The 144,179-nt window shown below is 33.7% G+C and overlaps 2 protein-coding genes across 5 annotated transcripts; one reads left to right on the plus strand and one right to left on the minus strand.

The window, feature by feature from the left end:
- Nucleotides 1-8,625: 8,625 nt before the first annotated feature.
- WDR37 (WD repeat domain 37) lies at nt 8,626-108,473 on the minus strand. Of its 2 annotated transcripts, XM_074267217.1 has the most exons (15): nt 108,380-108,473; nt 108,214-108,268; nt 79,440-79,617; nt 67,669-67,765; nt 64,766-64,861; nt 64,304-64,368; nt 61,839-61,974; nt 58,681-58,752; nt 57,615-57,659; nt 51,734-51,810; nt 46,676-46,916; nt 45,694-45,835; nt 15,146-15,280; nt 14,543-14,657; nt 8,626-8,911 (listed from the first exon to the last, which is right to left on the minus strand). In XM_074267217.1, exons 3-15 carry the CDS (start codon nt 79,575-79,577, stop codon nt 8,780-8,782), a joined length of 1,491 nt encoding a protein of 496 aa, XP_074123318.1. In that variant the 5' UTR covers nt 79,578-79,617; nt 108,214-108,268; nt 108,380-108,473; the 3' UTR covers nt 8,626-8,779. The 2 variants fall into 2 exon arrangements, with proteins under 2 accessions (XP_074123318.1, XP_074123317.1); XM_074267216.1 differs by lacking the exons at nt 108,214-108,268; nt 108,380-108,473 and adding an exon at nt 107,049-107,278.
- A 12,495-nt stretch (nt 108,474-120,968) lies between these two features.
- On the plus strand, nt 120,969-130,962 carry IDI1 (isopentenyl-diphosphate delta isomerase 1). Of its 3 annotated transcripts, none has more exons than XM_074267218.1 (5): nt 120,969-121,439; nt 125,048-125,220; nt 125,814-125,906; nt 128,407-128,537; nt 129,412-130,962. In XM_074267218.1, exons 1-5 carry the CDS (start codon nt 121,234-121,236, stop codon nt 129,727-129,729), a joined length of 921 nt encoding a protein of 306 aa, XP_074123319.1. In that variant the 5' UTR covers nt 120,969-121,233; the 3' UTR covers nt 129,730-130,962. The 3 variants fall into 3 exon arrangements, with proteins under 3 accessions (XP_074123319.1, XP_074123320.1, XP_074123321.1); XM_074267219.1 differs by having other exon boundaries at nt 121,356-121,851; XM_074267220.1 differs by lacking the exon at nt 120,969-121,439 and adding an exon at nt 121,921-122,039.
- The last annotated feature ends 13,217 nt before the right edge of the window (nt 130,963-144,179 follow it).

The following is a 144,179-nucleotide window of genomic DNA, read 5'->3' on the forward strand; positions in this document are numbered from 1 at the left end:
AATCTTTATTTCAGAGGTCCCATTAAATTGATGTATGAAGGTTATACCTATACTTTATGAGATCTTTTCTAGAATCCTAAAATCAAAGCTGAATGGAAATACATTTGCAACAGTTAACACTTAAATGATAGTAGTTTTAATATATACTTTTATAACTGTCAAATAGACAATAAAAGACGCACACAATATTAATGAAACATAGGACCCATCATCCTAAGATGTCTATAAAAAAAAAAAAAAAATCAACAATTTCTCACTAGAAAAGGAAGAAGAGGATTACATTCTGAAGTCCATGAAAAACAAGTCAAAAACCTACAAAAACTTTGGAACAAGATAACAGTAATGTCTGGTAAAAATACAAATCATTGGGTTTTTTTGTGAATATAAGTGAAAGTGGTTTGCCTCCTCATAAAAAAGATCATTTAAAAGGTTACAATCCAAAAGTGGAATCAAAAAGCCTTGAATTGGTGATGTCTTCAAGAACTCTGCCATCAGAATGTTTTAGTAAAAAAAATATTTTACAAACGGCATGAAAATGAGGATTTTTTGGTAAAAATATGAATATTTATTTGATGGTGAATATGCACTAACAATTGTCCTAAGCATGAAGGATAATAAGGTTAAAAAACAGCTCCTAACTTCAAAAAGCTCACAATGAGGGAGATAGCTTATAACAACTATATACAAACAAAATATAGAGTAAATCAGAGTCTCAGAGGCAAGGTACCAGGATTAAGAAATTCTGGGAAAGGTATTTTGAGAATAGGAAAATTTAGTTGACACTTGAAGGAATCTCAGGAACATAAGATACAGATGAGGGGGGAGCATTCAGATATGAAGGACCGTCAGTGAAAATGCATTAAGTCAAAAGTAAGATGTCCTGCAGTCCAGGGACAGGAAAAGCTTGGAATTTATGGAGACAAGTAAAGTGTAAGAATACTAGAAAGAGTGAAGGCACATTATGGTGGTCTTTGAATACTAGAGGATTTTATATTTGATTCTGGAGGTAGCAATTCAGGTTGATTCCATCAGAAATTATAGAATCTATATCGATCAATATAGACTATACAAATAATATAGTTACATCATTACAGACAACAAAAATTTAGGATCTACCAACTTCATAGCAAGACATGATCTGGTAGCCATGGAAATAAGACAAAATTTCTGAAAATATAAAAATTTAATTGGAACAAGACCATTACCATGGATCAAAATGCTATCTACAGCTGGCCAAACATAATGCTGATCCATAAAACCTTAAGAACAGCATTTCACATAAATATTCCCATTCCAAAAACAAGGCAGCATAGCTGGTTAGAGCTGCAAAATAAGTTAATAAACACAGGAATCCCAGACACCCTTTCTCTAGCCTGCTCAGGATCACTTAGTCAATGATTTTTATTTTTAAAAAATAAAATCTGAAAACAAAACAAAGACCCAAAAACAAATGGAAGTGAAATAAGAGTTAATTAGCAAGCACACTCCTAAAGTACATGTGAATAGCACTGTAGGACTTGCAAATTCATCTTTTTCACTTTATAAACTATGATCTCATTTCTAGGTGGATTCCAGGTTTTCAGGACAGGCTAATGAAATTCTTATCTAGAGAGTCTATTAATCAAATAATTATTAGCACAAAGAAGTAGATGGATAAATCTGAAGTTCACAATTGCAAGTCATCCACAATTACCTAGACATAACATCTATTCATACAAATATAATAATTTAAATGCATATCGCCACACCAAATAAGTATTTATGATCTCCAAGCTATGTGGAATGAAAAGTTTTAAAAAATATAGACACCTAAAAGGAATCAAAACCATGTGGAAATACAATGAGGTAACTATCCTCTCGTTGTCCAATTTGCCATAGGAGTTGAATGGAAGATGCTTTCAGTGAGGGAAAAAAAAAAATGAACTTAGATTCTAAAACATTTGCTCAATTACAAAAATCCATTATTTCATGCACCTGTGCATAGTCCACAGAACTAAGTAAAAAAAACCATAGCAATATATTATCTCTGGACTATTACCGTGTGAATTCTGCCCCCAAAGATGAGAAGAATGAGGTAATATAAAAATAAATTAATAATACATTCATGGCTTCTTTTCTATGGGTTTTTTGCTCTCTGGACAAATTTCTAAACCCAAGATTTCTCCCTACCATCCAGCACCCTTCTAAACTGTTTTCCTCTGTTGTCAATCTGTATGTGCTCAGGGAATGCTAATTTATTATTTATACATATTTTGGAATATGTAATAATCCAAGTAATACATAATTTGGAAAGTAAATCAGCTGCTAAAAACATAACATATAATATATTCCAAGTGTTCTTATAGTTACAAATAAAAATGACATTTGGATTATCAGTGGTTTTGAATTATTCATATCATTGTCTCCCTCCATTAGCAGATAAATTTAAATTGCCAATAATGCTAGAGAACTTTGGCCAAAAGATGAAGGGAGTGTTTGCTTTTGTTTTTCAACTCATTTGAATAAGAATTTCCAACTCTAGCTTTGAGAAGCCTAGAGGTAGGCTTCAGTTATCTCAAGGGAAATAATAAAGCATAGAAAATCTGAAAGCAAACTAATTCTCTTTAGTTAAGATGTATACATACGTACACTCCCACATATGCATATAGATGACACACAGTGGAGTCAGAAAATGAATAAAGCTAAATGCTTATAGCTACAAAATAAAATCATAGCATCCACTATGCCTATTCTGCTCATATGGTAGGCTCCTCAGAACATCTCTAAATCATATTCTAAATAAATATTTTCTTCTGGGAGAAAAACATGTAAAGGGGGTTATTGGTTTCATATTGTTTTTAAAGACTATCTTCTATCTTGACTAGATGCCCAAATCAGTCTGAAAGTCTGAACTGCCCCATTTTGGGCTGGGCTATATTCCCAGAGAACTTAGTGCAGACACCCAATTGGCTTAACCAACCACAGCTCAGGACACAAAAAACCCAGATACCTAGTAGTTTCAGCCTCTCCAATAGCTAAGATTATAAGCACGTACCACAGTGCCCAGCTGCTTGTTCAAATATTTAAGAAATAAAGACACTAATATTTGTGGCCATGATTTTTGTCTTCCAAGTTTATTTCTTTGTGCACCACCTGTTCCTCAAAGTGGCATTTGCAAAACTGTGAATGATCAAAATATTTAGTCAAGTATAACTAGAACTTTCTCTAGTCTCAAAATGACTATCATTTTTTTAATAGTTCATTTTCATTTTTAACAAAAGCTGGTTATTAAAAACTTTTTTTTTAATTACATGACATGTCTCAAAATGAAACTGAGGTTTGCCCAAAGAAGAAACAGAGGATTGTGATAAGTGACTTGAATTGAAAAACACTGATAGTGCCAAGTCTGGAGTTAAGAAGACTCAGCTTCAGAAATCCAAATCTGGCCTCTGACACTAGCTCTGTGACCCTGGGAAAGTCATGTAATTTTGTGTGCTTCAGTTTCCTCACCTGTAAAATACAGTGGAAAAGGAAATGGCAACCCCCTCTAGTATCTGTCAAGCAAACCCCAAATGGAGTAATGAAGAGTTGAACACAACTAAAGTGACTGAACAAGAAGGCGACTTCTCATATTACACACACACACACACACACACACACACACACACACACACACACACACACACGACAGGCCTCAGCCAATTCTAGAACCCCTTGTTCTATCTCTAGATTTAGTGAGGAGTGTTTCAAATAAAATAGTCATGTGCGCATAGCTCAAATCACCAGCCAGTACATTTTCTACCAACACAGTGGAAACCAGAAATCAAATAGCAAAAAGACTTTAATGAGAACAAAACAGCTAAGGAAGTAACAAGGGAAGGCTTCCCCATATACAAATGTGTCACATCCCTGATTCCCACATCACTGGTAAGAGGAGGAATACTCCTTAGGTGGCTAACTGCGCTAGAGCTGCAGGCCAGCCCGAACACTTCATGTGGCTCTCTCTCTGGGTGATGGCATCTTTCTGTTCCTTTCCCACAGCAGCAAGTGACTAATCTTGTCACAGCTTCGCCTTGATCCTTCTCTACAAAGCTATGTCATCTCTTGCTGGGATTCTTCTCTCTACTGAGCTGTGGCCATCTGGAGAAGCACTCTTCCACCTCAAAGGGAATATGATTGCTCTTTATGACATTACCCAGTCAAAACACACAGATCTAAACACCATAGATCTTTCATGAGGGAAAACCAGTCAGACCCAGGCAGCAAGGTAAGAGCCTCTCTGATCCAGATCACAGTCAGTATTTTCTCACCCTGCTCAGAGAGAAGTTCCCAAGGTAGAGTTGATATTTTGGCTAGAAGAGATTGTTATCTCCTTTCAGGTCTTTGTTTCCTTTTGCATGTTGTCTTCCTCTATTAGATGGTAAGTTCTTTGAGGGCAGAGACCATCTTTGGTCTTTCTTTGTATAGCCAGTGCTTAGTACACAATCTAGCACATGTTTGTTGTTCAGCCATTTTTCAGTCACATCCAACTCTTCATGACCTGGCACATAATTAGCACACAATAAAAATGAATATTGTATTAATGCAATATTAGAAATACAACCTGTCAGTGAGTTGGGAACTTTGATAAAATCACAAGGCTATGTGAGTTAGAATCATAGGGCAGTTGTCTACTTTAGCAATGGAAATAGCTATATGCTTTGATTATTAATGGCTTTGAAAAGGGGTCAGAGGGAAAAGTTGATGGCAGTAAACATGTAGTGGCAAGGCACTCACTCTCTGATCCAGATAGCTGTTCCCTGGTAAGTAGTAAAGTTGCTAGGCTGAATGGATTAATTTCCCTGAGGTGGGGATGGGAGGCAAAGGGTCTCTGAATATCATGGTTAAGTTGCTATTCCTTGTAGCAGCAGAAGGGCAGATGGCAAGTTATGTGTACTAACTGGACCGTAATCTTCTGGTAGATAAAATGAAACATTAATCAATTTCCACTTTGGTCCCTTTGTATCTAGCCAGCCACAAGGCCTTATCCCATAGACCATTTAGTCTATCCACTAGGACATTAGGACTTAGAAGAAGCATCTTACTGTTTTTCTTGGTCAGTCTACTATTTCTCAACAATAATAATTACCACTGGGACCAGGACTTAAGGAGACCAAACTGGATATACTGAGAAGTACAGTTATAAGTGGTTAGTAACGAATGATGAAAGATGGCAGAAAAATGCCTGGGATCTTTAAAGTACAATGCATAGCTCGTGCAGTGTTCCTCTATCTTAAGCATAAACTATACAATTATGAAAAAGAAGCTATTAATGACTGAGACAATATCAGGTCATATTTGAAAGCCCTTGGAGGTTTCTATAACCACTATAATGTTTTACTCATATGAGAATATAATAATGTACAAAGAGCTACTTGTCAATCTTGATTTACATTTTCCCACAGTAAATAGTACCCATTTTTTCCAACTATAAAAAATATTTTACTTTCAAATTGGAATAAGAATGGAATGTTTTCTGATATTTTAGTGACCTCTAGAGGAAAAAAATTGCTAATTGCTTTGCCCAAGTGCTCTAACAGGACTATTTTTAGTGGGAGAAAAAAAAAAAAATTAGAATTTTGTATTTATTTATTTTGTGCACAAAATAGGGAACTTGATTTTTTCCTATTATAAAATCTTAAATTTTTCAACTGGCAGTATCTAACTGGTTCTCATTTCAGAGCTGTGAAAAAATTCTAAACCGGATAAAAAACACTTTCTGAAACTGTTATTTGACCAATGCAAAACTATTTAAAACACACATGGAATGTTGTAAAAAATATGAGATTCATATATAACTTCAAAAACAGTAATCACAGAACATGGATGTTTTAATGAATTTCAAATTTCAATGAAGACACTAAACACTTAAAAAAAAAAAAACAATCAGCACAGTAAATGTAAATAAAAAAACAAGTAGATCCATACAACACTTACAAATACATATTTCTTCCAAAAGAAATTTGTATTCACAGATTTTAGGCAGCAAATGTTTTACATCAGATTCCAAAATATGTACAGATTTCGAATCTGTAAAAAAAGGATGTGCACTGGTAGAGAAAAAGAAAGCCACATAAGACCACTGTCTTGCACAACAATGGATCTCCTGTGAAATTCTGCACCAATACCTATTTTTCCTTAACACATTTTCCTCCATTATTAAATGAAATTCTGGACATGTCTGCATTCAGCATGAAATGGTTCCCTCTTCAAATACTAGTTAAATGGTACTATGAGTGGCTAGAAGCATGACTTCATTTCAAACCACCAAAAATTCACTATCACCAATTGCCTACCTGACTTGCTGGAAATAATATTTATGGTCACAAATAGATAATATGTAAAATCAAGTTAAAAGATAATATATGGAGTAAATATTAGCCTGCTGCTGAGAACTCAGCTCTAGCACCTTGGGAATTACTTTACTCCCACTGAAAATGAATGTGTACACTCATTTCTGGTGTCAAGAGGTTGGTCCCTCTAGTTTGTGATAAAAGTAAGCAGCCACTGGCAGTGATGTATACTAGTCTGCATAGATCTGAATAACCTTCAAATCATATTCTAAAGGCTTCAAAAACATCAAGCATAAACAGGCTAGAACTTGGTTTTAAAAGACTGAATCAGTTATTTGTGTGTGTGTGTGAATGTATGTAAATGTATAATATATATGCATGTGTAAAATGCATATATTTATATTTCCAGCAATGATTTTAAATTATCTAAATTTCTAAATTAAAAGAAATCAAGTTAATAACTGTCTCTGTAATCTAGCATTTAAGAACAAGTTAATATTCAGGCCTTTGAATATATAATAAAGGGGACAGGAAATTATATTCTGAATATCAATTTTCCAAAAGTTAAAACATGACAGGGTAAAAATAACTCATAACAAATACCTCAAACAGAATCAAGGCATTATGGCAAAATATTCAGAAAGCAGTAACTAAAACCTGAAACGCTTTTATTTACTATAGTGGCAACTAACTCTAGATTTCCCATACTGTATTTGAGCTAATAAAAAATACCAAATTTGAAAATACATCAAGCCTTCTGAGTTTCAAAGAAAAATTTACCGTAATATGATATCACTTCATCAAAAATTTCCAGCACTATACAATATTATTCTTTTGTTACTTTAACTCATTCTTTTTAGGAATTCCCTCTTTTTATTTTCTTCCTCTTCTTTTACACCCAAATAAGTTAATTAGACTCTGCAAAATTATTCTAAATGCACAAGGATCTAATTCTGTAAATTCAGCTACTGTTCTATTCTTTTCACTCATAATAAACTCTTCCAAATAACTTCCTATTTCCAATTAGCTGTATACCATCCTCCCACATCATCTAAAAGAAAGGGAGAAAACCATGAATAAAAAGAAAAATGGCCATCCAAATGTGAGGGGCAGTGCACTAAGATGTCTTTTAAGCAAGACTGAAAGTCAATAAAAAATAATACAAATTTTAGTACAACATTCTGATCTCAGAGAAGTCAAGAGAATAGGATCATTCATTCTACAATATGGTAAGGTATTGCAATAGCGCTAGTCCCAGCTACGCATCTGAGAAAATAAAAGAATCTTCCAAACATACAAATATTTCTTGTGTTATAACCTTATCAAACCAACAGCAAATTCTTTGTATTCAATTTTTTGGTGTGATTGTCTTCTTCCCTTATGATTTTAATTCAATATTCCAGCTATAAACCAAAAGTGCTTTAACTAGGCCACAGTGAGATTCAAAGTTCATAACATTCATTTGTGAGGTAGTACTCATGTAGTCGCAATGCTGGCTCTCAAATGCCACCAGGGAAGTGGACCTATTTATAAAGATGCAAACTGAAGATGTAGAACTTAAAAAAAAAAGATTTTGTTTTCAGGTAGGTCACCTAAAAGTAGGAAATCCTTCTCACAAAGGTCAAGTCACAGTTATTGGATGAGTCATCTGAAACTTCTATAAACTGTTTATAACCATAGCTATAAACTAAAGTGCTTTAAAATTTTGCTTCAACATATTTCAGTGATTAGAATTCTATTTTGGAATTTGCTAGTGTAAGACCTTATGAAATTGAAATGATTTAATATTAAAGGGCAAAAAACACTTCTTTTTAAAAAGAAACTTCCTCTGAATGTTGTGGTTCAACATTCTATATATACTAGAAGCTGTAAAACTTTTACTTCTCAAATCCATGCTATTCTTAGAGAATTATATTCAAAATTAGCATTGAAGTTATATTACACTGAAGCACTACATGTCAAAACTTCATGAAAGAAGTAAACATGAAATGTGTGACTACCAGTGAAATTCACACCAACTCAAATTCAGGCCTTCAATCTTTTCAAAACATGGTAGGTATTTATGATTTTTTCTGTAAAATGCAAGAGACTGCTATCTATATCACAATGAGTATATAGATTTCACATTGACACTGAATTCACAGAAATGTAATGCCCTACTGTTTATGCATCAAATGTGGAATAATTCATGAGCATTTTATGTGCTCAATGGCAAGTGAACTTCATTTCTAATAATCAAAGGATGCCAGTATGTAAAAAGTCATATACAAGGTCGTAATCAGGGAAAGAAAAAATGATCACACATTTTCGGTTCATTTCATGCAAACTGGGCACAATGTGGAAACAACATTTACAAAGCCCCTCTTTTAGGGTTAAATTCTCACAATAATGGCAGACCAATATGCAGAAATATCTGCATGAGTTAAAAGTCTATGGCAAAAAAAAAAATCGTGGAGAATCAACAGATATTATTTTTCTTGCAGCAAAGCAGGGATGTTGATGTTCCAGCCAATGGCCTGGCGATCAAACCCACAAGTAAACAGGTTGCATATTGGATGATCTTCACTCCAAGCTGAGCAGCACACCATTCTTCTGTGACCCTGGAATAGTCAAAACAAACAAACAAACAAACAAAAAAAAAAAAAAAAAAAAAAAAAAAAAAAAACCTGAAATTAGTGTCCAAAATCAAGATCTATAAAGTGACAACCAAATTAGCAGTAAGGAGAGAAAGAAAAGCAAAAGCATGATGCTCACTTCCAAAGAATTTACCTTCTAATGAAGAAGAAAATATGTAAACAATGACGTATATTCCCCCCAAATTCCACTAAAAAAAAAAAAATTTACAATGGAAATGGAAGAGTACCTCAGAGAGAAAACATTAAGTGGAAAGGCTGGGGAAGGGGAAGGTGCTTAGAAGAGAGGTAAGGGCTAGACATAAAGATGTTAAGAATTATCTGTAGCAATGATAATTTAAGAAGTGACTTCCAGTTTCACATCAGGAGATAGAGGAAAGCAAAATGAAAGCCAAAGAAGAAAAGAAAGCCACTGAAATTTTGAAGTAGCACACACTGAGTATTCCAAAAGTCTGTGCAGTTTTAAGCTTTAAGCTTTTCGGTTTGACTCCTAAAAAAAAAAAAAAAAAAAAAAAAAAAAGGAAATATTAATGAGATTATCTGAGGAGAAAGCAATAGTTTGTTTCCAAGGAAGGATGATAAATAAGAGAACAGGTCCTATAAGATGAGAGGATATCACAAACCTTAAGAAGATCAAAGACAGAGTGAAAGGAATCATATTTGCCCTAAAATTTATAAAGACACTTTTGGGGGATAGTAAAGAACTAGAAGGAAAGTAGATGTCCATCAATTAGGGAAACAGTGGTATCCCTCTCAGATTGGCTAGGATGTCAGGAAAAGATAATGCCGAATGTTGGAGGGGATGTGGGAAAACTGGGACACTGATACATTGTTGGTGGAACTGTGAATACATCCAGCCATTCTGGAGAGCAATTTGGAACTATGCCCAAAGTTATCAAACTGTGCATACCCTTTGATTCAGCAGTGATATTACTGGGCTTATATCCTAAAGAGATCTTAAAGAAGGGAAAGGGACCTGTATGTGCAAGAATGTTTGTGGCAGCCCTCTTTGTAGTAGCTAGAAACTGAAATTGAATGGATACCTATCAATTGGAGAATGGCAGAATAAACTGTGGTATATGAATGTTATGGAATATTATTGTTCTGTAAGAAATGACCAGCAGAAGGATTTCAGAAAGGCCTGAAGAGACCTACATGAATTGATGCTGAGTGAAATGAGCAGGACCAGGAGATACACTTCAACAACAATACTATATGATGATCAATTCTGATGGACATGGCTCTCTTCAACAATGAGATGAACCAAATCAGTTCCATTTGTTCAATAATGAATAGAACCAGCTACACCCAGTGAAAGAACTATGGGAAATGAGTATGAACCACAACACAGCATTTCTAATCCCTCTGTTTTTGCCTGCTTGCATTTTTGATTTCCTTCTCAGGTTAATTTTATATTATTTCAAAGTCTGATTCTTTTTTGTACAGCAAAATAACTGTATGGATATGTATACATATATTATATTTAACATACATTGGTCTACCTGCCATCTGGGGGAGGAGGAGGGGAAAGAAGAAAAAAAGTTGGAACAGAAGGTTTTGCAAGGATCAATGCTTAAAAATTACCCATGCATATATCTTGTAAATAAAAAGCTATAATTAAAAAAAAACAAAAACAAAAACAAAAAAACAGTGGTATCTGAATAAAATAAAATATATCTGTATCATAAGAAATGATGAAAAAGAGTATTTCACAGAATCCAGGGAAAATAGGAACCAACATAGGGTAAAATAAGCAGAACCAAGAAAACAACCTGTGTGATAACAACAGTATAGAGAAAATCTTTACAATATTTAAGATATCTGATCAAGGCCAACAACCACCAGAAGGCCAAAGATAAGAGAGGGGAAAGAATAAAAATATAGGAGACCTTCTTTGTAGACACAGACCCTGCATGGGGCCTTATTTGTCAAAAAAAAAAAAAAAAAAAAAAAAAAAATGAGAAAATGATAACATGGAGAACCATTGAAACTTTTTTTTTCAATGCATAAAAAGAAAAGGAAGTTCAGAAGAAAATACAAATAAGTGGGACAGTTTTGAAAGTACAAAGAGTTGATTTTTATTATAATAAACAGCACAGAATAAAACGTTACAATTTCATATACAATTCTCTTTTGTGCTCTATTTGTATATAAAAATTCTCCTTTTTTGATATTTAAGTTCAAAACAAAAACAGGCTTTTAAAAAAAGCAAGTTGAGATCAGAGATTTTATAAGAGATCCACAGTTTCATGTATTTTTTTCTATTCGACCTCTTACATGAAAATGATCTCTTTTCTGATGTAAAATCAGAAAGAAACAAATTAAAACAAAAAAATAAGAAAGTTCTAGAAAGTTGGGAGACTATCAGAGCAAAATGTTCCATAAACTGTCAGATGCTATCATTGTATCAAATATTTTTGCTTAATTGTTTTCGTTACAAAAGATTTCAATATTGGAAGAGCAGAGTGGGAGGGTTTTGTTCATTTTGCAAAAAGGAATATGATGCAAAAACAAAAGACATCAATATAATGCTTTTTATAACAAAGGAAAAAAGAAAGGGAAAGACTGAGAGATGAGAGCTAAGCAATACTACAAACTTAGGTAAACTTAGAACTAGTGGAATGACTAACTGCAAAGAGTAGGCATTAATGGTTCAATGTGAACTTGGACTCCCACAAGGCCCTACTTTGATGCCTTACTATATATTATCTTGGTAACCATGAGTTCTCAAAAGCAATGCCAGTAGAGGACAATTGACAGACTGTATTAATTGTGTTAAAGAAAGGTTTCAGCCACCTCCTTGACAATATAATGAATCAGAAATCAAAGAATATGAGACCTGGAAAGAACCCACAAATTAGAAGACTTCAAATATACATTACTAATTCTATGCAGTGGACTAAGAGCTAGACCTGAAATGAAGAAGAGTACATGGCTCATGATAAGTGCTTATTTCTTTCCTTTTTTATTATAATATCCAGAGGGTCAGTGGTGGCACAGTGGATAGTGGAGGGGAGAAGGGAGAAGGAGAGCCTGGAATATGAAAGATTTTAGCTCAAATCCTGCTGGAATAATTTGTTAACTATGTGACTGGGCAAGTTTGTTTCAGTTTCCTCAAATGTAAAGTTAAATAGTTGGCTCAATGGATACAGCACCACCTCTGGGGTCAGAAAGACCTGAGTTCAAATGTGGCTGTATGACCCGGCGCAAGTCATTTAACCCTGTTTGCTTCAGTTTTCCTTATTTATATAATGAGCTGGAGCATGAGATGGCAGACCACTCTGGTAAGAAAACCCCAAATAGAGTCATAAAGAGTATGACACAAATGAAGCAACTAAACAACAATACCATGCAAAATTACAGCAAGGATCAAAATGAGGTCTGTGTAAACAGTGCTTAGCATGCTGCTTTGCCACACAGTAGATGCTAAATATATGTGCCATATCCCTGAACTTGCAATCACTCAAGTGTTCTAACTTCACTCTTCATGTTCTAATAATCTCTTATCTTCCCATAATTTCTCATTTCATTCCCCCTGCTTTTACAACCCTTAACTTCTTTATCCTCCCCAAGATCCTGCCAATTTTCCTCTGTATTATTACTTCTAAACTCTTCTCCCTGCCTCAATCCTTTAATGAACCAAATGAATTCTTTCCCAAAGTGCCAAACTCACACAAGAGGAAGATGTAATTGGCCCTAGAGTCAGGAAGATCTGAGATATAGTCTCACTTCAGACACTTGACATTTATTAGAAGTGTGACTGAGCAAGTCACCTAACCCTGATTGCCTTGGGAGAAAAAAAAACTAATAAAAGTAATCAAGAAATGTTTAACAAAATAAACATATACAGCATTTCTTTTTGTTTTTCAAGTAGTTTGTGTCTGACTCTTCCTGAGCCTGTGTTGGGGGTTTTGGCAAAGATAATGGAGTGTTTTACTATTTCCTTCTGTGCTTCATTTTATAAATTAGGAACTGAGACAGATAGAGTTGAGTGACTTGCCCAGTTAGTTAAGAGCTACACAACTAATTAAGACTCTTAAGTCACACCTGAACTCAGGAAAATGAGTCTCTTTTTTACTTCAGGCCACTATCCAAGTATAAAACATAGATAATGTTAATTGGTGGCTTTAAAAATTCATATCTATCCCCACCACATCAATTTTTAAGTTCATTCTACATTATTCTTTATTCTTGAATCCCTTACACCTCCTTGTATTATTGCCAAAACCAGCTTGTCAATCTTCAAGCCTAGATTAACTCAACTCCACTGTTGTCCTTGACTCCCCCCCTCCTGCTGATGAATAGGACTGGAGGAAATCATGAACCATGCCAACCTAACTAGATATAAGTGGATTTTCACTACAAATTTATGCTATCTAATCTCAATAAACCCTCACTACAGCAAAGAAATCATCTTTTTCCTCCCCATTGAATTCACTATTTACTCATCTTGGCACCTGATCTAAATCTCACTTCAAGTTTCCCTGGTATGCCCATCAGCCACTCTCTCAGTTAAAGACCTTAACCCTCACATCTCACTTTAAAATAAATTAAAAAAAAAAAAAAAAAAAAAAAAGGTAAAGGCCATCTGCTAAGACTGAATCCTTCAGTGGGATGTGGGACCTAGAATTAAATATGCTGGGACTTTAAAAGTTTGATGAAGTAAGAGTACATAGCTAAAGAAACATTTTATGTGAATTAAAAATATTCTTCACCCTAACCACCCTCTTTAATCTCCATCCCCACCCAAATCTTATGTCTATTATTAACTGGTCTATTATGCTTGGGCTTTAAGTTTATAACAACTCTGTGTGGTAGGTAGGTAAGGATCTTTAAGGTTGCTTAAAAGTTGTTTAAAGTTCTAAATCTATAAATCTACAAAGTACTATTTTCCTTGTTTCACAGAAGGTAATTGAAGCTTAGAAAAGTAAATGGTCAGATAGAGAGCAAATGCCAGAGCTAGGCAATTATCAGATTCAGAATGGATTAATTATTAATAATTAAATGACTATCATTTGATTAATTAAAATTAATAAGGATTTCTATTTTCAAAAACTCATTAAGTTTCTAAGGAAAAATTTGGAAATTTCTACTAGCTCTTTATTCAAGAATTCCTCTTATATGGATCCTTGATTTTTTTTATAGTTTCTCTTTTTTACTTTTCCCCATAACACAAGCCATTTATTGTGTATTACCACCACAACTTTAAAAATTCTCTAATCAACTCATTCATGCTAAAGTATTATCTAATACTGCTTAATGCAACATTCCTCTCTAAAAGTAATATTGCTATTTTAACAGGTAATGCTAAAAATCCAATAGGCTGATAGATATTTGTATGTTTCTGAGTGTGTGTGCATATATGCATGCAGATGTTTTACAAGACTGATCCTGAAATCAAACTACATAGATATAACAGCATACTTCAACTATATGTAAAGCTAATCCTAATTTAGGGCCAATTATTCAGTAATTAGTTTATCATTTAGTTGCCTGATTTTTCAATACATAAAGTTTAAAATAAACAGTTCTTAAAATTCTGAACTCATAAAACCAAAGAAATGCAGTGCTCACTTTGAAAAGTAATAACTCAGTTACCTGTCTGTTACTTCGAGGGAGCCTTGCTAATCGTACTCCTGACATATCAAATAATCTAACTTGTCGGTTGTCATGTGGAAGGGCAATGATTCTTTGACCAACACACACATTAATCCTGCAGAGAAGAGATAAAAGTAGTTTATGTACAGAACCTGCCAAATAGTACTTCACAGAATAAATTTCTGAGTTCACTAAAAATGAGTATTTAATTCTTTATGTACTTTACTGGAAAAAATGTGGTATTAGAGATATTATCTGAAGTAGGGGACAAAATTACTTATCTCCAGCTCTACTATGTGCAACTGGTACTCAAAACTAGAAACAAAGTCTACTTCATTGACTAAAAATATCTACGGTTTCTATTCATGTTAAATATATAACAGAAAGAATCTAGCTTTCTTTTTAAAAACCATATTATTCCATTTTGATTTTATTTTTCACACATGAATGTATATTGAGTCAATGATGACATATCTAAATTCTCCTCCAAAAATATTTATTTGCAAAGTTTCAAGCTAGATGTTTTGTAGTCACTTTCCCTAACTATATATCCCACTTTTTAGAGCATGTGACTTTTTATATAACTTTATAGGTTAATTTTACCTGTTTATAGCAGAGTCTGTTCGAATAGTTGCAATTGGGGATCTCATATTTTTCAAGTCCCATACTTTTACAGTGCGATCATCACTGCCTGAAACAACATTGTCCCCCACAGTGAAGACAGCAGAGGTCACAGTGCTGAAAATAAAAGATAAAATCAGTTTAAAAAACTTCAATTCAGGTCGATTTGTTTTAATATTTTCATAGGCAACATATTGTCCCATATGAAATACAACAATAACTTTTATAAATTTCTAAAAGGAGTGTTTTGTTCTGTTGATTCATATTATATAATTAAGTCACAGTGTCTTTTGTTCTACAAAGTATCTTCTCATACTTGAAAATTCTCTAACAAATAAAACACCAAATTTGATAAATTCTATTCCTTTCTCTTTCATCAAACAAACAAAAAAAGTTAATTCTACTAGCATTCTAACTTTCTGCTAAGAAGAAAACTGAAGAGGAAAAAATTTAGGCTGAAATCTGCATGAATTCCTATATATTTGAGTGCATGAGACTGAAGAAAATGTTATGTGTGTATATGGTTTATGACAATTCTATAAATTATTTCAAATGTAATTTGTAATCTGATTTACGCCTACATACATAAGCAATTGGTATACTGTATTACTCCAGGATCTTACTCAACATTTAGACAAAACAATATGACCAAAAAGTTACATTCAGAACCACTCACTGAACTTCTCTGCCACCAAGTATCTCAAAGAAGCATTTTTTTTTTTAAAAATTAAACTATCAGGTGAATACCAGAGAACCCCTTCCTACCCCACCAAAAAAACAAACAAAGAACCAAGAAAGCTGTGTGCAAGGAATTAAAAAGCCTGGATAATTTTAAAGAATGGCAGGAACAGGAAAAAGTAGGAGGAGAGCATTTAATTTCTTTTAGCCTTATGAGTCTTTTACAATTTGATACTATAATGGTATGAATATAGACTAACCAAAAATGCTACAAATAAGATTTATCTGAAAGGGATGAAAATGAACATGTGTAAAAATAATTACATACAATTACTGAAATGAAAAAAATCTTTCCCCCAAGTTTAAAAAAAAAAAAAAAAAAAAAAAAAAAAAAAAAAAATCTTAAGAATCACAGGCTCTACCAAAGCTTTTTACAAAGCATGTTTGGGGAAGAATATGGTATATAGACCAAATAACTCTCCATTCAATCTAAATATTGTCATATATAACAATCTAGCTTTCTATCTATAAAATCTAGTTTTTTAATCTATAAAATAAATAGTACTAATTCTTAATGACTAAAATTTTAAGGAATACAAATTTTAAATACTATTCAAAAATTAGTGAAAATCTAGGTGAAAAATGAAGAAAACATTCAATAGCTTCAGTATTTTCCAAATCTTTAATTCTTTATAAGATTACTAATTATTCAAGCAAAATAGGTGTGTTTCCACAGGAAAATATTACCTAATGCCTTTTTGGTGTGAAAAATTAGCAGTCAGTTGAAAATAAGACAAAAGGATTTCATGAAGGACTGTGCTTGAAACTCTATGACAGAAATCTTACTACTTCAAATAAGTTTTGACTGTGCTTATTCCCTCTCCCTTTTCTTTCTCCCTTTCTTTTACCTAAAAGAATTGTATTTTAAAAATAAAATAAAACTCAGATTCAGATCTCTAAGAGCTTAAGCCAACAATAAGATTTCAATTTTTATGAGATATAAGGTAATAGCCAAGCTTTATGATCCCTGGAAGCTGTAATGCATTTAGTTTTTTAAAGTGCCTACTGAAATTATTATTTTTTTACTGAAAGTCTGAGATATAATATAGATCTAAAGTCAGATTCAGATGAACCTATGGCATACACCTATAATTACTACTACCTTATCAGTCCCAAAATCAAGGGGGCTATTAACCTTGTATCCTACTTCAAAAGAATAGTGACCATTGTTTGGATAATACATGAATCACTTCTCATGATTGTATATATAAGCTAATAAATCAAAAACTTGTCTAATTTCTACCTATTAAATTTACTGGCATATTCTCTAGTTAAGGTCATGCACATCAATTTCTTAGAATTTAGTAATTCTAATTTAAAATGTCAGTTGTTCCTGTCACTTCTGCTGTACTATAAGAATTTGATTTCATGTTCTATTCAGACTACTGATTAAGATTAGCATTATCCTTGTCACAATGGCCTGGTTTACAAAAGCCTTCTTAATTAAAATTGACATCAAATTAAGCTTTAATTAGGACTAAACTCTATTGAATTGTGGGTATAAAGTTTCTTAATACCAAAGTGCAGCAAAGCTATTAACAGAAAATTTGACATGATACCCAAATCAAAGAGCTTAACCAAAACTTCCTGATCATCTTTTTCCATACACAATCACCGCACACAGCATGAAAGCTTTAGTATGTAATTGGCATATTTTCTATTTTTCAAGTAAGCACTCTTTTAAACATCTAAATGAACACAAATAAAATTTCTAAAACATGTCATTTCTTACTAGTTAAAAGTTTCTTGTGGACCAGGCCTAGGTAATACATACAACTTTCTGATATCTCTTAAATACCTAGCAGAGCACTTGATACAACTGTTCAGAAATTCATGATTAACTGATGTACAAAACCAAACTATGCTAAAAGATGTCTTTAGGTTAAGCCAATAGGAAGATTAGTTGGCCATAATCTCACTAATACATAATACACTAAATACATTTTAGTAAAATATCACAAAGCATTCCTTAACTTTAAATTTAGCAAACATCTCTGAATAGAAGTAAGTGCAAGGGATAATGTTGTAAAAAATTACCCATGCATATGTACTGTCAAAAAAATGTTATAATTATAAAATAAAGTAAAATTAAAGATGAAAAAAAAATTTAGCAAACATCTTAAGAATTTTCTAACAGAAGGAGAGGGAGTAAAAGGGAGAAATCTTACCTAAACAAATCAGATTCATTCTGTCTCTAACTCTAAGATCCAGATGCCTTTAGATTTACTGAAAATAATCTGTGCCTTATTCACTATCAGAAAGTCTGTTTTAACCTGAAATCCATCATAACTATAACAATAACTGAAAATTGCTATTGGCCTGTGGAGTAAATGGCAACAGGCAACATTCATCCAAGGAGAACAGCGTCCAAAAATGTCTTAAATCATCTGCAGGGATAAGTTTAGTAGATGTTATTTGAAGATTTTTGGGATACCACAAGAACCAAATTAAATTTGCCAACAATATCCAGTAATTAAATGTCACCAGAGAACTGAGATCTTTATAAGTATACACACACACACACACACACACACACACACACACACACACACACACACACAAAAAGATATCTGCTGTATTTCTGCTGCAAAAAAAAATTTTTTAAAGAAAAGTAACTAACAATTTCAAATCTGACAGAACCAAAAATGATGGTATTCCTGTCCTTGAAAGCACAGGAGAAACATCCAAAGGAAGTTTGATTAGCCAGGGAAGAGGAAGCAGAAACTAAGATTCATTAAGAGATGAAACTCTAGCAGTCTATGCCACATCATAAAATAAAAAGGGTGATCCTCACACCTAGATTCTTTTTTTTCCTCAATAATATTTTATTTTTCCAAATACATATATAGTTTTCAACATTTATTTTTGTAAGATTTAGTCACTCCTACATTCTTGATATTCTCACTGTTAGTAGTATTTATTCCTGGATTTTTGAGGGATCTGCTAAGAAAATCTAAACTACTGGCTTTAGAAATAGAAAAAGAAAGCCAGACTCCTTTTCCTTTAGCATTATGTCCAAGTCCCAGTTTAACGAAAGTTGACTAGAAAAAGGAGGTGAGGTAGTATTAATGGAAAGCGTACGAGACTTCATCAAGGCTGAGTGGGATTTCAAGCTCTAATGTTTTACTAGTGCTCTTATCTCAAACATGTCACTGAACTCTTCTGGGTCTCAGTCTCATCTGTAAAATGAGGAAAAAGATATACAGCAAAAATGACCTCAGAGAACACCAAGTCAAACCTTCCCCTCTGACTCAGGAGGACAATATGGCCCTAGAGAGTGATGTGCCCAAGATCCATCCAGATAAGAAAACCCAGAAACAAATGCAAGTCCTCTAACTCCATCCACATATCTTTCCAGTATGCTACACTAGCATCCATGTATTATTAAGAATGTTGTCATTCATGTTATATAAAAATGAATTAAAATATATGAGCTATAATGATGTGTAATTGTTCCTCAACAACAAAAAAAATCTAAGCTACAACTATGTATATAAGTAGAAGAGAATTGACACAATGATCTTTCTCTCCCTTCCTCCTCTTCTTTTCCCCTCCCTTCCCTCCCTCTTTCTCCCTCCCTCCTTCCTCATCAAGATAATAAACTGAATTTAGGCTCTGGCTGCCATCTCTGATCTGCAATAAGATGAACATTAGTGACATCTCTCCAAAAATAAAAATGTACAAGACAGGAGAATCAAATGAGCAATATAGGATTTGGAACAAAAAAAGTCAGTCACTCTTGACCTTGAGGAGAAGAGAAGATTCAACAAAATGAGAAGATAGAGCTTTCCTCACACTAGAGGCCTTGGACTAATAAATGATTAACAAGCAAATCCTAAAAAGTCCTAAGAATCTCCACAATCTGAACTAACTATGTAAAAGCCTGACAGCTTGATTCCAACACGTGCCCCTTAAAATGCTGGAGACCAACTGACTCAGAGAGAACCAAAGGAAGTGTGATCATCTAGGGAAGAGGAAGCAGCAAGTAAGACAAATTAAGGCTCAAAAGTTTGAGATTTTGACTTTTTTCTTGGTGTTTCTTATGCCTATGAATGTGAACATGACCCAAATCTCTATTATGTTCATCTCCTGAAATATATCTTCTTATACTCCACTGACACCATGAGGTTGTGAAGACAAAAATGCTCTAAAAACCTTTAAGTGTTACATAAATGTGAGTTATTAATATTTGTTAAGGACTATGCCTAAGTGAAGGGGCAGTCCGAGAGCTTCCACAGCTGTGAATTATAACACTTGAAGGAGTTGCAAAACAGCCTTCACAGATGTTCCTTGTGGATTGGGAATGAAATAAACTGGAGGCAGAGGGAAGAGTCTCTCAGTCTTCTTGTATCATCATCCTCTCACATGAAGAGATCCATTCTGCAGCTCTGAGTTAGACCTCCAGCAGCCACTGGCAGGTGGCTCTCATATCACAACATATGACACGCAAACATGGGACACAAGAAACAAAGAAGCAACAATACTTGAGAGCTGTTTGTGAGTAGAATCCTCCCAGAGTTCCTTCAGTAACCCGTGGAGAAGGAAAGGGAGAAGAGACCCAGTAAGACTTTTTTAGTCGGTGTAATAAAATGGGTCAACACATCAAAGGGCCGAGTCAGGAGACTGATGAGAGATTTATGAAAAATGCCTGTTCTGGCTACAGTCCTCTTCTCCGTTTGAAAGTTTGCTTCGAGGCAGCTAGGGGGCGCAGTGGATAGAGCACCAGCCCTGAATTCTGGAGAACCCGAGTTCAAATCTGGTCTCAGACACTTAATACTTCCTAGCTGTGTGAGCCTGGGCAAGTCACTTAACCCCAGACTCAGAAAAAAGAAAAGAAAAGAAAAGAAAAGAAAAGAAAAGAAAAGAAAAGAAAAGAAAAGAAAAGAAAAGAAAAGAAAAGAAAAGAAAAGAAAAGAAAAGAAAAGAAAAGAAAAGAAAAGAAAAGAAAAGAAAAGAAAAGAAAAGAAAAGAAAAGAAAAGAAAAGAAAAGAAAAGAAAAGAAAAGAAAAGAAAAGAAAAGAAAAGAAAAGAAAAGAAAAGAAAAGAAAAGAAAAGAAAAGAAAAGAAAAGAAAAGAAAAGAAAAGAAAAGAAAAGAAAAGAAAAGAAAAGAAAAGAAAAGAAAAGAAAAGAAAAGAAAAGAAAAGAAAAGAAAAGAAAAGAAAAGAAAAGAAAAGAAAAGAAAAGAAAAGAAAAGAAAAGAAAAGAAAAGAAAAGAAAAGAAAAGAAAAGAAAAGAAAAGAAAAGAAAAGAAAAGAAAAGAAAAGAAAAGAAAAGAAAAGAAAAGAAAAGAAAAGAAAAGAAAAGAAAAGAAAAGAAAAGAAAAGAAAAGAAAAGAAAAGAAAAGAAAAGAAAAGAAAAGAAAAGAAAAGAAAAGAAAAGAAAAGAAAAGAAAAGAAAAGAAAAGAAAAGAAAAGAAAAGAAAAGAAAAGAAAAGAAAAGAAAAGAAAAGAAAAGAAAAGAAAAGAAAAGAAAAGAAAAGAAAAGAAAAGAAAAGAAAAGAAAAGAAAAGAAAAGAAAAGAAAAGAAAAGAAAAGAAAAGAAAAGAAAAGAAAAGAAAAGAAAAGAAAAGAAAAGAAAAGAAAAGAAAAGAAAAGAAAAGAAAAGAAAAGAAAAGAAAAGAAAAGAAAAGAAAAGAAAAGAAAAGAAAAGAAAAGAAAAGAAAAGAAAAGAAAAGAAAAGAAAAGAAAAGAAAAGAAAAGAAAAGAAAAGAAAAGAAAAGAAAAGAAAAGAAAAGAAAAGAAAAGAAAAGAAAAGAAAAGAAAAGAAAAGAAAAGAAAAGAAAAGAAAAGAAAAGAAAAGAAAAGAAAAGAAAAGAAAAGAAAAGAAAAGAAAAGAAAAGAAAAGAAAGAAAGAAAGAAAGAAAGAAAGAAAGAAAGAAAGAAAGAAAGAAAGAAAGAAAGAAAGAAAGAAAGAAAGAAAGAAAGAAAGAAAGAAAGAAAGAAAGAAAGGAAAGAAAAGAAAGAAAGAAAGAAAGGAAAGAAAAGAAAGAAAGAAAGTTTGCCTCCATTACATCTCACAAGCTTGAACGCCTGCTGTTTGCACTCCCTAGCATGAGGACTCAGATACCTTAGCATGTGGACTTAGATAACAGCTAATGCCTAAACTTACTAACCATGCTGTGGGAAAAAATAATCACGTTTCCATAAAACAAAAATGGGGAATTGTTAAGTCCCCGTCTCCTTGTATTATCATCATCATCATCATCATCATCATCATCCTCTCACATGAAGAGATCCATTCTATAGGTCTGAGTTAGACCTCCAGCAGCCACTGGTAGGTGGCTCCCGTAACACAACAAATATTAATTATAAGACCCCTAAAAATCTAAATGAGGTTGTATGTTTATTTTATATACATCAAGGAAGCAAATTGGAAACCTAAATCACTTTTTGAAGATAGTGTAAGAAGAGAGGAACTCAGAACAGAAGAAAAGATATTGGGAATGATTCCCACTGGGAAGAATCCAAGTGTGCCCTAAAGGTGCAAGTGAAGAAAAGGATACTTCAGAATCAAATCCAGGTCTAGAAAGAGGAGACGTCATAAAAACACAAACATTTAAAAAAAAATTTTAAAAACTTTAAAACATAAAATTAAAATGTTATAATTTCCTTCAGCATGCTTGCTAGGCATCAGATGATCCTCAAATTATCAACAAATTATTATTTCTATTACAAATGGAAAATCTAAATCGATAAAGTTATTCAGGTCCAGGGAATCTATAATAAAATGGGAAGTTCAAAACTATCAATTAATTCAAAGGCAAATATTTATTGAGTACATATTTTACTTCATTAAACAACTAATTTTATTATAGCATGGGGGCAAGTCAGGGTTCTTGAAAGCAATATCATTGAAACATAAATTTTGTTATATCTTGGGATATAACAATGGGAAGGCTTTGACTAGTGCCCTGTGATGGACTAAAGATTCTAGCAAGTTCAGAGACGTTCTTCATCAACAGATTGTTCAGAACAAATATTCAAGATTGAATGATAGTTATAACAAGAGTAATAAATAATGCATATACAGAAATTTAAGGATTGCAAAAGGCTTTACATATATTATATCATTTGAGTTTACAATCATTCTTTGAAGGAGATGTTACAAGTATTTCAACCACCATTTTTGCAGATGAGGAAATCAAAGCAATTAGGAGATAAAGATGCCAGCTAGCAAATGTCAGAGGCTTAGTTTTCCCAGCATCCAGTGCATCACTACACCAGCTGTACCACACATAAGACATGTCCTAACTACTTACAAAGAACTTACCATTTGTTTAGGAAGATTACAATATGCACTACAGAAGGAGACTGTAACTACTAAATTGTCATAGACAATTGTTACATCCTCCTTTCAGATGCTCAAATGACACCTTTTCCCTAAGTTTTGTCTTATACTTCAGGTGCCAATGATCTGTTCATCTTTGTATCTTTCACAAAAACACTTTATTTGTGCGTGCCTCACTCATGCTCTCAGAAGATTTCATTTTGAATTATTTTCATTGGTATATGTGGTATGTCCTCCTAATAGACTGTCAGCTCCAGGATAGAATGGGGTTTTGCTTTATTTATTAATATTTGTAGCTTCCTCAGCAAATTATATATGGAGTTCTCTATGAAAGCTCTTAATAAACGTTTTTTTATTCTTCTCTTGAAATCAACAGTTCAGAGTGTGTCTGACTCAGAAGAGAATGACTAATACACAAATATAATTCTCACCTCTTTTCTATGTATTATTTGCAAAAGAGTTAAGAGAAAACAGGACTAAGAGTAAAATCAGAAAATTTGTTTTTACTCTTTTCATATCTAAATACCAAAAAGAATAAGTTAAACTTAAAAAGCATCACACACTTAAAACTTAAATAAAGTTTAAAATGTCTATTGATTTGTCTCTGGACTTTGGTCTTCAGATGACTTTGGTTATGTTAAACTAGCAGTTAATATTCTGCCAGATTAATAAAAGGAAATGTCAACCAAACATCTTATAACTCTTTGTTAATGGAATGCTAAAAAGCATTAGGTTTTTAATAACTCAAAAACCTGACAGTTACCATAGGACATCAAAAGGGAGAAAGGAAAAAAAAAAAAAAAAAAAAAAAAAGAAAGAAAGAAAGAAAAAAGACAGTAATGCTCAAGACACCCTTAAAGTACCAGTCCCGTAGGGAGTTTGGGGCACTTCTGCTGCTATGCCCTGGAAAAGCTTCAGACTCTGCCAAACCCCAACAAAACTCATTTATCTTGTCGCAGCGAGCAGCCGAGCAGACACCTCCAGCTGACAGCCCGGCACTTTCTCACCACACACCACTGCCTGATCTGGAACATTCTGTTCCCTCCGTGGGTCTCAATCAACGAAAATACTGTAATGCTAGCACTCCTCATTAGGACTAACAGCTGTCTCCCCAGTCACACAGAGACACAAAACTGTTTTGCATAACAATCTGCTGAAATTTCACACACAAGGAAAAAAATATGATGTGGAAAATGCTGGACCATGAAATGCTGATGGAGAGTACTTTGGGGGCATCACATTAAAAAATTTAACACTGCAGTTTAAAACTACAAAAACAAAAGAGTTTTTGAGACCTATAAAAGCTATTCTGGAAAATAATTTACTATTTTTATATAAAAAGAAATATATGTCCGTTCAAAAAAAAGAGTCAGTGTCTGAGTTGGTATAAGATAAGTTAAATTTATTTCATGACAAAAATCTTTTCAACTCAGGATTTTTCCAAGTTTCATAAAATTTTTGTCAATATCTTTATTTGTGAATCATGTGAACTACTGAGTCAGTGACTATGAAAGTTAATTGTTAATATAAAAATACACAAATAAAGTATCTATGTGTTAAGTAATACTCTCTAAAATATATCCTTTTCTACAATTGAGGACCAAAATATAATCCTACTAAGCCATAACTCAAAATTCAAAATTTACTAAACATTGGAATAATTAAGGCTTTCTGGCAAACATTTTTATTTATGTACAAAATAATACATATAACCAGCCAAATTCCCTAAATTATTCTTTTATGTAAAATGTGAAATACTCAAATTAGAAAGGAAAAAACTTGAAATCAATTCATCTCAAAAAATTTAAATAGTTTAAAATAATCTGCAAACAGAAGCAAATTTTTTTTCTGGTACATCATAACAGAAAAATTCTACGACAACTTGGCAATAAGGAGACCTAATGTCTAGTCTCATCACTGCCCTTAACTGGGTGTGACCTTAGGAAAGAAAGCCTTCTTTTAACATCACTGAATTTCATTTATTTCATCTGTAAAATTAAGAAATTGGAAGGACTAGTGGCAGCGAAGGAAATAAAGTCTAAATTAGTGAAATGTCTGAGTTAAAACTTCTTTTATCACAGAAAATCATTTGAAATTATCTTTATCATATTTATTGCTACTTATAAGTCTCAAAGTTCTATTTTCATTCCTCAGTGCAGCAAAGGGTAAACTACATATTCAAAGACTATGGCAATGAAGCTATGAAAAAAAGGTTACTAGCCAAATTAACTCAATCAATTTACAACTTATCAACACTGGCTACAGGTTAATGAATTTTTTTGGTCAAAACTATGCTTAAAGTTCATCTAAATTACAGAGGTGTTGCAATCTGCATTAATTAAAGCAGTATTTAGATTGACAAACTTAAATATTTTTAAAGCATCAAAGTTTTGGTATTAAAGAAGTTAGCCAAGTACTTTTAGGAGTACTTTGAGGCAATATGCTTTCTTAAAGGATCACAGTCACTCAGTAAATATTTACTGAATGAATTAATTTCAATCCTGGTTTTGAGATACCTCAATGTCTTTCACAAATTATCACTAAGAATCTACTGAAATTCTCCAAAAAATAAAGTAAAACTAAACCAGGATATAAACCAAGCTATATTTTCACAGGAGGGAAATTATCTACTGAAAACAATTATTAATATGGTGTAGTAATTTTTTAAAATTCTGGAATATGTGTTAAAGCTATCATAAAATTTCTCTACTTGCTTAACAAACAAAAGACTTATATGAACAGATGCAGAGCTAAGTAAACAAAACCAAAAGAATAAATTATACAATAATAACAATGTAAAAGGCAAACAACCTTGCAAGATTAAGAATTCTGATCAATGATTTGCTGATGTGATAAAAAAAAAATTTTGAAAAAAAAAAGTGAGAGCTGACAGAAAGAAGAAAAGAAAAACTATAAAAAGCAGTCACAAGAATTCAAAAAGGTACAGAAATCAAGAATAATATCATGCAGCCAATATTTTTTATCATTTATTTTCCTTTCCTGCCCCCCCCCAAACAGTGGTCAGAGTTTATCTTTATCCCAAATTGATTTATGTAACAGTACTAATGGGCATATGAACATCGTTTTATTCTTCCAAAGACTTCTTGGTCCAAAGTATGTTATCTAGTATCCCAAGTATCTAAGTCATCATCTTTTTCCCTTGAAATGCAAATCTTACCTCATCACCTCTAAACTCTATTACTTAAGTCAATATATTGTAAGAAATAACACACTAATCCTACCTTGTGGCTCACAAGAGGGGGACAGACTTTTCCTTCTTACATACTCATGTTAATGTGAGACACTGACTCTGAGACCTACAGAACTGTGGACCTAAGAATGTCAGTCAGAGAATTCAATGAAGTTTCACATTTCAGTAGCATTTAACAAATCTTTTACTCTCAGAAATTCAAATGTAGCAACAATAATAACCTAAGATTCTACATATCTGATTCTGAGTACTGATTATAGCTTTCAATCTATTAGACATCATAAACTAGCTAAAACTTAATTTGACCATCAAGTTTTAAGTTTGTTGAAGTTTCAGTATGACAGAATCATAACCCCCTCCTCTTTTTTATCTGCTTTCAGAAATTGGCTTGGTTTTCTTTAGATCTTGAAGTAAACATACCATGCAATAAATGACTTCTATTAAGAGTACAACAGAATTATTGCTTTCTTAGATGTATGTAGTAATTATGTAATAATTTGTCAATTACTTGTTGTAGTATAATAAAAGTCAATATACATATACACATTTATATAATTTTTCTTCAAAATCTTATACCTAGTTTAACATTTCTAAAATGTACACATGTCAAACCATATATATAACATGCTAACTATTTAACTGTGATTTTGAAACTAAATAAAGATCTTTAATAAAAAAGTCTTTATTTAATAATAAAGAATAAGAAAATATAAATAAGAAAAATGTTAAAGATATAAACAGAATTTTTAAAAATTAGATATGGTATCTCCCTAAGGAAAAGATTTACATTTAAAGTAAGGCTAAATAATTTAATTAATGAGTTAAAGAATATAGATCAGAGAAATAAAAGCAAATGACAACAATGAGTGACAGGTAGACAAAGGAAGTGCCAGTATCAAAAGGTCTAAAAGGAAAACTCACAATAAATTATGAGAAAATAGAGAAAACTATTAGGTTTTTTGTTGTTGTTGTTGTTGTTTTTGCTAATAAAAAATAACAAGGTAAATGATGCAACAGTTACCAAAAAATAATGATAATAATAAATAAAATGAGGCTTTCAGAAAAAAATAACAAGGAATAAGTAAACCCAATCTCAAAAACAGAAATTGCACAATCGATCAATGATCATATTGCAGAGGGGAGGGTGGCAGGGGCAGGGGGGAGAAGAAGGGGAAAGGAAAAGTAAACGGAACTAAATGAATTAACAAAGGAATTCCATTAAACATTCAAAGAACTGAATCTCATTTTATATAAATTGTTTACCAAAAAGGGAAATACTATCAGCTTCTTCTAGGGGACAAATATGACATTGATATTTAAATCAGAGAGCTAAGTCAAAGAAAGAAAAGTACAAACTAACATCTTTAATGTCTAGAAGACAAAAATATTAGGAAAGAGGCTAAAGCAATATATCAAAATACTGAACACATTATAACAAGGTTACACATATCAGCAATGCAAAATGAGTTTGCTATTATAAACATAATAGTATGTATTAATAACAGCAACAAAATAAGGATCACATGAATATATCAATAAGTGCAGAAATTCTGATGAAATAACATTAGAAAGCTTAGGAATAAATTGACTTTTTCTTAATATGGTAAATAGCAGGGCAGCTAGGTGATACAGTGGATAGAGCACCAGCTCTGAATTCAGGAGGACCGGAGTTCAAATCTGGTCTCAGACACTTAACACTTCCTAAATGTGTGACCCTGGGCAAGCCACTTAACCCCAATCTCGGGGGAGGAGGGGGAAAATATGGTAAGTAGCATATATCTAGAATAAAGTTAAAATAATCTGTAAAGAAGAAACAAAAAGCTTTACAATTACTGATCTTATAATCACGGATAAAGTAAAGATATACACTGTTAGCACTATTATTGACTATAACCAGGAACACTAGTTATATAACAATAGGAAAGGTAATTGAGAGAATAAATAAAGGCAGTATCAATACTATTTTCTTGTGCGTGTCAATGTGGCAAGATAGGCAATGTGGCTGTCCCAGAATATGGACTGCCCATGGCTGCAAGTCAGCTAATTAATTAAGAAAACCTTGAATAAGTTACTTAACCTCCTTTAATTTTATCAGTAAAATGAGGAGGCTGAACTAGATGACATTAAAGCACCATTACTATGGATCATGGTACCTTATCTCTTCCCACGCTCCTATCCCCAGACTTCCCATCTTCCTAAGTTCCTAATTACAACCAACAGTACCATCATCCTAGTTCTGTTCTGGACAAGATGAATTTGAGATGTCTCTATGAACTCCAGTTTAAGATGTCCAAAAGATAGTTAGAGTCACAAGACTGAAGGTCATAAGGGAGGTTAGGGTTGGATAAGTAGATCTGAGAATCAACATAAGATAATTAAAAACCATCTTGCTGATAAGATGTGGGACGCATCCATGGTTAATGGATATGACCTGCATGAAGATTCAGAAAAGGAGCCTGGGAACTATAAGGAGAATCAGGAGAGATCTATATTACAAAAATCCCAAGAGAGGAAAGTACCAGGAAGAAGTGAGTAACATAGTTTTGGAGGCTGCAGTGATGTCAGGGCTAAAGATTAAGACCATTAAATGTGGCAAAGGAAGAAAGATATAGGATAATAACTACTGGGAATGGAGACATCAAGTGAGATTAAGTATAGGGGAAACACTGACATGTTTGTAGGCAGCAGGGAAAGATCCAGGAGCCTAAAAGAAACTGAAGATTACTGAGGAAGTATAGATGATGGTATGGATGGATAATTATGAACCTCAGAGAAGAAAGAGCTAAGCCTGGAATAAAGAAGACATCTTCCTGAGTTCAAAATCTGACCCTGAACAAGTCACTTGACTCTGCCTGTCTCAGCTTCCTCATCTGTAAAATGAAGCAGACAAAGAATTGTCAAACTACTCCAATATCTTTGCAAAGAAAAGCCCAATAGGATTACAAAAAAACAGACACAACTGAAAAACGCTTGAACAACAAAAAAGATGGATGATAGTAGAAACACTCTGCTAAAGAAATGAGGATGGAATGGGATCACATGTGCACATATTTATTCATATACAAGAGTTTGTTTTGGCAAGATGAAGGGCCACCTCTTCATATGAGACATGGATAAATAATTTCAATCTGGAAATCACAATATGAAGACTACTTATAAAATGTTCTCATCCTTAAAAGATAAAGGAATGATACAGGAATAAGATTAGAGGGTCTCCTTTGACGCCTGAAAGGAAGATCAAGCTACAGAATTCTGTTAAACGTCTACAAGTTCAATTCCTACTATATTCCACAGGTCCATACTTACTATTAGACCAAGCTAGAAATGGATACACAGAAAAATGCTACATCTATTATAAATTATACTTAAAAACAAACTGCACTTTCTCTATAATCATCATTTAGCTTAAAATGCAGTTAAAAAGTGTGAAGAGATGACTATTAGCACTTTAAGACTATAATACAAGATTAGTGAGATATTTTTACCTTACAGAAATATAGCAATATTTTAGCATCACTTTAAAGTATTTATATCAGAAAGGTCAGAAATCTAAATTTTTTTTGAGCAATGAAGACACAGAGTTTAATCAGAAGGGAAGATGGAAAATCCTTGCTTTCAAGCATTTTTAACATATCCTGCATTAATTTAAAATCCTGTCAAATGTTAAGAGTGTGTAACCATATGTAAATACTTGCCATCGTAGTATAAATGGAGTCATCAGACCACCTGCTGGTGAAATTTAATGGCCAGTAACCATCTCAACTGTCAATTTCTTTTTATAGCAATTTAAATCAAAAACTAAGAAAATAATCTTCCCAAACTACATAGGGAAGCAGGTTATGACAGAAGAAGACATACATATGAGGAGCTAAAATACTTCCAAAAAAGAAAAAGCTGAACAAGCATCTCTTATTTTCCATTAATCTAGAAAGAAATTCTGTAACAATAATAGCCCTTGACAAAAATTCAGATTTACCTAGGGTCTTGACAATGATGATTTAAATAATTATGCAACAGAATGTCATACAGCACAACAGTAGGAGAATATTCTGGACACAGTTAAGAAAAGACTGTCAAACCTATTTTGTTATACATCAGAAAAGCAGGCAGGAACACATACAAACATCTCTTAATATATGTATATATGAATATGTATATAGATATATGTTTATGCATACACATATAAAAATTATACTTATCTGTGTATATTTACACATATGAGTTTTATATATAATTTACATAAAAATTAAATGTATAGTTCATGGGAATTTTGATTATTTCATATGAAAGGCATTAGACATCATTTGTAGCTCATAGAAAGAATAAGAACACAAAGATTGTTCTTGAAAAAGAAATCGCTAATATTAAATTAAATTTTTAAAAAATGTATTAAGTGCTTATTGTACTTGAGGCACTATGGTAGATATTAGTGACAGAATGATTTTTTTTAAATCTTCCTTTAAGGAACTTTATGATAAAATTTATAAAAATAGCTATAAAATAAATTAAACTATGATAGCATAGACCAAAAAGAATGACATGAGAGATTTAAAAGAGTTTTTTCCACCTGAAGGAGTAGAGAAGAAAAGAATCAAAGGACCTGATAGTTAAAGAGAAAAACTTAGCATTTCAATAACTCAAAACAGAAAAGAGTTAGAAGGAGTTCAATGCAGGTATGATGGAGAGCATGTGCAAATGCAGAAAGGAAGGGCAGGATAACAGATCAGAATAAGAACCAGGATATGCTGGAGCCAATTCTGACTGTTATTAAATTTTCAGTTTGAGTCTTTATGCCTATAAAAAAAAACAGGGCTTGATGTATTGTTCCATTGATTGTTTAATCTAAAGAAAGTGACAGTGAAAAATATTAATTTAAAGATTTTATTTAACAAATACCTAACCTACTACAATTGTGCTGTCAAAATAACACTATAATAACTGTTATTCTCAGTCTACTAAACAAAAAATGGCAACTCAAAAGCAACCCTAAGTAATGCCTTTTATGCAGTCCTTTCTAACTGATAAGGAATATAATGAAATATATAATGAACATAACATGTGTGTGTATATCTATATATATGAAATACATATGAAATATATATCACCATAATCACTGGGATAGGGAACAGATCTGTAATTTTAATGCCACTGAGAATTCCTGCATGAGGATAATCCTTTTATTTATGATAGTTGGAGCTTTCTCTACAATATATAGCTTAAGAGTTTCACTGAGAGTTCAAATGATCTGCCCAAAATCACATAACCCATATGTAACAGTATTAAGTATTCCTTACTCTAAGATCTACTCTCTATCGACTATACTATGCTGACTCAAGAAATATATCGAGTATGAAAACATGCCTGGTAATTTTTTAAAGTATATTTTAATGGATGATTTTTATTTAATAGAGCAAATATAAATTTACAGTATGCTCTATGAGGACAAGCAAAATAACATTAAAGGGCATCTACAACTATGTTGCAACTGTATTAAAAGGAAGGTGTTCTTTTACTTTAATAAGATCATACTATGTTATTCTATTATATTCAATCTGATTTTTGTTGTTTCATTTTTTTAATGAATAGAAATCTGGTTTTTCTCCCTCCCATCCCCCACTTTCACTCTACTAATGATTGTGATAGTGGGAGTAGGTAAATTACTTCTTCAATTATAGTGGGGAAAGAGTAAGATTCTGAGAGGAAGTGTGAGGCTTGTTGAAGAATACAGGAGGAAAGCTATAGAAGTTTCCCAAAAGAATAAATGCAAACTATTAACAAGCATTTTAAAAGTTGTTCAAAATCACTTTAAAAAAAAAAAAGATAAATAGTAATTAAAATAAGAGATAAAAATACAAAATATTAGAGGGGCTTTTAGAAGACAGGAAAAATTATTCATTTTTAGAGAAGCTGTGAAATGACACTACTGCTCTGGGAAAACAATCTCTGAAATTATGCAAGCAATATTAATATTGGTTAATCCTTTGTTCCTGAGTTGCTACCGACCCAAGTAGGTAAATGACATTAAAACCTACTAAAAAATATTCATAAATAAATCTGTGATAGCTATTTGTGATAACTAAAAGCTTGAAACATACTACCTGCTTAGTGACTGAAAAATGGCTAAACTGTATAATATGAATGTAAAAGAAAATCAATGTATTCTAAGAAATGCTTATGACAGGAGAATTCAATTGGAAACTGGCTAGAAATCCTTCTCTGTTATGGCAGAATATCTTATAAACTTTTGACTTACCTTACTGCTTACATTTGTGCAACAAAAATTTAGGAAGAAACAAGAGGAAATAAAGTTGATTTTAATAAGAAATAGACAACTAGGAAGACAGTGTAATAGGTCTGGAAGAAGAATAAGACCTGTTAAAGTTATATTTCCAAAAGTTCTTAGCTGTGTATTTGTAAGTCACTTAATTGTCCCAAGCAGTAATTTCCTCATCTATGAAATAAGAGTTAGGACAAACCATTAAATAGAGATCACTAATGTTTTGAATTCCTCTTTTTTCACCTTCTCCTTCTTCTGCAAAAAGAGATGATAAGCAAAGAGAAGGGATGGGCACAGTTTAAAAAAAAAAAAAAGATATACTGAAGAAAACTATACATGAATATACATGATGTACTCACTCAAAAAAAAAAAAAGGAAAATAGAATTAGTTAGAAAGCAAAATTCAACAATACCTGTTGCTTTCTAAAAACATATTTAAACAATGATTCACAGAAAATTAAAATGAGAGAGATTTCAGCAAAATTTATTATTTTTCCGGAGAATTCAAAAAATTCAGATAAGGAAAAAGTAAAAAAACAGACAAGGTTAAAAGAGATAATCAGGAAAACATTACGCTTAAAGACACCATAGATAATGAAATAACATCAATACTTAATAGGCACTTACAGGAAAAGTTAATCTAGTTACAGGAATAGACAGCATAACTGTAATAGTTGGGGAACTCAATGTATCCCTTTTGGACCCTTTTGAACCTAGACAAATCAAATAAAAATATAAATAAGAAATAAGTTATGGTTATGAATATAATTTTAGAAAAATTAAGTATGATATATCTCTGGTGAATATTGAATAGGAATGTATTTGTCAGAAGTGCCATGGTAACTTAACAAAAACCTGACAGTGTGCTAGAACGTAATTACCTTAAGAACAAATGCAAAATCATTAAATATATCCTTTACTGACCATAATTTAATAAGAACTATAATCAACAAAGTTCTTTTTAAAAAAATCAAAGTTAAATTGTAGAAATGGTTAATTTTATTAAAAAACAAACCAGAACAATTTATATAATATCAATAAACTTTAAAGGAAAATAACTTTGAAAAGCTAAGAATTCTGATCAATGTAATGAATAATGATGACTCCAGAAAACTGATAATGAATCATCTTCCCACAGAATAAGGAATAAATTTTCAGCCACAACCAGATTTATTTTGTTTAACCAGACTTTGTACAAGGGAGGGCTTTTTTTTTTCCCCCTAAAGAAGCAGAGGGGAAGAGATGTTAAGAGACAGGTGCTTTGACAATAGAATGTGTATCCTATCTTCGTATATCTGATATAGCAGATCCTTAGTAAATATCTATTAAATCTAAAAATGCCACAATTTTCTGCCCTAGTCAGACCAAATGTAGAATTTTACTTTCAGTTCTAGATACAACATTTTAGGAAACATTTATAAGTTGGAACATGTTTATAACCATGACAAATAAGAAATAGCTAAAAGCACACAAGATATTAAACCTAGAAAAGAAAGAATAGGAAAGGCCATTAAAGACTATTGTTAAATATCTGAAAAGTTGCTATGTAAAAAAGGTCTTAAACAATCTGCTTGGTTTAAGTAGGAACAATAAGGACCTGTGTTACAGAAAAGCAGATTATGTCCCAAAATGAAAAAACAAAAACAGCAACAACAACAACAAAAAAAAAACAAAAAAAAAAAACCAAACATTCTTTAATCAATTAAAGCTCTCAGGGGAAAAAAAAAAAAAAATGAGCTGCCTAGAGTATTTCTCTGTCTTCTAAATGAATATATAAATCAAAAACATTTATCAAGCAGGATATAATTTTTATCTACCTTCAAAGAGCTTGCAATATACTAAATGTCTGTCTGATGACTGGGAACTTCCAAGAACCAAGATGGAGGAGTAAGCAATAAACTGTCATATGTCTCTCCTATTTATCACCAAACAACCACAAGGCAACACATAAAACAAATCCTGGAATAGCAGAACCAGCAAAAAAGTTGGATAAAACAATCTTTAAGACAAAGAAACTTGGAAGATTGTCAAGAAATATCTAATATAGGCAAAAAAGGAATGTAGTCCAGGACAGAAGTATCCCAATAAGTCAGCAGCAAGCCCTATCAAAGCAAATCAGCAAGAGTTCCTGAGCCCCAGAGTAGTGGAGCAGGCAAACCCCAATACCAGGACCCTTCCCATTTGCATCAACAAAGCCACTCAAACAAGAAAGACTCCAGCTCTAAGAATTGCCATGTGCTTCAACATATCCCTGGGCAAAAGAGGCAACTTTCAGCAGCCAATCAGCTATCTGCTTCAGTATAGCCCTAGGAAAATTAAGAAATAACACCCTGGCTTCAGCATACATCAAACATCAGCACCACGCTCCTAGCTCAGCACACAGGCAGGCTGCCAGACCCCTACAGCCCCCCGTAGTACCAGCCTTCCCCTGCCACACCCCATCAGCATAGCACCAGAGAAAAAGCTCTCCTGTGGACCTCAGGGCAATATCAGCAATAAACAGCCAGGGCCTACAATCCCTCACACAAGAAGCCTGAGACAGTACTCCTTCTACCAAGGGAGCAAGAGCTCAAATTGAAAAGGAAAAAGGTCAAAAAAAATGAGCAAAAAACAACAAAAAAGAATCTGACCACATAAAGTTATCATGGTTAACAGGGAGGGAAAAGACACAAACACAGAAAAAGACAACAATGTCAAAAACACTCATGGACAAAACCAAAAAATAAAAAGGGAAGTGGCCTCAAGACCAGGAAAAAACTCTTGGAAGAGCTCAAAAAAAAATTTTAAATCACATAAGAGAGATAGAAGAAAAATTTGGGGGAAAAAATGAGAATAATGCCATTTTGAAAAAAGACTTTTTGAAAAAGTAAAACTGCTTTAAAAAAGTAGAAATGGCCAAAAGAAAAACAAGATAAAAATTCACTGAAGAAAATAACTCCTTAAAAAGCAGAATTGGCCAAATGGAAAAGGCAAGTACAAAAGTTAATTGATTTACACAACTTCTTAAAGTTAGAACTGGTTAAGCTGAAAGAAGCTAATGACATCAAGAATCAATCAAATTCAAAAGAATGAGAGCAAATATAAAATATCTCATGAGAAAAATAAGTGAGTTGAAAAACAGATGGAAGAGAGATAATTTCAAAATCATTGAACTACCTACTAAGTGAAATTCATAATTAAAAGGAGGACCTACACAGCATCTTTCAAGAAATTAGGAAAATTGCCCTGATAGACTAAAACCAGAAGACAAAATAGGTATTGAAATAAAGCCAAACTCCAAGGAATGTTATAGACAAATTATAAAACCATCAGGTCAAGTAAAAAATACTCCTTTTTAGTAGAACAGAAAAAAATGATTCAACTGTAACATTAAATAAAGGTCATGGAACATGATATTGTAGAAAACAAAAGATCTAGGACAACAACCAGGAATCTGGTTACTTACCCAGAGAAATTAAGCATAATACTTCAAGCGGAAAGAAAAAAAAAAAAAAAAAAAAAAAAAAAAAAAAAAAAAAAGGTTATTCAATAAAATAGAAGGATTTCAAGTTTTCATAAGGAAAAAGACAAAATTGAAAAAAAAAAAATTTGATCTCCAATATCAAGACCTAAAGGAAACCTAAAAAAGGGAAAGGGAAAAGAAACAAAAGAGATTTAATGGAGTTGAACTGTTTATATTCCTAAAGGGAAGATAATTATTTGTAATTCTTAAAAACTGCACCACTAATAGTTCAGCTACAAAAAATATACACAGAGGACATAGATATAAGGTAAATTTAAAGAATGATTTTTTTAAAAAAAAGCTATGGAATGAAAAAAAAGCAGCACAATAAGTACAAGGGGAAGAGATTAAGTTAAATGGGAAGAATCAAAGTAAGGAGGGCAGACCAAGAGAGAGACAGCAAACAGAAGCAAAACACCATCAAGGATGGAATGGATAAAAGGCGAGTGATGACAAACAGAATAAGATGAAGGGAAATATACAATAATCATAACTGAATGTGAATGTGATGAACTCTCCCATAAAATGGAAGCTGATAGTAAGTAGAATGAATCAAAAACCAAAATCCTCTAATATGTTGTTTACAAGAAACAGAGAGGCACATTTAGAATAAAGATAAGAGGATGGAACAGAATCTATATTTGCTTCACCTGAGGTAAAAATTACAGAGGTAGTCATCCTGATTTCATACAAAGGTAGAACAAAAATAGGCCTAATTAAAAGAGATAAGAAAGGAAACAACATCTTGCTAAAAGGTACCACAAACAATATTAATACTAAACACATATGCACCAACTGGTATAGCATCCAAATATTTTTTAAATTTTCAATAGTATTTTATTTTTCCAAATACATGAAAAGACAGTTTTCAACATTCATTTTTGTTAAAGACTTTGTTCCAATTTTTTTCCCTCCCCAAGAAAGCAAGCAATTTGGTATAGGCTAAATATGTGAAATTCTTTTAAACATATTTTCATATGTCATGTTGTGCAAGAAAAAAATCAGACCAAAAGGGGAAAAAAACCAGAAGAAAAAACAAACACACACACACATAAATAAAAAGGTGAAAATACTATACTTCAATTCATATTCAGTCTCCATAGTTCTCTCTCTTTCTCTGTATGTGGATGGCATTTTTCATTCCATGTCTAATGTAATTGCCTTGAATCACCAAATTGTTGAGAACAGCCAGTCCATCATAAGTCACCATCACATAATCTTGTTACTTTGTACAATGTTTGCTTGGTTCTACTACTCTCAAATTGTTCGAGGAGAAGTTAGAGGAGTTAAAGGTTTATGACCAAACAGACAGAGTGCATTATGATATGTAAAATAGATAATTTTGATTATATTAAATGAAAATGCTTTACACAAACAAAACCAATACAACTAAGATTAGGAAGAAAGCAGAAAGCCGAGAAATAATCTTTACAATAAGTGACTCTGATAAAGGGCTCATTTCTCAAACATATAGAAAATGGAATTTATAAGAACATAAGTCATTCACCAGTTGATAAATGGTCAAAGGAACAGAAAAGTTTTCAAATAAAGTAATCAAAGCTATTTATAGCATATCAAGAAGTGATCTAAATCACTTTTAAATTAGAAAAATGCTAATAACAAATCTGAGGCACAATACCTCAACCTATCAGAATGGCTAACATGAAAAAAAAAAAAAAAAAAGATAAATGTGAAAGGATGTGGGAAAGTGGGACAATAATTCACTGTTAGTAGTGGAGAACTGGAGAACAATTTAGAACTATGACCAAAGGACAATCAAACTATGCATACCCTTTAATCTAGAAATATCAGCATAAGGTCTGTATCACAAAGAGATCAATAAAAGGGGGGGGGGGGAAGGATCTAAATGTGGAAAAAAAAATATTTAATAGCATTTTCACAATGTCAAAATATTGGAAACTGAGGGGATGAAAAGGCTGAACAAGCTGTACTATTTAACCGTAATGGAATATTATTGTAAAACATTAAATGATGAACAGGTATGTTTCAGAAAAATCTGGAAAGACTTGCCCAAACTGATGCAAAGTGAAATGACCAACAGCAGGAAAACATTGTACAGAGTGTCAACACCACTCTGTGATGTTCAACTATGAAATGATTCATCTCTCCTCTGCAAAACAATGATCTAGGACAAATACAAAAGCTATCCACATTCAGATAAAGAACTGATAGATTTTGAATGCAGATAGAAGCAAACTTTTTTTCACCTGCTTTACTCTATGTCTTTTTTTCTTTTGATTTATTTCTTCTTTCAAAACTCTAATATGGGAAAATGTTCTACATATAGCACATGTATAACCTATATTAAATTGCCTGCCTTTTTAGGAAAAGGGAAAGGAAAAGAAGAAGAGAGAAAAATTTGGAACTCAAAATCTGATGAATCCTAAAAATTATCTTGACATGTAATTGAGGGAAAATAGTTATTACAAAAAAAAAAATTCACATGCCTGAGGAACACACTAAAGTACACACTAAAAGTAGTTGGATTGGACAAGTTCTGAAGTCCTCTATGATTTGATTTGATTTCCAGACCTATAATTCCAACTCTGACAAACAAATTTAATAGAATTTTAAAGTTAGTAAGTAAGCTTCATGGATGCATTTAATTTGTTCCCTTTATTTTACAAAGGAATTAATTTAGATCTGGAGATACTATAAAACTTGCTTAAGTTAGTATTAAATTTATTTTTAATAATTGTATGCTGTTTTATTCTTTAATTAATATGGAAGAAAAATAATGACAAAGTATCCCTTTCTACTTTCATTCAGCATTTCTGGCTTTGGTAAAAGTAAATACACACTATATATGTTTCTATGTATACACACAACTTAAGGCCTTTAATTCCTGTAAGAATTATAACGCATATCTAAAAGCTAAGAAACTGTCATAGAGGCAAAAGACTATTACTCTTTGGGGAGAAATATTCTCAGCTGAATTCCTATGAAATAATTCATTTCCTTCTTTCTAAAAGAATGTTTTTGGAAAGCCTACTGCTTTTTGTTCATCAAGTATTATTATAAAGAAATATTTTCTGTAATAAAAAAAGAACTATAATGCCATCTTCTGACAAAAATAATCCTAAAAATTTTGGTTGCAAGTTATTTTAGAAGTTTTTTTTTAAGGAAAATTAACACAAAACCCTCTATTCACTTTAAGGTAAAGAAGGAGAATATTCATCAACTAATTTTAAAATAAGCTAAAATATGATTCTTTCAAATTGTGATTTATAAGTAATTACAATTGTTCAAAGTAAACCTGGTTCAAAACAAACACCTTTCTAATCTATTGCTAGTGTTTTTACTAAACAGAGGACCAGAAAAATCCAAATAGATTAACCATATCAGCATGCTACATATATTAATTTTATAAAATGTTTATCTCATCATTTAGGAAGTAAAGATAAGATGAGAATAAAAATTTAGGTGAGGAACAAAAACCATCTGAATAAGAATAATACTAGTGCTATTTTTCTATTTAGAAAAAAATAATACATAATTTCTGTTTTAATTAAATTTTGGAACTTCTAAATTAAACTAAAACTCTCCCTTGACTTGCTTATACCTGATATAATAATGTACATATCCAATTTTTTTTGACTAAATTTTGACTAAAATTAATTCACATGTCACTTGAAGCCTAGAAATGTCTTACACAAATTTGAATAAAATGGAATGTGATGAATTTTCCTTCCAAATTCATATTAAATATTAACCTTTTCTTTGTATGCACTTATAATCTACACAAGCACATAATTAAACAGAACCATAAATTTCATATATCTACCAATAAAAAGAAGACAAAAAACGATTAATTTATTCACTCCTTATATTTCACAGAGAAAGACAAATGAGAAACAATCAGCAACCAAAATAAAATCCCCCTTTCACTGACTCCACATAATAAGTGTCTTCCTCAGAATTTTAATTCATTTTAATCTTTAATACAGAATGAAACTTAGCAATTATCTGGCTAACTATAAAAGCTCTATCAACCAATAAACTAAAAAAGCAATGCAAAAACATGTATCTGTTACAATGAAATGAATGAAAACAGTAAGATTCCCCCTGCTCCTTAATGGAAGATATGTCTTAAATAAATTCTTTTTGTCTTTTTTTAAATTTTAATTTTTAATCAACATTTTATTTTTTATCACCTTCTTTCTGACAACTCTTACTCTTCCCCTAAAAGTAAGTCATCCCTTATTAAAAAAAAAAAAAAAAGTCTAAAACTAAAAGAAAGCATTTCAATAGAACTGCCTTAATACATAGAACTGAATCTCTAATAGTATATACAATGCCATATGCACATAATCACTCACATCTACAAAGGGGGAAAAAAAAAAAGAGCTCCATTTTTTCATCTCTTCAAAAAAAAAAAAAAAAAAAAAAGGTGTATGTCTGTCTTTTCATCTCTTCTTCAAAAAAAAGTGTTAGGTTTGACTTTTTTCCTTTCCATTTATGTGTTATGATTGCATGACTGCTGGTTCCATTTATTTAAATCTATATAATAATATTAATGACTAGCATTTATATAGTGCTTAGGGTTTACAAAGTGTTTTATGTATTAAGATATTTTGTGATATCAATTCTTTTAATCCTTTTAACAAACCTGTGAGATATTGTCTTCTCAAATGAATAGATGAAGAAACTAAGATTAAAAGAGGTGAAGTAATTTGCTAAGGATCACAAAACTAAATGTTTGAAGCAAAATTTGAACTCAGGACTTCCTGACTCCAAGTCCAGTGTTCTATCTACAATACTATCTAACTGAATCTGTTCATATAAGTCTTTTCAAGCTTCTCTTTTTTCTTCATATTTATCACTTCTGCCAACTTCCAATGAACTTGAAAAGTTCCAAGAAGGAGAATATTCATCAACTAATTTTAAAATAAAACTGTGATTTACAAATAATTACAGTTGTTCATCAACCTCAGCAAAAAAAGTCGGCCTGGTTTCAAAACAAACACTTTTCTAATCTAATAAATATAATCTAATAATCTAATAAACAAACAAAAACAATGTATATGAAGAGTTTTGGAAACACAAGATCTAAATGAATCAACAGCTATGTAAGTAGAATCAGGAAAACAATATACATGATGACAACTATGTAATGAGAAAACATTTTAAAAATTAAAGTAAAAGCAGGGTCATTATAATGAACAAGCTTAACTCTGGAAAAGTTTTGAGAAGATATATCTCTCCTTTGCTGACAGAATTAGGGGACTATAGGTTCCCAATAGAGATTGTCAAACATGACTGAAGTACTGGTTGGTTTCACTAAACTTCTTTCTTTTTCTTTAATCTTTATTGCATGAAATACCTTGCTGGGTAGGAAAAAAGGGAGAAATACAGGTAAAAAGGAAAAGTGATCTTTAAAAAAAGAGAGAGAACAATTAAAAAAATATTTTGTGTAGACTATTCTCATAAAGTTGTTTTTTGAAATATAGGGGAAACAGGTATTTTCCTACCTGACCCTTGCTGGAAATATTAGGGCCCAATCTCAATCTGATTAGGATTTATGGAGTTCTGACCTGGCTAATTGGCTCTCTCTCAAAGGCCGTGATCTCAGTATCATATTAATACTGAATTTGGTGCTTGCAAGTGATTGGCTTGATCCACTGTAGCTAAGAACTCTCAAGCTTAGGAGACCAAAAGCTTCAGTTTTCATGGTAGCAGGGACTATGTATATCATGCCATCACTAACTGAGTCTCCTTGCATAAAGGTAACTTTCTGTGTGTGTGAAAAATGGGTATGAATTATATAAGTAACTGAAAAATATGAATAAAAAGAATAAGAAAGAATACCTAAAAGAAACATATATTTATATGTATATATAGAAAAACTATCAAATATTCAATTTCAATCTAATGTTTGCTATTCTTCCCAATTTAGTCAGTCCATAATGAGCAATTACAAAGTAATTGATCTATGTCAGACATTGCATTAAGCACTGGGGAATGCAATGAAAAGGTAAAAAGCATTTTCACCATCAAAAAACTTACATGCTACGTAAGCCAACTTGTAAATAAAAAGGAATATGCAAGAAACATAAAAGGGAGAAGATAATCTCAGAAAGAGGGTACCAGATATTAAGAGAAATGGGAGTGAGGGATAGGGTGGGGGATCAAAACCTGCAAAGTTCCTCCACACAAGACAGCATTTAACCTGACTCTTGAAGGAATGCAAGGATTCTTAAAAGAGGCATAAGTGAGGGGAAAGGGCTTTCTAGGTGAGGTGGAGATAAAGTACAAAGGTAAGGCAATCAATGATGAAGTGTCACATGTGAACAACAAAAAGACCCAGTATAGCTTCTTTACAATGCAAGAAGGGTAATAGAAATAATATGAAGAGATAATCAGGTTGTAAAGAGCTTTAAATGACAAAAATTTAATAAAAATAATTATAGGACTTAAGATCACTAGAAAGTATTGGAATTTATTAAGTAGGGAAGTAACATGGAAGACCTATATTTTAGGAAACTCACTATGGCAGCAGTATACAAGATGGACTGCAATGGTTAGACCTACAAAACAGAAACTAAACAGAAAGCTATAATAGTCAAGAACAAAGGTAAGGAAGACCAGAAGCAGGTACAGTTATGTGAGAAGAACACTGAAGATATACAGGAGAGATATGGCAATTTGTTTGGAGTAAGTAACCAAATTGCAAACTCTTAAGTGACAAAGAAGACGGTAGAACCTCAACAATAATATAATTTCAAAAGAAGACTAAATCTGGAGGAAAAGGAAAAGACAAGTTTTGTTTTGGACATGTTCAGTTTGAGATGCCTACTAGACATTAAATGTGAAATGTCCAAGAGAGAACTGGTGATATGGAACTGGAGCTCAGGGAGGGAAAAAAAGGCATGAGCACAAAGATCTTGAAATCAACTGCAAAAAGGAATCCACGGAAGTTACAATAAATGAGATATTACAGTGAGAAAAGTGAAAAAGGGGAAAGAGCTTTAAGGTATACGCACAATTAGCATACTGTCAGCTAATATTTATAAAGTACTTTAAGATTTTCAAAATACTTTGTGACATGAAAATCCTTTAAAACAGACCAAGGAGTGATCGGAAAAACTGAGAAGAATGAGAAAGCGGTATAATGAGAACAATGAACAAAGTGATGAATAATTTCAAAGAAGCCAAGAAAGATGAGATTTAAGAAAAGACCATTAGAATGGCAGTTAAAAAAATGCTGGTAACTGGAAAAAAGCAGTTTTTTTGTGGAAAGATTAAGTCAGAAGCCTGATTATAAAAATTTTCAAAGAGAGTTCAAGGATGGGAAGTAGAAATACATTAGATAAAGATGGATTTTTTAAAGGAATTTAGTCAAGAAGGTGAGGAAGAGACCAAAAAAGCTAACAAGATTAGTTTATAATAAAATGCTACATTTTATTTGATTTTTAGGAGATTTTTGGGACAAAGCTAGCATATGCATATATGACTGGGTTTATAATTTAATCATCAAATAGACTTATCACATTCCCTCTATAGTGGGGGAAATTTCTAACATTATTAATCTGGAGATTTGAATCCTAGTAGCTTCTCTATCATTAACTATCCTGTAACATTAGGCAATTTACATTTGTGGATATTTGTCTTGTCTTCTGTAAAATCAATAAACTGGTGAACAAATCTTAGATTCTACCTCATACTCATCAAATTGACAAAGATGACAAGAGGTAAAAAGAGAAACTGTATGGAGAGACTAGGGAAAGAAAAATTTGTTAATGGACAAGGGATGAAGAAGTGGATCTGTTTAACAATTCTGGAAAGCAATTACCCAAAAATCACTAAATTGTAATACCCTTTGTTCCAAAGATGCATTTACTAAGCACACAGTGTATATTAACAAAGTCAAAGATAGAGGGCTAAAGCACCCCGTGTGTAGAAAAATATTTAAAGTAAAATTTTGATTGTAGCTAAGAAATAGAAACAAATGGTTGAATAAGCTGTGTAGTAAGTATTGTGCCATAAAAAAATTATGAATATGATAGATTCAGGGAAGTCAGAGAAGATTTGAATAAATTAATGCAAATTAAAATAGGAAGAAATGAGAAATAGCATTAATGACAATAATGTAGAAGAAAATCACATAGGAAAATAACAGACCAATCCATGACTTCAGAGGACTGGTAATATGACATCTACATCTTAGTAGAAAGATGATAGACCAGACTTGCAAAATTCAGGCATGGAAATATGTCGATATGTTTTAACTGCTCAAATTTGCTACTACAGTGACTAGGTAATTAGTAGTTAAAGAGAAATAAGAGAGGTAGGGAAGAAAGGAAGGGACGAAAGGAAAAGATGAAAGGGAAAGGGAAAGGGAAAAGGGAAGGGGGAGAAGAAAGGGAAGAGGAAAGGGAAGAAGGGGAAGATACCTAGAACAAAAATTCAGGATGGGATAGAAACAAGGCAATTTTGTTATCACATTAAATAAGGAAAAAACGATAACTGAGGTTCATGGTTTCCTTTTTTATTCTTTGTATAATTAAATATTCATAGTTACAGATGATTAATAAGTTCATAATAAAAATTTTAGTAAAAATATAAAGTCTTTGAAATGATAATTTTTCTAATAAAGATTCTATAATTCTTTACACAGTGACAACATTTTGACATTTCTGCAGCATTTTGGGGTACATCATCCACTGCACAGAGAGGAAAAGTAAATGTAAATAGTCATTAAGATGTACAAAGCCAAAGCACAAATGGCAACATAAAAATCTAGGGATGAATTTCAAAAGTGATCCTCTACTATGGTCTAATTTCTTTCTGTCAACATAGATTTGTAAAATAATTGTAAATGATCCAAAAGAGAGTGTGGTAATGAAGTCAGTTATAACAATTAACAGAAATAAGAAATGAGGAGTCAAGATTTCACATGAGCATGATCTGGAATAAGATAGGATCATCTGGAACTATTATCGGTTCTAAAATCTTCAAAGTACTTTAATTAACCAATAAAGAAATACACTATCTACTTTCTCACAGAGAAGTGGTGGGCTCAAGATGCAAGATAAAATACACATAGTATCTATAAATAGTGTGGAACTTTTTTTTGCCTGATTATACATCTCTTAAGGGATTTTTTTTTTCTTTTTTCAATGAGGAGGTAAGGAGGAAAAGGTAGGTGGTGTTTTCTGGTAGGGTAATTGTAAGGGAATAAAATAAAAGTCTATTAATTGAAAAATAAATTATAAAAGTCTTTAAAAAATATTACTTATATACTATTAAGCATTCCAGAAAAAGATATACTCAATTTAATAATATATAAACTATATCTATTAATAAAAACAAGTTGAGTTAGATGTTAATAAACTACCTAATATTTTTATTTCTTATCGATTTAAAATCTGAAGAAAAAAGTTAATGTTTACAAAGATGAAAAATAAATATTGAAAATTAAATTAAAATGCAACATGTGTACAAATACCAACCAATAAATATAATCAGAATTTAGAAAGCACCTGTCACTTACTCTGTATGACCTTGAAAGACATTCACAGAATGGATTGAAGGATCTCTGAAATCCCAAAGGCGAAATGTTGTATCACGAGATGATGTCACTACAAGACGCTGGGTAGGATGTGTACAACAATGTGTTAACTCTTGATCATGCCCTACAACCACAGATAAGAACATTTAGAAACAAAAAAGCAAGATTTCTTATTTTCATGAATATATCTATAATAAAGCACTCATTAAAAAAAACAAACAAACAAAAAAAAAAAAAACACTGTACTTCTAGAAAGAAAGAAAAAAATCAATATGGAGATTTTATAAAGTGTTCTCCAATGAGAGGAATCAATTTAGGTGAAAATTAAAAATGAACAAGTCACTTTAATGAGTACTTTTCTAATAGAATCAAGGAGGCATTTGTCCTAGGACTAATGTTTCAATGAAATCTCAAATTTCATTGACATGCATTCAAGTAGAAACTAGAAAGTGGCAATGTGTGCAGTATTTAATGTGACACAACTGCTTACTTTTAGGTTCAAGCTATTTAGACATGATAAGTCTGTACAATAGTCCATCTATATGAAACCTTCATTTTTTTAAGAGTCTCATCCCTAAGGTGACTGAACACATTCACATATTTAAAAAATGTATTCTGTGAAGGACTGAAAATAAAAATGCAAGTGAACACAAGTTGATTATGATTAGATTAGGATATACTTTCTCTTTACAATACTATGAAAATCCTCTTATACACATGTTCAGATTAAGCTCCCAATAATATAATTCTCTACACTTTATAGGATCAGCCATTAATTATTATTACAAGCTTCAAAAGCAACTTTAATTATATATATATATATATATATATATATATATATATTCTTGAATGACTAAAACATACAAGATACATTAATTGCATTGGAAAAAAACTCATTTGAAAGAGGTGTCCTATTTTTACCAAGGAAACAATAAAAAAAAAAAAAAAAATACTCAAAAGGTACCTGTTAAAGAATGAACAAGTTCAGATGTCTCAATGTCATACAGGTTGGCGGTTCTATCCCATGAAGCTGTTACTGCTTGCTTTCCTCCAACCAACCAATCAGCTGCTATCACCACTCCTTGATGGCTTTTAAGTGACGTTAGGGGAACTCTAATGGTAGGGCAATCACTGGAACCCTCTCCATCTCCATCTGCATCATCTTTATCTGAAAATTCCACTTCATCTTCTCCAGACATTTGTTGCTAAAAAACAAAAGGCATAAAAGTGAAAATCTGTCCTCATATAAAATACAGTTTATAGCTACATTTTAAACTTCTTTACTGCAAGACTATAATTAGACTGTTTTTCTTCCTCAAAAACCATTTATGACTTTATTTATCCACCTGTATTTCAGAAGTATCAACTAATCCAGAAAACCAAATAAAGTCAATGACAAACATGTTACTATATCTTATTTGTGTGAACCAATGTTATGATAAATAGGAAGCAAAACAATTCTTCATTTTTCTAAAGTTATAAACATTGATTTAAACACAAAATTCTCTTGTAAACAAAAAATTAACAGAAAATGAACAATCTACTATATAATATCAATATTAAATTTCCCATTTGTAAATAGTTTGTTTCAAACACAAACTTTAAGCTATTCTTAGTTTAATCTTTTTCTTCTGTCTTAAAAAAAAAAAACTAAGGTAAAAATGAAAAGAACTTTATGAATTTCATGACTAAAATTTTGACTAGGATAATTAACTTTATTTTAAACACTAAAATTTCCATTTTAAATGTCTCATTAACAACAATCTCATAATTTTCTTTTGGAATGTCAGCAAATTCACAACAAGGGATAGATATTTTTTCAAATTAAGCACTAAGTCTTTAAAAAAAAAAAGATTTCTACCGATTTAAACTTATGATACAAAGGAAATGTCTTCAAAAATTTTAAAGTTTTCTACTTAATCGAAAATAAAATCATAAAAATTATACTGTTTTAAAGCTGGAAAAAACAGAGTTAATGTAATTCAAAGCCCTTTCTTTATAGATAAGACAAGGGAGCCATAAGGAAAAAAATTAACTTATTAAAGGTAGGTAGTTGTTTTTTGTTTCAAAGACTAAACTGACATCACTATGTTAAAGTCAAGTTGCAGTGTGTCCAACTGTGACTAATCAGACCACATGAGCTTGGAATCCTCTGCCACAGGTAAGGAACAAAAAGCCCATATGAACATTTGGGTGGATTCTCTCACTGCACATCCCATGAGTTTCTTCTGAACTACTTCAATCCTGCTTTGCTCAGAGAGTACAACTTCTCTGATGAGGATACAACATGCTGGGCAGTTCTATGCCAGTGTCTCCCATATCATGCAATCAATTTCTAAGTTTTTAAGACCTTAAGAGCATCCTTGTGTTTCTTTTTCTAATCACCAAGTGAGCTTTTACCCGATGTGAGTTCTCCATAAAAGTCTTTTGGGCAAACATACATTTAGCATTCAAACAATGGACCAGCCCAATGGAATTGTGCTTTGTGCAGTTGAGTTGGAATGCTTATTTCAAAAAAGGATCTTAGTGTTTGGTATATTATCTTGTTAGTTATCCAGTCAGAATATTCCTAAGACAATTCAAATGGAAGCAATTCAATTTTCTGGCATGACATTGAAATACAATGATATCAGCACAATGACTCTATAGATATTTGGTTTGGTAGTCAAACACCTCTCCTCATCCACTTTTCTTCAGAGTTGTGCAAACCTGAACTAACTCTGGCAATGTATATGTCAACTTCATTATCAATGTGGACATCCCTAGAAAGTACACTGCCACAGAAAATGAAATTATCCATAGCATTCAGCCAAAATTAGCACAAGCTACAGAGAAGTAATTCCCACTTTTTATTGCATCTCAGTTTCAGAGGCTACACTGAGTTCATGATCAACTGTGAACAGATTATACACCAATACTCCCTCCACTTTAATGACTTTGATGCTATGTTCATCCTCACTGAAAGATTTGACAACACAATTGAAAACATCATGCTTAAAAACACAGGAGCAAGCACACAGCCTTATTTCACTCCATTAGTGAGTGGGAAACTGCAAGAACATTGTCCACTGTCCGGAACCCAAACAAACATGCTGTCAATAAAATTGATGTACAATACTGATCAAACTTTCTGGGTAACCAAATTTTGACATAATTTTCCATAAGTTGATAGTACCAAAGGAATTTCTCCTGGAATGGTCAGGCAGCAAACACTATTAACCATTCCTTAGTACTTTCTGAAACCACACTGGTTCTCAGGTAGATGACCTTCATCTGGATACAGAATCAGCTGATTAAGGATTATTCTATGAAGAATCTAGCAACAACTGAGACATATCCCACTCTTCTAATTGTCCTAGGACAATCTATTTGTTACCTTTACAGAGATGGACAATGGAGGCATTGTTGAACTCCTGGGGCATAACCTCCTTTTGTCATATATTCTGGAAAATTTCAGTCCCATTATATATAAAGAATGGACCCACACCCTCCTTTTAAATCTCAGTTGGAATAGAATCAGCACCAGGCAATTTGCCACATTCCAAACCGAGATCTCCTTTAGTTAGAACTTCAGCTAGGGAGGGTCTCATTTCCACCTGACATAAACAGTCAATGGCTTCACCATAGTTTGATAATGGTCTGCTGAGAACACTATAACAGTGTTCAGCCCATCTCTCTGGGAACATGTCCTTATCACTAATCAATGTGACTCCATCAGCACTGAATTGCTGAAATGCACCACAGTCCTTGGACCACAAATAGTCTTCGATGCATTATAAAAAGCCTTTGGATTGTTACTATCAGCATAAAACTGACATTCATCCACCTTCCTCCTGAGTCAAGAATCCTGCTTCTAAGTTTCTCTTGTACTTTACTTTTGATGAATTTTGTTGCATATGAATATTTAGCTTGGAGAGGAAAAGTCTATGATCAGTTCAACAGTGTACCACATCTTGCCTTTATTACTCTCACATGTTGGTATGTCTCTTCTCTTTACAAATAGTGTTTATTGTGAGGGTATATCCATGAAGTTTTATTATATCTAAGTAAAAGGAAGACAATGTAGATAATAAAGTCATGAGACGCATTAGTTTTCAGTAGAAGTGACTACTGCTGTTGCTGTTTCCAATTCCATTCTTCCCAAGGATTCCCCCTTCCTTGTCTAGCAGTCATAGTCAACTCTAGCATTAATTATTCAGAATTATAAGCTTGTCTTCTTTTGGCACATTGATGATCAAGGTTCCCACAACAAATTTTTCTTTGATCTCACCAGGGATTGTCAGGATGGGAGCACAGGCACTAATGATGGTGGTATGGTATTTTCCTGCAAGTGGCAATCATACTGTCACGAGCTTGTCATTCACTCCTTTTGGTAGGCATACAAGCTTATTAGATTAGTTTTGTTAGCAAAACCTAAACCAGCTTCTCAGTACTCCCCTTCACTACAGCCACTCCAGAAAAATATGTGGCCAGTTCCAACTACAATCAGTTGGCCTTCATTTTCCATATTACTTCATTACTTGATTTTTCTGGTAATTGGTATTCAGTAAATATTTTATCAATAAAGTACTGGTAATCTGTGGCCACTTTAATGAAAATGTTGTAGGCTGTACATATCAATATTTATTTCATCCATAATATTAACAAAAATCTCATGACTTCTCAGTCTTTGATTTTTTTCAGATCTATTTCCTATGATACAAATAATACAAAATGTTTAAGACACTAAATACTATATGAATATAATTACAACATTGCACATAAAAAGTACTAAGTCAAATGAGATCTTGATCATTAAAGATGACTCAGCATAAATTCTATTTGCCAACATTTTAAGCAGGTCAAGCCGCTATATATATTTAAATGTTATTAAAGTGTAAGTCTTTTAAAAACAATTATTAAATTCTATAGTGACCTCTTCACTAAATTTCTACTCAGATGCATCATCATGACAGAAAGCTATGCCAGTAAAGCATAAGAATAAAGCATAAGATAGGGGCTATCAAGTTTAAAAGTCCTTGAGAACCAATCTATTTAAGTTTGGAGAGGCTCATCACAAAAGGTAGTCACCAAATGACAAATTATTTCATTCATAGCAATTATGAAGATAACTTACTAGAATGGGAAGAGGAAAATGGAGGTAGTATCCTTATCAATTAAATTTCTGAATCAGTTCCTAAAGTAATTAAATAATATTGCAATGATGATACAATGTAACAATTCAGACTTTTATTTCCCTTAAGTTAGACCAAAATTCTGAATTTAGATGTAAGCTGATCCCTTATATTCAGTGCAAGCATAATGAAGAGAAAAATGAAATTAACTCAATATTAAAATTTTAAGCAAATTATTAATTTTTGCCATGTAATACAGCTAAGTTTCCTGATTCAACCACAACTTTATATTTGCCTTATTGTTATTGTTCAAGTTGTACCTTGAAACATTAATAAATGCAAGCTCATTTAATTTCTACATAATTCACCTGCTGGCAATATGGCAATATTTACCAATAAAAAAATAAGATTACATTATTTAATTAATTTTACTTATGCTATTATTTTTCATTATTAAAAAAAGTCCTACTTCTGAATTTAAAATATTACTACATGTGTTCACAATTAAATTCCTCTGAGAATTTATTTGTTCTCTGAAAGAATAAAATCTTCCAGAATGTGCTAATTTTCTAATATATAACAAAATCAATTCAAAACCAAAAAAGGTAAATGCAATTTTCCTGAAAGAGACTTCAAAAATCTTAAAAATTTGACAATCATGGTCAAAATGTTTATCTTTAAATAATTAACTTGGATATTCATTTTCATAAATCATTTAGCTTTCTCTGCTTGAAAAATTTAGATGACAAATAAGCATATAACATTTATATATCAAGTAATACATGACAATATATGATTAAAGTATTTGTATAAAAAGTGCAATAGGTTAGCCATAAGAGACATAAGCAACACACATAACTATAACTTATGGCATAACTTGAATTTTTCATTTAAGTAAAGGCACTTACACTAGTATCTGTAGTAGGTTGAGGTGTTGGTAGCTGTACCATAAATCTCCAGATATGAGCTGTTTGGTCTCCAGATGCTATAAAGAATAAGTCAGAAAAACATATTTCTCAAAATACATACAACATTGAAAACGTTTCATGTTATTTTGGCTAAACAACATGAGTTTCTATTGCTTTATGATGTTGCTGGGAACAATAATCTACTATAAAAAGGGAAGAGTAAGAAAGACAAATAATTGTCATGAAAATATTTTCCCTTTCATTGAAGGGAAAATAAACATTAATTAATGTTCAAGGTCCACATATATTTGTTACTATTAATTACTTCAGTCTAGAGTAAAATCTCATTATAGCAAAGTCTGCTTAACATGTATAATAACAATAATAAGAATGATAATAAGTGGCATTTACATAGCAATCTAAGATTTTCAAGCCATTTGACAAACATCTCATTTGATCTTCATAACCTAGGGAGACATATTATTATTATTTTATCACCATTGACAGATCAAGAAACTGAAGCAGGCAAAGGTTATGAGATGTACCTGGGGTCACAAAGTCCCTGAAGCAGTTTCAAACTTGGGTCTTCCTAAGTGCAAGATGTCTATCTCTTTATAATATGTGTATGCACATTTATACATATGTACATAAAGATACACATACCAAAACTCATCTTCTCAAATAGAACATCTAAAAGAATAGTTTAGTGTAATAGTTTATTTGGGGACAAAAGCAATTCATTATCAAATTTTTCATATAAGAAATAAAAAATGTTGAATTTAAAATGAAAACCACTTTCACAAGTGCACCCAAAGGTAGCATTAACTACAATTTCTGAAATGGTTTAGCTAATCAGATCTTACCAAAGTAGGGAGGGAGGGGATAATTTGGAAAAATGAATACAAGGGATAATATTATAAAAAAAAAAATTACTCATGCATATATACTGTGAAAAAAAATTATAAATATAAAAAAATAAAATAAAATAATAAAAAAAATAATTTTTTTTTAAATTAAAAAAAAAAAAATATTACCAAAGTACAAAAACACATGCAGATCCAATGATATACGGGATATGTTCTTTGGAAAGCAACTTGGCAAATTATGGAGAGGGATGCTGCTACAAGATTACCAAGTTATGAAAACTGGTTATGTCAATCTAAGAAACAAAGATAAATACAAAATGGCCCCCAGATTGGAGAAAGTAATAGAACAGCAAATAAAAGGTAGCAAATAGTCCAGAGGGATAAGCTTAAGAGTCAGGTTCCAATCCATCTTCTAACATTTCCTAGCTCTGGGATTATGGAAAAGTTATTCAACACTCCATCTAAGCCTCAGTTTCCTCATCTAAAATGTGAATAACAATTCTAGTACCAACTACAAAGGATTTTTAAGAAGCTCAATCAGATAATGTATGCATACACTAAAATGCTATTTAAGTTAGTAATTATAATCATGTTACCTCATCTTAAACTAAAATCATATAAAAAAGGCTTCTTGGACAAGTTACTATGCTATTATTCCTTCATATGTGATATTCTATGAGCTATTACAATGGTTTTTGTAGCTGAATAAAATAACTGGGCTTTGTAGTTGAATAAAAGCATAAAGATAAAAGCTCATCCTCTGTAACCTCACTGGAAAGCATCCTAAGTGCAACTCTTGTAGGAGATAAGACAGCAGGATTAATATGCTCCTCATCCTTTTCTCTTATGATTTTCAAGTCTTTGTATTTTACAAGTTCTTCCCTCCAGTTTGGAGATTTTAAATATTGGAATGGTAATATATGTATACATGTATATATATTTTTAAAAACACTGTTTAAATTTTATATAACAATGTTATACTGGGCAATAGTAGGCAACAGTTTAATTTGTGATATAGTTCTAATATAATATCACTTATTGTCTGAGTTATGGAAAATATTTTGAGGTATTTTTCAATTACTGAAAATAAGGAATTTTTCATATGTGTACATTCACACATACATACACACGTGTTTCTAGCTACAACATCATATTTTGCTAGGGCTGTATCAAAATCACTTTTGACAAGTGATATTGCCTTCTACCGTTCAGGGAAATGTCTTATCTTCCTGTGGTTGTTACCATAGCAACAATCCCCAAATATACTATCTAAGAAAGTCCTCAAATATTTTTGCCCTTTCTGTCAAAAAAAATGGTTAAAATAACAAGCTTTAGCAGATACCAAATTACTCTATCATAATACAACTGGTCAGTTCGTTGAGTTCATGTAAGTCTTTTGGAATTATAGTCTAAGAATTACAATCTTTATCCAAATCATTTGGGACTTTGGTTATTTTTTTTCAAACCTGTTTCATAATTAGATATTATTTCTAGAATTCTAGAATTCTTACAAATTGTAAGATTTGAAGATTTTCAATGATCTTACTACAAGGACTCCATAGCTAGTGTAATAATCTCAAAGCACACAGAGATCCCATTGTATATAACCCTGGTAAGAGTTTCTCTATTTTACAAAAGTCTCCCTCTATCACATCCTAGCCTCAAGTCATGGATGATGAATTTGATTTTGTGGAAGTTGGAAATGAAGATGATGATGCTTAGAATCAAAGATTTCTCAGTCCCTTCCTAAAGATTTACATACTAGTTCTATTAATATATGATTTTTGACCAATAACTGAGTAATCATGCTACTGGAATAAATGAGCCATATTCGTATTGATACTGCATGTTAGGGCTCATTCTAGAATTCAATAATTGCCTGCTGTATTAGGTTCTTACTAAGTGCTAATGAGATAATGATATTTTAGGTTCTTACTAAGTGCTAAGTCAGTACTTAACAATTCTCTAGTTCCAACCTTTACTGGGAGTTTTACTTGTGAACTCCTGGGGAGGAGCTTACATGCTTAGGAAGAGCAAGTTCAATGGTTGAAGTAATTTTTCCTAGAAGCCCTTGCATTATCCCACACCCATTCTCTGGGAGGATAAAAGAGGGCGGCACTCAAGAGATAGAGAGTCTCTTGTCTGGGCCAGACTTGAGGCGGCTCTCTGGAAGAAGAAGTCACTACTCTGGACCAGAGTTGGCAGCAACTGTCTGGAGACAAGGGCTCTCTACAGGAAGAAGAATCTGTCCAAGAGATTTGAGTTGACACAGCAGATCTCCTCCCAGAGAGCAATCGGCAGTCTCTGGAGACGACAGCACATTACATTAAGTGACTTGCCCATCTGATTTCAGGGATGGTGCTTAAAATTGCTTTTATTAAGACATCCATTGTTATTGGAGAAATTGAGAACACCATGGATAAAAGGAGCAACAGATTGGGCCTGGGGAGAGTAGAAGAGCTGGCTGCCTGTGGGAGGAATGGGGGAATTATGCTACTCTACTGCCAAGGCACCATGTTGATGAAGGGAGCAAGAGATGGCATTTCCTGGAATATTTAAAAGGAGAAAGTTTTCATATTCATTGCCGCAGATATCACACATCAATTTAGGAGCCATTCTGTGAGCCTTTATGTACTTTAGATTATTGTCAGGACCAGAGCTCAGAATGGGCAAGTCACTTAATGTAATTAATTACGTAATATAAGAACCTAACATTACTGAACAAAAGGCCCAGAAGAAATATTAACCTACTTATTGAGAAAACATGATGGTCCGGTTGAAAAGAACATTGAATCTGCAATTACAGGTGACAAGAAACTTCATTTTATGTATGGTCAACTTACTTTATAGTGCTCACAATTGGCATAAGCAAACAGATGACCAGAGAAGCCAATTTCTACTGCAGAAAATAAATTAAATATTGATTTATATGTATGTATATAAAAATTACACACAAATGTATGTTTATATACATACATACATATATGTGCATATATGTGTGTGTGTGTGTATACCTACACACACACAAAAACCTAAAAATTACACATACAACTAGATCCTAATCCCCATGGATTTCAAGGTGAAGCTAGACACAAATCAAATTAGCCAGCATTTATTATATACATACTTTATGCCAGGCATTATGGTGACAACAAATAACTCTGATCTCAAGGAGATTAAAAATCGAGTGTAGTAGATAGCATTTTAATAACTATGTATAAAAGGAAGGATTAAGCTATTAAGAGAAATCAGGAAAGGAATTTTAGCTGAGGAATTTTAGCTTGAGGCATAAAAGAATCCAGGAAGTAGACAAGAAAAAGGAAAGAATTCCAGGTATGGAAGAAAATCCAGTAAAAAAAATAAAAATAAAAAATAAAAAAATTTAAAAATTTAAAAATAAAAAAAAGGCAAATGTCACTGAATCAATCGTACAGTAGGTGCAGGGGTAGAAAGTAAGAAGTCTGGAAAAGTAAGAATGGGCCAAATTGTGAAAGATTTTAAAAGCTAAACACAGGAATTTATGTTTGATCCTTGGGATGACTGGAACTGAATGAATAGAAAGAATGTAATATGGTCAAAACATATTTAGGAAGATTAGTTTTAAGTGGAAAGTGGGGAGATTTCTACAACAAGGAGATCAATCAGCAAATAATTACAATCATCACTGTCATATGCTATGGCAATGACAACTACATGTCATGTCACATTACAATAGTCCAGTCATGAAGTGATGAGGGCTTACTTTGGGACTTTTGCAATATCAAAGAGAAGGAAGGTAGATGAGATATAAAGAAAAAGTAGAATTGACAGGATTTGGCAATAGTCAACAACTGCAACATAGTTGCAGTTATTTCTAGGTAACTAGAAAGAGGGGGATACTCTTGAGAACAATAGGAAAAGTTAGAGAGAAGGAAGTTTAGGATGGGGGAAGATAATGAATTCAGTTGTTGATTGATTTTAAGGCATCTGTATAACAATCAAGTTTGAGAAGTACAATAAATTCCAATTTCTTAAACTATGATTCACAGGCCTATAAGGAGTAACATATATAAATGTGAGGTTGCAAAATTATGATTTATTACCAGTACATGTTTGATTTATATGCCATTTTTATATTCCTATATATCTGGGATAATGTAAAAATTTCTCATTATCAATTTTTTTGCCCTTTTTGCATGTGTAAAATACACAAAACTAAGTAACTTGACACCTTCATGGAATGTATCAGAAAATTAATTTTGGAAAAATGTCAAATCTATCTTCCCTTCCTGTTTTATTTATATGCGATATAAAAAGAGATAGTAATGATGGCAAAGAGCCAAAAGGACATTAAAAAAAACTACACCAATTTTGTGTAGCTCCCAACATCTTTACTGTATGTAAAATTAGATTTAGCTAATTTGTACCTCAAAAACAAGAAGCTGCTTTCTTAGCTATGATATGCTTATTTAAACAAAGAATATATGTTGATTTTACTCTTTCCCAAATGCAATTAAGTAAAAAAGACCTGCTATACAATGGAAGAATTTTCATGTGTAAAAGTTTCATGTAATCTCACTAGGAAGAGCAACAAAAGGTATTCTTCATCTGCAGAAATACTCTGTAGTTTATAAAACATTTTCATATACATTTACCTCATTTGATTTTCACAATAAAAGTTAGGCAAGACTTTGCAGATAAAGAAACTAAGGCCCAGAAAGATGACATGCACATAATCACAAAACTAATAACTAGCTATCATTATACTATTATGATAGAATAAAAAATTTCTTTCCAAATATGCATTTACTTCTCAACTTCATTACATAGAGTAGTTTAATGTTTATAAAATATCTACACAATGCTTTTAATGATATTGTTAAGACTCAGTGAATATTAATCGCATCAGTAATCAGTCAATCAACCAACAAGCATTTATTAAAATTATATTATGTGCCAAAGGCCGTGCTAGGTATTTAAGATACAAAAAGTATCATTATTAATATTTTTATGTAATAATTAAAAATCTCACATACCAGTAAGAGCTACTTGCTCAGAAGGATGAAATTTTATGGAATTTACTGCAAAAATAAAAGAAAACTAATTGTGATGGTAAGAAAATAACACAATATTTATCAGTTTGAAAAAAACATGTACAACATAAAGCATCCATTATCTGTCAAGAGTTTTTTAAAAAAGATATCAAGGAGTAAATAAACTTTGGATATTTTACTTAGTCAGAATGTTAAAAGCTTAAATTATAATTTATACAAATAATAATGTTAATTTGTGTTTTTCTAAATGGAAACAGATGCATGAGACATAAAAAAAGGTACCAAAAAAGCTTCTAGTAATGACACAGCAGTACAAATATTTATAATTTCTCCCTAAGTCACTTTAGCAGCTAGCAGAAGTGATTGAAAGTTTTTATGATGTAAGCCAGAGAGGAAAGAAAATTCAAACAAGTTTTTAAAATTATATTTTGAATAATTTATTTTTAATGGAAATTAAAATATTACAACTGTAAAGAGCTGGAAAAATCTTCAAGCTACTGGTAGGTAATGGCATAAGAACCATTGTTACTAATACTTTAAAATTGTACTGATAACTTTAAGAACTAGTGATGTCTAATAAAAATAATTTTTTATTAATAAAAAATTATTATTAAAAAATTTTATAGCCCAATAAAAAACTTTATAGCTCAAAAGAGTTTTGCTTATATAAAATATAACAAAGACTACTAAGTTAACAATGTTTTATACTGGAATGATAAGAAATCTATAAATTCTTGTCAATCCAGCTATAATAATAGAATGTGTTTCATCTTCCACAGACTAACTAATGTGAGTTCAAAGGAGGAATGTGAAAAGATATTCATGATCCTGAAAGTCTCTAACAAAAACATGTTAGACACTATTGCTGATTGAGGCAATATAGAGAGCATTCCCCTTCCTCGGTATTTAACTTTTCTGTAAAAATAAAGAGATAACAACAAACAAGAATATTTTAGTTCAATCACATAAATGGATGGTTTTATAAATCAAATTAAAATAAGAAAAATAAATTCTAACACTAAATAAGTCTCTATCTACAAAGACTTACCTGACCCAACATGACCCACATACTTGACAAGGCACTTCCCAGTTTCTATGCTCCATAACAAAGCTGTGTGATCTGAAAAGAAAAGGAAAGTTGCATCTGAACAATATTTATCATACAAAAAAAAAGACAAGTCTAAGATTAATATTCTAATATAATAAAACCAAAAATTTAATATCAATAAAATATTTTAAAATATAACAACTACCAAAATCCCATGTCCAAATATAGCATCCATTCTACTAGATAACTTGTTAAATCAGTCATACACTTAACACTTCCTAGCTATGTGACCCTGGGCAAGTCACTTAACCCCAGCCTGGGGGGGGGGGGAGGGGGAAATCAGTCATAAAGCTTGCTCCACTGAATTGTTCCTCAGTCAGGAAATTTCATATATTCATTATCTTAGTTCACAGTACCTTTAAAGAAAAATTTACTTGTGGAATTAATAAATCTAACACCAATTATAAAACAACCCTATGAAACTGATCTACGCTCAAACGGAAATCAAAATCAAGTTAAATAATATTATAGTAAAACATTCCCTACAATTTACCTTAAAAAGATACTGATGTTTTCATAAGCTATCTTAAAAAATGATCAACAAGGAAGTACAATTTTTATTTTCTATTTGAGATATGCCCTCCAAAAGTAATTCAAATATAATGTCAAAAAAGAATACAATTTAATATATATCTGAAAGGAAAAACTTCAAATCAAGTGCCTTATACACAATTATTTTTTCTTTCTGAATACCTTGTTAGATAATTAACTGAATATAGCTTTTATCATTGTATTGCCATAGCCCATTCTTGATTAGATATTCTAATTTAAGACAATAAATGTAAGGATAATCTAAAAACTTTTTCTTGGATTTAACAAGTTTTCTATTTACATTTGAACATGAATATCTTATGGCCTTATAGTAAGCAGCATTTCAAACAAAATAATTGAAACACTCTATGAAAGACTGACTCTAAAGAAAATGGAAACTAGCTTTTCCAACCTGACCTGTGACTCAATTACTTACCTGCCCATATTCCAAATGTGGAATACATTAAAAGGACATCTTAACTATAAAAAGAATACCACTGAATGCAACAAGCCTCTTGAATTTATACTTGATTTTTTTTAATTTACTTTTTGCTGAGGCAATTGGAGTTAAGTGACTTGCCCACGGTCACACAGCTAGGACATCGTCAAGTGTCTAAGGTCAAATTTGAACTCAGGTCCTTCTGACTTCAGGGCTGATGCTCTATCCACTTCACCACCTAGCTGCCCCTATACTTGATTTTTAGAAAAAAATTACTAACAATTTCTAAAAATGTTCTTATCCAAAGTGGAATGGACTGCCTTGGGAAATAGTAAACTATCCTCTTTAAAAGCCTTCAAGCAAAGTCTAATTAACAACTTATAAAATATGCTGTGGAGACAATTATTTTTCCAGCATAGTTTGGACTTGATGGCCTCTAACTTTTCCTTCAAATCAGAAATTTTTCAAAATATTTGAACTTAGATCTTCCTGAAGCAAAGAAAACTGTTTTGGTTTAAATTCTAGTTCCTGGACTCCAATGATCAAAAATCCCATTTATGTGAATATAATAAGAAACTAAGTAAAGCTGGTGATAATATCAATATGGATTTGAAAATATTATTGTCCCTAAGAGACCTGTCTGAAAATTATAAGGAGTTACAAAAAACTTACCATCATCTAAATTTTATAAGGCAATAAAAAATAAATAAAACAGGGTCTCTTTTAACACTTGTATATTATATGCTTCACAAGTAAAGTTGAATAGAAAATGAATATTAACACCTGAAAACACTAGAAACTCATTTATATACAAAGGCTTCAGGATTGGCTAACTTGTAAGGACTGTCTACAAATAAGAGAAAGGTTTAGGTTACTAAAACATCCAGTACAGATGACTTGATCTCCTATTTTCAGCAATTATGAGAAAAGGGCAGTGTGTCTCTCTTGTACTTCATTCCACTATTTGATTTCAGTCAAAGTCTGTCTCATTACACCATCTCTTATTTCAATCTGACCTTTTAGCACAACACGTAAACTTCTTGGGGCCTCATTTTCTTGATTTTTAAAATGAGATGGCTGGCAGGATAATCTCTAAAGTACTAAATCTAGTATTGTGGTGGTCCAAGGAAAATTTCAGAAATGACCTTATTTTCAGGAGGCAATTCCCTTATGAATAGAAAAAAATTTTTTTCAGCTAAAACTTATGTCTCCCCTTTGTTCTAAGAAAAAGTGGCTTTCTTTTGCTGTTTCCATGTTACCCTTGGAAACCAGAGTTGAAAGAACAATTACATTCAATAAGCTCAGTAAATGGTTTTTAATAATGGATTATCTCCCTCTTAAATTTAAATGTGTTAATTACAAACAGGGACTGAAAATCATACATTATTTTACAGATCTATATTCTTTGCTGAATGAAGAGAAAGGTGACTACTGCCTAAATCCCACTACTGTTGTTATTTACTAGGTACCCTTCAAATTTTAGCATTCCCCTGACCTTGCCATCTCAATGTATACTTACTAAAAAACAATAAAGCAAATTCCATAAACAGAATTCTACTGAGAAACTAAAGCTGAATATACTTCTATAACAAGAATGTTGGGAGAATAATAAGAGAAACATTCCCCAAAAGGATGGATTAAAAAAGGGCAGTAAATAAAGCTCAAAAAATCTTAGCTTCATTTCAAAGTTAAATATAGTGATAGGTAAATAGATTGAAATTATATAAAATACTTTCAATTTAGAAGAGATACAGTTTAAAACTACCCCTTTTACTTAAAGAATTCCAGCACTCAAGAAAAAATGAAATATTTTGCTTATCAATATATTTTAGATAATCAGAAGTTAGGACAAGAAGTCTTAAAAAAAATAAAAGCACCAAAAAATTAGACAATGTCATCCTGACATCAGTTTCTGTGGCTTAATTCACAGGGGTTCATAATGTGATATACTCAAACTTCAACCATAAATCACTTTTAGGATTTATGATTAATAAATATTTCAACTGGATCATTTTATTTCACTCATCATCATGTCAGCAATATGTGAGTTATCACAGTTAACATTTCCAAAAACTAAAGTTGAATGATTTGTTTTTTGTTTTTTGTTTTTAAATCTTTCAAAGTTTACCAGCAGAAGCGGTCCCCAACACCACCGGCTGTGTCCTTGTAACACTCACATCCCAGATTCCATCCCTGTGGCCAACATATTCCTTCACTAGTTGGCAAATTGCCCTTGATGTTGTAGTTTTAAAACTGGAAACAATCTAAAACAATAAAAAAAATAAAATAAAATAACAACTATATCATTTCATTTGACTGCAATCAATGATTTTTTTAAGTAAACTAGCAGAAGAAAAGTTTAAAAATCCCAATTTTTTTTTCAAACTGTGAAAAGAATATTTTATGCATTAATGGAATTTGACTAAAGCACATATTCAAGCTAAAAACTTGAAATTACTTAAAAGCAAAAGAACCTTCCTGCTCGGTGTCAGTATTAATAAGCAAGTCCCTACCATGAGTTTTGGTATTTTTAATTTTGTTTTTTTTCCTCCTCTAGTTGTTACTATAAGAGAAAATTGTAAAAAAAGAAAAAAATATAAGGGCATTTAAGTTATTTGCCCATAAATTTAAATCATGTGAAGCCATAAAATATGCATGAGTTTCTTCATTATTTTAAAATAAAGGGATAAGTATTGGGGGAAGAGAGGAAAGAGGAAAGGGGAGAAGGCTTTTTTTTTTCTCTTTTCCAAAAAAAGAATAGAGTAAGTTACAAATTATTGAAGGTTAAAAAGGTATATTTATATTTACTTAAAGCTGGTCCCACAATTTTATTGGTATAAGGAGCTCTGGGTGAACAATTTTTTATACCAATGTACATCAATAACTTCTCTGCAATCTGTCGTCTCAAGACAGCTGCCTAAAGAACTAAAAAAGTCAAGGAACTCCCCCAGAGAAACACAGAATGTATGTGTCAGAGGTTAAACAAACACAGACCTTCCAGACTCTAAGGTCATTTCACTATCCATTATATGACATTTCCTCTCCAAATTCTGGAACATCATACATTTTTAATCTAGACACTTATTATGATAACTAAAATAACTTGCCAGATTAGTTAACATAAGAAAACATAAAAATCAATATGATCTTCATATTTTGAGGTATAGCATACTTTAATATCAGTTTTAAACAATCAAACAGAATTGAAATGCCTTATTTTACCAATTAATGTAAACTTCGAAAAACAAAAACCACAAGCTGGACAGAAAGAGTTTAATTACTTTTTTGGGAAATTTAGAGAGAAATCTATAGAAAACTCTTAACACATGTTTGGGCTTTTTAAAATGACCTAAAACAAAAGGAATATTGATATATCCTTAACACTTTATTTATTTTACTTGGCTTTATTCATTTATTATTTTATTTTATTTTTACTTTGCAGTTTTTTTAAGCCAAGGGAAAAGAGGTTTAAAAAAAAAAACTATCCAATAATTCTACAATGTTAGAAGAAATTCATCACAATGTTGGGCTTTGCTTTCCCCCTCCCTGTTTTAGGTCAGCAAAAAGAATTTAAATATGTTAAATGTGGAGTCTTTATTTTCTCCAAGTTCTACATCGCACCTGACACAATAAAACATAAACATGAGACTCAAGATAATATTGTGCTAGGGATAAAATATGATTTATCAAACATACAAAGGTGCCATTTTTGACATAAGGGTAATACTTCTCTCTAAAAATCCAAACCTATACCAGTATCTCTGGTGATATAAGGTAGATTGTACCAGCACTATCCGTTCCATCCATTTTCACAGAGCCTTTAACCAAGCTAATTAACATTAAAAATTGAGGCTTAATTCATATTTTCTATTGTATAATATTGCTTTATTTAAGACTTATTTTGCAAATATCTACAATATATAATAAATGTTAAACTACCTTTAAAAGTTTCCCTAGAAAAATAACTAAATCATCACTTTCAATTTAATATTTTCTATTTAGAATATTCTCAAATACTAAAAAGTGATCTCATCAGTATGGACTGATTGTTTCTTCCAATGATGTAGATGACAACCCAGCCATACATTCCCACCTTGTGCAACTTTTGTCCATAACTTCCTATTAAGTTCACTACAATGGAGGATGGGATAGAAGGATGCTGGTGTCACTTCTAATCTGTGTGAGTCTTTCCTTTTTTTTCTCCTCACAATACAAGGATATCATGGCTGTCTATGCCTTTGGTATTTTCAAAAATATTTATTGACTGCCTTCTCTATACAAAGACAAAAAACTTCAGACTCTGTGTATTGATCCTTCAACACCGTCACAATTGTGTTGCCTATAACATGAAATTTCTTTTTATAAACTTCATTCGATCTGGCTAGTTCTCTCATCTTTGTTTTCCTTGGTGCTATTTGTATCTCCACTATCAGCAAAATCAAGACTGTGATGGTTAAGATTCCAAGTGTGATGACTTCACTATTCTTGATGGTTGGAAAAGCATACAAAATAAAAACAATACACATATTTTAAATATTACATCATTAGTTCAAGAACAAATACTAATATGGAATACAATGGAGTTTTGCATACCTTGCTAGTAGAAGCTTTGTAAGTGGTCTTTAATTTCTGAGAAAGCTGACTGGTACTATGACTGGCTGTTGAAATTTAAAAAAAAAAAAAAAAGATATTTTTAAAAACCCATAGACTTAGAGAATTTTAGTGACAAAAGGTACTTTAAATATCATCTAATCCAGCTGTTTCATTTTATATATCAGAAAACTGAACTCCAAAAAGATTAAGTGATGTGTCCTCAATCAGACAGCTACAGAATTAGAACTGGAATCCAGGTTTCATTACTCCCAGTGTAGTGTTCTTTCCAATAAATCTTTCCTTCCCATTAAACTGAAATGGATATTTGATGATTATTTGACTGCAAAAGTATAAATGAATCAACTTCTATTATTAAATTCTAAATCTAATACAATGTGCAAATTGTTTAAGAAAAAGAAAACAAGTTTTAAATAAGTGCTTTTTATGGACATTTAACCTTACCTTTTGTTTTCAGCTGACCCTTACTCAGTTCTGCCCCATCAATTGTTTGTCCTTCAGCAGCAAGACGCTCATTGAGGGTATCGATTTCTCTACGCACTAAGAATTTCAAAAAAGCAAATTAATACTATACAAATTTCATGAAATTTTAATTTAATAACTCAAGCACTTGAAATAAAGATCTGATATACTCCAAATATTTTAAGAAATGTATAACTGTATTCTAATGTATCAAGAACAATTAAAGCTCTAAATTGATCAACCACACAAAGTCAAATATTAAGATAAAGTTATAAGTTCCACTTTCAACCAATAAAAATAATTTTTAAAAACTTTTCATTCTGTATACTTGTTACTCAAAAAAAAAATGATAATATAAAGTTTCCTTAACAAAAAAAAATAAAAAAAAAATCCACAAATACAAATCAAAATATATATAAACTGCCTACCTCGTGCAAAGCAGTTAAAGAAGAAATGAGGAGCACAAAGAAATGGAAAACACAGTCCCTAACTTCAAGCAGTTTACAATCTAGTTGGGAAGATAAACTATAAAAAAGATAAAAAGATACTTAACTATACAGAATTGTCTTTGAACAAATCTTTGATTAAATGTATGGTATTGAAAAGCATCACAATAGAAGGAAGTAGAAAAGATTGTTATTGGCTTCCAAAAAGTCGATGAAGATTTAATATTAGGCACTAGTAACAAATAACTAATTAGGAGGGGTAAGGATCACTGGGGAGGAGGGGGAGCTATAGTTATTTCAAGTGATCTGAAAATTTATATTATAAGCTCCTTGAAAACATGAAGTATCTTTTGCCTTTATATCTTTGCCACTAAGCACAGTGCCTGGCACATAGTACACACTTAATAAATGCTAGATGACTGAAAATCCTTATGCACACCAAATGTTATAATTATTCTTTATCCAACTTCCACAAAATATAAAAAGTAAATAATGGATTTGTTGTCCATGGCACTGTATTATTGATTTATAAAACTTAATGGGAAAAGTAATGTATAAGCGTCTTTATACAACACAGCATAGAAGACTTCTGATTTTAGTTCTAAGTACCCCAAACTGTCCAACCAAAGCTATGAAATACCGATTACATATTTTTTGCTACAATTCATTTATGAAAAGGTATTATTTTATTATTCTTTGCACTGAAATCTAAAAACCAAAACAAGATGATGTGAAAACAGATCTAAGGCTAAAATGTTCACTTCTCCAAACACACCTTCAATCTGAAAACTGCAAAACAGCATCAGCCATTTGAACAAACGATTCCTTATTTTGTACTTTTTTTGTACAGCTTTGTACTTTGTATAAGTTAATATATACTTTATAAATAAATATTAATATTTTCAATTATAGAGATACTGTCAAGATTTATAAAATATTAATTTGCTAAAAAAAGTAATACTGAATTCATAGTAATATTGTCATCCTATACTTTCAAATTACAAAAACTAACATATTACTCTTTAAGCTTGGCAGAGTACTTTCTAAGCAAATCTTATACTAACCCCAAAAAGATTGGCACTACAGAAGTTATTACTCCCATTTTACAAATGAAAAATGTGAAGTAGTAGAGAAAAAGAAAGTGACTTGCCTAGAGCAACTTGGAGACAGCAGCAAGGTGCTCTTTACCCACCTAGCACTTTCTCTATCACTGTATATATATTAGATGATGCATAAGTTTCCCTACTGCTTATGCTTCCAAAAGTCTTTGTGTCTATACTATTATAAGTACTGCCATGTAAATTCCCATAACATCTGTTGATATTAAAATGTAAGTAACAGTGAGTGAGAAGCTCAAGTTCAAAAGATATAAAATGTTCCATCCCTTCAAACTACCTTCTATTATTATATTCCATTCATGCTTATAGCCAGATCCAAGCAACCTACATTTGAAAATTTCTAGAGCAACTAACATGTTTGTATAAATTCTAGACAAATATTTCTAATATGATTTTCATGTTCAATTTCAAAACCTAGGATTGAAGAATGCATTTTAACAGTCCTGAGAATATAAGCAATTTTATCAAGTGACTGAAAATCTACTCAGTCAATTTCATTTCAGAACTGTAAGACACCCGAGAAACTATGTTTTTCTCATATTTGGAGTGTTAATTTTATTTGTTTTGGCCATAGTGGAAAAAGGTGGTTGTTAGCCTCACTTGAGCTTGGCATCCAAATTACCCTTTCAGAATAAATATTCCAATCAAAAGGAGTTTAATGATGTGACAATGTTTGTACACTAGAAGAGAAATCTTCTTCAACAAGTTTAACATTCCTGAAAACTTTGTTATTTTAATAATAGTATTGTATTGATTAAGCTTCAATTTAATATACACAGTCTTTGTATTCCCAGAACCCAGCACAGTACCTAGTATATAACACATATTTAATAAATGTTCACTGGACTGGATTGAATTCTGGTGCTACAAGGAAGGATTACTATGAATTACTGTAAAAAAAGAAAAAACAAAAAACATGGGAATATTTATACAAAATAATACTGAGGGAAGAAAGCAGAGAGCCTATAACAATATTTACAATTACAACAATAAATAAAATCAACACGTATAGGAAACAAAAAACTGGTCAAACACAATGATGATATTTATAGAGTTAAAAAACAAAACCATCTTTCCAGTTTAAACATAAACTTTTTTCTGGAAATTTTCTTTTTAAGGGGCTTTTTGTTTATGTGCTTTAGAGAAGCATCTATTGTTTTAAAATAAAATATATGAATTTTTTTTAACTTTTAAAGAAAAAATCAAAAGCATTGTTTCATACCAGTCATTTCAACAGTATATTCAACTCCCAAGCAGACCATTTTCTCAATTATGAGGACAAATAAACTGAATATAAGTTACATAAAAATAAAATACTTACATTCCAAATTTTCAATATAAAGATTTTCAAACTCTCTTTCTATTTGACCAAAAAGCTCCAGAAGTGTGTTCCGAACTGAAGAGGGGAGTTTAGAATCCTATCAAAAAAAAAAAAAAAAAAAAAAAAAAAGTTCATACTCTGTAGATAAAATATAAAAATATTACTAGTAAAACGAACTTTCGTAATTTATCCTAAAAAGTCTCCTATTCTTTATAATATTTGCTCCCAACAGAGGTCTAGAAATTTCTCACTAAAAATTGATTCAGAGCTATAAATACATAGAAAGAGATAAAACTGAGAAATGATATAAGGTAATGATATATCTTAATAAAATACATATTTAAGTTAATCTATATAAAGACAACATTGTATCCAAAATATATCAAAATACAAATGAATAGGCATTTTTTTCCATCTGTAATTATGCTATACAATATTGTAAAAGACTTTAATTGCCATCAGCACGTAACACATAAGCAATGGAGAAAAGGTGTATACAGATTTCTAATTATGCTTCTCGAGTCACAGAATTATAGAACCTCAGAGGTGGGAGGGAAGTCATAGATTATCTAAACTAAACTCTATGTGAAGTCTACAACATATTGGTCAAAGGGCTCATCTAATGAAATCTCTGGTGAAAATAAGCACTCTCCCTTCCACAGCAGCCCACTTCACATTGGGATAGCATTATTTTTAAAGCTCAAAAGAGAGATAATCAAATATAAACTTCATCCTTTACGACAGTGATAGCAAGGGCAGAATATTGTGTATAATACCAGAGACTGCATATGATGTTTTTCTTTGATTAGATGGAGGATTCAAATTGGAAAAAAAGAGAGGCAGAAAAAGAAAGATGGATGACTATGATAAAAGGCAAGATATACCAATAAAACACTTTGGAAATTATTTATCTCTTTAAATTTGATTTTGGGGATATTGCAATTTATAAGACATTTTATTGAAATATCTATAGGACTTAAAACTGTAAAGCTACAGTATTAAATTATATTATTTGAAGTAAAATTTAGAAATAAGCTTCTTGTTCAAAACTGACATATAAAAGTATTTTTAACAGTGGTTCAATAAATATTTATTTAATGAAGATTTTTTTTTAAGTTTGTAAAAGCGGTAAATTGAAATATGTTCCTTACTATACTTTTAAAATTTTTAACAAAATTAGAAAGAATACAAATTAAATGTTTTTAAAGGTGATAAAATTATTACATTTATTCATTCATTCATTCAAGAAGCATTGTAAAGTTCCTCCTATGCTGTAGCACGCACTATTGCTAAGCAAAATTCAAGAACACAGTCTAAAAAATATTTTTGTATCAAGTCTATTTGGCAATATAGATAGAATTTTTGACTAAAATAACCTTGTTAGTTAGCATGCGTATGTATGCATAAAACAATTTTCTATATATTATCAAAAAACCCTGATTCAACTAATACTTAATGTGCAACAAGAAAATGGTATTTACACACATATATTATATCTAGGTTATATTGTAACATATGTAAAATGTATGGGATTGCCTGTCATCATAGAGGAAGGGAGGGGATAATTTGGAAAAATGAATACAAGGGATAATATTATTTTTAAAAATTACTCATGCATATATACTGTGAAAAAAATTATAAATAAAAAAAGAAAAGATGGGAAAAAAAACACACACAAAAAAAAAACACTGATTCAAACTGACTGCTATATTTTTATTGCTGCTTAATAACCAGCTCTGGGACTTACTATCTCTGTGGTCTTGGGCAAAATTAAGCACTGGAATAAAAGATATTTTTAAAATTCTGCTTAACTCTAAATTTATGATTTACCTGATTAGTTATGTCTACTTCTATATTAATAATGATATATTACTAACATTAAGAAAAAAGATCCGGCAGCTACTTGGTACAACAGATAGAACACCAGCCCTGAAGACAGGAGGACCTGAGCTCAAATCTGGTCTCAGAAAAACTTAACACTTCCTAGCTGTGTGACCCCTGGGCAAGTCACTTAATATGAGAGTCCGGAGAGGAACCTCATAGTACAACAAGGAAGTAAAAAAGCCTTAGTGCTTGAGACACCAAGATATGATCTTTGTAGCTAGCAGGAACTAGTGGCATTGAGAATGCATCATCAACGAGAGAGATGTCTCCTTCTCTTATTGACTGTGCTTGAGACCTCATAGACCCAATATAAGTAGTGGGGACCAGGAAGTAAGGAGAGTGTAGAGAGAGGAGTGCTGAGTGAGAGTAGGATATGAGGGAGTGGAATAAAGACTTGAGCTCGCAAGCAGCTGTGTCCAAGCAAGCAGCTGTGTCCAGGCCCTCTATTGAACAAGAACTACTGTGAAATGAGGCAGTGGCCTGAGACTCCATAGGCCTGGAGTTAGGTAAGACTGGCAATCTGTAACTTCTGAAGGGGAAGTTACAACTTAACCTCAATTGCCTCAGGAAAAAAAAAAATCATTTAAAGTTGTTATAATATCCTCTTTCAATAGAAGTTAACTCCATGGCTCCTTTTTATTTCTCAATAAATCATGTTTCTACAAGTTATACAAGTTATACAAAGCCCAAGGTTTGGAATCTGGAAATTAAACTTCAGGTACTTATTAGTTGCATGGTCTTGGGCAAGTCACTGAGCCACTTTTAGGCTCAGTTCCTTTATCGGTCTAATAAAGACAATAAAAGAACCTATTCTCAGAGTTGTTGGGATGATCAAATGAGCTATCTGTAAAGCTCTTACTAAACCTTATAGCACTATATAAATAATAGCTATTTCATTGTCCTCAGTCACTCCATCATATTTCAGGTACCTCTTTGCTTCAAAAGGCCCTGCTAGTTAGAAAAGCAGGCTAATCTAAATTTTAAAGCTGTAGTATTTTTAGAAGATTATGAATTATTAAAGGCAGGAATATACACATAATAACTTTAGAGGCTAAATAGAGTTCAAAAAAGTTCAAATAAAGAAAAAAAAAAGTAATTGTGTTCCTATGTACATATCACCTTTCCTTTAAAGAACTTTGAATTCACAAATTTTAAATGACATAGAAAAATGTGGTGAAACATCTACTCAAATAAAAGATACATGATATTCTTCCTACATGCAAATCCTTTGACCAAAATTGCCAAGTGCCACATACTCAACAGACAAAAATACATACATATTGGCCACTTTGGTTTCATAATCAGAAATAGCTTCTGAATTGGAAGAGAACCAGATGACAAACAGCCTAATATGCCTAAGGTTTCTTATTCACAACTGATCTGCAATTTACATAGCAGTCTCCATAGCTTCAAATATGCTATACTACTTTTGAGTTTTTCTGAGTCAAAAAACAGTCAGAATTCACTTAAGCTATCATTAAGCCTGACAAATTCTATATATACCATGGCACAAATGCACAGACACATACACAGGGCCCCAAAATAGAACTTCTGCATCACTGCTAGAAAACATATTATGCTAGATATGCTTCCTAAATACCTAATTGTTAGTCTGAAAAATATTATGTGAATTATCAAATTTACTTATAGTACATACTTTCTGATTCTTAGTGGATTTACAACTTGAAAGATCTGATACAATGTTATACTGCCCTTTTTTCTCAGATTACATTCTCAGGAATTTGCACAAATCACAAAATAAACTGGTCTCCAATGATACAGAGTTTAGTGGCACTGAATATCTAACCAAAAAAAAAAGTTAATTTTAAGCATTATGCATAAAAATGAAAAATGCTTTAAAAGTTTCCAGATTTTCCTTATATTCATATTTGTCAATAATCTAATCAACTAGATTACAGTCTATCAATGATCTGATTCAAAACTCTGCGATTTAACATTTTAGCAACTATGTCTGTATATTTGCATAGAGTCGTGGATTTTACACTAAAATAAATTACAACTATTATATTAGGTGTTTTGTTCTTAAAGAATAACCGAATAATGAAATTTAACCTGTGGGTAAATCAAGAAATAAAGCATAATATGACAATTTAGCTTATCCACTAGAGGGCGAATTTGTTTCAAAACAAAAAATTCTTGATCATATATAATAGTCTAGTCAAAGACTAATTGCTAAAGAATAGCTAGATTAAGTTAATAGTAATAATTTTATAAAAGATTTAGATGCTTAAAATATTTATTTCTGCTCCATATCTTTTACTTAATCAGAGCATCACTGTTTATTATTAACAACTATTTCTTCCTAAATGTTCTGACAAATATTAAAAGTCAGATATTGATTAATATGCATCTGTGGCAAACTAATATTTTTCTTTCCCTTTATACTAAAGTCAGGCTATTAATAAATTGATAATAGGCAATTAATGAGTTGCCCTATACAAAAACACAATTTTATTTTATTCTAATTATTATCTGAAAAATTGTTTGTTCAATTCTAGAAACTGGATTGAGAAACTTAATTAAGCGCTAAAGATATTTTGCTTAGGTTATGCAACAGTTAAAATAACTCTGTATAGATTTTATATTATAAAAAGGTAAAAATGAGTAAAAAAATTTCTCACTTGAAAACAATTAGATGGAAATGGTCCAAAGTACTCAAAATTTTAAAAATTAAATTAAAAATGTAATAGTATGATGTATTCCAAAAACAGATAGGGATTAAAGTTACTATGTAACTATCATTTAGTTTCTAAACTTTCTACCTATCAATAAAATGCAAGATTATAACCTATCCCTTTCATAATAATGAAAAGCTTTCAGAGAAATTAAAAAGTTTTACTTAAGTTAGATAAACTTTCACTTCAGACCTCTAACCCCAAAATGCAGAAATTAATCTCTTCTCAAATAATACCCATTTTAAGGACAATATTTTCATCATTATATAATTTTAAAAATATTTTTCATTATATAATCAATTGACATACTTAATTCGACAAGTAAAATGACCAAAAAATCAAAAATAAATCCCTACCACCTACTTCTTCTAAGCACTTATCCACCAACTACCTGTAACTACAAAACTTCTTATATTTATACATCATTTTCTCTTCCTTACACCAGTCTTTAATAAAGAGATGATCACTTTCTAGTCAACAAGACCAATTTCTTTTGAGATTTTTTTTTTTTTTTTGGTTCTTTCATCTTATTCATGAGGCTAATTTTATTCTAATCCTCAACTTTTTTGAATTTGCTGGTTCTTTCCAAGGTATCTACAAATGTTCCTAAGTGTCCCTTAGCCTGAAAAAAAAAAAAATTCTCACAAGAGCTTATCATCTCCTTTAGATATTGTCCCATAACTGTACTTCTTTTCAGAGAAAGGAAGGAAAGAAGGGAGAAAGGGAGTGAGGAAAACTATTTACATCCCTTGCTACCACTACCATTCATCTCTGACTCACCTTCTGCTATCTGATTTCCAATCTTATCATTCAACTGAAACCACTCTCCTCCAGATATTGACTTTTAATTAGTAAATTAAATGCTTCTTTTTTGTTCCTAATTGGTCTGTTTCCTCAAATCTCTCCCATTTCCAATCTATCCTTTACACAGCTGCCAAAGTGATTTCCAAAAGTATGGTCTAACCATTTTATTCCTCTTTTCAACAAATTCTAGTAGCTCCTTCCTAATACCTTTAGGTTCAATTCCCAAACTAGCTCTAATAACCTTTTCCAACCTGGCTCTAATAACCTTTTCCAATACTGTAGGTTGGTGACTAGTGCTTAGAACAAAGTAGGCACTTGATGAATGTTTCAATCATTCTTCCAAATTGCTCATGCTTAAAGTGGAAAAGAAACTACAAAAATAGAAAAGAAGGAATGCTGCACAATGATTCTAGTCTTTTTCCAAGTCAGATACTGGAGCATTGCTTACTAGTCATTAAAATCACTAAGAAGAGATTATAATGTGTCAACCAAAAAATAAATAAATAAATAAATAAAGACCACTCTGCTGCCAGGTAACTATAGAAACTTGTGGCCATCCAAATGCAGATTTGTAATTTAATTACTAGTTAATTACCACCATTTTTAATAAAGAGAAATATACTTAATGATAAGTTTTTTTAACTAGACATTTCAATGAAAGTATGAGAAGACACACTAGCTGGGATCTTAATTTTATCCCTCGCTGCTCTCATTTTCTCCTCATGCTTGGCAGGACAACACCTTTTAAATATGCTGCTTCCTGAAATTAAAACACTATTCCTGGTCATGTGTATCCAGATACTTCTCACTCTCATTACCTCTTTTAAATTGACAAATACTTATGAATCTTTTACCCTTTGACCTTCTACTATTTATAGAGGATCAGGAGGTAGGAATCCATTCCAGGTCTTAAATTTTACAATAACTTGACTCACCGACCTCCCTTTTCTTACTGAATAGCAGAAACATACTTGCTAATATAATGATAAGAAACCTGGCATCTGAAAACAAAAGGCAAACTCTACTATACAATGGATCAAAGGCATATCTTTGAACTTAGGACAGGAAAAACAGCCCATAATGAAAACTAAAAGCATTTGGGAGAAAGGTACTAGAGGACATTGGTATGATAATTTTACTCTACTACTTACATCTCTAAGTAACCAAGATCTGGGTTTAATCATTTACATTTCAGTAAATTGTGATGGTTAGAAAAAGCTATAGGAACATCAAAGAGTGTATTTTGTATCAAGTCTATAAAAGCACTAGAAGTATATTATATATGTCTCTCTGATCAATAAAACTTGAAGACTTCATATCGAACTTCTCTCCACCTAGCCCCTACATAACACACCCTTATTTCACTACTGGAGCTGGACTTCAACTACTACTGCAATCTGCTCTTCCATTTCTGTGTTGACTATTAAAAATAATGAATTTATTCAACAAAAATTCATTATGTATCTACTGTGTGTTGACTTTGGTTAAAAAGATCTTGCAAAAGTCTCACCTCTAATGCATGCCGAGTATGACCTTGTCATATCTCAGTGCTCCAGGCAATTCTATAAAAATACAGGTTGCCAAGAAAGTGCTGATCTGAAAGGCTAAAAGTTGGAGAGTGGGTCCTGAAATGGTAGTTTCTTTACTATGAGTTTCCTTTCCTGGTCTAATCCACAAGGTACCAGGAATTATTTCTGGAATCAATCTAGAGCCTAGGCAATATGAATTATAAGAATCTATTACAAACAGTTTAATATTAATTCAACCTAGCTGCTGGTCACATTTTTACTTTGTACCACACTAAACACTAAGCGTCTACCATGTCCAATATGACTAAACTTCACTCACCCCTTACCATACTAGTACCATTTATATTACAACCCAGGAAATCGAACTCTATATCTTGTTTCTCTTGTACCTAATCCCGGACTTGGTAACATTGTGCTCTGAGACAATCTACCCGCCCATAATATAAACTGAATCACTACTTGTTTCAGGCCTCTGATACCACCTGTCCACTTATATTTTCATTTATTATCTACTGCCACATTCCCTGAACTCCATTCCAAAATCCATGCTGAGAACTTTCTGGAAAATAAACCGTGTTGCAGTGAATCTATCTGATCACAGGATCCCAACAAGCTCTGGTCTGATTTATTCAACCACTGTACCCCAGTACCAATATAATACCAAGTGTTACAGGAAACAACCAGAGAACATCTCCTAAGGAGACTGTGAAATAGTATAAGGGTCAGCAAACTATGGCTAGTTCACTAGAAGCTAAGAATGAAAAGTTTTATCATATTTTAAAAACAAAAATAAATAATGTAAATAAGTATAAACAAAGTTTGATTATATTTGAAAATGTAAAGACTATTCTTGCTCAAAAGCTGCACAAAAATAGATAGCAACCCAATGTGGCTGAGGGACTACAGTTTGCTGACCCCTAATAAGGTAGAAGAGGTAAAGCATGTATGTTAGTACCCAGTGAACTCCTTGAAAACATGGATAATCTTTTACCTTTCTTTGTATCCTCAGTGCTCAGCATTGTGCCTGGCATATAAAAGGTATTTCATAAATATTTACTGACTAAATAAAGACAGAGTAAGAGATATGGCAGGCTGTTGCACAGTCAAAATAATGTTTAAGTTGTTTCAATGCATTCCAGAATATCTGGTCTCTATAGTTCAAAACATTTCTACTTAAGAATTGTGTGTATTATATATACATATATAATACACACAATATACATACATATATATATATATATGTATATAGATATGTTTACTATTTAGAATTTTTCTAACTGCAAAGTTCAATCTTCAGTGATTTGAATTAGTAAGGATAAAATAATTAAGTGCACTGACTTATCCATTAAACCTTTCAATTTATCTTCAAAAAAATTAGTCTGTCCTGATGCTGTAGTGCTTTAAAAAAACAATGTGACTTGACATTGAGTTCATAAAATTTTGACAGATATTCTTTAATTCTTCATCATGAAACCACATGATTTTACTATGCTAGATATTAAGCATACATTCGATAGAGTTCATTTTTCTAAATCTAGCTTTCATTATAGTTCACAGTTCTCATTTCAGTTTAAATCAGCTGAGTTATCAGGCTACTGAAGCATGTTTAGCTCCAACTCTTGAATAGATTTCTTAACCTTCTGTGATGCATGGAATTGTACAAGGTTATGTTGCAGTATTTCATCTCCATTTGGGAATCCCTTATTCTGGAATAATTCTACTTCCCATTGTAGATCAATATATTCACCCAAGTTTATCATTCCCTAAAAAAGGACAAAATTTCTAAGCCAAGTGAAAGTTTAAAAAAAAAAATGAAATTAATAAGAAAAATTGGAGGCAGGCATTTTATATAGCATATATGCCACAATTTTAATATATCCCTGAACAAGAAATTAAATTAATTTTGATAATTGGGTCACCTTTTCCATTATTTAGTAGTTCAATATTTGTACATATTGTACTGCCTATAAGATGATTTTTTTTTCCACAAAAATGGTTAGTGGCTGTTTTTAACTGGTTTTTGGTTATTCTTCTAACTTCAAGAAACCTAAGTAACCAATATAGAAGAATTAATAATAATCCCACTAGAGGTCAATGAAAGTCTCTGCTGATATTCTGAGGACTGTTTAGATTATTCTGCAGCAATACTTTGTCAGTTCTTTTTATTAATTGCATTTTCTTTTGTGCTTTGACAGGACTGCTTGCTTGAAACTCCTAACTTCATCTCAACAGTCTCTGTTATCTCTAAGATTCAATGGAGTATACTTTAAGAGCTTTAAGTTTTGCATATTTCCTTAAAGTAATATTCTTTTTTTTTTTCCTGAGGCTGGGATTAAGTGACTTGCCCAGGGTCACACAGCTAGCAAGTGTTAAGTGTGTGAGACCAGGTTTGAAGTAATATTCTTAAAAAACAAAAAATTAAACACAACAAAGACCAATCAGATGCCTATGAATTTGGAATTTTGCCTAAAGAACTATAAAACTGTTCCAGCAATATCACTACTAGGTCTATATCTCAAAAGAGATCATAAAAAGGGAAAAAGGACCCATATGAACAAAAATAGCAGATCTTTTTGTGGTGACAAAGAATTAGAAATTGAAGGGATGACCATCAAATGGGGAATGGTTTAACCAACTGTGGTATATGTATGTAATGGAAAGAAATGATGAGCAGGCAGATCTCAGAAAAACCTGGACTTACATGAATTGATGATATTGAGTGAAGTGAGCAGAATCAAAAGAATACAATAACAAAAGCATTTTACAATGATCAACTATGATAGACTTAGCTCTTCTCAGTAATGCAATGATCTAAGACAATTCCAAGGGACTTATAAAATGTTGTCCTATTTATTCCATCTTAGAAATGTCTTGAATTCACCCTATCATTTCAATTCTCTGTCATTACTTTACTTCAGATCCTCAATATCCTTTACCTATAAAATTATGATAGTCAACAATCTTTTGCTCATAAAATCTGTTCTCTAAATTAACAATAGATTAATTAATACTTGTAAAATACCGCCTTGGTTGCCTAGGAATTCAAAGAGAAAAAAAAACCTGGAAGAAAGGTATTAATAATACTAAGACTCAATTTTCAATACAGAAAATGTAGAGCATTTTGGTAAATGGTATATGTGGTATAGATATCTAATTTCATCCTTATATAACAACCCTGGGAGATAAATGCTTAGTCCCACTTCACAACTAAGGAAACAAGGCAAACAGAGGTTAAGTGACTTGACCAGAGCAGGGTCACAGGCTCAACTAGTAAATGCTAGAAGTCAAATATAAACTCAGATCTTCCTGACTCTAGGCCCAGTGTTCCCAATTGTACCACCTGGGGAGCAGTCTATCATGAACATATATAGTATATGAAAACCCAGAAATAGAAATTATGTTAGAGAAGATCTGAGTACTATTTTAAAAATCTTTTAATCAGGCTCCCTAACCTCAGTCTTGTGTCCACTTCAATTTCATATAAATTAAGAAGTGGAACCCAGTAAAAATAGTATTGTTAATGATCAATAATTATTCACAAGGCAATTTGTAATGCAAAATAAAATTTGGGGAACAAGGACACTATAACTTTTATGTTAATTCAACGTGGCTTCTAACTCATCCTTCCTAGCACTTGTAGTTTAAATTCCCTCAAATGTAAACTATCACATAATTCAAATGCCCAGAAATTATCAATAGCTACCAAATGAAACCCAAATTTAGCCTGATATTTCAGATATTTCAAAGTCTACCTTTAAAATACCTTTTATCTTTATCTTATACTACTTTTCACATATTCTACACTCCAATAAACGTGACCTATTTGTTAATGAATCCCCCTCATTCTTGTATATGTTGTTCAGCTACAAACAGTCCCTCAATCTTCCTAAAAAGGCTTTCCCAGTCAAGGCCCTTCACATTTCGACCTGTTGAGAAATTCTACCTTTCAAAGCCTAGTTCACATGTCATCTGTTTCAAGAAAACTTCCTTAACTTTCCTCACAAAAGGTAAAATAATGAAAAATATCCCCTTCAGATCACTCACAGAATTCTTTACCATTTCTAAATGAGTGACCTGTTTTATTATATATATTCAGTATGATATGTCCTATGTCTCCTTTTAACCTGTAGGTAGATATTAAATTAACATCTATTGAAATGATGATATGGAGAGAATTAAATAATGAATACAATGAATTCTGCCATAACTCCTGAAGAGAATAAAAATTAAGTTGGATAACTGCTATCAAAAGTAACATAATATGCTGAAAAGAGAGGAAGTCTCAAACTCATAGCCTGAACTCAAGTACTGCCTCTAAAACATACCAAAGTATGACTGTGAATAAGTCATTTAACTTCTCTGGGCCTCAGACAACTGAAATTGCAGAGAAGTTACTGATCTGCACTGTTAAAGAAGTTCCTCAAGAACTTTGGTATATGTGGTATAGATATCTAATTTCATCCTTGTATAACAACCCTGGGAGATAAATGCTTAGTCCCACTTCACAACTAAGGAAACAAGGCAAACAGAGGTTAAGTGACTTGACCAGAGCAGGGTCACAGGCTCAACTAGTAAATGCTAGAAGTCAAATATGAACTTTGTTTTTTTAAAGTCTTTCCTTTTAAAAATCCAATCAAGTATCATAAATATATATATGCACATATAGATGCAAAACTATATATAATATATATAAACATATATAGAAGAAGACTTAAGATAATTCTTAGTTATCCCAGAATACATTAATCATATCTCAATATGACTTAGGATATCTAGCTACATCTCATATGTTTTTATAAAACTATAAACAAATATGATCATAACTAAAAAAGGAAAACAGTGGTCAATGTGAACTTACTTGTCCTTCCAACATTTCTCTTGGAAGCCCCGTCCTCTCTTGTTCTGAACTGTTGGTTCTTCTTATAGAAAGGCTATGTGACTTGCGTTTCTGCTTTGCCTGGCGAGCAGCTGCACAACTTCCGCTTTCTGTGGGCATTACTTCTAGAAAATAATGTCCTGGTTTCTCCTGCAATGTGCTAAACAAAAAAAAGGGAGGGAGGGAAGAATGAAAGTTGTTGGGTTTGGTTTTTTTTTTGTTTTTTTGTTTTTTTGCTTAGATAATAAACCACTAACAAAAGAAAAATTAATTAAGCCAAGTAATTTTTAAAGCACTTTACTGAATATAATACAGATATTGTCAGTATATAATATGTATGTATGTGTGTGTGTGTGTGTGTGTGTGTGTGTGTGTGTGTATATATATATATATATATATATACACACACATACACACATCAATAGTTTTAAAAATCAGAACAAGGTTTAAGCTTACCACTATATTTTATTTATTAGTTTTGTGAGGAGGGGGTGAGGAAGTTGGGGTTAAGTGACTTGCTCAGAGTCACACAGCTAGGAAATGTTAAGTATCTGAGACTGAGAACTCAGGTCCTCCTGCCTTCAGGGCCAGTATTCTATCCACTTTCGTCATCTAGCTATCCCAAGCTTCTAACTATGGCCAAACTGTACCAAGTATCTCTGCCCAAAAAAAAAAAAAAAAAAAAAAATTCCAAAAGAGGTCAGTTGTGGACACAACTGAAAAATGACTAAACAAGCTGAGTGGCACAAATGACATTAACACTTAATTCCTATGATTTCAAATTCACCAAACTTTCTACTGTTCCATACTTTTTTAACTTCTGATTTTATCAATTTAGGGTTAACTCCAAGTATGAAAAACTCTCCTATGATAAAAGCCAATAATTCAGTTATAAACAGAGGTTTCTTGAACATTTGCACATTGATAAGATGTATTAAGAGGAAAGACTTAAACCCAGGGCTTCCAGATTCCAAAACCTGTCCCCATCTGACATAACAAACTGCTTTTCACAGTCAAATATCCCAATTAGAGGTTAGAAGAATCTCCTAAATTCCCAGATGATCCACTAAAACACAAAGTAGTATAATCAAGGACCCAAGATCTTCAAGGAGAAACTGGGTAGTTATTGTCATTCAAATTATTTTTCATTATGTTCAACTCTTGGTGATCTCACTTGGAGTTTTCTTGGCAACATACCTCTGAATCACAGCAACAATATTCACTAAGGACATTGTTTTAATAGTTTTCTGAATCCTTTAAGCTCTGCTGTGCACATGACAATTATTTCCCTTTTTCTATTTTTTACTATTTCCTATTTAAATTTTAAATATATATTTTTTTAAGTTTAACAGTAAAGGGGGAGAGAGACAGACAGGATTGTAAGTAACTGGATGTAGCTATGCAAAAAATGCAAGGGAAGCCTTTTTTTTCATTTTTTTAAGGGCTGAGACCAATTATGTTTGTAGACCAAGAAGAAAAAACAAGTAGAGAGAGAAGAAAAGAAAATCCAAGAGATAAAACTCCAAATAAGGCAGAAGGAAATCAATTTAAAGAGTCAAGTAGAAAAGTTAGCTTTAGAAAAAAGTGGGGATATCTTTTCTATTGTGACTAGGAAGAAAGGAGAAAATGTGTGATTATGCTGATGCTACCTGTGAATTAAATCTGGTCCCTGGGGATCCACACTTTCAACCTGAACTCTACCTTACCATCAACTTCAGCTCCCTGTTGTTATCAATTAACAAAGCATTATCAAGTGCCTATTATGTGCTGGGCAAAGTGAGGATCAAAACAAGAATAAACTTTGTCATCTAGAAAGTTATCACCTAACTGAAGGAAAGATGCACATAAGCAGGTGTATATAAAAGAGAGAGAAGGGGATTTGGGGAGAAAGGCTCATGAATGGCGGATCTAGAAGACAGTGATTGAGGTGTGTCCTGAAGAGAAACAGGATTCTTAGGAAGGGAATGTATTCCAGACATGAGGGAACAACCAATGCAAAGGCACTGAGTTAGGAAACTGAATGCTCTACATGAGCAATAAGGGGGGGGGGGGGGGGGGGAGAAGGCATGCAGTTATTCTGCCTGAACCACAACTTGTCAATGGTTAACAATCAGATCTCTGAGGAGGAAATGTATGCTGTAACACACTTTTAAAATTTAATCTATACTCATAACATTTTCCTCATAGTTTTCTGAAGTTTATAAAATCATCAAAACAATAATGCCCCATTTAAAAAAAAAATGAAATCTACAAGAAAAAATTCATCCCTCCTCACCACCTCCAATCCTTTCTTAACTCCCACTATCTACGCAACACTGAGGGGAGATCCATACGTATACCACTACAGTTCTCTAACTAGTAAATACAAACTTGTAAAGCTGGCAAAACAGAAGAATATTTTAAGAATTAGTTACAGGAATATGTAACATAACCCACTATCTCAAATGGGGCAGAACGGTTTCAGTGGTTACCTCAATATATTCATAATAGAATCAGCTTTCTACAGAAAATTCTTACTTATAATTTTATAAGGCTACATTGGAATTCCAACTCTCCTCTAAGAAGAGACATTCAAAGTTATTAAATATCTACAAGTTTTTAAATTTTCTCAGGATCTTATCAGAAAATGTAGCTTTACTAACCTCTTTCAAAAACACTTCTGTAACAAATGATAGCTACAAAACAATCTTTGCTTACATCAGATGACAGTTTATGACAATATACTGAGATTTCAAATACGTAGGGAACCCTATAATACAATGTATCTTGTTCTTATGTTTTTTTATATTTGATGTTTTTTCTCTCCACAACTTTAGTTTTCACTGAAATTAATTATAAGATTTTTAAAAATCACTAATTATAGGAACAGCTAGATAATACAGTGGATAAGAGCACTGACCTTGAAGTCAGGAGGACCTGAATTCAAATCCCAACTCAGATACTCAACACTTAATACCTATATAACCTTGGGCAAGTCACTTAACCCCAATTGCCTGGCAAATAAATGAATTTTTTTTAATCACTAATTACAGAAATGCTGCAAGTATGAATTATTTTGAAATTATTAACTACTTTTAATTGCTTTATCTATAAAAATGAGCAACTTCAAATGGGGTAGGGAGGAGGAAGAAATCAATCCAAACAATTACACAGTATATAATAAAACGGCAAGTCAAGATTTATATAGCACTTTTGGGGGTAGCTAGGTGGCACAGTGGATAGAGCACCAGCCCTGAATTCAGGAGGACCCGAGTTCAAATCTGATCTCAGACACTTAACATTTCCTAGCTGTGTGACCCTGGGCAAGACACTTAACCCCAGCCTCAGGGGGAAAAAAAAAATTTTATATAGCACTTTAAAGTGTGCAGAGCACCTGTTACACATATATCATCTTATTTCATCTAGTTATAAGCAAGTAGATTCACACACAAAAGAATTGTAGTTTGGCTAGTTTTTTCCCAACAGAATTTGTAATGAAGTAAAAGTCTACTCTAAATCAAATACGATGTGGTTTAACTACATACTAAAAAACAAAAATCATAACTGAAACCCCAACTCCTACTTTGACTATAAAATTTCCAACCCTGAATCATTTCATTCTCTGCTATTTATTACCTGTCAAATTTTATAATTTCTTTGGAAGGTTCATTTTGATTTAAGTGTGCCAAGTTACTGTTATTGCTTTCTAAAACACACTAAAACCCAATAAGCTTATTCTTTAAATATAAAAAGTAGGTATATTTACAAACATATCTAAATTAGTTTTGGAGTTTATTAAAACATACAAACTATATAAGTAACTTTGATTATAAAATTAAACTTGCAATATATTTTCTTAGAATGGCTTCACACCAGATCTTTGAGAAAGAATGTTTCCACATAAAATTATGTACATTGCCATTATCTAATAGTTACAATTTATTGGCAATTTGTCTGAAATTATGCCTTTAAAATGCTACAAGTGAAATATTTCAAATACCAGGAAGCAAAATATCACTTTTATTTTCTTCATTCTATCAAATTACAAGATGACTCAATCTCTATATATACATATAAATGTATATACATATGTACATATATGTACGTATATGTATGTATACATATGTGTACATATGTATACACACAACACAACGTAGACACCAGTTTTAAAAGTTTATGCAAAATTAAAGACAAAAGCACAAGAAGTTTTTAGACCTGCTTCTTTTTTTTTTTTTTCCTGGGTAGGAACCAGAGATGTTGTGGGGAATTCCAGGTTTAGAAAACTTTCTTTACAGATGCAGACCATCCATTCATCTTTAACTTAAGTACATTTTTAAAAAAGATGCCTAGGAGGCAGAGAGGTTAATTGCCTTACAAAACTTATAATCTATAACACAAGAACAAAAAAACAAACAAAAAAAAAAACTAGATACTGTGTCATTTTAATAACTAAGCTTAGTCCCAAAAAGGAATTGGGGAAAATACACTTAAATTTATCTCCCTCTTAGTAGAGATAAAAAACTATGCATCTGAAATACTGCACTTAAGGTACGGCTGATGAATTGGTTAGTTGTGCTGAACTGCCCTCACACCCACCCCATTCCATTTAAACAAAACAAAAAGAAAAAAAAAAAAAAGTCTTACAATGTAGTAACTTGCTGAGCAAGAGGAAAGGCATATATTGAGAAAATAAAATGATATAAAATAAAATTAAGATTTTTTTAAAACAACATTTAAGAAAAAATATACTTTCTGAATATTCTAAATAGTTTTGCAGCAATTAATGTATTCATAGCCACAGATACTAAATAACATAGATAGCTTTATGCTTCTGAATATTCTCTTGTAGATTCTCAAGTCACCAATCTCTCTTACTTTTCCTGAGTATTTATTCATTCCTCAACTGCCAGTTCATCTACATCAAGTCTACAAACTGGGTATTTCTCCAAAGGTTTGTCATTAATCTTCTTCTAACTCCACAATGATCTCTAATTTCATCAACTCTTATGGATTTAATTATTTCCTTACAGAGAATCCCAAATCTGCATGTCTAATCCTAAATAGCAGTAGCAGTCTCACATTTTTGACATCCTAAGTCTGTAACCCAATATATCCAAAACAAAACTCATTATCTCACCCCCAAAAAATCTATCCTCTTCCAAACTTCCTTCTTACCATCAAAGGTACATACAGTCTTACAACCTTAAATCATTGTTAACTCATCTCTTTTACTCGTTCCATATATCCACTACCTTGTAGTTTCCTCTATCTTTCTAGTTTCCTTGCAGTTTAATCCCACTGTTCCCACATATTCTATGACCCAGCAACACTTCCCACATGATATTCAATATCCCTATTTGCACTGACTGTCTACCATTCCAGGTTTCCTTTAAGACTTGACTCAAATATAAGCTTCTACTAGAAATCTATTTCTTCTTTGCCCACTCACAGTGCTTTCCTTCTGAGATTATTTTCCATCTAGTCAGTATTTATTATGTTTACCCAAAATTATCTGTTTCCATTAGAATTTGAGCTCCATGAGGGTTATATTTTTTGCCTTTTTATTTGTAACCCCATTGACTAGTATATAATAAATACTTAAATGCTCATTGGATGACAAACTTCTCATTGAAATTATACCAAAAAATCTCATTAAGAGAAACAGTGTTGTAAAATAGAAAATTAACATGGCCAGAAGGTCTAGTCTGAGTTTAAATAAATATGGATTTGCAAACCATATAATATTGGATGAATTATTTTAAAAACTTAATCTGTAAAATTAGAATAACATCAGAACGACCTCCTTCACAAGGTTATTAATAAGGTTATTGCTAGAATCAGTGGAATTAATTTGTGTAAAATACATTATAAACTATAAAGCATTATAAAAAGCTTTTAAAATGTACTAATCTTTACTTAAGATAAATTATACCAAATGAATTCTGATTAGATGTCTCATTTTTTTAAAAGTTCATTCTCACACAAAATTTTTCTGACATTTAAATTTTAGAATGGCATTTTTCTATGACATTTGCCAAATAGATATCAAAATTATTTTTCTAAACGTGTGAGGGTAGGGGAGTAATGAAGAACTTATATCTAATCTTCTTAATGAGTACAAGTGTTAGATTTTGATTGATCTATTTACATAAAAACAGACGGAAAAGTGTTTGCTGGATGGGCTGAGACTTCTTCAAAGGCATTTAACAAAGGCATAGTCATTTATTATAACAAACAGGAAAGTCTAACAAAAATAAGATACCAGTAAGATTAGAAACCCATGAGACAAGATGAATCGGGACCTAGCTCTAAGTCTTATAGGGAGAGCAATTACAGCTGGATCTAAAGGACAAGAGAGAACCCAAAAATGAAAGTTTTATGAATTCAATATGGAAAACATAAATTCAAAATGTACTCGTTCAGCACCCTTCTCCCAGTCTCTCTGCAAGGTTCACCAACTAACATAAGGCTTGACCTTGAGATCCATACAGGCATTTACTTGCAACTTTAGAGACTTTAGCAGCACACCCAGGCTGTGCCAGTCCCTCACGCAGTTGCAAACACTAAGTGGGACCAGTCATGTGAAGAAAAGGGAAAGAAATCAAAAGTTGGAGGAATTGGCCTGCCTTCTGTCTGGGGCAGAACCCAAGGAATTACATGCACAGCATCACACACAGCAAAACATTCAATCTACATCCTTTAAATATTGCAAAAATTATTAGACTCAGGCCAGAAAGAAGGAAAGAATGACAAACAAGGAAAGAAGTGGGGCAAAGGCTAATGTGATTAGTTGCATTAGGCATGACAGAAAGGGAACAAATGCAGCTGGCAGCATCTATCCTCTCAAAAGCTTCTAGGACAAGAACTGAGGATGGTGAAAAGTAAATTACTCAATATGAGAGGAGGTTGAGGTTTTTTAGTCTATTGACACTATCAAAGGAAAAGTGAAAGACAAAAATGTAAATGGAAAAAGCTAAAACAAAGATATCAAAAAGAGAATAGATCTGAAAGTACACTGATGTGAAAGTGTATCTTGAAGAAAAGCAAAAGGCTCTAATGTTAAAAGACTACATGAAACAAAACACACAAACATGCAAAACAAGCAAGCAAAAGCCATAAAGGTTGAAGAGTTGATACAAAGAGACAACATAGGGATTACATTTATCCCAGAACAACATAAATTGAAAATCTGAAGAAGGAAGGGAAGAAAGGAGGAAGAAAGGGAGTCAAGGAGGGAGGGAAGGAGTGAGAGAAGGAGAGAAGAAGGGAGAAGAAGGAAGGAAGGGAGAGAGGAAGGGAGGGGAGAAAAGGAGGGAGGGAAAGAGGGAGATAAGGAGAGAGGAAAAAACCTTAAAACTTCAAATAAATAAAAATTTAGAAAACATAGATAAAGAATAATGAAAGGGCAAAGCAAAGAAATCAATCTTAGAAAAAGATACATACAAAAAAACCACTAACAAAAGAAGTTTGAGAGAAGATTTTGCCTAATTATAAGGCAATAAATCTAACAATCCAAGTGGGAAAAGACGGATATTTACAAAAATAGAATTATCCCATATTAATGGAAGAGGAAGTAAAATTAGCTAAATAATGACTTTAAAAAAGAAATTGAACAATCTATCAATAAGTTCCCTATGAAAAAAATTCCTGGGACCAAATGTAGTCACAAATGAATTCTACCAAATATTTAAACAATTAATTTTTAAAACTATATAAGCTACTTGGAAAAGTAAGCAAAGAATAAATTTTTCAAAATTTATTTTATAATACAAATATGGTACTATACTTAAATCAGGGAGAGCAAAAACAGAAGAAAATTACAGATCAATTTCCCTAATGAACACTAGTGCAAAAATTTTAAATATACAGCATTGTAATACAAAGATTATACACTACGACCAGATAAAACTTATACTAAAAATGAAATTCTGGTTCTTTATTTGAAAAATCATCAGCATATGAGTGAAATGAGCAGAACTAGAAGATCACTACACACTTCAACAACAATACTGTATGAAGATGTATTCTGATGGAAGTGGATATCTTCAACATAAAGAAGATCCAACTCACTTCCAGTTGATCAATGATGGACAGAAGAGAAGGAACACTGAGAATTGAATGTAAAATATTAGCACTACTGTATATCTACCCAGGTTACTTAAACCTTCGGAATCCAATTCTTAATGTGCAACGAGAAAATTGGATATACACACATATATTATATCTAGGTTATACTGTAACACATGTAAAATGTATGAGATTGCCTATCATCTAGGGGAGGAAGTAGAGGGAAGGAGGGGAAAATCTGGAAAAATGAATACAAGGGATAATGTTATAAAAAAATTACTCATGCATATATACTGTCAAAAAATGTATAATTATAAAATAAAAAAATAAAAAAAAAGAAAAAAAAAAGAAAAATCATCAGCATATTTGACCATATCAATAACAAAGCAAAACTAGATTCTGTTCCTTTAAATAGGTTGTGGTTCAGGGGCACAGAAAAATATATATAATATTTGATTTCAGATTGCTGGTTGTTTTCATTATTTTTTTTCTTTCCTCTTTTTTTCAGTATTAAAATTAAAACAGTTCTAGAGAAGGCAGCAAGGCTGTAGAATAAAGAATGCAGGAAGAAATGTAGGTAATGTAAAAAACAAAAGATGCCAGTGTGTGTGTGCATACACATACACATAAAAACACATACATATAAACATGTCCTCCTCCCTTGCTGCAAGATGCAGGCCTCAAGAGCCAAGAAAATTCTTAACTTTCTTTTCAACTACCTTTTCATGTAGATAGATTCATTTCTCCTCCTCATTCATCAGCACTGACATCTTGTAGAAGCACAAAGCCATAGGAAATTTTTATGTGCATGCAACCTGAAAGGATTTCAAGGAAATTGGTTTTCTAAATGCCATTTTCTTCAGGAACGGAGGAAAAAAAAAACCCAGTAGATGGCATAGAGCTTTGTACTGGGATTTTACCATGAGAGAAGCTACTGCCCTTAAGAATTGAAACTAACTAGTGTTTGACAAACCCAAAGATCCCAAATTTTGGGATAAGAATTCATTACTTGACAAAAACTGCTGGGAAAACTGGAAATTAGTATGGCAGAAACTAGGCATGGACCCACATTTAACACAAAATACTAAGATAAGATCAAAATGGGTCCAAGATTTAGGCATAAAGAACGAAATCACAAATAAATTGGAGGAAAATGGGATGGTTTACCTCTCAGACTTGTGGAGGAGGAAGGAGTTTGTGTCCAAGGGAGAACTAGAGACCATTATTGATCACAAAATAGAAAATTTTGATTACACCAAATTAAAAAGTTTCTGCACAAACAAAATTAGAAGGGAAGTAACAAACTGGGAAAATATTTTTACAGTTAAAGGTTCTGATAAAGGCCTCATCTCCAAAATATACAGAGAATTGACTTTAATTTATAAGAAATCAAGCCATTCTCCAATTGATAAATGGTCAAAGGATATGAATAGACAATTTTCAGACGATGAAATTAAAACTATTTCCACTCATATGAAAGAGTGTTCCAAATCACTATTGATCAGAGAAATGCAAATTAAGACAACTCTGAGACATCATTACACGCCTGTCAGATTGGCTAAGATAACAGGAGCAAATAACGATGAATGTTGGAGGGGCTGTGGGAAAACTGGGACACTGATGCATTGTTGGTGGAGTTGTGAAAGAATCCAACCATTCTGGAGAGAAATCTGGAATTATGCCCAATAAGTTATCAAAATGTGCATACCCTTTGACCCAGCAGTGCTACTACTGGGCTTATATCCTAAGGAAATACTAAAGAAGAGAAAGGGACCTGTATGTGCCAAAATGTTTGTGGCAGCCCTTTTTGTAGTGGCTAGAAACTGGAAGATGAGTGGATGTCCATCAACTGGAGAATGGTTGGGTGAATTATGGTATATGAATGTTATGGAATATTATTGTTCTGTAAGAAATGACCAGCAGGAGGAATACAGAGAGGCTTGGAGAGACTTACATCAACTGATGCTGAGTGAAACGAGCAGAACTAGGGAATCATTATACACTTCAACAATGATACTGTATGAGGATGTATTCTGATGGAAGTGGATATCTTCAACACAGAAGAGCTAATCCAATTCCAATTGATCAATGATGGACAGAATCAGCTACATCCAGAAAAGGAACACTGGGAAATGAGTGTAAACTATGAACATTGTTTTTTCTGTTTTGTTTTGTTTCTCTTCCCAGATTATTTTTACCTTGCAAATACAATCCTTCTTTTGCAACAACAACAACAAAAAAAAAAAAAAAAAAAAAATTGAAACTAACAAAAGAGAATTAAGAAGGATTTCCAATGATCCTAGAGTAAGTCTTTATTTTTCTGAAGGAATCTAAGTTTCCCAGCCAAGGATTCCAGCTGGAATTGCCAATCAGTGAAGAAATGTCCCCAGCAGTCTTGTGCAACAAAGAGCAATAAATTGCCTATCCATAGGAATTCCCAACTAGTAAGAATCTTCACATGCAAACTCTGTACTCTTTTCATTGATGTGTGTGCACTTTCAGGAAACTCTGTTCTAAATGTATAGAAGAGATATTACAAATATCCCTATTATGCTATTCTAATAAATACCCTGCTTTGAGTTTATTTTGTCTTCTGGCTAACTACTGAGAAAAAAACATATTAGTGGAGGTTAGTGAGCTATACAAACCCACTGAGTATTTTCAACTTTGGGTAGCTGTCTTTTAAAGAGCCTTCCCTGTGCACTGGAAGTTTTGATAGTCCAAAAGGATGATACATATATCACTATGAAATAATTACTACTGGTTCTGACATAATATGGAGCACATAAACTCAAAGAAACAGCCACATATTAAAATATTACACAATCAGATCATTTTCTCTTTTTCAAATTTTGATTGATATCTTTTCTCCCTGAGGTAACTAGGGTTAAGTGACTTGCCTAGGGTCACACAGTTAGGAAGGAGTAAATGTCTGAGGCTGGATTTGAACTCAGATTCTCCTGACTTCAGGGTCAGTGTTCTAGCCACTGCCTCATCTAACTACCCCTGATCGATATCTTTTATTTTGCATCACCTTTTGGTCTACAGATCACAAAATGTATCAATCGAAGAAATATGAAATAATACAATCAAAATAAAGTGGAACTAGATTATAGATACCAGTAATGTTTTCTCTAGAAACCACTAAATATGATAGCCCTAAACATTAGGAAAACCTCTCTGGCACAACATGAAACAAGAGGGCAACTAGAAGCAGAAAGACATTAAGAAAAATGAACAAACAGTTCTCAAAGAAACTGCAAACTATAAACAGATATATAAAGAGAATTACAAATCAAAAGAACTCTGAGGTTTTACTTTACACCCTAAAAACTGGCAATGAATACAAAAATGGAAATAAGCAATGTTGGAAGAGTTGAAGAAAAATGGGCACATTAGTAAAGTATTATGTAAATAAGATGACCTAACCTATTCATATTCTTAGACCCAGAGTTTAATTACAAGGCTCATACTCCAAAGAAGTCACTGATTAAGAGCCATGTCAAATAAATACTGATCAATCAATAAACATTTATTAAGTAATTACTATAATACATAGATATTTACAGAAGCATTTTATATGAAATTCTCTGAACAATGAATGACTACCCAAATTGTAAAATGGGAACATAATAAAATATTACTGTGCTATAAAAAATAACAAATGTGATGCAGAGAGATCTACATGAACTGACTCAGAGAATAAAGTCAAGAAAATAATATACACAATGATTACAAGAATATTAACAGCAAGAACCACAAAAAGGTAACTGTTGAAAAATTATAGAGACAAAACATGGCTTGAAAGGAGAAAAATGAGAAGCCATCTCCTAACTCATCCCTTCACAGATGTGGCATGTGTGTGTGATACACAGTGCACTTAATTTCATGTGATATACTAATCAATTGTGTTCAATTTTTCCATCTTTTATTTGGTCTTTATAAAACATTATTTGTTATAAGGAATAGTTATTTGGAATGGGATGCTAGAAAGGGAAACTATGGTGATATAACAAAGGCAACAATAAAACTAAAAAAAAAAGAATATTATAATAATAAGATTAAAGGTAATAAGAGTTTTGAGTTAAGGAAGTAGCTTAAGTATAAAGGAAGGAAGGCTACAAGAGATAATGTTATAGCAGAACTGTAAGGATTGGCAAATAAGTGGATGGGGAAATAGGGTTGTTGAGAGAAAGAGAAAGTGCAAAGATTAACTCCAAAATTTCAAAACTAAGTAACTGAGAATATAATAGGTGCCATCAAAAATGATTGGAATAGGTTTAGGGAAGATTCTAAGTTTAAGGTAGCAATAGATGTTAGTATTCAGTTAGAAATGCAGGAATCAATGACTGGAAAAGCTAAAAGCAAAAGGAAAAATCTGAAAAAATCTGAAGAGTTATAATGATTTAAGACACTGGAATAGATGAGATTAACAAAGAAAAGCCTATTTAGTAAAAGATAGGACCCAAGGCAATAATTAGGGAATGCCCATATTTTAGGGGTATAAAGGACCAACTAAGAAAGCAAAGAAAGTCTAATAGTCATAGAGGAAGGACAAAATAGAACAGTGTAACAAAAGTCAAGAAAGAAAAGAAAAACTAAAAGGGCAATAAAAAATATGTAACAAAATAACCAAAAAGAATGAGAATTAAAAGGTAATAGACTTGGGGGTTGGGAGGTCATAGAATTTCAAATGGGAGCCTTTAGTCAAGAAATCAAAGAATAAATGAGGGTATAAGGGGGAGTGCAAGAAGCTAGAGCAGACTACCACTTCTAAAAGTTTGTGAAGGAGTGAAGGTAAAAGAAAATTTAGATAACTGCTAGGGGATAATGATATAGCTAGCTGGCACAGTGAATGGAGTGCTGGAATCAGGAAAATCTAAGTTCAAACAGAGCCTCAGACACTTACTGGCTGTGTGATCCTAGGCAAATTACTTTACTTGTCTCAGCTTTTTCATCTGTAAAATCAGCTAGAGAAGGAAATGGCAAAGTATTACGGTATGTTTACCAAGAAAATCCCAAATGGGGTCACAAAGAGTTGAACATGACTGAACAACAAAAGATCAATAACAAGATTAAAAGAGATCAATGGTTTTCCTTTTTTTTTTAGGACATGAAACAACTAAGAATGTTAAAGCACAATGGGGAAAAATTTTTAAAGAGTTAGATTAAATATAAAAGACTGAGTAGGGATGATCATTAAAATAAGGATTAAAAGATATAAATACTTATTAAAAGCCTACTATGTACCAGGCACTATGCAACATGCTAGAGATACCCAAAAAAAAAAAAAAAAAAAAGGACAAAAACAAGTCTCCTCCCTTAAAGAGCTCAAGATCTAATGGAGGAAGCAACATGAGAATAAGTGTACAAACAAGATATTTTACAAGATAAAATTGAGATAGATTAAAAAGGAAGGCACCAATAAGAATCCCAGGTGGAAATTAAGTTGATAATTGAAGAAAGTCAAGAAGTAAAGATGAGGACAAGCAGAAATGCAGGCTTAAGAGATGACCAATAAAAGTACATAAAGTTGAAAAATGGTGGGTTTGTTAAAGGAACAGCAAGGAAGTCAGAAAGTCCAGGAAGGCTAGTAGAATCTACAAAAGAAAGAAAGAGCTAATATAAGATAGGCTTTAAAAGTGAAAACAGAAATTTATATTTTCTCCTAGAAGTAATAAAGAGCCAGTGAAGTCTACTGAATGAGAAGGAGAAAGGATGAAGGGGTTATATAACATGCTCAGACCTCTACTTAAGGAAGAAAAAGGGTCCAAGGACAGAATTTGGAGAAATATATATAGTTCATGAGCATGATTTGGATGACTTTTTGAGAATGGGGAACCATGGGCATGTTTGTAAGAAAAACTAGCATAGATATAGAGATAGAAGATTAGTGAGTCAAGATAATTACAGAAGTGAATTTGTACAAGGAAACATGTAGAAAAATTCACTTTTAGCAAGGAAGAAGACTACCTCATCCTCTATGACAGACAAGAAGGAGAACACAACCTAAAACTACAGAAGTTTAAAAAAACTAAGAAAATGCAATAGAGTTGAAATAATACTATTTCTTTAGTGCCACAATCTAAGCTCAAAGATTGGTCTTGTTACTTGTCATCTAAGACAAAGGCAAATCATTTCAAGTCTCTGAGCTTGAGTCACCTTATCTGTAAGATAAGGAAACTGGATTAAATAAACTCTAGGGTCATTAAATCCTTTGAAGGAAAGAGATAAGTATCATATTGAATGACACCTTCTTTTCAGTCAAGTTAAGGAAGTAGAAGAAGAGGCATTTAATCCCTACCAACAGAAAACTTATCCCTTCTTTTCCCCATCTCTACCCCCAACTATAATTTTTACTGAATTTACAGATGAGGAAAATTAACTTACATATATAAGAGCTTTAAAGAAAAGTAAGAGTTTAAAACCGTGGTTTTAAAGAGAACTACCGAGATGGATAAAAAGAGCCCAGTACAACTATGCAGATCCACGTAAAAGTTTATGGGCATAATTATGTACATAGTTAACCCAGACAGCCAAAAAAAGCTCATGCTTGCCAATACTACATAGTAAGAACATGAAAATTCACCTCAGAGTTTAATTTAGAATTTCGAATAAGACTGCTGATTTTTAAGACTTCCAAGAATATAGTAGACAACAGACATTGACTAAATAACAGCTAAATCATAAGTGAACACAATAAACAGTCTTAAAAAGAATAATTATAAAAGCATAACAGTTTATAGTCATTTTGCATATGGAATATAAATGTCCAACACATTTTCGTTCAAGACATCACTATAATAAAAGCATAGAACTAAGGCAAAATGTAATTCAAAAGAGCACCGATTTTAGTCAGTGGATAAGAGTTCATATACTAGTTCAACCAGTTACTACATAATTAACCTAGGTTACTTATCTTATCTCTAGGACTCATTTTCTTCATCTTTAGATAAGGGCCTTACTTATTCTTATTCTAGGCTCCCTTCCAACTCTAAATTCATTCCTTTGATTCTAACTCAACTAGGGAAAGTTTTAATGGCAAGAATCAAAAATTCCATGCAAAGTGGTTCAAATAACAATTCTTCCCCCTCCCAGGCAATTGGGGTTAAATGACTTGCCCAGGATCACACAACTATTAGGTATTGTGTCTGAGGTCAAATTTGAACTCAGATCCTCCTGACTTCAGGGCTGGTGCTCTAACCACCAAGCCATCTAGCTGCCCCCAAATACCAATTCTTAAAAAAATAAATTTCAAACTGAAAAAAATGTATTCATGTAAAATAATTCCCCAACAATAACAGAAAAACACAGCACAGCTTGTTTTGTACAAGCATTCAACTCCAAACACAGACTAATATCTAATTCACAAAAATCAATTATCATCATTAAGCAGATTTATTTAAATAAATTTATTAGTATTTATAACTGAAAAATAATGTACATAATTCTGTAAGATATATATGAATTTCATTGTTACAAGTTTCACAGTTGGGTCCCTGTTCCTTACCAGAATATTCTTATTCTGACACCTGAAATCAGGTAACATAAAAACTATTTAAACAGGCAATGATTATTCATGAAGTCTGTACTTAATAGATTTGCTGTTTAGTTTTGGCCATTGAAACATAAATGTACAAAGTCAAAAAATTCATCTTTTTGTATTATTACTCTGGTTAAGATGTACCAAAGAGTACCAAATTAAAAGCCCATGTAAAAATTCTATTATAGGAAATTGTGTGTGTATACAATTATGTCTAGATTTAAAATGAGCATAAAAACTATAATGAAAAATAACATTCAAACTCCTTTCTGATAAAGGTAGGTTATAAAAGTCTTTGATTTTATCTTAAATTAATCAAAGCCAGAAAATACAGAATCAAGTATTTCTGAAGCACAAAAAGAACTTCCGATTATAAACATGTAATACAAGTACAAAAAAGTATTAAATTTTTACCTTTTCTTCATTATTTACAGCTTTAAAAATATGCCAAAAGGCATGGTATACATAATCAAAGATATTTGAAAAAATATATACAAAAATATACAATGAATAATTGTTTATAAACAATGAAAATATTTGGAGCCAAAAAATCTGATCCAACTTTGCTTCTTCTTACCCAAGTGATTCTGAAAATCATTTTCCTTCTCTAAACCTATTTCCCAATCTAGAAAATAAAAGAGTTGGAATGAAGAAGTTCAAAGATTCCTTTCTAGCACATATCTATGATACTGATTTTCCTTTCATGATTTTTATCCTGATTCTCATTTATCTTAAGTTTATTTTCCCTTCATGTTGTGGTATTTAACTGAAATTTCATTTCAAATAAGACATATACAATAAACAATAATTCAAATCTCCAAAATAATGAAGCTATTTTGTATTCAAGTTAATGGGATTAAGGAAAAAAAAATGTTAATACAAATGGTGAAACAAAACTTACCTATTTCTTCATGGTTAATTTTGTTTAACTATAAAACACATAAGCAGTTAAATCATATATAAATATTTTTTAAATCAAATAGAATAAAGGCATAAATAAGCAAAACCACCACCAAAAAAGTGACAACAAATAATAGTAAATGTCCTAATAATTTAAGAGAATGCTTAAAGAAGCATTTTGTATATTAATACAATAACTGTATTAAGGTAAATATTTAAATTGTTTTGATGTAAAGCCATTTCTTTTAAAAAAGGAAAATAGATGTTCCACAAGAAGAGATCAGCAGGATCATTTAGAAAAACCTGGAGAGACTTAGATGAACTGATACAAAGTGAAGTGAGAAGAATCAAGAGAACATTATACATAGTAACATGAGATGATTAATTCTGATAGACTTAGTTCTTTCCTTTCAACAATGAGATAATTCAGGCCAATTCCAATAGACTTGTGATGGAGAGAGCCATATTGCACCCAGAAAGAGGACCATGGGGAATGAACGTTCACCTTTATTTTTTTGTGCTTGTTTGCTTGTGCTTTTTTTCTTTCTCATTTTTCCTTTTTGATCTGATTTTTCTTATGCAAGCATGATAAATGTGGAAATATGTTTAGAAGAATTGGGCATGTTTAACCTGTATTGGATTATTTGTTATCTAGAGGAATGGGGTAGTGAAACAAAGGGTGAAAAAACTGGAACACCAAGTTTTACAAAGGTGAATATTGAAAACTATCTTTGCATGTATTTTGAAAATAAAAAACTATTATTAATTTTTAATAATGCTAAGAATGCACAAAAACTAGGAAAATAGAAATGGAGAGAGGAGGATAGGATGAAAACAAAGGAGAAGTAATGAATTAGATTTCAGAGATAGAGATAAAAAACAATAGATGAAGCTTTATTAAGGATTATTTTTTTTTTGGGGGGGTGAGGGGGCAAGAGTCAATTTTAAATTCTGGGGGAGTAGAAATGCAAATGTCCCCGACCTCAGGAAGGCTGCATTCAAAACTCATAAAGAAACACTGAAACAGGAGGGTCAAAATGGATGTGACATTACGTGCAAATAAATATCCAGTCCAGTTACTAAATAAGGCCAAAGTGCAAAGGATGGAAGAACAAAAGGATTCCCCCAGTGGAGACAACAAGATATAGAAATGGCCAGAAAGTGCCATGCAGGCTGAGTTCCAGACAACATAAGGCTAAAGCTTGAATTTAATACAAAAGTAAGGTTGTAAAAGAATCTTAAGGCCAAATCATACACTAAAATGTGATTCTCGGCTAAAGAAAAACAAAATCTAAACTGTAAATAGAGAAAAGAAAGTTACTAAATTAAAAATGTCACTAACCTAAAAATAAAGAAGCTGTATGAATTAGTGTAATTTAAAGAAAATTATCAAAGTCAAATGTGCCGTAAGCAATAATGGAAAACTGAAGACTATACAACAAATTTTCTATTGTCTACTGTTAAAATAAAAACCCCTATGAAATGCTAAAACTAAAGAAGTCTCAAGTCCAAAAGGGGGACTTGGAATAAGACAAAGTCTAATCACATTTTGCAAAAATCATACCTACATCATTAGATGCATTTACTGCCTGAGAAGATGAAGCTTACGAACTTGGAACAACGAGACAGTGTTCCCATCTGCTCAAAGAAGAGTTGAAAAGAGTGAGGTATTTATACATAAGTCAGGTGGGAAGTGGGCGGTCTAGGGTGAAGATTTCTGTATATACAATAAATCAAAAAAGTTTGCTGCTCTTGAGATAAGTCAGAAACAAAAAATGTCTACTTCTAAGAGAAATCAAAAACCAAGATGTTTGCTTTTCTTTCTCTACTGATCAAAACTAGTTCCAGCACTTGCAGGAATCTCTGAGTTTAGCCAATGTTTATTTCAAAAAGTCTCATTAAACCTGGGTATCCAAAGTCCTCCAGACCAGCTACTTGTCCATTGTCTCCATTGTCTAGCTTCCCGTGAAAAAGAAAAGCTCTAGGATATTTTGATCAGTTAGTACAAGCATTAAGAGAGCCCACGTTCACCCTACAAAAAATATAACTGTGAGAAATGAATAGCTATGTAATGAGATGATTCATAATATGTAACTTCTGTAATATCCAATTAGCAGTGAATCAAGGGAAGGACTTGTGCTTCTGATTAGGAAATAAAATGTTGTTTTGGAGTCCCAAAGGTGTGTCTGTTCACCTAGGCACCCATTCTTGCAAGAATGTAAAATAAATCTTTCCTTCCTGCATTCACCAGTGAGTCAGTGGAGTTCTCGGTAAGATATTTTGTTTCTTACATAACTTTATTTCACAAATTTGAGTTATTCAAAGTTTCATTCTAAATTATAAAAGGGTATTAATTCAACCTTTAACTTTTTTGTCAATCACACAATTAGAGGAAGTCCAAGTTTACAACTCATAATTAAGCATCATACTACCAAGCTTCCTCTTCTACCAAAAAAGACTGGCAAATTTCTAAAACCAAGTCACCAATAGTAATAGAAATACAAACCCAGTAATCACCACAATTCTATTAAGTATCAAGTGATGGCTTCAACTAGACTGAGCACTCACTAGTATCTAGAATTTTTTTTTTTAAGTCTTCCTTAGTTCAATATCACACTGTCTAAGCCTTATTTTCTCTCTTTAAGGCTCCCAATTCATCCTCTAACCTCTTCTTCTCAAGACAGATCTTACTTTACTGAGAAAACAGAAGTCATTCCCGTACTGGCACCCAATTTTTCCTACTCCACACCTCAAAAAACTTTCTACATCTTGTACCCTTTCTCTCATCTTTTGCTTCATTCAATCTCTGAGAAAAAGATGGTTCTTTTTGCCAATATCAAAATCTTTACAGCTACTCTTGATCTGATCTCCTCCTGTTTCTTCCAAAGGAAAACTTTCTCAATCATTTTTTTCCTGTCTCCATCTAACAACCAGAAACAAACACTTATGGAAGACATTGAGCTTAAATTCTATTAAAGTAAAATTTGAACAAATTAAATATTAAGTAATATAGAGGAGTTACTAATAATAGGGGGAAAGGAGGGGAGAGAAAAGAGTATCCCTGGAAAAATTTTCATTTGAGAGATTGTCTCTGAGTTAAACCTTAAATGAAACTTAAAGAATCTCAAAGGGCAAAAAAGCATAAAGAGAAGGTTCTCCAAATATCCCTTCTTCCTTTCACCCCAGAATTCCTAGGAATAATATTCTACATTCAATGTCTCCATTTCCTCACCTTGAAATCTGCCTTTGAATTTTACCATATGACTGAAATTATTCTTTCCAAGATTACAAAGGATCTCTATTGATAAATGCAATTTTCTCAGTTCTTATTCTATTTGATCTCTCTGAAGCTTATGAAACTGTCAACCCCTTTCTGCTTACTAGATTTTTATGGCAGTGCTCTGATTTTAATTGTCTTACTGATAAAATAATTTTCTTTCAGGCTTCTTTACCACCACATTCATCTCCCACTCAGTAAATATAATCATCTTCCAAGGGTTTGATTTTCTTGCTTATGCATATAATCCCTAATATATATGTCTACATACACACATATACCTATGTAAATGTAAATATAAACATATAGCTATCAAGCCCCTAGTGTCTTTCACAAACTATACTCCCATGTTACCACTTTCAGATTTGACATCTCAACTTAAAAAATCCTACAGATATTTCAAAACCAAACATATCCCTAAACTCCTACTCCCCTCCCCCCAAAAATTCTTCCTTCAAATTTCCTTATTTCTTTCCAGTATCAGCATCTTTTGAGTTAACACTGGTTTGCAACTTCAGTCAACCTTCCCTTTACTTTACCTTTCCCCATAACCAAACAGTTGCCAAATTTTGTCAAATCTACTTTTCTCTCTCACAGCCATCCTTTTCTTTCCATTCTTAACCTGCTATCCTAGTTCAAAGTTCAAATTTCTTGACAATACTGCTACAATGGGCTATTTGCCCTCCCTTACTTTGAAGCTCTCCTTTTTTCTAATATTACTTTTACATCACTGTCAAATTAATATTTCTAAAACACCAGTCTAGCTATATCTTTCCTCTTCTCAAAAAGCTTCACGAGTCTTCAGGATGAAATACAAACTTTTGTATAACACAAAGCACTCCACAACTGGTCCCTTCATTTCATATGCTCCTTCCCCCTAACAAAAACACATTCTAAGTTCCAGCCAAACTGGTAACTAGCAGTTACCATAGCTTAGCACTACTATTTTTTTTTTTTTTAAATAGACTGTTCTTTATGCATGGAATGTATTTCCTCCTTATAAGCCTGTCTTAAAATCTCTACTTTTAAGTCTCAGTTTAGATACTAACTCCTTTTCAAAACTATTTCTGATGTCTAGTTATATTCTTTAACTCCAAAAATTATTTTTTATTTGCTAATCTTGTAAATTCATCCCTTCAGGAAAATGTAAGCTCCTTGGTTAGAGAACTGTACAGTCTTTTGTATCCTGGGGGCTAACACAATGCTCATACATAGTATGCATTTAAACATTTATTGAAATGAATTGAAGAATTCATTCAATTTCCAATTTATCTAAATACTGAGGATGATAGTAAAAAGAACAATAGATCTAAAGTTAGAGGATTTTGGGTTCAAATGCTGACTACACCATCAAGATCCTGAGTAAATCACTAATATCTCAATTTCCTCATTAGTGAAAGAGGGAGACTGGGCTGGGGAAAAAAAAAAAATCAATGCTTAAGTAAGTTTTAATGACTCTTGCAGCTTTACTCCTAAAATCCTCAGATATTTATTATTACATGTGACAGTACCTGAAAATGCTAAGAGAGCAACTACATTCAGATGGTTATTATAAAGCTTAAGTAAATTTGAATAAAAAAAACTGTGAGAATACCATATATAATTAGAGTATAAAATAATTATCTGGAAACATGGAAAACAGAAAAGATTTCCAAACCAAATCCTCCTAGACTTCTAAAGCCATCTGCCTAACTAAAAGGAAAACATCAATTTAAAAAAATTTTTTTTTTCAAAAACAAACTATTTTTAGACCTGCATATAATTTTTTAATCCCTATTTTAAAGAAAACCATTATTATATAAAGGAAAAACTCTTTCCTTTAAAAAAAAAAATGTATTTAGGGGCAGCTAGGTGGTACAGTGGATAGAGCACCAGCCCTGAATTCAGGAGGACCCGAGTTCAAATCTAATCAAAGATACTTAACACTGCCTAGCTGTGTGCCCTGGGCAAGTCACTTAACCCCAGCCTCAGAAAACATAAAATAAAATAAAATAAATGTATTTTTTTAGAAAAGTTCCTAATCTAAAAACCACAGGCTAAGATCCCAGAATTACAACTTTTTTGCCTTGGGAAAAAAGTTTTTCTTCTTAAAAAAAAATATAATCTCTAAATTCCCTCACATCTCTAATTTCCCTCACAACTCTAAATTAAGTTTATTATTCCTTTCCTTCCTCCTAAATGTTTTAATCCTATCACTTTTTAATATCTGCTCAACAGATATACTTACATAGATTTACAAAATTTAAAAAAATTAAAAACATAAATTATTAATATTTTCTAATTTTTAAAAATCAGACCTTTTTTCAAACCTCTTTGGATTCCATGCTTTTTTTCCCCCTTGTCAAGTACCCTTGTTGGATCTCCTAACTTCCTTAAAGTTTCACCTTCTTAACTCAGTGCCTTCCCTCAGAAATTATTCCCAATTTATCCTAAATATGTACATATTTTGGCTCTACATAGGTATTTACATGTTTCCCTGATTAGGTTGGGTGCTCCCTGATAACAGGGACAGTTTCTGCCTGGGCACAGAGTAGGTTCGCAATAAATACTTATTAATCTTATCTACAGAACAAAGTAATGGACTCAATGGGAAGAAAACGTAATTTTTGTGGACTCAATTATAAAGTTATGAGTGAAAGGTATGTTACAAAGTTGATAAAATATTTCCTAAATGTGATTCCTTTTCTCCCCAATAATATCAAATTATTTCATTGGTCCTTCAAAATCTGTCCAATACAACCTCTTCTTTCCATCCCCAAGATCTCCAACCTAGTTCAGACCCTTCTTACCTCATTCTTGAATAATCCATTGATAAACATTCATCAAGTACCTACTACTGGCCAGTAACTATGCTAAATTCTGAGGATACAAAAAGAGGCAAAGAACAGCCTCAAAGAATTCACAGTCTAACAGATAATCAACATGCCCATGGCAAGCTATAAAAGGGATAAATGGGACTAAATTACCAGAGGGAAGGTAATGAAATTAAAAAAGATCAGACGAAAATAGGAAATTCAGCAGTCAGAGCAAAGGAAGGAGAGCATTCTAGGTAACAAAGAAAGCCACTAAAGTTCGCGGGTAGGAGACTGGGGTTGTCAGGATCAGGCCTGTGTTTTAGAAAAACCACTTTAGTGAATGAATGAAGAACTGAAGTAGGGAGAGACTTAAAGCCAGCAGACACACCAACAGACTATCTCAAAAATTTAGGTATGAGGCAATAAGAGTTTGTGCTAGAGTGGGGACAATGTCAGAATATAAAAGGCAGCATTTTTTCACAGATGTTGAAAAGATGCAAAGGACAGGTCTTGGCAACAGCTTGGAAAGGGGGAAAAGTTTGAAAGATAGGAAGGAAACCAAGATGGCTCCTAGCCTGAGAATATGAGGGACCAATAATAAAGTGGGGGTTAGAAGGGAGGAAGGATGTAGTTTAGGGGAAAAGAGAATTAGTTCCAAATAACTGAAGATGCAAGAAGAATAAATTGTCTTTTTCCATTCTTTCCCAATCCATAATGGATTATCCTTCAAAACATTAAATTTATAACACTATTTTGAATATGTTAACAATTTAAAGGTAACACAATCATTCTGAAAAAGACAACTTGGATAATGTTTAATTTATATTCACAGCATTTATCGATCAATATTTATCAAGCTCTTACTATGTACAAGGAAAGCACAATGTTAGATCTGAAAAGACTGCTGGAGGCACTGCAGAGAGACTACTGTGCATGGAATCAGAAAGATCCAAAGTCAAATCCAGTGTTAGACATTTATCAGCATGTCATTTTTAATTCAGGGTATGTTACTATCATATAAAGGAAAATCTCCTTCTGTATGTGAGAGAGAGGAGAGAAGAGAGAGAGAATTTTCTTGTAAATTCCTTTAAAAGGTTAAGATGCCAGAACTGCTATTTGTTGCCTTGGTATACTTTACTGGCCTTCAATTTCCTCAAATACAAAAGGAATATTTTGAAAAAGATTATCTCTAAGGCTCTTTCTAGTTCTAAAGTTGGTCTCATATTTATTACCTATTTAATCTTCAAGAAATGGAAGTTGATTATTTGAGATTCAGCATCATTATTTTTCCAAATTACAGATGCAATAATAACAGCGGAAAAAACCTGCTTTTTGCTTTCTTTCAATACTAAACTATAAAAACCTATAGTAGTTTTTAGTTCATCTAGAAAGCTTCAATGGCATTTAGATTTCAAATAAATAACAACTGTTTTGTCTAATAAAAATTTAAAACTTTTAGCTTCCAATTAATACCTAAATCACTTTATCAACTTACTCCATTAACCTAACTGCCTGTGACTAACATTTAGTAGAGGAGAAACTGAAGTAAGTCAATTGCAAAACCAGAAAGTGAAATCACACTCTTTACATGTGCTTTTTCAAATCTATAATTCAGAATATTTTTTTTTAAATTGAAAGCCACATTTTCCAAAGATAATTAGTATTCCTTTAATGGTATTCAAGTTACTTGCTGCAAGAGTTCAAGATTCCAAAAAGCATGAACCTACATTTTTTTTTTAATTCAAATAAACACTTTTTTCCAAGTCACTAATTAATGCTTATCATCTTTCTCTAAAGATGGCTACCTCCAAATTATTGAAAACAATGAACTTAATTGAAAACAAATTAAAATAACATCTGCCTCTGGAGTCTTAGTCTATATAGTCTTGACCAGCAGAAGTGGCATTAATAACATTTATATTCTGAATTTAACATTTTAAAGTAACTATCATATCCTAGGCACTGAGAAATAAAACTTTTAGATAAAGCAGAGTCTCTGACTTTATGGAGCTTTCCATCTGTGGGAACAGGATGGAAACATATATACAAGGTACTGGAACACAACATCATGCATATTAATTATATTACAGAAATAAACCAAATGTCAAGTGAAGTTCAAAGGAGGAAAAAAAAAAAAAAAAAAACATCACTGCCTAATACAGGAGGTACAGGAAATAAGGGCAAATTGTTATCTAAAATGAGTCTTAAAAGATGGGCAGAATTTTAACAAAAGGGCAAGATGAGACAAGAAAGACATTTCATGCTCATAAAATGAAAGATAAGGAAGAAGGTACCTCATAGGCAACCAGTCCAAAGTCCAAATAACCAAGATTTGAATCCAATTCTTATAATTCCAAATCCAAACACTTTCTACAATTACATGAGCAAAGTCTGGATAAGTTAAAGTGGTCTCAAGTTATTAACAGATTTGAATCAAGGGCTAAAGAACTTGAACTTTATTTCTTTGCTAAGAGGGAACCATTGAAGTTTACTAAGCTTAAGAAGTTAGGAGCTGAAAGGACTTTGGAGATCAGAGAATCATAAAGAGATGGACATGACCAAAGGGGATATCTTATTTTACAGAGGAAGAAAGAGGCTCAAAAAGGTTAGTAGGTAATATGTAAGAAGCAAGATTTAAATTGGGATCCTGTGACAGCAAACCAAGTTCCTAGTACACCAAACTGCTTCTAATCTCTTCTAGACCACTCATCCCCAAATTCTTCCAATGAACAATCTCATTAGTAAAAAAAAAAAAAAAAAAAAAGTTATTGGGTACCCTTCCTCCAAATTTTAATTTATTTATAAATTATATATATATATATATATATATGTATGTATGTATGTAGAACTGCAATAACTACGCAAATTACAAAACTTATACAAAAATAATTCAAAGAGGATGAGATAGGGGGCAGCTAGGTGGCGCAGTAGATAGAGCACCATCCCTGAATTCAGGAGGATCCGAGTTCAAATCTGGTCTCAGACACAACACTTCCTAGCTGTGTGACCCTGGGCAAGTCATTTAACCGAAGCCTGGGGGGGGGGGTGAGATAAAAGAGAATAACTTGAAAATATATTATTTGTTAATAATTCAAAAATGGTTTTGCACTCCATAAAAAATTGTTATAACAGGGCGGAAGGTTCAAGTTCCTCCTCAGCATGGCCAGGACTCTTATTTACCACTGTTTACTGCACACAGTATATGATGCCTGCACCATAACTGATTCTATCCAGAAATGAGCTAGGAGGTGAAGTAGAAATAAACTAAAGAGCAAATTGAGTATTTTCCCTGAAAAACTACTGGTTTGAGTGCTTGGATCACTGTAAACCTGTAGCTTAAGAGAAATAATGCCCCTGCAGAGCCACAAGAGTCAGGTATAGAAAGGATTAGTAAAGGAGTTTATTAGAGAAAAATGGATTAAAGGTATGATAACTTGTTTGGAGACAACACCACAGTGATTAGTTATCTAGGGGAAGCTGGGGTAAGACTCATATACGCCCCGAAAATTGTTTGGAGAGGGAGTGAGGGTCATTCAAGCTTACTCCCTAGGGGTTACAATCAAACCCAATGAAGGGCCTGGCCACCATTTTAGAGCACAGATCTAGAATATCGTCATTTACACCAATCTTCTCCATTTTCTGAAGGGAGAAAACTGAGGCCAAGAATGTTATGTTATTTGCCCGTAGTCAATAAGGGCAGAGATAATAAAACTCAATCCCTCTGTAATCATCACTTGCTAATGTTTATAATAATCTCTAAATATTTACAAAGCACTTTACTCTCAAACATTCAAAGAAACAGGTGGCTACTTTTCCCATTCTACAAGTGAAGGAACTTGGGTCTCATTAAGATGAACTGATTATGCTATAATTACGTCGTAAATGTAAGTATAATAAAAATCAGATTCATAGTTCCTGATTCCAAACAGGCATTCTTTCTATTTCTGCCCTGCATAAACGCATAAACTACACCACAACGAAACTGACTATATTTTTGCAAAACTAAGTTTTACAGTAATGTAAATATGAACAATTGGTGAGGGAAGGAAGCAAAGCACTGTGTAGTAAAGGATTTCCATATAAATGATTTTATGGGAACCTCACAAAAAACTTGTGAGGTAATCAAAGCAAACATTTACATGTTGTATTTAACTGAGGAGGAACTAGAAGCTTATCAGAAGGAAGTAACTTCCCCAATGTCGCATAGTTCATAAGGTACATAGCAGTCACTAAAAAACAACCCAGATCATCTGGTTCCAAGAACAGTGTGTTTTGCAATGCACGGAGCTATTTCTCCAACCTGTAAATGACCATTAGGACTGGTTCAACACATGTTAAGTGAAGGAATGAAATCAAAACACGTGCATTTTCAATGGTCACATAACCTCTCAAAGCTGCAAGCAAACCCGAGGCGAAGGTACCAAAGCGTCACCAATAGAGCCCCCAGCCCTCGATCGCTTAAAAAACTATTCCTAAAAAAATAACACGCCAAAAAAATTACGAGCCAAACAGGGTTTGGTTCTTGTTCTTTTTGTTCCCAGGGACTTCTCGGGTCTTTTTGAGTCAAAGACGAAAGGAAGACCTTCAGGAGGGGATAAGGGCCTGCTGATGGGAGCGCGGCCTGGAACCTGGGCTCACTGGTCCCGAATTGTTCAACAGCTGCCACACCACTGACAGACGCCGCGCTTCCTGCCCGAAAGTCCCGGGAGGCACAGCATCAAGGACCAGCCCCAGAGCCAGTGGGGAGGCGGGGGTACATCCGGCGCCCACGTCAGGGCACGTCCCACCCTACGAGTGACGAAGACCCCTCCCCACCACTCAGGACGTAAAGTCGAAGGTAAGTTGGGGGTCAGGGAGCCCGGCGGTTCCCGTGCCGCCTTCTCGAGGGGGCGGGGGGGGGGGCTCCAGTCTGGAAGATGGCGGCCAGTTTCCCAGGAGCCGAGGGTGGCTACGAGCCCCTAAAACAAGCGCAGGGGCGCAGAGGCCCGGGCGGAAGCAGGCTCCTGCCCTCTCGGGGAAGCCACTCTCACCTGTCAGAGCCGCCTAGGAGCCTCGCGCCGCTCCCGCCGCCGCCACCGCTACCTCTCACAGCCAGTCACGGGCGCCTTCGCCACCAGCCCCGGCTACTCTCAGCGACCGCACCACGCGTGAGCCGACCCGGCAAGAACTAGAGGCGGCGAACAGGCGGCGAAGCCACGGCAGCTAGCCCGGTGACTGAAGTAGACAGACCTGGGACGATCACTCCCCCTCGGACCAACCCCTAGCTGCCTCACACTTCCGGTAGCGCCGGAAGTCCCGCCCATCCGTCTCCATCCTGTCTCCATAGAGAAGGGAGTTGGCAGCGTGCCCACCGCACCGCGGCCCCGTTAGGCGGCTCCCAGCTTCCCTTGGACGTGCAGGAGCCTGGGGATGGGAAGGAAGGAGGAACAAACAAAAAACAGTTTGTGACTAGTTGACAGAATGGCAGGGCCTGATGTGGCGTAGACCATTAGACCAGTACAAAGCTCATAAACCTTTCTTATCATCGGGTCAGCCCGGCCTTGAGCATCAGTGCGGGACCCGAGACTTAAAGTTGGATCCAAGAATCAAACAAAGCCTCCGGAAAGGGCGTACTCTGTGGCGCCCCCTGCTGGCAGCATGGCAGCGCCCCGCAAATCTCCCCGCCGTTGGGCTGGAGCGGAATCATATCTGCACGGTGGCTCTGAGGATCTCCGCCCAGAGCCGACTTAATTTTACAAAATCTGGGAGATGATGAAAGGGAATGGGAACGCACAACTCTCCTGGTCAAGTTTAATTAATTCATGGCTGAGCTCCACTCAAAATACATGCCTCTGGCCTCCATTCCTATCCATCCGCACTCCCCACCCCCATTCCATCCCTGAATAATAAACTTAAAAATCCTTTCTGATCCGTTCTTCAATCAATATTTATTAAGCGTTAAGGGCTAGAGACTGTCAAGCGCTGGTGGTGCAAAGAAAAACAAAAAGCTCATCCCTGACCTCCAGGAGCTCACATTGTTACTCTTGTCTCTTGTCTTTGTCTCACCCACACATCACACACACACACACACACACACACACAGATACACCTTCGAAATACCAAATTCTTAGGTTTTTGTTTTGTTTTGTTTTTAATTTTTTTTAGCATTTGTTAAACCATAAAACCCAGAGTTGACCCACTTTGGAAGATACTCACCGCAGTGACTGTGGAAGTGATGTTCCGAGATCAAGCAGGTTTCAAGTCCATCTGTCTAAAAAAAAAAAAAAAAAAATGACCAATCTGTGAAGAACTGGTTAGAGGAGGGGGAGAGACAGGGAAAGAGGGAGAGGGAGAAGGACTTAAGAATCAGATTCAATTGTACTGTTCATAGCTGTTAATCAGTTTCTGAAGCTTTTTGATCCAAGCTGTTTGTTTAGAAGGGGATTCTTTGCCATGAACCTCTCCAATGATAGAGATGAGTAGGCGTGCTGTGTGATTTGGCTGCAGTGAGGCCTTATGGAGCTAGAACTATTAATATTTCAGCTTATCTGCAGAAGATGACTCATCTGGTTTCCTTTCTGAAAGATTTGATCACCATTGGCTAGAAGGAAAAGGCAAAATCAGCTGTTCCCCGAGAAAGGTGGAACCTAAATTGCTGGGGTTTTCCCCCCTTGGATCTTTTAGATGGAATATGGAATGACCTGAAGTCATTACACAACTAGCAGTCATCCTCAGCTACAAGTAAAATTCTGAGCAAACCTTTAAGATTTATGGAGGTAGACTTTAAATTGCATATAACAAAAAGTATTTTCCTTCTTTTATGAGGTATTTCTCGATGAGAGTCAAAATTCTGCAAAAGGTGAAGCTTAGGCATACTTAAAAAGCAGCTGTAATGAAATAGATAAATGCCTTAGCCTCAGATGACATAGATGTGGGTTCAGAGATTTAGTAGAACTTGTTTCTTGAGAAGGTGAATTAAAAGAGCTTTTATTATGCTGCAATAAAGATTGCTGTTATTGTTAACTAAGACAACAAAAAAGAGAATTGATTCAAGACCCTTGTATTAGGTCAAAAGTTTTATCTAATCAAAACCTTCCGACTTTATCTGCCTAACACAAGAATTAACACAGATTAAAACAGTGGAAAGATACAATTTTTTTCTTTGCCTAAATATTTTATGGGCATTGGGATAACTTGGCCTAAATGACTCTAGATTGGAGTGCTATATCATTATAATAGCATCAAAAAATAGAAAATTTACATTTATCACAAGAAAATCCAATTCCATAATTAAGACTTGGATTATACTGTGGACGCTCAAGTGATGGAATAATATGTATTAAACAATGAGGATTTTAAAATTATTTAATATATTTTCTCCCAATTACATGTAAATACAATTTTAACATTCTTTTTTCAAATTTTAAGTTCTAAATTTTCTTCCTCCTTCCCTCCCCTTCCTGGATACATTAAGCTTTTTTTGAAACATAATAAGAAATATCATCAGACAGTCCTATAATCATAGTCTGAGATAAACTTTTTTTATTTTGCCATTAATTTACAGTTTAGCAAATAAGTGCTTGAAGGACCTGGAGTCAAGAAAACTCATCTTCCTGAGTTCTAATATGGCTATAAACACTTGAAGGCTGTATGACCCTGGACAAATCATGTATATAACCCTATTTGCCTCAGTCTCTTCATCTGTAAAATCATCTGAAGGAAATGGCAAACCACTCCAGTATGTTTGCCAAGAAAACCCTAAATGGGGTGATGAAGAGTCAGGCACAATTTCTTGTATGCCCTTTGGACAACTTATTTCACTTCTGTATAGTTCTCATCTTTAATATAATGGCATCAATGGATTTATAAGGCCCCTTCTAGTTCTAAAATACATTGTTCCTACACTTCATTTTGCAACAGAGACCAACAATTTACATGAGATTAATATAGTTTTTAAAATTAATTCATTTTTATAATTTTGAGGACTTTTCAGAATTTACTATAATCTGAAGAATTTAGGTATCTAGATTAAAAATCATAAAGTAAAGTCACTGACTAATGTGCCAGAAATGCACAATAAAGCTAAACTGGATTTTAGGCCAGTATACTAAAGACTATGTTGACATTCCCAACCATAAAATAGTTACTGATTAAATTGTTCAGCAATATTAAATATATTCCATTTATCTAACCCAGTCTGTAAAATAGACTGAAAAAGACTGAGATATTCAGTGAAATAAATTAATTTCTGGCATGGAGTTCCCTGTACTGCCATCAATTTTACATCAATTCATTTTGTTATATGCCCTCAACACTTATGTATTCAGTCTGCACTGCATTTCATCTGTTGATACATTGACTCATTATCTTAAGTTTCTAGACGGGGAGCTATATCTAGAGATCAATATGTCTTATAAATTAGATTGCAGGATATTTAAAAAACACATATATGTATATATCTCAAAAGAGATTATAAATTTCACAAAGCAGGGGCTTTCCAATTTTTTGTAAAACAGAACCTACAAGAAGACACCTTCAAGTCATAATTACTCTTGTATGACCTGATTGGTTCTATCCTATCATGCCTACATATACATATGTGTATGCGTGTGTGTGTGCGTGTGTGTGTGTGTGTCCATAGTGGGGAATAAGATCTGGATCACTGTTGTAATCTGGAACACTATTTTAATTCAGCTTCTAAATTAACTTTACATATTCAATTCTGATATAAATCTTCAGAGTGACTGCAAACTGACCCATTCTCCCGTAGTTATTTTAATCCCTGGAGAACCTACTACCATAGTAGCCCTTTTCATACCTGAAAACAGCTTAATATATTCTATTTTTAGAAAAAGCATCTTTAGTCTTTTAATGGATCATGAGCCTTCACCATTCTCATTGGCTGTTTCTAATTTGCATGGATGCCATAAGAACAAAGAACTAAGAAAACAGGTAAAGAGGACTAGATGCAGGCATAATATAAGGAAAAACTTTCCAACAATTAGAATTATCCTAAAAGTGAATTGGCTGCTTTATGAGATAATGGGTTCCCCTTCATTTGAGAACTTAAAAACTAGATCAAAGTTTCTTAAACTGTGATTCACAACTCCTATGGCAACTAAAAATTGAATGTGAAGATCATGAAATTATGATTATCAGTAAATGTTTGATTGGCATACCTATTTTATATACTTGTATATATACCTGTAGAAACATAAAAATTTCTCACAAAAAGGGTTGCAAGTAGAGTTTCTAAATCCTGGGCTAGATGACCAATGTTTATTAGAACAAGAATTCTTAATCTGGGGTGCATTGAGCCCCAGAGTACATGGCTAAATTTCAAGGAGTCTATGAACTTAGGAAGAGGAAAGGAAAATCACATCTTTATTTTTATTTTATTTCTAAGATTTAGCATTTTTATTTTATTTCTAAGATTTAGCATTTCCTTCCATTATGAATGTAGACAACAAAGTAGTATTAGTACTTATGATTTTATTGTCACTAAAAAATCACAGGTATGTTTATATCACATTACAGTTGTTGCCCATAATAAAATATCATACTCATTAATATTCTCTCTCTCTCTCTCTCTCTCTCTTTCTCTCTCTCTCTCTCTCTCTCTCTCTCTCTCTCTCTCTCTCTCTCTCTCTCTCTCTCTCTCTCTCTGTGTGTGTGTGTGTGAGAGAGAGAGAGAGAGAGAGAGAGAGAGAGAGAGAGAGAAGAGAGAGAGAGAGAGAGGGATGAAGGAAGGGAGGGAGGGGAGAATAAAAATTTAAAAATTCTTGCAAAAGGAAAGTCTTATTGAGATGTTGTGCTGGAAAGTTCCTATAATCTCTTCCAAATATAAGATACTATGATTGTGAGCTATCCATGGTACTGAACAAGACCTGGGAAACTCAAGTAAAACTAGATTGATACACAGCTAACTTTATTGGTGCAAATAATGAATCCCATGAAGTATCTAAATTGTTCTAATTCATACTCATACATTCATATTTATACTTTTAAAAATTATAATTATATGTAAAATATGATAATACTGACAGTCCAGTATTCAATGAAAATTTTTGAATTTTTATCCAATGCAATTTTTTGGTCTGTTTCTTCTTTCACAACATAATACAACAATATTTTGTATGATTGCACATATTTAACCTATGTCAAACTTCTTACTATATCAGGGAAAGGGAAATGGGGAAAAGGAAGGAAAGAATTTAGAATTCAAAAATTTTGATGAATGTTTTTAAATGTTTAAAATTATCTTAAGTTTAATTGGGAAAAATAAAATATTATTTAAAAAAACAAAGAATAGAGAAGGCTTTCATTTTTTAAAAGAAAGCAATAGGGAAGGTACCAGGGATAGAAAGTGACAATATTTGAGAGTGGGGATATGACTGAAGTTACACTCTACTGGAAAGAAGGGGGAAAGTACATATGTAAAGAAGTTAGTTTCTATATTATAAATAAAGAAGTTTATTAACATTAAATTACTATACAAAGAATAGTATCAGTTCAATAGAGCTACAAGAGAGGGAGTTATCAGTGCTGACTGAAAGTCATTTCAATGAGTAGGTGAGATGTGAGCTGGCATATAAAAGGAAGAGTAGAATTTAGAATGGTAGATTATCAGGATCCCAACACCAAAACCAACTTTCTCTTTTTACTATTAGGAGATACCAGAGCTAAGGCCCAGCAAGCAAGCTATGCCCTGAGCTTGGCATAACAATTCTTTACACTCACCTTCTAGTTGAACTCAGCAAAATCTAAGAATTGTTTCAGACCAGCATGAGATGGTCCCTGAGCTCAAATACTTGTAGAAACCATGTTCTGATCATGAAGCTCTGTTATGAATCAAACCTGTTTCATTGTTGCTGTGACCTCTCATTGTCAAAACTATAGCTCACTGAATAGTCACTAGTGTGTATGTATATGTATAAATCTACACATATATATGCATACATATATGTATATATGTGTACAAATGGATGTATAAGTGTGTGAATATATCTTCTTAGTCACACAACTGACAGACATTAAGAATACAAGATATCTATTTTTTATTACCAAAAAAATTTGATTTCAAAATGTACATTTTTAAAGTCTCTCTTTCACCAATGTCTTGACTGCATACCATTATCAAGCAAAGAAAGTCAGAATACTTATTTGAAAGAGGTGGTTGTTGCTCTCATAAAAAGTGTCCTCCCTGAATCCCAGTAGAATTCTATAGTTGCATACACACAGTACTTCAAGAGGGTCATTTTTTTAGAAGCTGTTTGAAGATGACATTGCTGGTTGCATTAAACCCCAGAATATTAAATAATACCTTGAATGAAGCCCACAACTGCTTAAAAATGGCTTAACAATACATATAGAAAAGAATCAAATTATGAAAAATATCTATTTTCCACACTAACATAACATTTATTTGTTTTTTGTCTTTGATTTCAAAGCAGACCAGTGACATCACAGGGTGATTTTTTTGACTTTGATATAACTTGAATTTAGATGAGGCCAAACTGCACAAAGCTGTCAGCCTCATTCTCTCTTCCAGAGCCATTAAAGTTCAGTGGCAGGACAAAAGTCAAGGCAACTGGAAATGGCTTGGCAGCAGTAAATTACCTTGGCTTGTCAACATCTGACCCAGCTCTAAGCCCTCCTACTTCACACCTGCCTTCATATAGGGATAAATTTTCATCTGCTCAAACGGAACTAGGAAGTCTTCACAAGCTTGGGGTAGACAACTCCTACTTCACTTAAGGGTTTGAGGCCTATTGATTTTCCTCACCAGGTTTTGCCTGTTTGCCAAAATGGTTTTACCAAGACATGGCTACTGGGCATGCTAAAGTTTCTTGGAGCCACAGGTGAGAGCTGGATATTAGGTGAACTCCAAAAGTGGATAAGCAGTCCTGTAAAGGACTCAACAGGATCTCACAGCAGAGGTTCTTCTTCCATATCCCAAACATCCCAGGATTTATTTTGCAGTAATTGTGGTTCTGGAAATAGGGGACAGTGGAAAGGGGAAATCCATGGGAAAACCCTGACAGAAAGTACCTAGAAGGAAGAGCTGTGATGGATATGATAGAAGATTTAGTTGTGAAAAGAATACAGAGAAAGGGAAGAAACCAAATAATTAAAGGAGTCATGAATCAGAGAATGAGAGTCTAGAGTAGGTAGAAAAGAGGGATAATGAAGAGAGTAAGAGAAATCCTTTTTGAAAAAGGATACAAAAATTAAATTTAGAAAATGAATGAGTAGAACTATTTGAAAGAAAGGAGTGGATGGAGAAATCTACTTGACTGAGAAGAAAAAAGAAGAATTATATAATCAGCTAAAACCTAAAGAGAAAACAGAACTAGTAAACAAAACCCCAAAGGGAAGAGAGTTAGAAAGTAAAAGGGATCTGGAGTGAAGGGAATAAAGACAATTGAAACAAACAAAAAAAAAAGTTTAAAGCAAAGTAACTGAAAGACTATGCAAACTATGTTTACAGGAGAAGAGGGGGGGAAACCATAACTTGTTAACTGAATATGCATTTTTAGATATTTAAAAACTAACAAATAAACCTAAAATAAGTCCCCCCAAAATAAATTTGAAATATTAAAGAGGAAATAAATTGAAAACAAATAACCATAGAAATGATTAATAAAACTAAGAGCTGGTTCTTTGAAGAGATTAATAAAATTGGATGATTTAACATTAAGGAAAACATAAAATCATATTAAACACCAAAACATCCAAAATCATGTGATCATCCCAAATGATTTCGAAAAAACATCTGTGTAACTGCCAGGAGGGCATGTTAAAAAAATTTGTAGCCTCCAATATATATCAGCTCTTTAAGGAACTTCAAGAGCAAGTGAGAAAGCATCCAGGCAAAATTTATATCTTGCATGTTCACTCACATAGTGGACTCCAGGTCCTATTTTTTATGGAAATTCAAAGGCAGATAGCCTTCTAACCATGTTAGTTAGTACTCCTTTATTTCAGGAAGCACAAGAATCTCATTCTAAATATCATCAGGCTGCTCAAGCTTTACGTTTACAATTTGGAATAACAAGAAAGGAAGCTAGGAGCATAGTAAAAAGCTGTACAGCTTGTCTTCCTTTCCATGCTCCTACACTCCCTCCAGGGAAGAATCCTCGTGGTTTGAGACCCAATGAAATCTGGCAAATAGATGTGACCCACTATAAATCTTTTGGTCGTCTGTCTTTCATCCATGTGGCAGTAGATACCTTTTCAGGATTCACTTTTGTAGTGCCAACAGCAAAAGAGACAGCCCGAGTGGTCACTGAATTCCTTATCCAAGCATTTGCAATTATGGGTATGCCGCAAGAAATAAAAACAGATAATGGACCTGCATATAGTTCTAAACATTTTGCGCACTTCTGTGCACAGTATAAGATTTTACACACTACTGGAATACCTTTTAATCCACAAGGTCAGGCAATAGTAGAGAGAAGAAACAGAGACATTAAGACACTCCTCCAAAAACAAAAGAAAGGGGGAGCCACAGGTAGCCCTAGAGAACTTCTAAATTTAATTCTCTATACCATTAATTTTCTAATTTTTGACAAAGATGCACTGGCTCCGGCAGACAGGTTTTATAACCCACCAGAAGGGCAGTGTCCAGTGTGAGCAGCTCCACTGTCTTTAGATAATCTCCAGGTGATGTGGAGAGACCCAGAAAGTGGTGAATGGAAGGGACCAGATAGGTTAACTGCCTGGGGGAGAGGGTTTGCTTGTATTTCTTCAGATGGAGAAGGAATCAGATGGGTGCCAACGAGTCGTATTTGCCTTGTCCATTGGAGAGAGACAGAAAAAGAGAAAGACTTCAAAACAAAGGAGAAAATCTAAGAAACATCTGACACTGAAAGAGCATGGCTAATAAGAAGACTGTTAAAGAACTTTAAAACCAGCAGGAATCATTGGATTTCCTAACACAAGATGAGACTAATGGACAATGGACTTATGGACATTTATAAATTCTCAATTTATAATTATTTGATCATGTTATTTGTTACATACTTCTAGCATGTATTATGTTACTCTGTTACTATGTGTTTATGTAATCTATGTAATTATGTGCAATGCCTCCTATATTGATGGATTTATGTTTCAAGGTCATGACCATCCTATGTTCTAAATCAAAAGAAAGGGGGAGATGTTAGGTTCTTAATAAGTGCTAATGAGATAATGAGATGATAAGTTCTTACTAAGTGCTAAGTCAGTATTTGACAATTCTCTAGTTCCTGCCTTTATTGGGAGTTTTACTTCTGTGACCTCCTGGGGAGGAGCTTGCATGCTTAGGAGGAGCAAGTTCATTGGTTGAAGTAATTTTCCCCAGAAGTTATCCCACTCCCATTCTCTGGGAGGATAAAAAAGGGCAGCACTGGAGTGATAGAGTCTTGTCTGGATCAGACTTGAGGCGGCTCTCTGAAGGAAAGAAGAGTCTCTGCTCTAGGCCAGAGTTGAGGCGGCTCTCTGGAGGAAGAAGTCTTTCCTCTAGACCAGAGAGCGATTGGCAGTTTCTGGAGACAACAGCACATTACACCTCTGACAAAGTATACTATTCTTTTATGCTAAAAAAAAAAAAAAAAAAAAAAAAACCTCTCCAAAGTGTCAAATACAAAATATACAAATAGTGAAGCAGACTAGTTTCCATATTGAACATATCAAAAGTTAATGTTTCACTCTGCATTTTAATCCATTATTTTTTGTCAAAACGGAGTAGCATTTTTATTATATAGAGGAACCTTTTTGTAACATCATAAAAAGCATCTGTATAAAACCAAAAGCAAGTATCATATGCATTGAGGATAAACTAGAATATTTTAATACATATAAGAGTGAAACAAAGATTCCCATTCTCTCCACTATTTTTGAGATACTTTTGGAAATACTAACAACAGGAAAAAGACAAGAGAAGGAAGGTAAAGATGAAATAAACTTATTTCTGCTGCCAATATGATGGTTTATTTGGAAAATCCTAGAGAATCAGTAAATACTAAATAGGACAATTAATAGCTTCAACAAGATTTCAAGCTACAAAATAAGTCCTTTAAAATCAATATTTCCATATAGTAATAACAAAACACAAGACTCAATACCAGAAATGGAAATCTTATTCCACATAACTATAAAATGCATAAAATATCTGCACATCAGTCTCCTAGAGCATACCCAAGACTAGTATAGATCCTATTACAAAATGCTCCTTAAGGACTGGAGTTCAAATCTGGTCTCAGACACTTAATACTTCCTAGCTGTGTGATCCTGGGCAAGTCACTTAACCCCAGCCTCAGGAAAAAAAAAAAAATGCTCCTTAAAGAAATAAAGATCAACTTAAACAAGCTGGAGATATATTCTGTGCTCATGGCTAAGAGACATCAAAATAATAAAAATAACAATAATACCAAAATATACTTTTAATGCTATATTAATTAAATTACCAAGGAGATACTTTACAAAACTTAATAAACTAATATATTTTGAAAAACAAATTGATAACAAATTATAACATCAATGAAAATGATGATTAGTAGGAACAAAGGAGAAATAGCACTTGTAGAGCTCAAATTATATTAAAAAGCAGCATTTATCAAAGCTATCTGATATAGAAAGATAGATCAATGGAACAGATTAGACAAGGCAAATAGAAACAATAGAACTCAATTGCCCAGCATTCAATAAAATAGAAGACATAAATTACCTGGAGAAAAACTCCCTATTTGATAAAAACTATGGGGAAATGAAAAATCAGTCTGGCAGAATTTAGGCTTAAACGAAAACCTTCTATCACATTACACAATATATTCAAAAGAGACACTCAATCTTAATATTAAAGATCAAAAAAAATTGAATACTTTCTCTTCACAGAGATGTGAAGATGTCTCTCTCACAGTTATGAGTAGAAGATGAAGTCTTAACTTCATAATTTAACAATTATAAAAGATCAAATAAATAGTTTTTCTTTAAACTGGAAATCTTCTGTATAGAAAACATAAATACATTTAGGATAAAAAGTGGTATTATTGGGGGGAGAATCTATCAGATTCCTCTGAAAAAAAGTTGATTCTTAAGAGATAAATAAACTCTGTGTGTGTGTGTGTGTGTGTGTGTGTGTGTGTGTGTGTGTGTGTGTGTGATTGTCATTCTCCAAAAAAAACTAGTTAAAGGATATGAACAATTTTCAAAAGAACTACAAAGAATTCACAACCACATGAAAAAATGCTCCAAATCACTAATAAGAGAAATGGAAATTTTTTAAAACCCCATTTTATTTCTGCAACTTTAAAAATGGGCAAAAATTGCAATAGTTTTTCGGAAAATATGTTTTAAAGAGAACAATATTTGGCAAGCTAACAAAATTACTGATGAACTAATAACATACTAATGATAACATTTTGTATGGCACTTAAATGACAAGAAAAAAATATGAATTAGTCTCATGACTTTGCAGCCTGACAGGTACTATTAGTACCCCCTTTTTGCAGAGGAGGAGATTGAGATAAATAGAAATTAAGTGGCTTGCGGAAGAACATATAGTTAATAAGTATCCAAGGGAGAAATTTGAATTTAGTTCTTCCTGATTCCAGACCCAGGCCTGCATCCACTGCGCCACCTAGCTGCTTGCTGTTACAAACATTCAATTTAAAAAAAAAAAAAAAGGCATTGAAGGCCCAATCTATTTTTAGAAATTCATTTTTAAAAAATTAACAAACATTTTCTCTTTCTCCTATTCTCCCCTTTGAATCTATTCATCTACTGGAAAAGGGGATTTAAAATGTGTAAGAAATATGCATAATGAAGTAAATTAGTTTCCATATGGACTATGCAAAAAAAAAAAAAAAAAATTTAGTACCATTCTACATATTTAGTCCATCACTTTTTTGTCAAAGGTGAATAGCACTTTTCATCTTTATACCCCTGGAATCATGGCTTTCAAGGTCCATTTTTACCATGTCATTGATAATAGTATGTATTATATATATAGTAGTGTTATAACGGGCCAGAACTTGAAACAGTACTAAATCACTGGAATTGATGAGACAATAGTTATTTAATTTAGCATGGTGATTAACAGTTCTCTAGTTCAGTACATGAACTTAGTACTTACGATAGTTCCACAAGATTCACATCTTTAAGAGATCATATATAAGCTAGGAGCCTCAGCCAGGATTGAGTAAGGGAGATTCAAAAGCCAGAGAGAGAAGGCAGGCGGGAGCTCAAGCTCTTGAAACCAAGGCCAGACTGAAAGGCTCTCCAGAAAGCTGCTCAGCCCCAGGAAGGAGATAATAAAAGATATGGACTATAAGAAAGTTAACTGGGTCGCAGGGAAGGAGGCAAGACTGGGAAAGAGACAATAAAGGATTTGGACTTTTAACACCTGGCTGCATTTGGCTTGATTACTGAACTGAAACTAAGGCTGCCTCCAGAGACCCCAAGGAAACTCCAACAAGACAAGATTACATTTTAGAGAATATTATATAGGAGCATACTATTTTGAAGCATATATGTTTAAAATATAAATTTTTGTCCTAGTTTTGCTCATTTTATTTTTATTTTCAGAGGCAATTAGGGCGAAGTGACTTGCCCAGGGTCACACAGCTAGGAAGTGTTAAGTGTCTGAAATGAAATTTGAACTTAGGAACTCCTGACTTCAGGGCTGCTGCTCTATCCACTGCGCCACCTAGCAGACCCTTGTTCATTTTATTCTGAATTAGTTCATACAAGTCTGTTTCTCTGAAACTACTCTTTAGAGATTTCTAACGGTACAATAGTATTCAATAGTGGTCATTCAACACAATTGTTTAGCTATTTTCCAAACGACGCTTCACTTCTTTAACTTTCTAGTTCCTTGCCATCACCAAAAAGAACTGCCATGGACGTTTTGGGGAGCGCAGAATGCCTCATCCATGCAAGATGGGGTGATACCAAGATGAATCAGTCACAAAGCTGCATTTCTGAAGGGGGCATACAACTGGTCCGGGGTGATTGGAGAAACCTCAAAGGTTCCGGATGCTCCCCTTAGAATAGTAATAGATTGCAGCAGTGGTGGTCCACGAGGATCCTACCATAGGTGTTTTAACGCAGTTTAGGCTAAAAAAAACAAAACAAAACAAAACAAAACAAAACAAAACAAAACAAAAAAAAAACAAAAAAAAAAAAAAAAAAAACGAACAAAGACCACGTTCCTCAAGGGTATGGGCTATAAATTAGGGCATTCTTTTGTAAATGTCGCAGTAAGTAGAGTTAGGGGCTTGCAGTCAAAGACACCGGGATCCTCCCGTGATCTTGGCAAAAGGCTATTTCTGCCTCGGTTTCCTTACCAGTGAAACCGGGATGTAAGAATCAGAAGAAAATACATGCAAATATAAATGTTATCTAATATCATTCTACGTTATCACTGGCTAATGAAACGGATATAGGTTTTCTCAAGCAAGCAGGAAAGGAACTATGGGTAAAAAATCCAAAGAAATCAATGCTTTAAAGTTCTGTACTCTTTTTGAAAAAATAGCTATGTCTAAGAATGCCCTCTTCGTAAGAAGAAATTCTCTTAAGCATTCCCTAGGAGCAATTTGAATCAAGATTTAAAAGACATCAGGTCAGCCGTCGGGAGCACCCAGAGGGTCTCCTCCCGCTCCTTCGCTCACTGGCCGAGGGGCGCCACACGAGGGCCAGTCCGAGCCACGCTCCGCCCGCAGAGGCCCCGGGGGTCTACAGTTTCCGGCCGGAGCCGCGGGCGGAGAATTGAGCCGAGGCCGCAGAACAGGTGCAGAAGCAGAGCCCAACTCGCTTTCACACTATCCCATTGCAGAGCTGCCCACCCTCTCCCGCCCTTTCCGCAACCAGGATCGCCAACGGATTGGTCAAACCCAGCGAGGGCAGGAGGCGCCATTGGCTGTTGGCTGGAACACAAGCCGGCGGGCTCATCCCGCCCCTTCCTGAAAAAAGAACCACAAGTCCGAGTCGGGGCCCGGGGCGGAGGCTTCTCCCCTCTGGCCCCACAGGCGGCAGGAATACCGGGGCTGAGCTCGCCAGCCTGCTCCGCGTGACTCGGCTCCACCTCGATTGCTTCAGCCCACTTCGCTCGGCTCCGGAACGCCGCCGCCGACCCAGAGGGGCAGGACGCCAGAGGCGGGCCCGGGAAGGACGCCTCCGCTCTCGCCTGCTGTGGAGCCATCAGGCGATCGGGCTACGTGAAGCTCAGAACGGCCCTAATTGGTCGGCACGAAGATGTGGCGCGGCGCGAGACGGCTGGCGTTGGCCCGGGCGCTGGAGGGCGGGGCCTGGGCCTCCGCCGAGGGGCGGGGCCGGGGCGCGTCCCCTTTTCTCCCCGTAAGCTGCCGTGGCCGTTTTAGAGCTGTGAGTGCCGGCTTCTCGTCCGCCTGTGCAGTCGGCAGAGCGGAGTCGCAGCGCCGGGCCCTCAGCGAGAGCGCAGGGTAAGGGGACGACCCCTCGCTGGGCTGGAGACTTGGACACCCGAGGGGATCCGGCGTGTGCCCTCGATGGGAGGGGCTGGTGGAGCCCAGGCTCCTGGGGTTCCGCCGCGGTCGCTGGAGCTCGGAGCAAGCCCCTCACCTCCCCCGGCCTTCCTCAGCCGTGAAAAGGCGCTTCTCCTCTGCCTTGTTGTTCCGCGGACTTAGGCGGCTCCTCTCTGCCCTCGGACCGAAGTTAGAAGCTGAAGAAGAGCCTCCGCCCGGGAAGGGGCTCGGCGGCTTTCCCGGCTGGGGGGAAACCTGGAGCCGTGGGGGGCATCGGACGGGGCTGCGGTGGGGGAGAGGAGCTGGCGAGCTCTTTAGCACTGGGAGAAGTGGAGACTAGCTAAGCAGGGACATTTGGATAAATGAATTGGTAACACTATAAATTCATAATGAGAAATTTTTCATTGGCAGTTGGCAACCAGGGTGAAAAGAGACAATTTAGCATAGCATCCAAAGCTGGGAATGATCCTTGTCATGTAACCAAAACTGCTCACACTGTGGTTCTGGACCCTGTATAGCTTCTTAGGGTGGCGGTCACGAAATTACGATTTATTCTTGGTAAATACTTGATTTGTACACCTGTTTACTTAGACATCTGACATCACGGGAAAATTTCTGGGGCGAAAAGGGATCTCGAGTGGAAAAAGGAAACCCCGAGCCCTCTCACTGTGCAGTTTTGCAGATGAAATCGGGGGCTCTAGGAGGTGGTGGCTTTTGTTAAATAATACCGATTAATAAGAAACTGAGCCGGGAATTGAGCCCCCCAGGGCAGGACTGGGGCAGAAAGTTTTGGATGCTACTGAAGCTTAGGTACTTTAAGATGGTGAGATGTTGGGAAACACTGAAAAGTAATTTCTTCACCTTTTCAGCTTGAGAAACAAACAGGTCAGAAGCAGTCTGATTTCCAGTGGTAAAAGGCAGTGGTGTCAAATTCAAATAGAAACAAATTTCAGAGGCTGAATATTGACTTTAAAAATTACAAATTAACATTATCTATGTTGTATTTTTTATGTATTGTGTTAAATATTTCCCAATTACATTTTAATGTGTTTTGATATGCCCCCATAAGGGGGAGGTTTTATGGATCCTACTATTCAAAAGTACACTTTAAAAATTTTTTTACATGGGCCTACAAAAATTATAGCTCGATTTCTTAATGTTGACTAAATGTTCTGTCTCTCAAATAATTCCCTTTTTTCCTTTCCTGTGAACTTTATTTCACATCATGCATTGGATTGTATAATTCAAAGAAACCTTTGCATCCTGACTGAAAACAGGAGGAATACTTCATTAGATCTAATACACTCAGCAAGGAGTTATCAGGGCTCTTTTTGAAGATTTCTAATAAAAATATTAATTTTTTTCCAAGGCATAGAACCACAATTTTGGATAGTTCTAATTGTTAGGCAGTTTTTTTCTGACATGAGGCTTAAATTTTATTTTCTTTTTCTTTTTCTTTTTCTTTTTTCTTTTTTTTTTTTTTTTTTTTTTTTTTGGATTTTTTTCTTGTTTCTAGTTCTGCCCTGAAGGGGTAACTTTCTGATCCCTCTTCTACTTGAAAGCTTTTCAAATACTTGAAAGGACAGTTTTCAGTATTTCAAGCTAAGTATGCCCAGTTTTTCCTGCCTCACATAACATAAATTGAAAACCCTTCACTATTTTGATTATCCTCTTCTGGATTCTCCTCTTCTGGATTGTTCGCACTGAATCCAATATTCCATGAATCACTCCCTGGAAGTTTACCTTCCTCAATACACACCATGGTTACATTCATGTTTTTAGCTGGCAGATCCTACTGCCGACTTATAATGACTTTGCAGTCCATGTAAAACTTTTTAACTTCCCCCTCCCCCCCAGGTAATTGGGTTAAGTGACTTGCCCAGTGTCACACAGCTAGTAGTAAGTATTAAGTGTTTGAGACCAAATTTGAATTCAGGTCCTCCTGACCCGAGGCTGGTGCTCTATCCATAGCCATAGCGCCCGACCCTTTATCTTTTTTAGACAAAACTTCTGTGTAAGCAGGTATCTTCCATCCTGTACTTGAATAGTTCATTTATTTATTCCAGATACAATATTGTCTTGAATTTCATCTCGAGAATTGGCCTGGTGCTCTAGCCTTAAAAAATTTTGTTGTTGTTGCTCTCTCCCAACTTTGAGTCTTCTACAAGTATGAACGGGTCATTAATGAGCACTGGTCATGGAAATTCTACTGGAGGCCTCTGGCCAACATTGACCACACTGAGTCATTAACTTATGCTACATTCTAAAGGGATTGTAGAATATTAAAGATTAGAGCTGGAAGAGTTTATCTAGTATTTCACAGATCTGGCCAAGTTAAATTAAGAAGAATTTCCGAGCTATGTGGTTTTTGGGGGGGAAAAGACTATCCTGAGCAATAAAAAGGATTAGAGATTTAGATTTTTAAAAATATTAAGCAGCTACTATTAAATTAACTTTCTCTCTCTTCCCCTTAAAAAACAGAAACTGCTGAATTTTCTTAAGGATAATTGTTTTTCATTTGCATTTTACTTCAAGTATCTTATTGTCTACACTATGATTATGTCTCTCAAGTATACTCTATTGTCTTCTTCCTTGCTATGTTGCACTTTGTTTAGATTTTTTAAATTTAGGTAAGAATGACAAAATAGAATTAAAAATTAGATCTACAAGACAGGACCTAAAATCACAAACTGATAGTAACTTTCATCCAGTTCTGTTCTCTTGAACTTCTCTGTGATGGGGTTTGGAAATTGTACCAGAAGTGAGGGAATTCCTCATTGGGACGTCATCTTATTAAGTCCATCCTATGTATGAGGATACTAGAGTTAAACAATAAACTTTATTCCCCAAAAGGGAAATAGACAAGAGGGAAGAAATTTACACTTAAATATCATACAAGTTAAATCAACTGGGGTAAAGTACAAATATCAGAGTTGTTATCTGCACATTGAAGTGAGGTGTTCTGGGGTCGTGAGTAATGCATTCTGGTGATATGTATTGTAGAGAACAGTTAATAGGTTAAATTGCTAAAAATTTACAGAATTTGTATAGCTCCTACAAGAAATGCTTTGGAAAGAGTAGGGACCAGAATCAAGAAGGAAAGCATATGACAGTAGTCCAAGCAGTGGCTGAACCTGATAATCAACTGGGGAGGTCAAAAACTAGACTGCCCTGTTGAACAGTGAGTGGGAGGTAAAGAAGTCAGTGTACCTAGTTTGGCCTGCAAAGTAAGGAGAGAGAATACAGGATCAAGTACATCTATTTAAGTAGGTAGTTGTGAGCATGTTTCTAGTCAGCTGTAAGTGAGCAAAAGATAGGAAGAGATTGAAGGTAGCTTTGGTATGGGTGTGATTGGTGAAAAAGCTTGTGTCAAGGATGGGAAGGGAGAGAGCTAAAGGTCCAGGTGAGGTCATTAGTCTTGGCCAGGAGCAGCCTCCTTTTCCTCAGTTATCTGGATGAAGAGGCTCCACCATGGCATGGAAGGCAGGTAGGGGTCAGTAGAAGATTTCATTGACAGATTTATAAGAAATTTGTTATCATCTTCTGCCACTCCTTTTTTCCATCAGCTTCTTGGGAAGAATTAAACATAGTGTAACGATGCCAGAAATAAATACTGACAACCTTGATGAACAGCAAGTTCAGCTCCTTGCAGAGATGTGCATTCTTATTGATGAAAATGATAACAAAATTGGTGCAGAAACAAAAAAGAATTGCCACCTGAATGAAAACATTGATAAAGGTATAGTTGGAATTTTTTGGTTCCCATTTCTAAATAATTTTATCTGGCATTTCCAATTGGCAAAAACCAGCTCTTCAGAGACATTGGTATTGGAAATCATTTTGAAATAAACTAGAGTTGTTATTGTCAGCCACCTCTCCATTTGGGCTTTGTTTAGTCAGTGGCATGGCGGTAATATAAATATTTTGCCAGTTTTCTCCTCATATTTTTATTTAGATGCTTGAGGCTGCTTTCATTTTGTAAATGAAGATAAGAAAAGCCAAACTTTAAGACATGTCAGCATTGTTATGTAGAAATTATAGACTAATTGATCATTCAGAGGGAATCATTGCAAAGCCTAGAGTTTAACTAGATGGCTTTTTAGGTTCCTTCAGCTCTTAATCTATGATCCTATTGCTTAATAACAATAAACTTCTTTCTTGGTGGCTGATGAAACAGTCTTTCACTTTTTCATAAATCTAGCCAAATGTGGGAGGGAAGGTATTCTGGGAATTGGGTTAAGATAACTTTCTAAGACCTAATAGGTGAAGAAATAGATATATTTTTTTAATAAGCCATGTCAGTGTTAATATTAACTTTTTTTTTCTCTTCAGGGTTATTGCATAGAGCTTTTAGTGTCTTCTTATTTAATACAGAAAATAAGTTATTACTGCAGCAGAGATCAGATGCTAAAATTACTTTTCCAGGTCAGTATACTTATTTTTGATTTTTATGTAATAAATATCATTAAAGGAGCCTGTAGCTTTTGGAGTCATAAAACACTTGGGTTCAAGTCATACCATTCATACTTAATTAACTGTTTGGCTGTGTAACATAGGCATCCTCATCTATAAACTAAGAATAATGATACATCTGGTCTTTTGTTATTTTTATACAGTACTTTAAGGTTTCTAAAGCATTTTGTATATACATCTCATCTGAGCCTCAAAACACTTATTCTCATCTGTAAGAGGAGGCAGTTGGACTCAATGGCTTTTAAAGTCTTTTCCAGCTCTCCATCTTTTACTCCAAAAAAGCTAGTGAAATAGGTGAAACAGGTGTTAATTTACCCCTTTTTATAGGTAAACAAACTGACTGTTAGAGAAGTTAATTGACTTAGTCAATTTTTTCCTGAGGCAATTGGGGTTAAGTGACTTGCCCAGGGTCACACAGCTAGGACTTGTTAAGTGTATGAGATCAGATTTGAACTCAGGTTCTCCTGACCTCAAGGCTGGTACTTTATCCACTACACCAACTAACTGTCCCAGGAAGTCTTAATACTGCTTCTCACAGTGTTGTTTAGAGGATGTGATGAGATCTTGTATGGAGAGCGTTATGAACTGTACAGCACCTGGCAAAAGTTAGTTATTCTTATTTTAGGCTTCTTTGGGGTTAATATCCATTGTGGGCAGGAAGGACTCTTCAGAATTGCAGTAGAATTTGGGTCTCAGGAAAGGTTAGGAAATGGAGGTGAGCTCTTGGGTGAAAGGATGCTCAAAATAAGAAAATTTTAAAAGAACAAAACTTTTCTTTCCCTATGAAAGTAGATTTTCATGCCTGAAATTAATGTCATTTACTTGTAAAGAAAACCAAATTGACTCACTTTCTAAGTTCATAAAGAAGTTATATATGTTTAAATGCTAATTCACACACATATAAAAGGGGAAGGAATATGTGTTTGTATATACATTGTGTGTGTGTACATGTTCTGAGAAAGCGCTCATGGTATTCAAGAAAATCTTGACAGGTTTTTGTTCAGCTTTGTATCATGTACCAGAGCTGTCAGTAAACACTAGAAAGGTTTATCTCCAAGTTTAAAAAGTCAAAGTGAATTTAGTGCTACTCTAAGATGAGAAAAGGTAGGGTTAGGTTAAATGGTTCAAAGCAGTTTAAGATTAAAGATTATGCCTAAATGTTTTTTTTATTTTAGTCCTACTCAACATTGTGTATCCCGTTTAAATATAGAATTTAATGTATGTACTTAATTGTTTTAATTAAGAATTCAATTTTTATAGGGGAAAAATAATAATTAAACTATCTCTGTTAACTGCACCACTGAGAGTCCTAGTTGTTTGGATCATATGGCCATAGTCAAGAACAAACTTTCTACTTGGTGACAGCCTACTCTAATTGTAAGCATGCTACACTTTCTTTTGTATTGCCCATATAGTCTAGTACAGTGCTGTGCACAGTAGGCTGAATTAATACATGATGATGATGATAAGATTAAATAATAATGAAAGATTAATAAATTTGCAATTAAAAGATAATTGTCTGTAGAACCCGTGAGCCAATGTCCATATGCAGGTGTCCAGTATCATCCTGAATCTAGAAGCAAAAAAAAAAAAAAAAAAAAGCCTTTAGAGTAGCAATGAATGTTGTATGATAATCTAATATAAATGATATATGAAATGCTCCAAAAAGCTAAAAAGCTAGAAGGGAGAAAGACATGGGTGGAGGTGGGGTGTGTTGTTAAGGTAGCTCTTTGGGTAGAACTCTTAAGCTTGCTTTTGCAAAGACCTGAGTTCACATTCTGCTTCAGACACCTGACCCTGGACAAATCACTCAATCTTTCTCAGCCTCAGTTTCCTCATCTGTTATGTTATGTTAATAATAGCACCTAATTCTTAGAATTGTTGTAAGAGTCAAATGAGGTAACACATGCAAAGTCCTTTGAAAATCCTAAAGTACTATTTAAATATTATTATCAGAGAAAATTCTATGGTGATGTTTATTTAGGTGATACAAACGAATTAGTGGAGAAGATTCTAAGTAGAAGGCTATCATGACTTCATGATAATAACTTGACTATGATATTTTTGTATTTATCAAGTTATTAATGTCCATTTTAGCAAAGCGTTCATCCTTGTATCTTTAAAATTGTTTGATATTTAATAAAGAACACTTTTTAGTATTTCCATTTATGGGACTGATGATACTAGTAAGAAGCAAGTAAATAGTAGCATTAGAGACTTTTCATAACATGGGGAAGAAGGCATCTCCCAGACCTCTAATTTAACATAGATTTTTAATATCTTTTCCAAATCTCAAAATAGTCTTTATTTCTAAATACAGAAATTTTTATTATAAGCTTATTTTGTTATATAATATAAAATGAGAATTTCTTTTAATAATGACTCTTCTTCATACCATGTTCATGATCTTTCAAGAAATTGAAATAAATTGATCTCTTTTAATATTTTGCAGGTTGTTTTACAAACACTTGTTGTAGTCATCCATTGAGCAACCCAGGAGAACTTGAAGAAAATAATGCCATAGGAGTAAGACGGGCAGCTCAGAGACGGTTAAAGGCCGAATTAGGAATCCCCATGGAACAGGTAACATGATATTATATGCTGCTGATCAGCTGAGAGCCAAGTATGAGCTCAAAGTAGTTTTTGATAGCTAAATTGCAAGAGATATTTTGGATTCTTGAAGTATATTGTTGAATAAGCTGTAGGAGATAACATGTTCTCCTCCTTTCCTGGAGATGTTCTCCCTCCTCTCAGAAGGCTCAGCTTCCTTCAATGCCTTGCACAAGTGTCACCTCCTCAAACCTGTTACCATTTCCTTAACTGTTAGAACTCTCCCCCACCTCAGATTATCTTTTATTTACTTGATTAATAGTGTTTATCAAACATTATTATAAAGTTTGACAGGAACTGTTTTGTTTTTTCATTTTTGTGTTTGTATTCCCAGTGCCTAGGATGTTGCTTTGTACATGAGAACTGAGATGTTCGCTTTGCATAGATTGTTAAATAAACAGTTCTTGGGAAGTGATTGTTTTGTAAAAATTCCCTAAGAACCAAATTATACAAATTGAGACATTTTCTTTGCTTCATTTTGGATAGAAATGAGTTATCAGTAATGGATAAAATGTTTCTCCCAGAGAATTTGTGACAACTCATTGTTCTCTCAGAAATATTCTCAAAATATATCTTTACATAATGCATGACCTTAATTCAAAATTTCAAAAGGATGAAAATGTGTAAAATAATGCTTTCTTGTAGATACTATAATCCCAGGAGACTTTTTTAAATTACTCAAATGTTAACATGTTTTTCCAAATAAATCTGCCTTCCAAGTTCCAACAACTGTCCTTTTGTTCAAGATGTTATTGAAATGTTCACTAAACAAATTATCTTCATCTATACATGCTTAGAAATGTTAGGATTTTTTTCCCCCATAACAAATTGTCTCTTTTGGTTTCAGGTTCCTCCAGAAGATATTTCCTACCTAACACGAATCCATTACAAGGCACAGTCTGATGGGATATGGGGGGAACATGAAATTGATTACATTTTATTTGTGAGGAAGAATGTAACCTTAGATCCTGATCCTAATGAGATTAAAAGCTATTGTTATGTGACCAAAAAAGAATTAGAAGAACTCCTGGAAAAAGCAGCTAATGGTGAAATTAAGATTACACCATGGTTCAAAATCATTGCAGACACTTTTCTTTTTAAATGGTGGGATAACTTGAATCACTTGAATAAATTTGTTGAACATGAGAAAATTCATAGAATGTAAAAATGGGTTGAGAAAACTCCACATTAAAGTTGTTTTAAAATTACTTTGTTCTCTTTTATGAGGACCATTATAAATAATATGCTATTTAAATATGTAAAAAGACCATTGGCTAGGTGACTAAGTTATATGTTTTCAGTATACACATGGCCAGAAAGTATATATACATGGGGAAGATTTTTTTAACTTAAAATAAAACCACATTTGCCTGCAGACATATTCAAATTTTAGCTAAATTAAATTCTTTTTTTAACATGTGCCTAAAAATCGATTTGTGGCAAACTTGCACAAATTAAGTTTTAATATAATTGGGACAGACTTTTTTCAGTATCTAAGTTTCTATTATGGTTCAGATAAAAATATTTGTCTAAAAGAAGGATATATTTATTTCTAAAACAATTACCTTTTTATCTGCTTGACTGTTTTGAAACATGTTAAAATAATTTCAGTGTAACTATTGAATTAGTATAGAAGACTTCAAGAACAATGGTGATGTCTCAAAGGTTTGGGTTCTTTACCTCTATTCTGGGTAAAAATAGAGGTTAGAAATTCTGGAAGTGGGCCTTTAAAAAAAAAAAAAGGAAGTAAAAGTAGATTTAAGTTTTAGAACTACTCTTTGTATAAATACTTGAATTCAGATAGCACTGTTCTAAGGAGAAATAACAGGACAAAACTTTTTTTTTTTAGCAGTTTTTCAACTAGGCAAATTTTTCATAGCAGAGTTTTAAAAATCAAAGTGACCACAACTATTCATGAACTAGGAATGTGGATCAGAAAACATTAGAACATGATTATAGAAAAGAACAATTAAAACCTAACTTCTATTTTAAGATAGTATATAGTAAAATATTCTTTAAAAAAAAAAAATGTTCTAAGAACCAGCCCAACCCAAGTAAATGTAGGCTGTTGAGCTAATAAAATGTGCAGTTTTAAATTTTACCTTCTGATTTACTTGTATACCATTGGAAATCTTGGGAGATTCATAAAAGTTACAGTCTAACAAAAGATAAAGAAAAAATTTAAAATTTGCTTCTTAAATCTGATACACAGGGAAAATGGGGTTAGGGGATGGGAAATCATATGTCCTTAAACTTTAACATGTATTTATTTTATAGTTTTTAAATAATTATTTTGAACTTTTTTTTTGTCCTCCTGTATACAGTATAACTTATGATGGACTTATTTTACTAAACAAAGCATAAATAAAATCAATAAAAGAATTTTCACGTTCTTTAACTTTTTGTGGCTGTTCAGTCATTTCCAGTTGCGTCTGACTCTTCTGACCCCATTTAGTGTTTTCTTGGCAAACTTAATGGAATGATTTGCCATTTCCTCCTCCAACTCATTTTACAGATGAAGAAACTATTAATGTCCCAGGTGATACAGCTAGCAACCTTTAACATTATAGCTATTGTATTATCCATTTTTCAAAATAATATTCTGCCGACAATAGGTTGAAAGAATGAATGAAGCATTTATTAAGCATATACTCTGTTCCAAGTGCATGCTAAGGGTTGGGGGTACAAAAATAAGACAGTCCTGTCATGAGAGAGAAAGGGCCAGGTGCTAATCAGATGGAAAAGTTCTGTGTCTGTTCTGTAGGGTGCTGAGGAAAAGCCTTTTTCTTTAAGGTCATTTCCACAGAGGAGTCCACATAGTTGGCCCAGTGGATGGTGCCAAGAATTTTGTAGACTTCCAGCACTTATGGCTATAAGCAACTGATAGGAGCAGGTGCCAGACCACATGGCCACAGGGGCTGCTTCCCGGAGTAATGGCAGAGGGCCCTGGGCTGGAAGCTGCGTAGTCCTGGCTTCTGGGCCATCTCGGGCTCTGAAGAGAGGTGGTGGTGACTTAGGGTATAAGTCTTCAGCTGGACTGGCTTGTTTGTCCAGTCCATGACTGGATTAGATTAAATATCCTACAACCTTGGTTTCAGATTTATATTTATCTTGGCCATATGCTGATGGCAACATGCCTTTGATACTGATTGTACTTAACTTCCAGGGAAACACCCACTTTCTCCTGGACTCATCATCCCTGGTAAGGAGAGTCTTAGTACAAATGGGATCGGCTTATTGCTAAGATTTGGAAGCTGATGGTTCTAGGTTGTATGGTGGACTAGACTCCAGTAAGGCCTCTGAGGGAAAGGAAGCAGAGGCTGCTGCATCCAAAAGTCCCCGTCCTGCAATCTGCATTTTTCCATCGTGATGAGCATTCTCAAGGGCAAAGAAACCCATCAAGCACTTGGTCCAGGTCTGCACTGATTCTTTGGATGTTGTTTCTTGCTGTTTGGTGCTAATTACAAGTAGCTCTGGCTATTCCATGGAAACATTTGTCTGTTATCCTGGGCCATTCCTGGTACCATGCCCTCTTTATTCTATTTCTGTGTAATATCTGACCAGACTTGGTACAGGGATCCATTACACCATTCTGTTCTGCCACCAAGGACCAGACCCCTCAAACAGCCCAAATGCCATAATAAACCCTAATAAACCTATATATACTACTAAGATGCCATGGATCCCTCTTAGTTTGGGAACTCAGTATTCCTTCAGAGGATCTGAGTTCTTACAATTGGCATAGCTGGCAGAATAACCTGCCCCCTAGCAAATCTTGTGTCCTTAAAACTTAGTGTGCCGAGTACCACAGTCAGCAAAACTGGGTGCTTCAAGGCATTTCCATTTCTAAGGTGGGAGGAGACAGCGCACATAGGTGAACAGTGGTCTTGGAGAGAGATTTTTATTTGGGAAATCAAAAGGATGGCATGTGGAACTGTAAGGAAGTAGGTTGACAAGTTCCAATAGCAAAGTACTTCTTTGTCTATGGTTCTAAGGCTGTATGTGTGGAGCGTAAGGCAGATGGCAAGCTCCAAAGGCTGCATCAGGACGAGGGCAAAGTGGAAGGCACAAAATTCTGTCTTGGAATTTTAAGTGTGGCTGGAGCTGTGCTGTCCAGATAGTGTAGGCTACATGACATACTCAACAAATTATGTCCTTGGGGGCCTAGGGGGAGGGGATTCCAAGCTCAGAGAGCTAAGTCCTGTGGGAGGGGGATGGCAAAGGCCAAGAGAGCTACCCTACTCCCGGCCTAGGATTGGATGTCCCATACCATTTAGGGCTGAAGCACATAGGTTTGCACAGGTTCAGGTTCTCTAGGTTTTAGATACTCATCAATAAGTTGGGGAGGGGGCCATTAGAAGAAATACTTCTTAGTCATTTGAATGGTAAAAGGTCTGTTTATCGAAAGGCATTGTAGGGTAATGGAAGGTCCACCAGTCACATCCAAGGTGACCAAAAAAAACACCATTCAGATAGCTAAGGAGAGAGAGAGTGAATAATGAAAACAATTAGAATAACTCTGGAGAGGGACAAAAATAAAGCCGCAAGCCACTTAAGTCATCTCAAAAAAGGCACAAGCTAGAGAAGTTCTACTCTGTGAGCATGAAAATGTGCCCACGTGCACTCATGTGCCCTTGAATGGCATCAGTATGCTGCACTGAAGGCACATCAACTAGTCCAGTGTGAATAGTGAATAGTTAGTAAATAAAATAATAATATAAGTAAATAGTTATGGTATAAATAGTAAATAAAAATTAAGTCACAGCACTGTACCTATGCCATCTGCATTTTTGAGATTGGATGGTTTGGTGAGATCACGGGAGAGCCCTCAAATCTCACCTTTGACACATTCGGTGACTATAGGCAAGTCACTGAAGGTTGTTCACTTATAGCTGTAATATCCTCCTTACAGGGTTAAGGTGACAACCAAATGAAATAATACCCGCAATCATCTCAGCAAACTCTAAAGTCCTCTCTAAAAATCAGACAACTAGGTGACATAATGGATAGGGCACAGAGCTTGGAATCAAAAAGAGACCCAAGTTCAAATCCAGATTTACTACCTGAGTGCCAAGTTACCAAGCTCTGTTTGCCTCAGTTTCCTCATCTGTAAAATGAAATGGGAACCCACTCCAGTATCTTTGCCCAGAAAAACATAAATATAGGGTCATGAAGAGTCAGACATAATATTAGCTAATACTATGTAAAGGTCTTTGAAATCCTTAAAGCACTCTACAATTCAACTGTGTATTGAGGGAAGAATGCAGTAATTGACACTTGTAATGATGATTTGGGGTCTTCAAGAAAAGGCTAAATTATACCCAAGTTCCTTTGCTTTCAAAGGAAACAAAATCATTTTGAAGAATAGTAAAAGAAAATTGGAGTGTGAAGAGTTAAATGCCTAGCTATCAGAAACATCTCTTTCTCTAATTATTTGGTGTAAAAAGAGCTTTTACTGAATGATTTTTAAGGTTTTTGGTTTGTTTTGTGTTGGGAGGGGTTGGTTTTGGGTTTGTTTGGTTTTTTGGGGCATATGCCCTATCTTTCCAGGCCATTTAAGGAAAGAAGATATGTTACGTCCTCATTGTGTTTTACTTAGTGTCAAAAGCAGGACCCTGAATACAGTAAGTGCTGAAAAGTATTTCCCAATGTCAGGCAGTATAAAACAGAAAAGAAAATATGAGACTGCAAATTAGGAAAGATTTATTGAAGCTAACCTCCAAACCTTATTAACCCTGGAACCATGGGAGAGTGGTATTAGTTCCCTCTGAGTCTCAGTTTATTCAGGCTGGTCTCTATAGTACATGTCAAAAGGCTGTTGTGAAAAGTAAATAATATAAAGCATTTTTGCTCACTTTAAAGTGTTTAGACATGTCAGTGGTGAAGATAGTGGTGGTAATGAAAAAAATCAATAGGACTCAAATTGAAATTTCTAGTTCTTTTGGGGTCCCAGCTGCCTGAGTCCATTCTTATGTCTGTATCATTGTGCTAAAATGAGTTTTTACATTATTTTCTTGCTCCCCTTATTGTAAATATCTTCAATTTTGCTGCCAAACTATGTAACGTGCCCTCCTGACAGTTACAATTACTAGTCTGTCCTAGGCCCAACAGAGTACCTTTGACCACTGTCTTTTGTAGTGTGAATAGTGTGAACTCTACCCGGCTCCTCTGAGGCCTTCAAAGGTCTCTGGCCACGATCTCTTGAATCTATAGTTTAATAACCGGTAGCGCACTCAAGAACAACCACGTGTAATCTTAAAAGCCTTTATTATACCTACTCACATAATGCCCTGACTGATGCCCTGACTTGTTGGTTCCCGAGTGAACACCTGGTCAGAAGACCCATGTGTTCACTACCAAAATCCTTACCTCTTTTGGCTACCCATCTCAGCTTGGCCACCCAGGCTAGGGAGCCAGGTTAAAGAGAACAACTGCTGCCTGCAGTGGGCTTATAAAGGGCCTGTGAGGTCACACACACAGCCAACCAGCGAGAGAGTCACCATTACGAAGCTATCTCAATGTGGCCAAGATCCCACCTACAAGGCAGTCCTAATACCCACAGAGCTTACTTCCTGGGGGACTCAAATCTCCCGTTGCGCTGTGTCCGCCCATTTAAAGGACCCTTACAATTCCCTTCTCTTGTTTTGCGGGAACCGCACATCCCATCAAGCTAAACTTTTAGCACCAGCTGTAGTTCACTTGATCCATGAGATGACAGAGTGTTATGCCCAAGGAGGCACAAAGCAGCAGATCAGTAAACAGAAGTATGACAATGAGAACCAGGCTCAACAGTGTCCCAAGTGTTCAACCCATTCATCAAAGTCATACTCGAGATAATAAGCCAAAGAGGTTGGATGCCAAAGAGCTTGGATGTCAACACTGAGGTGGGAAGTCAACAAGGTAAAACATCACGATTCTAGTTAACAATTAAATATCAGTGAGGTAGGTTGTCACAATTCTAGTTACATTTATCACAATCCTAGAACAATTCTAGCTTATCACAATTCTCTATTGCACTTTTCACAATCCTAGAGCAATTCTAGTTTCACAGGTGCACATAAGCAAAGTCATGTCCAGTAACTTTGTCTCAATAACAATGGCAGGTGGGTGTGTTGGCTTTTCACCCACTAATTTAAAAGCATAATCCTTCAATAGAAAGCATAGGGCAAAGCCTCTCCCCAGGCCACCATATGGCAAGGAGCCATGGGAGGAGCAAGCAGGCCCATTGTCCATTTACAGTCTTTACATTACATATCACCCAAAACAGTCCATTTCATCTGCAACACTGGAACTGTGTCTGCTGTCTCTGGTGTCACGGTCAGGAGAGACATTGCTGCCATCAGCGTCTGGAGGGCTGCAGACATCTGGCTGGTCTCTCTGGACTGTTGTCTGGTCCTTCTCTTGGATCCCCAGGTCACAAATGTCTCTGGTGGGGATGAACTCTGCTGCTGGATCTGCACCTAGGAAGGAATGTACCCGGGGCCCAACTTGGGCCTTTCCAAATGCCATCCAGGCCTTTCCATATCACAGTGGAAGGAAAGTTCTTGTCAAAAAGATGAACAAAAGTCAGTCTGTCACTTAGCTGCACTTTCTGTGTGTGCCCGAAGTGCATTGCTAAGGTAAAATGCAAAGAATTTAAAAATGTAAAATTTAAAAGTGTAAAACTGAAATAGATTAAAAATGTAAAACCAAAATAACTTTAAAATGTAAAATCAAAATACTTTGAAGATGTAAAATCAAAAGTGTTTAAAAATGTAAAATCAAAAGTGTTTAAAAATGTAAAATCAAAATTTAAAAATTGCAAGCAATCACATATATGTATTTCCACATCTTGTGCATATCCCAAAATTCCCTTCTCTTGTTTAGAAGAGAAGATCTTGGGGATATAATCTGTGCAGTAATGACTTTACTAATAGGATTATAAGAAATGCCAATGGAATGGGCAAAGTCAAATTCAATGCAAAAACACCTCAAGGCAAAATATTTGTAAGCCAATCCATAAGCTGTCTTAAATGCTTGTGAAATTTCTACAATGGAAAAATGGTTGATCACATGTCTAGCTGCTTCTCCAGATTGGAATGAAGCCATAATGTCCATTGGTCTTAAAACATTAAATTTCAAACCCTTATGGTTTTGTCCTATAGGGAGTATAGGAGAGTGAAAGAAAGATAAGCTGTGTAGCCTTCTGCCATGCTCTTAGCTTCCTCTTTAGTTATCACAATTTGCAAATATAAGACTCTAACAGCCTGATTATAAATGATTTGAAGGTCCACTCTGAAAATGGACATGTAGGGTATATTTATCTGAGTGCTTTCTCACTCGCTCTCGAAGTTCTTAAAAGAGCTGATACCTTTTCAGAGGTCTGCCAGTCGGCTATATCCCTGAATTCTTTTGCCTAAAAATCAAAGTTTGAGTTTCTGATACCCAATTGTACTTCAGGAGTGTGAATCAATAAATCTGATATTACTTTTCTTCCTGGGTCAAAGATCACACACTGTCTATTTATTCTAGTGATTAAAACAGCAATTTTCCAAACCATTCTAAGCATAAACACTGTCTTATAAGTACCCGTAGGGGGTTGGGCAATCAAGCCCACCTGCGGAAGTGGAAAATCCACGAGGTAAGAAAAGAGGAATTCCAACTCTCCAAAGACGATCCTAGCAGTTTTACATGCATAAAACTCCACTCTCTCTAACTGCAAGGTCTTATCCCTGTAAGGTTTCTTAGAAATTAACTGAACTGTATTTTTAAAATTTTTCTGATTATACTCAATACACCACAATTCCTTTTTGCCTTGGGCCATAAAGCCCACTCCTGTCCTTTGAAATGAAGACACAGGAGTTTTGAATGGATTAATGGGCAGTGTTGATGATATTATCGCCCTTCCTTTTCCTCCTCCCCCTTCTCCCTGGGCCCACGAAGGTGAGGCAGAGGGAAGAGGAATTGGAAAATTCCCCAAGGGCCGATTTAAAATCCAACCCGAGCTTTGCACATAAAAAGAACTAAACTTCTTCTCAATGGAAGAGTAATCGATAAATTCCTTAAAACAACAATACACAAGGTAAACCAACAAAACACTAAGAAGAATTTCTCCAACTGAAGTCCATGTGGTTCTTTTATTTCCCTCCTTAGCTTCAGCCACTAGTTCGTGAAGTAACCTAGCTTTTTCTTCTTTCTCTATCTCAATCTGCAGTTTAACCTGCAATTCCAGCAACTCTTGCTGTGGCATTTTGTACTCTATATTGTCATACATTAGCTCTAGGTTGCTCCCTGTCCGAGCTATATTTACTGGGTGTGGGGATAGCCTTCTGGGAGCTTGATTACAAGCTTCCTGCTGTTCTTCAGTGGTGATCTGTTAAAAGATCTTCCATTTGGCTCTTTAACCTCTTTATATAATAAGCATTATGTTCAGCTGTGTCCTTGAGCCTGATCCCGGAGTTACCTGGGTCCATATTGCTTCTCTGCCTTCCCTCCTAAGTGGAGTTTCTACCGGATCTTTCAGAATCTTAATTCTGAATATTAAACGTTATCAAAACCTGATAATTCCTGATGCGTCCACGTTGGGCCCCATTTGTAGCGTGCTCTTAGTGCTGAAAAGTACTTCCCAATGTCAGGCAGTATAAAACAGAAAAGAAAATATGAGACTGCAAATTAGGAAAGATTTATTGAAGCTAACCTCCAAACCTTATTAACCCTGGAACCATGGGAGAGTGGTATTAGTTCCCTCTGAGTCTCAGTTTATTCAGGCTGGTCTCTATAGTACATGTCAAAAGGCTGTTGTGAAAAGTAAATAATATAAAGCATTTTTGCTCACTTTAAAGTGTTTAGACATGTCAGTGGTGAAGATAGTGGTGGTAATGAAAAAAATCAATAGGACTCAAATTGAAATTTCTAGTTCTTTTGGGTCCCAGCTGCCTGAGTCCATTCTTATGTCTGTGTCATTGTGCTAAAATGAGTTTTTACATTATTTTCTTGCTCCCCTTATTGTAAATCCTCAATTTTGCTGCCAAACTATAAGTCATAAGTTTGGGATCGTTAGGCCAACAAATTAGTTCTCCTTGCTACAGAAAGTCTCAGAATGAGAGTACTGATGATGCCCTTAAAAGGGATACTGGCAATAGCTGCTGCCTTCCTAGTCTAAGGGTTTTAGTAGAGTCTTGTTTTCCAGAGTTGTCATAATACAATTCGATTTGATTTAATTCAACAGGTTTTCATTTTGTGCGTGGTATACATGTAGGAGAATTAGCACTCTTTTGGGGGTGTTAATAACCTCACAAGGTTTATTAAGGAGAAGAAAACAAAGATGGGAAATTTAGACCTAAAAAGGTGACTGAGAGAAATACTGACATACCTATTCCCTCATTTCCACAACAGTTTTATAACTTTATTCACACACCCCTCAGAAGTACTTCTGAATAACTTTTGAGAAAGGAACAGAAATTTTTCAAAAAGGTATTTCTTTATCCCTCTGGGATTACTATTTGTTGATTAGAAAAAAAAAGCAATGAATTCAGTAGCTCAAAACCTCTTTTCTAAGGGTCCCTTTCCACCACATTGTTTCTTGGGCGTGTGTAAAAATCAGATGGGATTACTTGGGTGCCATAATAGAGATTAAATTTCTTTAATTACCCTTTAATCAACATCAAGCAAAGCATAGGACAGATAAGTACTAAGGAGAGGTCTAGCCAAGCCCAGTGGGAAGTTTGAGGAAGGAGAGAGTGTTTTTCACTGTAAGGAGGACCTAAAAGAAAGGGAAACAATTACCAACTAATGGAGATGGCAAGGACTCCATTAGCATTATCTATACCTTAGCCAGCACTGATGAGAAAGCAAGACCTGGGAAATGAGTCATCATTTCATATGGGACACCACTGAGCTGCATTGTGATGCTCTGATACTTAATGAAGAAGGATTTTTAAAGAGGAGAAGGAATGAACCAGCAGACTGGTAATTATACCTGGTATGCTACTTTGGAGCTTTATAGCAGTTTCAGGTACTTCCAAGTGACTTAAGACGTGAGTGAGCCTCCAAAGTTGGAACAGACATGAGTGCATTATCAGGTTCTCCAGGACACCTACTCAGTCTTAATATTTCAATATAGTTTCCTAAGTAAACAAACTCCAGGGAAGGTATCCTAGGGAACCATGTGTTTACCCTCTCACCAGGAATTTGATGTGCTATGACTGCTAAAGATCGATCAGTACTTCCTCATTGATTTGAATCAAATCCTCCAGAATTAGTTGAGTCTAATGATAATATTGTTCTGACACATTTAACATGTATGGGACTGCTTGCCATCTAGGGAAGGGGGTGGAGAGAAGGAGGGGAAAATTCGGAATAGAAGTGAGTGCAAGGAATAATATTTTTTTAAAAATTGCCCATGCATATGTACTGTCAAAAAAAGTTATAATTATAAAATTAATTTTAAAAATAAAGTATAAGTTTAAAAAATAATAATATTATTCTGAAATAGTTTACTTAATTTTTAACATTTATCAACTTTGTAATGATCTGAGTTCAATGTAGGGCATTTGGGGTAACCATAGTTAAAACCTTTTGAGTTAAGTAATACCATTGTGGTTGGGTAAATTATGGTATATGAAGGCTATGGAATATTATTGTTCTGTAAGAAATGACCAGCAGGAGGAATACAGAGAGGCTTGGAGAGACTTAAATCAACTGATGCTGAGTGAAATGAGCAGAACAAGAAGATCACTGTACACTTCAATGCTGTATGAAGAGGTATTCTGATGGAAGTGGATATCTTCAACATAAAGAAGATCCAACTCACTTCCAGTTGATCAATGATGGACAGAAATAACTACACCCAGAGAAGGAACACTGGGAAGTGAATGTAAATTGTTAGCACTACTGTCTATCTACCCAGGTTACTTATACCTTGGGAATCTAATAATTAATGTGCAACAAGAAAATGGTATTTACACACATATATTGTATCTAGGTTTTATTGTAACACATGTAGAATGTATGGGATTGCCTGTCATCAGGGGGAGGAAATGGAGGGAGGGGGGGATAATTTGGAAAAATGAATACAAGGGATAATAATATAAAAAAAATTACCCATGCATATATACTGTGAAAAAAAATTCTAAATAAAATTTAAAAAAAAAAGTAATACCATTGTGCTAGGTACTTAACCTCCATGGTACCCAATTTCCTCATCAGTGAAATGAGAAGATTCCCCTAATTGTCCTCTGAGGATTCTTTGTGGCTTGAGATTTATGAATCTACTCATTAGATAATGACTTATTGGTTCACCTTCAATTAAAATAAAGAAACACCATTGTTGTAAATCTCATTAACTATTAACATCTTAACATAAATAAGTTTCTCTCCTCTTCCAGATTTTCCTTGACTTTTGTATGCTTACATTTTCAATAATTTACTTATTCTTTCATTTTTTGTGATGCTTGCCATTGTAAATTCAGGCTTTTCTATTCTGCCAATTATTGCTACTGTTTAGACCACAAATTCTGTTTTCAAAATTCTTATTTCTCTTTTAAACTAGTCAGGAGTGATTCCATGTTCTCTTTAGAATCCACAAAGGTCTGTCTCATCATAGGTTGATTCATTTTCCTTTGTTTTCAAATATTTATTTATAGATTCCATAATCCTTCTACCTGATCTGAAGGCTATATTTACTTCTGTTATCAATATCTTCCTATTGGTTCATATTATACTCAAGATCTTAAATTGAATATACTTCCTCCTGAGATCTTTGTTCATGAGGACAAACCCCAAAACCTGAAATAGTTTTATGATTAAGGAGGACTCTGGCAAGAATCTTATTGTAATGACTAAAAGAGAGACCCCTCCTGTGGTGGTCATAGAACAATCTATTTCCTTTTCCTTTATGATATTAACAATGGGGGCATCTTTAAACTCCTGGGGGAATAATCTTCCTTTCCAGATTAGTAAGTGTTTGTTCCCAGACTAAGTCAAGATGGTACGGTAAAGGCAAGAACTCTCCCAACCTCTCCTCCAAACTGCTCCAAATTCCTTTAAATAATGACTCTAAAATTTTTAGAGCATCAGAACACCCCCAAAATAGGTCAGCAAACAAAGTCTGTGGCACCAGGTTGGGAGTCCAGCATTCAGTCTCAGTGAAGGCCATGCCAGTTTTGTTCCAACCCCAGTAAATGCCAGTAAATGGGTCTAAGGAGTTTTGAATCAATGGCAGTACTGGTGGCTTCCAAACCTCTCAGCTCAAAGACACCAAAGAGGACTTAGAAGATTATTAAAAAACATCTGTGGCAACAGGGTGGGGGTCCAGTGAATAATCCCAGCATAGGCCATTCCAATTTAGTCTGGCCCCAGTACTAGCAAAGCAGGACTATGTTGCTTTAGGTGGGAGGAGATACTTTTAACATTTCCAGCCAGAAAAAAGTGCTTGTGATCAGATTCCTAGAAGGATCTCTGAAAACAGCTTTACAAAATCCCTGGATCTTGGGACAGGGAACCCTTCACTCTGGCAATAGAGCCCTACTTTAACAAAGAGTAAAAAACAGTAATAGACTAGGAAAATGAGCAGAAAACAGAAAAGATTTGTGATCATAGAAAGTTAGTATGGTGACAAGATCAAAACATACAGAAGAAGAAAACAAAATCAAAGTTCCTACATTCAAAACTTCCAAGAAAAGTAAAAATTAATCTCAAGCGATGAGAGAGCTTGTAATCAAGTAAGAGAAAGGGAGAAAAAAATAAGAAAAAAATTGAGAGTGGTACAAAAGGAAATACAAAAAGCTTATGAGAAAAATGCCTTACAAAGCAGAATTGACCAAATGGAAAAAGAGGAGCAAAAGCTCACTGAGAAAAATAATTCCTTAAAAATTAGAATTGAGGAGCAGCTAGGTGGGGCAGTGAATAGAGCACCAGCCCTGAAGTCAGGAGGACCTGAGTTCAAATTTGATCTCAGACACTTAATACTTCCTAGCTGTGTGACCCTGGGTAACTCACTTAATCCCAACTGCCTCAGAAAAAAAAAAAATTAAAAATTAAAAATTAAAATTGAGTAAATGGAAGCTAATGACTTTATGAGAAAATAAAATAAAGCAAAGCAAAAAATGAAAAAATAAGGGGAAAGATGTAAAAGATTACATTGAAAAACAACTGCCCTGGAAAAATAGATCCAGGAGAGATAATTTAAAAATTATTAGTCTACCTAAAAGTTATGACCAAAAAAAAAAAAAGTCTGGGCCATTATCTTTCAAGAAATTATCAAGGAAAACTGTCCTGATATTCTAGAACCAGAAGGTAAAATAGAAACTGAATGAATCCACTGATCATCTTCAGAAAGAGATACCAAAATGAAAATTAGAATATTAGAGCCAAATTTTGAAACTACCAGGTCAAGGAGAAAATATTGCAAGCATCCAAAAAAAAACAACTAAAGTATAGTGAAGCCAGAGTCAGGATAATACAAGATTTAGCAGCTTCTACATTAAAGGACCCTAGGGCTTGGGAAATGATATTCTTAGAGAGCAATGGAGCTAGAATTACAACCAAGAATCACATACCCAGCAAAACTGAATATAATCTTTAATCAAAAAAGATGGATATTCAATGAAATAGAGATCTTAAGCATTTGTTATGAAAGAGCAGAGCTGAATGGAAAATTTCATTTTCAAATATAGGACTCAGAAGAATCATAATGAAATAAGTGTTATCTTAAGAGATTTAATGATGTTTATCTTTTTACCTTCCTACATGGGAGGATGATACTTGTAACTCATTAGAGCTTTCTCATTATTTTGGCAGTTGTAAGAAATATATGTAGACAAAAGGCACAAGTGTGAGTTGAATATGAAGGAATAATATATTTTTAAAATGATGAAATTAAGGAGTGAAAGAGGAAAGTACTGAGAGAGAGAGAGAAAGGGAGAAGTAGAATGGTGTAGATTATCTACCATAAAAAGAATCATGAAAAAGCTTTTGTAGCGAAGGGAAAGAGGGAGAAGAAATGGGAAGGGAGTGAATCTTACTTTTATTGGAATTGGCTTAAAGAGGAAATGACATATATATTCAATATGGGTATATAAATCTATCTTATCTTGCAGAAAAATAGGAGGGGAATGAAAAAAGTGAAGGGGGATGGATGATAGAAGAGAGGGTATATTGGGTAGCAAAACACTTTTAAGGAGGGACAAGATGAAAGAAGAAAGAAGACAGAATAAATGGGAGAAATAGTTAGCAATAGTAAGTGTAAAAAAAAAAAAGAATTTTGGAGTTTCGCTAATAAGCCATCTTTTCTCATAGAGGGAACTGAGTCAAAGTTATTAAAAAAAAATAAGAGCCATGTCCCAAGTGATAAATGGTCAAAAGATATGATCTATGCATACCCTTTGACCTAATGATACTATAAGATATGGATACCAAGAGATTAAAAAAATAATAATAAAGGAAAAGGACCAATGTGTATGAAAAATATTTATAATAACCCTTTTCTCAGGGCAAAAAAAAAAATGGAAGTTGGGGGGATGTCCATCAATTGAGCAATGGTGAAATAAATTGTGATACGTGTTTGTGATGGAATATTATTGTTCTAAAGGATATGACGTGCAGGATGCTCTCAAAAAGAAAACCTAGAAAATCCTC

This window comes from Sminthopsis crassicaudata, chromosome 5 (assembly GCF_048593235.1).
Source record: "Sminthopsis crassicaudata isolate SCR6 chromosome 5, ASM4859323v1, whole genome shotgun sequence".
Classification (NCBI taxonomy): Eukaryota; Metazoa; Chordata; class Mammalia; order Dasyuromorphia; family Dasyuridae; genus Sminthopsis; species Sminthopsis crassicaudata.

What these genes read in the sequence shown, in the direction of transcription:
- WDR37 (XM_074267217.1), bottom strand. Translation starts at nt 79,577, where the DNA reads ATGCCCACAGAAAGCGGAAGTTGTGCAGCTGCTCGCCAGGCAAAGCAG. An exon ending in GGGTCAGCTGAAAACAAAAG is followed by an intron (nt 64,369 to 64,765) that starts GTAAGGTTAAAT and finishes AAATTTCAACAG; the next exon opens with CCAGTCATAGTACCAGTCAG. An exon ending in TCCCTCGAAGTAACAGACAG is followed by an intron (nt 8,912 to 14,542) that starts GTAACTGAGTTA and finishes TGACTATTCCAG; the next exon opens with GGTCACAGAAGAATGGTGTG.
- IDI1 (XM_074267218.1), top strand. Translation starts at nt 121,234, where the DNA reads ATGTGGCGCGGCGCGAGACGGCTGGCGTTGGCCCGGGCGCTGGAGGGC. An exon ending in GCCCTCAGCGAGAGCGCAGG is followed by an intron (nt 121,440 to 125,047) that starts GTAAGGGGACGA and finishes TTTTTCCATCAG; the next exon opens with CTTCTTGGGAAGAATTAAAC. An exon ending in GAATGAAAACATTGATAAAG is followed by an intron (nt 125,221 to 125,813) that starts GTATAGTTGGAA and finishes TTTTCTCTTCAG; the next exon opens with GGTTATTGCATAGAGCTTTT.